Source organism: Sciurus vulgaris (genome assembly GCF_902686455.1).
Source record: "Sciurus vulgaris genome assembly, chromosome: 18".
NCBI classification, from domain to species: domain Eukaryota; kingdom Metazoa; phylum Chordata; class Mammalia; order Rodentia; family Sciuridae; genus Sciurus; species Sciurus vulgaris.
In genome coordinates, this window is record NC_136479.1 from 22,413,174 (window position 1) to 22,528,908 (window position 115,735).

Below are 115,735 nucleotides of genomic sequence, written 5' to 3' on the forward strand. Positions count from 1 at the left end.
GCAGGTCAGGTCCCGTCAGTCCCGCCAGGAGTTTGAGCAGCGTCTCCTGGGGGACCTTGCAGCCTCAGCCCTTCATGCCAGAGAAGCCGGTCAGCCGCCAGCTCGGGCTGAGGCCCAACGTCTGGGGATCGAAGGGCGGTAGCTCGAGAAGCCCCGGCCCAGAGACAAGCCCGCCGGGCCGGAGGAGCCTTCCGCGGCCACAGACGCCGCCATCGCCTCTCCGCAGGCGCCCGCAGCGGCCTCCGCCATCGCGCCGGCCGGGCAGAGAGAGGAGGGGAGGAGCGGGAAAAAGAGGAGATGGTCCTTTTATTTTCTACTCAAGTTAATTTGAAGTAACAGTCAGACATTACCGGAAGAGCTTCTCCCGGCAGGTCTCGCGCCGCAAAACTCACTGCCCACGCCGCCTTCCCGGCCTCCAAGTGAGGAGCCGCCGGCCTCTCTTATTTATATGCCTAGTGATTGACAGCCCCACTATCCAATGAAAACTCGGCCTCTGAGAGGCGGGCTTCCTTTACTCCAAAAGATGCATTACAAATCAACCACCCGCTTGCAAACTGTTCCAGCGAGGTTACGGAACGTCACGAGATGTTCCGTTCCTCGTAATTTAAAAAATCTTTTGAAAGTGACTGGCGTAACTCTGTTCCTCTGAAATCACTTTACCAAAGTCTAGAATTCTCGTGAAGGTCAGAATAGTCTTGGAGTCACTTGACAGCGCATAAGATCAGTCCAGGAGAGAAAAATAACTCAAGGGAAAAAGCGGGAAAAAACCTGAGAAATTAGAAATTAAGTTACTGCCAGTAAGTGAGCAAGTTGCAATATCAATATAATATAATATATCAATATAATAAAATTATATATTGCAATATCAATATAATATAATATATCAATATAATAAAATGTTAATATGGACTTTAATGAAATTTCGGACTCACGGTCCAGACACCTCCATGGGTTCTGATGCTGTTAGGGTCACAGCGTTATCTCTTGGTGTCAGCTGTTTCATCTCTGCAATAGAACAGCTCACCTGTGCCTTCTAAGACGCCTCTATCTCTCTAAGTTAGTATCTGTGAGAATGTGTGATATATCCATGAAGGGCAACTTGCCAAAGTCTATTAAAATTACAACTGCCTCCAAATACTTTTGACCCAGCAGTTCTAAGTCTAGAATTTTATCTAACTGTACTCATCAGTGTGGGAAAGGATACCTTATTTATTGCTGTGCCGTTTGTAATATCAACGTACTGGAAACAGTTTATGTTTATTAACTAGGATTTAAATAAATTATGAAAAATTGTGGTAGTCTGCATAATGAATATTATTTATTTATGAAAGTTAATTACTTGTATGAACAACATCAATATGGATGGAGTTGTGGCTCAGTGGTAGTGCGCTTGCCTGGTGTGAGGCCCAGGGGTCGATACTCAGCACCACATATAAATAAATAAAAGATCCATTGACTCTAAAAAAAATTTTTTTTAAAAAGTAAGTTGCAGAAAAACATATAAAAATAAGATGTCATTTATATAAAGTTCAAAACCAGGTAAAACAGTAACAAAAGATACATATGTAAGTTAAAAAAACCCTTTAAGAGGCAAGAGTGGGCTGGGGTTGTGACTCAGTGGTAGAGCACTTGCCTAGTATGTGTGAAGCACTGGGTTCAGTTTTCAGCACCGCATATAAATAAATGATTAAAATAAAGGTCCTTCAACAACTAAAAAAGTATTGTAAAAAAGGGGGCAAGATAATGAATACAAAATTTAGCATGGGGGTTATTTCTGGGGAAGGGTACATGGAAAGCTTCTGGGCTACACTGAATTCTGTTTTCTGGGCTGGTGGTGGGTACATGCGTGTTCTCTAAATCATACCGGGCTGCGGTGTGGCTCAATGATAGAGTGCTTGCCTAGTATGTGTGAGGCCTTGGGTTCAATCCCCAGTGCCAAAAAATGAAAATCATTGAGGTGGGTGGGGATGGGAAGGACTGTAGATTGAGACAGACATTATTACCCTAAATACATGTATAAAAAATGTTTTTTAATAAAAAATTTTTAAAAATGAAAATCATGTTTTTCTTATGCTTTTTGTAATTTCTTCCTTTCTTTTTCAGGGTTTCTCTACCAGTGAGCTGTATCACCAGCCCATTTTATTTTTTAAATTTGGAGAACTAAATTTTTTGAATTTAGTGAACTAAATTATCCAGACACCTCAAACTTGTATTTCTCTTGCCTCATCCTCTTTGGGATTATAGGCATGGACCACTATGCCAGTTTGTAATTAACATTTCGAATAAAGAAAGTGTGCTGTTTCAGAATTTTTTTTTTTTTTAAATTATGTAGTGAAAAAAAAAAAATAGATGTGGAGGGCAAAGACCTTTGGATTTTTCTTTCTTTCTTTCTTTTTTTCTTTTTTCAGTACTGGTGATTGAACCTAGGGCCTCCATGCATATTAAGGCAAGCTATATCCTCAGCTCAACTCTTGGATTTAACCTCTGCATTGTTCAATCAACATAATCGGACTGTTAACCTTGAGGAAGTTAATTCTTTCTGCACCTTAGTTTTTCTTCTGTAAAATGAGGATCATAATCTCTGCTTAGGACCTGGCATGAGAACCTTATGAAAACTTCAGCTGTGAAAAAGGCCTTTGCAAAAATGTTCATTGTAGTGTATTCATGAAATATTACATTACTAAGGGGAAAAGGAAAACATTTTATTATGTCTGTAATTTCTGGAGTTAAAAAGTGACTGAGGTGTTGCTGGTTGTTTGCTCTCGGCTCTCTGGACTTTTCCCTCTCAATTGTGATGTGTAATTATTTACTGGGGTGACAATGCCACGACTATGTCTTCCCCACTAGTTCAGAAGCTCCACAGAACAGGAGCTGCTCTGTTCTCCCACTCTTGCTGCCCTAGCACTTTATATGGTAATAACAATTGTTGAATGAATAATCATTTTATGTAATTATTTGTGCAATTTGCCGAGTGCATTCGATAAGGCCATGGTGGGAAGCATTATGCATTGATTGATCTCTTCATTTCATCCTCATAGCAGCCCCAGGAAAGTGGCATTTATTATTTTCATTTTTCAGATAAGAAACTGAGAGCCCAGAAAGGGGAAGAATCTTGTGCAGGGTTAAAACTGGCAAGCATGAGCTGGGGTGTGTAGCTCGCGATGGAATGCTTGCCCTATCACAAGTGAGGCACTGGGTTCGATCTTCGGCACCACATAAAAATAAATAAATAAATAAAATAAAGGCATTGTGTCCATCTGCAGATTATATATATATATGTATTATATATATAAAGTATATATAAAATACACACACACACACGCACACACACACACACACACACACACACACACACACGAAAGCGGGGAAGGAATATAGTGAGATTCAAACCCAGGTCTGATGGACCTGCTTGATAATACTAACAACCCCCACACCCTGTCCCTCAAGCAAGGTGTCTCTGCTGAAAAGGTGTTTATCCAGTAGTTCCCTTATGGATAGCACATTGCTACTTGGGAGCAGTGTTCACTTAGACCAGTGCAAAGAAAATATTGAATCTGCCATGGCCACTGACCAATCCACTTAACTCAAAAACAAGTTCATGTTTTTCTGAACCCTTGTGCAAGTGATCCCTATGGATGTCCCAAGAGTGATATTTGTGACTGTGCGTCATGAGCACTGGAAAGCATCCACTTTATCCTGTTTTTGTTTTGCACTGAGAGATCCACTGAACTATGTTTCTCATTTGGGGTAAAGCATGTGAGTCAAAGATTGCAAAGTTTTAACTTTAACTGAGGGTGGGGGTGGGAGAGCAGGCACAGAAGAAAAAGGAGTTTTCAAGAATAAGAGGATCTGAGGGCTGGGGGTCAGCGGTGGAGCGCTTGCCTAGCATGTGAGAGGCACTGAGTGTGATCCTCAGCACCACATAGAAATAAATAAATAAAATAAAGGTCCATCTATAGCTATATGTGTTATGGGGCGCAACTTAAGAACAGACCATCACCACTGAGAAGTCCAAATTTGAGAGTCTTTATTAGCTGGTCGGCTGACTGGACTCACACAATGCCCCCAAAAAGTGGCTATTGGGAGAGCAGCCCCGACCATAGGGTTGTAGGGTTCTTACACCAAAAATCACATCAATCATAAGTGTCTGTTGTTATGATTTGAAATTACAAACTACATCATGAGATCATCAACAGAGGGGGAAGTGGGTCAAAATGACCCTTACCTAGTACAAACTAAAGAATGGCTACTACATCCACACAATCACCATTCCATGGTACATTATTTAGGAGCAATAGGAATCAAAGAGAGCAATTTTTTATACATAAGAATTGTCATTTTGTATTGCTAACCATGCCATACCAAGTAACTGATGATGGGAACAGAGGCGGGGTGTTCCCATGGGAGAAGCTAAGCAATTATTGATAGGTACAGAGGTGAGGTGTTCCCATGGGAGAAGCTTATTTCCTACATAACATGGAGTCTCAGAGCAAAATGGAGTCTGTCTGGTCTATAACATTCTCATGGAGCCAGATCTGTCAGCCCATCACAATGTGTGTGTACACACACACACACACACACACATGCACACACTCACATGCACACAAAAGAATAAGTGGATCCGAGACCCAGCACCACATTTGTTTTTTCACCCACAAAAAAAGCATTTGGACTGCTGGGTGCGATGGTGCACACCTGTAATGCCAGCGACTCAGGAAACTGAGGAAGGAGGATCACAAGTTTGCAACCAGCCTTGGCAATTTAGCGAGACCCTTTCTCAAATTAAAACAACAGCAACAACTGTGGAAGTAGCTCAGTGGTAAAGTGTCCCAGTACTGGGTGGGGGGGAAAGCATAATTAGGCATAATTAATAAAGCATATAGTTATGATAATAATTTGGAGTTAAACACTTAGGTTTTAAGATTCAGTACACTAATTTTTTAACTGTGGCAAAATATACATAACTTCAGTGTATTTTTTGTTTTCATTTTTGTTGTGCTGGGGATTGAATCCAGAGCCACTGCAAATGCTAAACATATGCTGTACCACTGAGCTACGTGCTCAAACCAAATATGTGTGTGTGTGTGTGTGTGTGTGTGTGTGTGTTGCTGGGGATCAAAACCATTGCCTTACACATGCTAAGCAAGTGTTCTATCACTAAGTTACATTCCCAACCCTACCCCCATCCCCCTACTTTTTTATTTTTGGCAGTACTGGGAATTGAACTTAGAGGCACTTACCCACTGAGTCACATCCCCAGCCCCTTTTTATTTTTAAATTTCAAGACAGGGTCTTGCTAAGTTGCTTAGGGCCTCACTAGGTTGCTGAGGCTGACCTTGAATTTGCCTTTCTCCTGCCTTAGTCTTCCCAGCTGCTGGGATTATAGGTGTGCACCACCAAATCCGGCTACCCAGTACACTTTTAATGACTTTTTTTTTTTTTTTTTGCCTGTTATAAAATAATTTTGGGCTGGAGTGGTAGAGCCTAGCATGTGTGAGGCACTGGGTTCAATCCTGAGCACCACAAAAAATAAATAAAATAAAGGTATTGTGTCAATCTACAACTAAAAATATTTTAAAAAATAAATGTTGTTCTTATAGAAACATACATCTTAGTAAAAAGGGGAAAGTTAAAATAACCTGAAATTCCACTTGGCAGAGAGACATATTCTTAGTGCTAGTACTTAAGACATTTCCCTTGATATATGGTGATAGGCACCACCTCACATTGAACTCCAGGGGGTGCCCTGTCTCCCTCCACCCTGTATGCTCTGTTTGTATACACACTTCTTTTTTCTTAGCAAAAACAGAATGGTCCCATTTCTTCCTTCCTTCTTTCCTTTCCTTCCCTCCCCTTCCCTTGCCTTCCTTTTTGTACCAGGGATTGAACCCAGGGGCACTTAGATCACTGAGCCACCTCCTTAGTCCTTATTTTTTGTTTCAAAACAAGGTCTCCTGAAGTTGCATAGGACCTCACTAAATTGCTGAAATTGGCTTTGAACTAGCAATCCTCTAGTCTCCCAAACCACTAGTCTCTCCAATCTAGTCTCTCCAATCCTGTCTCCCAAACCACTGGGATTACAGGCATGTGCCACTGTGCCTAGCTGTTACAGATTATTTTTTTTGCCCTGGTCCTGGGATCAAACCCAGGACCTCATGCATGTTAGGCAAGGTCTCTACCACTGAGTTACATTGCTAGTCCCCTTTGTTAGAGATTTTAATCTGCAGTCAAACTCTGGAGGCACATACTTCTAAGGTACCTTTCCCACCAGTCTGAACCTCCATGATCTGATCCAGCATCCAGATGAGTGTCCCCATTGTTGTCCCTGACCTGGGCCTGGCTCAGCACAGTCTGTTTCCACCCCATCCTTCCCCTGTTTGCCCATGGGACTTCCAGCAACGGACTGTGCCTCAGGGGACTTGAGGCTTGACACCCAGGGCCACAGCCCTCACGCGCCCTCACCAACCTAAGTGACAGAAAACTTCAGCTTGGTTTCTGGGGCCAAGGTGAGAAGTACTTGTTTCATCTTCTGCCATGAGAACAGAAGAAAGAGAGAAAAGGGATTGAAGAAACTCAGAGCAATGGCAGATGGACAACTCAGGGAATAGAGGCTACATACATAGAGAATGAGAGGATGGCTTTGAGGGAGGTGAGGAGGGAGCTGTGTGATGATCTGGGGGTGGAGTGTTTGGGGTGAGAAATGGCCATGGTAAAGTCGCTAGTGGGAGCAGACTTGACGTATGGGAGGACCAACAAGTAGGCAAGTGTGGCAAGTGATGAGTAAGACAGGAAGAAAGAAAGGAGGGCATCGAAGAGGCCATGTAGGGCTAGGGGCGCAGGGCCTTGTGGGCCAGGGGATGCTTTTGGCCTTGACTCTGGATAAGATAGGAGCCGGGGAGGGTTTAGACCAGAGGAGTGACAAGATCCCTCTGGCTGCAGTTGGGGTCAACAGGGTGGAGTGGAAGCAGAAAGACAATAAGGAGGCTCCTGCAGACATCTGGGGGGTTGGGGGGGGAGTGGTGGTGGCTTGCCTAAGGGTGGTCACCCTGAAGATGGTGAGAGGGGATCAGACTGGATATATTTTGAAGGTAGAGCCTACAGAATTTCCAGATGGATGGGAAGTAAGATCCGCTGAGTCATGTGAAGGACTTTTGAACTTTTTATGCAAGAGAAAGGTACAGGAGGGTTTTTAGCAGGGGCATGACCTGGTTGGATTTGTGGTTTTGAAAGATCACTCAGGCTGCTGGGTAAGAGTAGACTGGAGGGGCAGGGTGCAATGGACAGCTAGATGATTTTGTGCAGTGGGTAGAGGAAGTGGACAGAAGGTAGCACCAGGTGCTCCGTCACCTGGAAGTCCTTTGCCATGGCTATTTCTGTGCCCAGCAAATACTATGGTCTTCAAGGCTCCAGGAAGTCTTTCCTCTGGGATTCCAAAGCTCCGAGCTTTCCTTTGTTTTAGCATTTACCGTGCTAGGCTTCCCCTGAGCCTGTGAGCTCCTCGTTGCTATAACCACACTTCGCCAGAGCTCGGTGAGCTCAAGGCCAGCCTGGGGTCTGGTGCAAAGAAAATTTTAGTGTTCATTGAATAAATAAAAGACAAAAGGTAAATAAGGAGAAAGCAACAATTTGGAACCCATCAAAGCACTGCAAATTCTTTATTATTCTTTTCTGATTATAAAATTAATATGTGCTCTTTATTCAAAAATTACATATCATTTAAAAATGATATGTAATTAAAAATTTAAATAAAATGTTAAAATTACATATAATTATATATATATATATGCACACAAAATTTTCCCCAAACTTCATTTCTATACTCTAGAGATAAGACATCTCTAGAATCTAGAAATAACAACTATCAGAGTTCAGTAAACATCCTCCTTTATACACTAAGGGCCAGGCACGATGGTGCATACCTACAAACCCAGCAACTCAGGAGGCTGAGGCAGGAGGATTGCAAGTTCAAGGCCAGCTTTAGCAACTTAGTGAAGCCCTAAGTAACTTAGCAAGACCCTGTCTCAAAACAAACAAACAAATGAATAAATAAATAAATAAATAAATAAATAAATAAATAAATAAATGGCCTTGGGATGTAGCTCAGTGGTAAGGCACCCCTGTGTTTAAGCCCCAGTGCCAAAATAAAAGAAGAAGAAGAAAGAAAGAACAACAAAAGTTTTAAAGTTTAAGAGGCACAGATATGGGAGTGGGAGGCTGAGACAGACTTCCTGCCTAGCAATGTAACACCCGCTGTTTTGTAACTTGCATTTTCCTGCTTACATTATGATGATAATCTTTCTATGCTAGTACATCTAAGTCTAATAAATTTTGTTAAAGAGTGAATAGTATTCTAGAAAGGGACATATTTCATTGATTTTACCTTTTTTTTTTTCAGTGCTGGGGATAGAACCCAGGCCCTTGCACATATTAGGTAACCAATCTACCACTAAGCTATGCCCTCAGTCCCCACTGGCTTATTATTGCTAGATATTGAATTTGTTTTCTCTTCTTCCTTGTTTATTTTAGTTAAAAGATTTCCTCAAGCCTCCTTGTTGCATTTATTTTGAGGCTACAGATTTTAGGAGGGAAGATGAAACAGTTGTTCTTCCTGGGGTGGCCAGAGGACTTGAGAATTGGTCTTACAGGAAATTAACTGAGGATGATCAGCCAGGAAGAGAGAAGACTAAGGGGTGACATCAGCCTTGTCCAGAATTCTGCAGGGGGTGCCAGGCATGGATGGAACAGACTTGCCCTGGGCATTTCCACTTCCAAATGGAAACCAGGAAGTCACAAGGAGGCAAATGCGCATGGATCATTTTCCTATGGGCAGAGGTGCAGGAGATGCAATCGTTCTGCTTGGAAAGTGATGAGATCCTGTCTCTGAAGGTGTATAAGCAGGGGTTGGTTGAACATGTATTTGGAAGTAATACAGGACTTGTGTGAGGTAGAGGAGGGTAGAATGAGGTGATATTTGGAAGTCCTTTCAACTTGATACTCTGTTTTTGTTTGTGTTGTTTCTTGGTACTGGAAGTTGGACCAAGGGGTAATTTATCACTGAGCTACATACTCAATCCTTTTTATTTTTTATTTGATAAAGGGTTTATTACCAAGGGTTCTCATTAAATTGCTGAGGCTGGCCTTGAGCTTGTGCCTCCCCATAACACTCTACCTCACAACAGTGACAAGGCATCGTAGTAACAAATCTGCTAGGTTTTGCTTTTTTTTTTTTTTTTGTACCAGGAATTGAACTCACAGGTGCTTAACCATTGAGTTACATCTTCAGCCCCTTTTGTATTTTATTTAGAGGCAGAATCTCACTAAATTGCTTAGGACCTCTAAGTTGCTGAGGTTGGCTTTGAACTTACAATCCTCCTGCCTCAGCCTCCCAAATTGTTGGGATGAAGGGGTGCACCACTGCACCTGGTTTCCTTTATTTTCTAGATGGGCTCAAGTCACCTGGTTGGAAGATGGAGAATGCATTTCTTTTTTCCCATTCAGAGAGAGTGATGATGGGGAGTTCACTGTGCTTGATGTGACAGATAAAATAGGCAGGGTTTTCCCATACCCCAATGTGCAGAGCAGGCCAAGTTTAAATTTTGGTTATTTAGAAACTTCTGGATGCCTGAGCAAGTTTAAAGAAAGAATGAGGTGACCCTACAGAAGATCTTTTTAAGAGGGAGTAGGGAAGCTTTCAGGGGTATAAGAGGGGACTCACATTATCATGAGCTTGACACAGGAGCAAAGTCTTCATCATCAAAGGGGAGTGGTGATCCTTCTTATGGTATGGTGGCTATTAACCAAGTATGTGTGTGGCTCAGCCTGTAAACATTAAACTGGGTTCAAGAGAGGGAGGAAGGGAGGGGAGAGGGAGAAAGAGAGAAAGAGAGAGAAATAAAAACCAAAGAGCTGTGTCACAGCAGAAACTCAAGCAGTAGCTTTGGGACAACTTTACAATGATGTAATTAATCAAAGCAGAGACAGCCATTATCCCCCGGCAATCTGGTGTTTCCAGGGTTCAGGGTCACCAACAAGAAGTATGGCTCTGTCTCAATCTTGGTTTAGAATTGCAGCCAAACCAGGTGAGGTGGCACACACCTGTAATTCCAGCAACTCTCAGGGCTGAGGCAGGAGGATGGCAAGTTCAAGGATAGATTCAGCACTTAGTGAGATTCAGTTGCAAAATAAAAAATGCAAAGGGCTGGGGATATAATGTAGCTCAGTGGTAAAGTGCCCTTGGGTTTAATCCCCAGTACAAAAAAAAAAAAAGAAAAGAAAGGAAGGAAGGAAGGAAGGAAGGGGAGAGAGAGACAGAGAAAAAGAGAGAGGAAGGAAGGAAGGAAGGAAGGAAGGAAGGAAGGAAGGAAGGAAGGAAGGAAGGAAGGAAGGAAGGGGGCAGAGAAAGAGACAGAAAGAGAGAGGGGAGGAAGGAAGGAAGGAAAAGAAAGAAAAAAAGAAAAAAAAAAAAAAGAATGGCAGCCACCTGGGGTAGCTCACATACCAGGGCGTGGAGCACAAGTGAAATATCACTGGATACTTTCCACAAGAGCACAGGGGATTTGCATGAACTAGAGATCTTGCCAGGCATGGTCCTGGTGCTGTACACCTGTAATCCCAGCAGCTCAGGAGGCTGAGGCAAGAGGATCCCAAGTTCAAAGCCAGCCCCAGCAAAAGTGAGGCACTAAGCAACTCAGTGAGACCCTGTCTCTAAAGAAAATACAAAATAGGGTTGGGCATGTGACTCAGTGGTTGAGAGCCCCTGAGTTCAATCCCTGGTACCCCCCACCCCCCAAAAAAGAAGTAAAGATCTTATACTGGCAGATGGGAGTAATAAAGCCATAACAAGGGGCACAAAGGTTAATGTGATCCTATTTGAGCACACAGATTGGCGAGCCCTGTAGAAGTCTGTGCTGTACGTGGCGGACAGCATCAACTATCAGAATGGGAAAGACATCACAGCAAGAGTATTGACCATTGCTGGTTCCTGAACTATCCACTCCTTAGACCAAACCCACACACAAGACTGGCCTCACATCAGAGTCTAGATACGAAGGCCTGGAGTGAGATCACCCAATGACAACAGGACCCGCACAATGCCCAAGGGATGCCAATCCTTAGAAAATCTCTACCTGGAGTGTGCTCAGCTCAGCCCTCCCTCAGAAAGCCCAGGGTGAGTTTCTAGAATTTAAGAATGCTCAGGCCCACCTACCATGAGATCACAAGCGTCTTGGAATAGGGTGGTGGCCTCCAAGCCCCAACCATGGTGTGGTCCTCTGACCTTTAGTGACTTCCTCTCCCCTGAGGCACAGACTCCTCCTAACCTCTTGGCAGGAGGGAAGAAAGGGAAGGAGCACTGTTGTGACCCACATATTTCTATGAGATCCATCCTGACCAAAGTGTCTGTGTCACCACGCCCAGGAGGAAGTGGTGGGTGAGGAACCTGGGCCAGGAGACAGCAGCTGATGTCAAGCTGTATCTGCCCCAGCAAGTCTGTGTGCCTCTGGGGAGAGAGAGATCGTTAGCCCTGATTTGTCCCTGGTCTTTGGCCATCAGACCTGGTGGTGTGGGGGATAAGAGAGGCTCCAGCGTGCTTTTCTGGACAGATCTTTGCTGCCATACACTAGGCAGAGACCTATTGGTCCCCAAGCAGAACCAGCAACTCCCTTTTGCCACGCCCTTGCTTGCTCAACGTCTAAGAACCATAAGACAGAAAAATTCAGTACCAGCAGACAGACTGGGACTGGAGAGGCCATTAGGAATGGGGGAGGCTCTACAAGTTATTACTCGTCCCATTTATGGATCTCCTGATTAAGATCTCATGACATCTCGACATCTATTTCCATGTCTGCATTGTTTTCTTCTCACTTTTTTTTTTTTTTTTAACCCGGGGGTGTTTTACCAAGGAGCCACATCCCCAGTGCTTTTTATTTTTTATTTTTTAATTTGAGACAGGGTCTCGCTAAGTGAGGCTTAGGGCCTCATTAAGTTGCTGAGGCTGGCCTTGGACTTGCAATCCTCTTGCCTTGGCCTCCCAAGTTGCTAGGATTACAGGTGTATGCTAGCTTAGAGGTGGGACTTTAAAGAGGTGATTAGGCCATGAGCACTCTGCCCTCATGAATGGATTAATGACCTTATTGAGGGAGTGATTCAGTTACCAAGAGCTCCTGGTTAAAGAGAAACTCAGCCCCCTTCCTCCCGACTCCTGTCACCTTCTCTCACTATATGATTCTTTCCACCGTGTTATAACCCAGCAAAAGACCCTCACCAGGTGCAGTTCTTCCATCTTGGACTTTCCAGCGTGAGGAACCATGAGCTAAATAAACCTCTGTTGGTTGTGTAATTTATCCATTCTGTGGTATTCTGTTATAGCCACACAAAACAGACTAAGACAACTAGGCAGTGGGGAGCTATTTAAGGGTTTTGAGTAGGAGAAATTATGTGATCTACTCTGTGTTTACATGGAGGAGAAAGGACATGGTTATGATGGTGTGCCAACTGTATGTATACCTAAGGGGTTAAGGCATTCGGATCCCCATTTTACAGAGAAGGAAGGAAAGAATAAAATGGTATGGAGAACTGCCCAGGGTCATCCATGAGATGCCTTTGCAATGGTGGAATTAGTCAGACTCCAGAGTCCAGGCCTTGCCATAATTCTTCCTTGCTTTGGGAAAAGTACTCTGGCAGTAGATAAAAAAGAGTTGGAGCAGAGAAGGTTCATCAATCAGTAGGGGAGTTGTAACAGTAGGAGAAAATCAATGAAGACCCGGACCAAGGTGGATGGTGAGGCTGGGGAGAGGGGATGGGTTTAGGGGGCACTTCCCAGGTGCCAACTGCTCCCCCATGACCACCCCCTCTTAATAAGCTCTCAAGCCCCGCTTAAGTATCCCTAAAAGACACTTGAATCTCATCATCAATGTTCCTCGTAGCTGGGCCTAAATTCCAGAAATCTCTGCTGAAGGAGACCTTTCTTCTGTTATTCTGTTTTGTTTTTCTTTTCAATGATGGGGATATCAAACCCAGGGCCTTGTACATGTTAGGCAAGCAAAGTACTACTGAGCAACAACCTCAGCCCAAAGGAGATTTCTAAAACGAAAATTCCAGAAGGGCCCTTCTCTGAGTGCGTGATGTTCACCTAACGGTATCCATTCTAACCTTCTTATTAAACTTTTGAATTGTTTGAGACTCAAAGGCCATCTCAAACAACTGTACAGATGTGGTCAGTGAACAATATTTCTTCACAAATATCCCCTGAAAAACATTGTCCATCAGATACTTCTAGTTCATGATGACATTTAATACTTTGAACTGAAGTTTGAGATAGACATTGTTCCTATTTTGCAGATAAATAAAGTGAGACTCAGTTTCTTTATTGGACTCACCCATTGTCACACAGCTATCAAGTGGCAAGGTGAGGTTTTTGCTTTTTTGTTTTATGGACAAGAATACTTTTATTTTATTTGCTTTTTTTAAAATTTGTTTTTATTGTAAACAAATGGGATACGTGTTGTTTCTGTTTGTAACATGGATTAACAGCATACCATTTGCATATTCATACATTTACATAGAGTAATGATGTTTGATTCATTCCGTAATTTTTTCCTTCCCCCCCACCCCTCCCACCTCTCTTTTCCCTCTATACAATCCCTCCTTCCTTCATTCTTGTCCCCCTCCCACCCCCCATTATGTGTCATCATCCGCTTATCAGTGAGATCATTCCTCTTTTGGATTTTTGAGATTGGCTTATCTCACTTAGCATGATATTCTCCAATTTCATCCATTTGCCTGCAAATGCCATAATTTTATCATTCTTTATGGCTGAGTAATATTCCATTGTATAAATATACCACAGTTTCTTTATCCACTCATCAATTGAAGGGCATTTAGGTTGGTTCCACAGTCTGGCTATTGTGAATTGAGCAGCTATGAACATTGATGTGGCTGTATCTCTGTAGTATGCTGATTTTAAGTCCTTTGGGTATAGGCCAAGGAGTGGGATAGCTGGGTCAAATGGAGGGTCCATTCCAAGTTTTCTAAGGAATCTCCACACTGCTTTCCAGAGTGGCTGCACTAATTTGCAGCCCCACCAGCAATGTATGAGTGTACCTTTCTCCCCACATCCTCACCAACACCTGTTGTTGCTTGTATTCTTGATAATCGCCATTCTAATTGGTTGATATGGAATCTTAGGGTGGTTTTGATTTGAATTTCTCTTATTACTAGAGATGTTGAACATTTTTTCATATGTTTGTTGATTGCTTGTACATCTTCTTCTGTGAAGTGTCTGTTCATTTCCTTAGCCCATTTGTCGATTGGGTTATTTGCATTCTTGGTGTAGAGCTTTTTGAGTTCTTTATAGATTCTGGAGATTAGTGCTCTATCTGAAGTATGATTGGCAAAGATTTTCTCCCACTCTGTAGGCTCTTTCTTCACACTGCTGATAGTTTCCTTTGCTGAGAGAAAGCTTTTTAGTTTGAATCTATCCCAGTTATTGATTCTTGCTTTTATTTCTTGTGCTCTGGGAGTCCTGTTGAGGAAGTCTGGTCCTAAGCTGACATGTTGAAGATCTGGACCTACTTTTTCTTCTATAATCTGCAGGGTCTCTGGTCTGATTTCGAGGTCCTTAATACATTTTGAGTTTAGTTTCGTGCATGGTGAGAGATATGGGTTTAGTTTTATTCTGTTGCATATGGATTTCCAGTTCTCCCAGCACCATTTGTTGAAGAGGCTATCTTTTCTCCATTGCATATTTTTGGCACCTTTGTCTAGTATTAGAAAAATTGTATTTATTTGGGTTTGTGTCTGTGTCCTCTATTCTGTACCATTGATCTACCTGTCTATTTTGGTGCCAATACCATGCTGTTTTTGTTACTATTGCTTTGTAGTATAGTTGAAGTTCTGGTATTGTGATACCTCCTGTTTCATTCTTCCTGCTAAGGATTGCTTTAGCTATTCTGGGTTTCTTATTCTTCTTCCAGATGAATTTCATGATTGCTTGCTCTATTTCTGTAAGGTACATCATTGGGATTTTAATTGGAATTGCATTGAATCTGTATAGCACTTTTGGTAGTATGGCCATTTTGACAATATTAATTCTGCCTATCCAAGAACATGGGAGATCTTTCCATCTTCTAAGGTCTTCCTTAATTTCTTTCTTCAATGTTTTGTAGTTTTCATTGCAAGGAGCGCATTCCAGAAAAGAATGAAAAGTCAACAACTAAATGACCTAACATTACAGCTCAAAGCCCTAGAAAAAGAAGAACAGAATAACAGCAAAAGTAGTAGAAGACAGGAAATAATTAAAATCAGAGCTGAAATCAATGAAATTGAAACAAAAGAAACTATTCAAAAAATTGACAAAATAAAAAGTTGGTTCTTTGAAAAAGGAAACAAAATAGACAAACCCTTAGCCACACTAACAAAGAGAAGGAGAGAGAAGACTCAAATTACTAAAATACATGATGCAAAAGGAAATATCACGACAGACACCACTGAGATACAGGACATAATGAGAAGCTACCTTGAAATCTGTACTCCAACAAAATAGAAAGTACCAAAGACATTGACAAATTTCTAGAGACATATGCTCCTCCCAAACTGAACCAGGAGGACATACACAATTTAAACAGATCAATATCAAGCAATTAAAAATCTACCATCCAAGAAAAGTCCAGGACCAGACGGATTCTCAGCTGAGTTCTACAAGACCTTCAAAGAAGAACTCATTCCAATACTTCTCAAAGTATTCCAGGAAATAGAAAAGGAGGGAACCCTACCAAACTCATTCTATGAAGCTAATATCACCCTCATACCCAAACCAGGCAAAGACACATCAAGGAAAGAAAATTTTAGACCAATATCCTTGATGAATATAGATGCAAAGATCCTTAACAAAATATTGGCAAACCATATCCAAAAACATATTAAGAAAATTGTGCACCACGATCAAATGGGGTTCATCCCTGGAATATAAGGATGGTTCAACATTCGTAAATCAATAAATGTAATCCATCATGTCAATAGACTTAAGGATAAGAATCATATGGTTATTTCAATTGACGCAGAAAGGGGCTGGGGAAATAGCTCAGTCGGTAGAGTGCTTGCCTTGTTCGATCCCCAGCACCCAAAAAAAAAAAAAAGAAAGTCAATTGATGCAGAAAAAGCGTTTGACAAAATACAACACCCCTTCATGCTCAAAACACTAGAAAAAATAGGGATAGTAGGAACATACCTGAATATTGTAAAGGCTATTTATGCTAAGCCCATGACCAACATTATTCTTAATGGAGAAAAACTGAAACCATTCCCTTTCAAAACGGGAACAAGACAGGGATGTCCTCTTTCACCACTTCTATTCAACATTGTTCTCGAAACTCTAGCCAGAGCAATTAGGCAGACTAAAGAAATTAAAGGGATACGAATAGGAAAAGAGGAACTTAAGCTGTCACTATTTGTGGATGACATGATTCTATATTTAGAGGATCCAAAAACCTCCTCCAGGAAACTTCTAGACCTCATCAATGAATTCAGCAAAATAGCAGGCTATAAAATCAACACGCATAAATCTAAAGCATTTTTATATGCAAGCGATGAAACAGCTGAAAGGGAAATGAGGAAAACAACCCCATTTGTAATAGTCTCAAAAAAAATAAAATACTTGGGAATCAATCTAACCAAAGAGGTAAAAGATCTCTACAAGGTGAGGTTTTGAGGGTTTTATTTGTTTTTGTTTTGAGACAGGGTCTATGTTGCTCAGGCTGGCTTCAAATTCCTGGGCTCAAGGGATCCTCCTGCTCCAGCCGCTGGGGGTAAACTGGGACTACAGGTGTGTGCCACCAGGCCCCAACTCAGGGTTAGGATTTAAACACAGGTCTAATTAACTTCATTGTCTAGATTGGGCTTTTTTTTTTTTTTTTCTTTTTTCTTTTTTTGGCCCCAGAGATTGAAGCCAAGGACGCACATCCCCAGCCCTTTTTTAAAATTTTTTATTTTGAGACAGTTTCACTAAGTTGCTTAGGCCTCACTCCATTGCTGGGGCTGGCTTTGAATTCACCATCCTCCTGCTTCAGCCTCCCAAGTTGCTGGGATTATAGGCATGTGACATTGCACCTGGCTAGGTCAGGCATTTTTAAAGTTTGGCCCAGCAGCAGTAGTACCTGGGAACTTGTTAGAAAAGAATATCCTCGGACTTCATCCAAGACCTGCTGAACTGGAAATATGGAGAAAAGGTATAGCAACCTTTTAGCAACCCCCCCAAATTGAGAATTGCTGGTCTAAACAGATACACACACCAATGCAGTATAAGAACAAAGGGGTAAACTGGAAATTAGAGGTCAGAGCAACTGAGGGAGGCTGTTCCAGGGGACAGCATGGTGGGCTTGCTGTCTGTCTGTCCAGTGCTTTTTTGCTAGGGGAGGTTACTGAGGGTTGAACAGGGGTGTTTTACCAATGAGCCACAACCCCATGCTTTTTATTTCTTTTATTTTGAGACAGGGTCTCATTAAGTTGTCCAGGCTGGCCTCCAGTGTGATTCTCCTGCCTCAGCCTCCCAAGTAGGTGGGATTACAATCAGGTGGCACCATGCCTGGCTATCTCTCCAGTTCTTTATGATCAAAGTCTCACTGCAAATATGAACAGGTATAAAAACACTTGAGCATTTAAGGATTACTTTATTACTTTATTTATTACTTTATTTATTACTTTATTACTTTATTACTTTATTTATTTATTACTTTATTTATTACTTTATTACTTTATTTTTCTAAATCCAATCTGATTCTGAATCCTCCATGATCCTGTTGGGTGGAAATCCAATCTCAACCATGTTTTGGGCGTTCTCCTCCTTTGGTAGGGTACGTCAAGAGTCTTTCCTGGGACAGTCATTGTTGGTGAGAAAACAAAATGCAAATGTTTTTAGGGAAACAGATAGACAGCTTCTTATAAGCATACATTTCCATATGATCTAGCAATCCCACTCCTAGGTACTTACTTGAAAGAAGTAAAAACAGAGCTATGGAGTAGCTCAGTGGTGGGATATTGCCTAGCATGCTTGAGGCTCTGGGTTTAACCTCCAGTACCACAAAAAAACAGACTAATAAACATATATTCCAAACAAAAACATGTACCTAAATATATATAATAGTTTTATCTACTAAAAACTGGAAACAACCCAAATGCTGGTGGATAGGTAAAGCAATTGTGGTAGTCAGTTGACTACTCAGCAATGGAAGACTAAACATGCAGCACTGCAGATGAGTTTCAATAGCATTCTGCCACGTGAGTAAAGCCAGGCACAAAACCTATATACTATGTGATTTTATTTACTATTTTATTATTTTATTTACTATTTTATTTATTTTTTTATTTTATTTTTTTATTTTATTTACTATTTTATTTACTATTTTTTATTATTTTTTCACAGTGATAAATATATTTTTTAAAAATTCTTTTCATACATGTATATAGGATAATAATGTCTGTTTTAATCTACTGTCCTTCCCCCCACCCCACCCACCTACCCCTCCCCTCACTCCCCTCTGTACTATCAAAATTTCCTTCAATCTTCCCTACCCACCCACCACTATGGATCAGCATTTGCTTATCAGAGAAAGCATTTAGCCTTTGGGTTTTGGGGATTGGCTTATTTCACTTGGCGTGATATTCTCCAGTTCCATCCATTTACCTGAAATTGCCATAATTTCATTCTGAGTAATTTTTTGTTGTGTATATGTACCACATTTTCTTTATCCATTCATCTGTTAAAGGGCATCAAGGTTGGTTCCATAGTTTCGCTATTGTGAATTGAGCTGCTATAAACATTGATGTGGCTTCGTCACTGTAATGCGCTGATTTTAAGTCCTTTGTGTATAAACTGAGGAGTGGGATAGCTGGGTAAAATGGTGGTTCCATTCCAACTTAGGAATCACCATATTGCTTTCTAAAGTGGTTGCACCAATCTGCAGTCCCACCAACAATGTATGAATGTACCTTTTTCCCCACATCCTTGCCAACACTTATTGTTGCTTGTATTCTCGATAATTGCCATTCTGGCTGGAGTGAGATGAAATCTTAGAGCAAGTTTTTTTTTTTTTTTTTTTTTTTTTTCAGTGCTGGTGATCGAACCCAGGGCCTTATGCTTGCAAGGCAAGCACTCTACCGACTGAGCTGTCTCCCCAGCCCATTAGAGGAGTTTTTTTGTTTTTGTTTTTGTTTTTTGCAGTACTGGGAATTGAACCCAGGGCCTTGTGCTTTCGAGGCAAACACTCTACCAACTAAGCTATATCCCCAGCCCCATTAGAGGAGTTTTGATTTGCATTTCTCTAATTGTAAGAGATGATTAACATTTTTTCACATGTTTGTTGATCAGTCGTATTTATTCTTCTGTGAAGTGTCTGTTCAGTTCCTTAGCCCATTTATTGGCTGGGTTATTATTATTATTATTATATTTTGGTGTTAAGTTTTTTGAGTTCTTTATATATCTTGGAGATTAGTGCTCTATTTGAGGTTACTGTGGTAAAGATTTTTTCCCATTCTGTAGGCTTTCTCTTCTAATTATTGATTGTTTCCTTTGCTGAGAAGAAGGTTTTTAGTTTGAACCCATCCCATTTATCCCATTCTTAATTTTATTCTTTGTACTTTAGGAGTCTTGTTAAGGAAGTCGGGGCCTAGGCCGACATGAGGAGGATTTGGACCTACTTTTCTTCTATTAGGCACAGGATCTGTCTTAGTGCCTAAGTCTTTGATCCACTTTGAGTTGACTTTTGTGCAGAATGAGAGATAGAGGTTTAATTTCATTTTGTTACATATGAATTTTCAGTTTTCCCAGGACCATTTGTTGAATAGGCTATCTTTTGTCCAATGTATAGTTTTGGCACCTTTGTCTAGTATGAGACAAAGTAGTATGAGTATGAGATAACTGTATTTCTGTGGGTTTGTCTCTGTGTCTTCTATTTTGTACCATTGGTCTATGTGTCTATTTTGGTGCCAATACCATGCTGACTTTGTTACTATTGCTCTGTAGTATAATTTAAGGTCTGGTATTATGATGCCTCCTCCTTCAGTCTTCTTGCTAAAGATTGTCTTGGCTGGCTATTCTGGGTCTGTTATTTTTCCAAATAAATTTCATGATTGCTTTTTCAATTTCTATGAAGAATGTCATTGTGATTTTAATAGGAATTGCCTTGAAATCTGTATAACACTTTTGGTAGTATGGCCATTTTGACAATATTAATTCTGCCTATCCAAGAACATGGGAGATCTTTCCATCTTCTAAGGTCTTCTTCAATTTCTTTCTTTAGTGCTCTGTAGTTTTCATTATGGAGGTTTTTCACCTCTTTTGTTAGATTGATTCCCAAGTATTTTATTTTTGTGGAGGCTATGGCAAATGGGATAGTTTTCCTAATTTCTCTTGCAGTGGATTCGTTGCTTATGCATTTGATTTATAGGCATTGATTTTATATCCTGCTACTTTGCTGAATTCATTTATGAGTTCTAGAAGTTTTCTGGTGGAATTTTTTTGGATCTTCTAAATATAGAATCATGTCCTTAGCAAATAGTGATAGTTTGAGTTCTTCTTTTTCTATTAGTTATTCCTTTAATTTCTTTTGTCTAATTGCTCTCACTAGGGTTTCAAGGACAATGTTGAATAGAAGTGGTGAAAGAGGGCATCCCTGTCTTGTTCCAGTTTTTAGGGGGAATGTTTTCAGTTTTTCTCCATTTAGAATGATGTTGGCCATACTATTTCAGTAGTATCCATCGTGATATTTCCTTTTTCATCACGTATTTTAGTAATTTGAGTTTTCTCCCTCTTTTTTGTTAGGGTTTATCAATTTTATTTATTTTTTCAAAAGCCAACTTTTATTGTCAATTTTTTCAATTGTTTCTTTTATTTCAATTTCACTGATTTCAGCTCTGGTTTTAATTATTTCCTGTGTTCTGCTGCTTTTGGTGCTGATTTGTTCTTCTTTCTCTCGGGCTTTGAGGTGTAATGTTAGGTCATTTATTTGTTGACTTTGTATTCTTTTAATGTATGAGCTCAATGCAATGAACTTTCCTCTTAGCACTGCCTTCATAGTGTCCCAGAGATTTTGATGTGATGTATCAGTGTTCTCATTTACCTCTAAGTATTTTTTTTATTTCCTGCTTGATTTCTTCTTTTATCCATTCATCATTCAATAGCATGCTATTTAGTCTCCAGGCGTTGAAGTAGCTTCTATTTTTTATTTTATCATTGATTTCTAGTTTCATTTCATTATGATGTGATAGAATGCAGGGTAGTATTTCTATGTTTTTGTATTTGCTGAGTTGCTTTGTGGCATGACATATGGTTTATTTTACATAAGGATCCATGTTCTGTTGAGAAGAAAGTATAATGGCTTGATGATGGATGAAATATTCTACGTATGTCTGTTAAGTCTAACTCATTGAATGTATCATTTAAGTCTACAGTTTCTTTGTTTAGTTTTTATTTGGAAGATCTGTCCAGTGGTGAGAGAGGTGTGTTAAAGTCAGCCAGTATTATTGTATTGTGGTCTATTTGATTCTTGAAATCGAGAAGGGTTTATTTGATATACATAGATGCTCCATTGTTTGGGTCATATATATTTACAATTATTATGTCTTGTTGGTGTATGATTCCCTTAAGCAGTATGAAATGTCTTTCTTTATCCCTCTGACTAACTTTGGTTTGAAGTCCACTTTGTCTGATATGAGGATGGAAACCCCTGCTTATTTACGCAGTCCTTGTGAGTGATATGTTTTTTCCCAACCTTTCACCTTCAGTCTGTGGATGTCTTTTCCTAGGAGGTGAGTCTCTTGAAGATAGCATATTGTTTGGGTCTTTTTAAAAAATCTAATCTACCAGTCTATGTCTCTTGATTGATGAGTTTAGGCCATTAACATTCAGGGTTATTATTGAGATACGATTTGTGTTCCTGGCCATTTTGCTGTTTTTTTTTTTTTTGTTTGTTTGTTTGTTTGTTTTTGTTTTTTAACTTGATCTTTCCTTTCTCCCTTTTTCCCTTTGCTGGTTTTCATTTTTTTTTTCATTTCCTCCTCATGGAATATATTGCTGAGAATATTCTGTAGTGCAGGCTTTCTAATTGTGAATTCTTTTAACTTTTGTTTATCATGGAAGGTTTTTATTTCATCTTTAAATCTGAAGTTTAATTTTGCTGGATATAAAATTCTTGGTTGGCATGCATTTTCTTTCAGAGCTTGATATATGTTATTCCAGGACCTCCTGGCCTTGAGGGTCTGGGTTGAGAAATCAGCTGAGACCCAAATTGGTTTTCCTCTATATGTAATTTGACTTTTTTCTCTTACGGTCTTTAAAATTCTATCCTTATTCTGTATGTTAATCATTCTCACTATAATGTGCATAGGTGTGAGTCTGCTGTAATTTTGTACATTTAGGGTCCTGTAAGCCTCTTGTACTTGATTTTTCATTTCATTTTTAAGATTTTGGGAAGTTTTCTGATATTATGTCATTAAAAAGATTGTGCATTCCTTTGGTTTTTATCTCCATGCCTTCATCTATTCCAATAAATCTTAAATTTGGTCTTTTTATGTTGTCCCATATTTCTTGGAAGCTCTGTTCATGGTTTTTTACCATCTTCTCTGTGCAGTCTACTTTCAAGACTCATTGTCTGAGGATCTGTCTTTCAAGTGGTCTAGTCTGTTGGTGATACTTTCCTTTGAATTAATTTGATTTATTGTTTCCTTCATTTTGAGGATTTCTGCTTGATTCCTTTTTGTAATCTCTGCCTTTTTATTGAAGTGATCTTTCACTTCCTGTATTTTCTTTCCAATACCATCCTTTACTTCAAAGATCAATCTAACGATGTATTTTCTAAACTCCTCTAACATTTCTTCTACTGTGTTGTCTGTGAATTCTATTTTTGGAACATCTTGGTTTATTTGAGGCACTTTGTTCCCTTGTTTTTTCATGTTATTTTTGTGTCTTCTCATCTAGTGGTATGGAGTTGAGGCAGTACAGATTCTACCCTGTAGTCTTTTAGTGTCCCTGAAGGCTTCCGGTACCTCACCTTTAAGCGGAAGACCAATATTAACAGCACCCAATGCAAACAATATACCACCTTAAACCAAATATTTCCTATTAAGGCATTTACAGTTTTGTTACAATAGGCAGAAATGAAGTGATCAATTATTGTGTACAATATAAACTGTAAGTTTGCTGAAAGGGTTTACCGTTTCTAATGATGGACAATGAGGGAACAGAATTAGTGTAAGATGTGATGTTTATGAGGGGGAGGGAGAGTAGGTAGAGGTAAAAATTTATAGTAAGAGCAAGGGAGGAATTAAATAGAGAATGGCTGTTAGTGTGAGAGAAGTGAGAAAGAGAATCTAGGGAGACAGGCGAGAGAAAAAATATGTACAGATTTTAAAAGTAAAAATATAGGACTATACAACAAAACTGTCACATACTATTCAGACAACCATTCCTTAATATATTGATGCATGAAAAATATTTGAACTCAAAGATGGTAGAGGTGTGAGACAGATGGTGAAAAATAAATAAATACATAAATAAATAAATAAAGGAGGAAAGTCTCAATGGAAAATTGAATTGTTGCTTCTGTTGGGTTTCAAAAATGTTCTCAGCTTCCCTTCTCCACTGGTAGGTGGGGTTGTCTGAAGTTTGATATTAGTTTCAGCCTAGTGGGTGCCAGACTGGTTGAGTGGGTGAGCTGATAGCAAGATGCCCTCACACCCTCTTACAGTCTTCCCACCCATTGTAGCCTGCCCTTTTCATCCCTGCACACCTCAGGACTCACTGAGCTGGAGAGAACCCAGTTTTCTCCAGTTTCTTCAACCTGTGCTCCTGCTAGGGAACTGCCCCTAGTCTCTGGCTTTCCACAGGCTTGCCAGACCCAGACTGTCCCACACAAACCCAGCTGCAATCTGACGGACCTGGGCTTCAGCTTCCCCAGACCCTGTCTTGTTGCAGTCCCAAGATCTCAATGCCCTTTCAACTTGCAGAGAGACAACCAGGCATGTGCTCACACAAAGGGGAGACCCTGCAAAAAGGCAGCCAGATGACAGCCACTACCACACCAAGCAGAAAGACCTCAGGTGCAACAAGACCTGCAGGTACCCCAATGTGTCTTCAGGCCCTGGTCTGAGTCCCCAGACTGAGATGGCCATGCCCCAAGATGGTGGCCATGGCAAACCTCCAGGTCCTGGCTGTTGTCCCAAAACGGTGGCAACCATGTGTAACCAAACCTGTGGGTACTAAGACCATGGACTTCCAGGCAGCAGTGGGCAGAAGGCAATCCACTGGTGATCTGCAGGTGGTCTGCAGGCTAACGTTGGATGATGGGGGGTGGATGTCAGGCAGTGGGCGATGGTTAGGTGGAAGGCCAGTGATGGGCAGGCAAGAGGCAGGCAAATGGGCAAATGATGAATGATGGGCAGTAGTCAGTGAGTGATCTGCACTCAAAAAGTAGGCAGTGTGCTGGTGATCACTGTAGAGAAATGGGATAAACAATAGGGGATCAGTGATCAGTGAAGACTGCCTCACAATTTCCTTTGCTTGAAACCCAAGTTAAGGAGCAACAAGGAATGTAGCCTCCCTCTAGTCCGCCATCTTGGATCCTCTACTATGTGATTTTTTTTTTTCAGTTGCAGTTTCTTTTTTTTTTTTTTATTGTAAACAAATGGGATACATGTTGTTTCTCTGTTTGTACATGGCGTAAAGGCATACCATTTGTGTAATCATAAATTTACATAGGGTAATGTTGTTTGATTCATTCTGTTTTTTTCCCCTTCCCCCCACCCCTCCCACCCCTCTTTTCCCTCTATACAGTCCTTCCTTCCTTCATTCTTGCCCCCCTCCCTACCCCTAACTCTAACCCTAACACTAACCCCTCCCTCCCCCCATTATGTGTCGTCATCATCCACTTATTAGCGATATCATTCGCCCTTTGGTTTTTTGAGATTGGCTTATCTCACTTAGCATGATATTCTCCAGTTTCATCCATTTGCCTGCAAATGCCATAATTTTATCATTCTTTATGGCTGAATAATATTCCATTGTATATATATACCACAGTTTCTTTATCCATTCATCAATTGAAGGACATCTAGGTTGGTTCCACAATCTGGCTATGGTGAATTAAGCAGCTATGAACATTGATGTGGCTGTATCTCTGTAGTATGCTGATTTTAAGTCCTTTGGGTATAGGCCAAGGAGTGGGATAGCTGGGTCAAATGGTGGTTCCATTCCAAGTTTTCTAAGGAATCTCCACACTGCTTTCCAGAGTGGCTGCACTAATTTGCAGCCCCACCAGCAATGTATGAGTGTACCTTTCTCCCCACATCCTCGCCAACACCTGTTGTACTATGTGATTCTTAAGGGAGGCTCTTAGTTACCCATAGTGGCAAGAGCAGCCCCAAACATTTGTTCATTCAGTAATATATTGACCACCTACTATGCTCCATGCCCTATTTTAGATCTTGGATATATAGCTGTGAACAACAGTAACAAATAATATCACTACCTCTGTGGAATTTATAGTCTAGTAGGACAATCTAGTAGATGAATAATAAACTAGATGAAGAAGTAAATCTGATAGTATAGTAGGAGGTTATAGTTCCTAAGGAGTGGATGCCATTTGAGCAAAGATCCAAAGGAGATGAGAGAATGATCCGTGAGGCCTCTTAGGAAAGAACATTCCAAGCAATGGAAGTTGTGTTGGGGTGACCAAAAAGCCAGGGCAGCAGTGTGGCTAGTGAGGAGTCAACCAGAGGGGGATTAGGTCAGAGAGGTCAGAGATAATGAGAAATATGCTAGGTTACGACTTTGAAGGCCACAGTGAGAACTCTGGCATACACAACACACACACACACGCACAAATATATATATGTGGACATATATATATTTATTTTATTTTGAGACAGGGTCTTACTAAGTAACTGAGGCTGGCCTCAAACTTGCAATCCTCCTCCCTCGACCTCCTGAGTTGCTGGGATTACTGGTGTGAGCCATGGCATCCAACTTTTGGTTTGTATTTTGAGTGAAATAGGGAGCCACTGTAGGATTCTGAACAAGAAGTGGCAGGATCGTTATATATATTTTATGTGATATTCTAGGTAATCAATGAGCTACATACTCAGATTGTTTTTTTTTTTTTAATTTTGAGATTTTAAGACAAGGTCTCATTAAGTTGCCCAGGGTAGCCTCAAACAGTAATCCTCCTGTCTCAGCCTCCTCAGTCACTGGGACTACAGGTGTGCACCACCATGCCAGCTAAAGCAATTGTTTTGAGCTTGTCACAACTCCAGCCCTTTTTATTTATTTTTATATTGAGACAGGGTCTCACTAAGTTGCTTAGGGCCTCAATAAATTACTGAGGTTGGCCTTTAACTTGTGATCCTCTTGCCTCAGCCTACTGAGTTCCTGGAATTACAGGCATGCGCCACCTTACCCAGCTCAGACCTGTATATTTTTAAAAATCTCTGACTGCTGGCTGGAGCAGAGCCAAAGTTGGGAAGCAGGGAGGCCACTTAAGAGACTGTCACAAAATCTAGGCAAGAAATGATGTTGGCTTAGATCAGGGATCACAAGTGAAGTTGAGGAGCAGTTGGACATAAAATCTTATGTGCTCTCTTGAGTGGGACCAAAGAAAAATCCCCTCTCAGTATTTTCAGATGAACCATAAGAAAAGGAGATAAAATTAAGACCATTTTACCTCAGAGAGGACACAAGGACTTGAGGCAGCCAGGATGCTGGCTCCATCTTAGATGCACCGATTCTCTGGACCTTGAAACTTCAGTCAAGGCTGTCACTTGTCATTCATTCCCCCTGTGAAATAATATGCTTGGGTCCATTTTCATGATCCTGTATGTAACAACTCATATCAAGCAAAGCAAGGAAGCTATCCTGAAGAGAGCTAACATCCGTCAGGTTCAGACTACGTGTGGCTCCTCTCGCCTCAGACATTGATCTGGGTCCTGAGAGCCCACAACCACACAGCCATGCCAGCAGGTGAGCTTCAGAATGTTCATTTGCTGCAGGCAAGATGACATCATACAGAAAACCCCCTGCTGGGCTAATTTCTGCAGGAGGTGCCAGTGTGGCCAGTGCTCCGAGTTCCATGGACTCTTTTCCAGGACACGTGGCCTATTTGAACTCTACTGTGGTAGAGCTGGATGTGGAGTTGGGAGAAGGCATGACTGAAGCCCCGAATGGCACCCCGAGGAGCTTGGACTTGATCTTGTGTGCATAAAGAGAACTCATCAGAGGATTTCAAGCGTAAGAAAGACATGCTCGGGTTTCTCAGTACCTGTGAGGGAGAAGAGTGAGCAAGAGATAAGCTGCTGTGGCAATGGATACTTCCGGTGAGAAGTGACAGAAGTTCACACAAAAGGAACGGAATTGAGAGCTAGGCACCCGAGAAATGACAATCTGAGTTAAGAAGCAGTGAAGCCAGTGACTAAGGAGGAACTGTGTGTGGGGGATGGTGTGAGAGTGAGACATCCTGCCTCAGGATTTCCCCATGTGATCCCAGCCTGAGATCTTTGCAGCCCAGTTCTTCAGGGGAATTACCTACTGCCATCCACTTAAGACCCCGACTTCCTTTAATCCTTGGGGCTTACTTGAATTTCGTAGCTTCCTCAGCCTTAAAGTTCTTAAACAGAAAGAAAAAAAGTATTCGTTGTAGTTTGAATGTTATGTGTTCCTCCAAAATGTATATGTTGGAAGTTAAACCCCAAGGTAGTGGTAGTAAAAGGTGAGGCCTAAACTGGGGATGTAATTAGGCAAAGCACATGTTTAGCATGCATAAGGCCTTGGGATTGATCCCTAGTGTGAGTGGACATGCATACACACACACACACACACATACACACATACACAAGGACTTTGGAAAGTGATTAGGCCATGAGGTCTCTACCCTCATAAATGGGATTAGTGACTGGGTGTGGTGGCGCTCACCTGTAATCCCAGCAGCTCAGGAGGCTGAGGCAGGAGGATCTCAAGTTCAAAGCCAGCCTCAGCAACTTAGCAAGACCTCGTCTTGAAATAAAAAATAAAACATAAAATACAAAAAAAAATATAAAAAATAAAATATAAAAAGGAGATGGGTTCAGTGGTTAAGCGCCCCTGGATTCAATCCCTGGTACCAAAAGATTAAAAAATAAAATAAATGAAATGAGTACCTTCATAAAAGGGCTTGAGGGACAGAGTCTGTTTCTTTTGGCTTCTTGCTACACAAGACACAATGAAAAGGAGCCATCTAGGAAACAGAAAGCCCTTAACAGATACCAAATACAATGGAGCTTTGTTTGACCTTGAACTTCCCAGCTTTCAGAACTACAAGAAATAAATTTCTATTATATATAAATTACCCAGACTAATGTTCTCTGTTATAGCAGCCCAAACAAACTAAAGCAGAAATTGGTACTGAGAAGCAGGGTACTACCTTAAAAACTACCCAAGACAGTGGAAGCAGCTTTGAAACTGGGTGATGGGCAGAAGCTGGAAGAGTTTTGAGGTACATTGCCATAAAAGGAGACTTAGGGCAATTCTAGTGTAGGCTCAGAAGAAGGTGCTGTGGAGAGATACTCGGTCTTCTCAGAAACTGCTTAAGTGGTAATCACAGTATTACCCCTTAGAGTATTATCCCTTAGAAATTGCTTAAGTTGTAATCAGAGTATGGGTGGAAATACAGACAGAAGAGACCATTCTGATGAAGTCTCAGGTGAAAGTGAGGGAACATGTTATTGGAAAAGGGAGGAAAGGTCATTCTTATTATAAAGGCCAAAAGACTTGGCTGAATTGTGTTTGGGTCTAGTGTTTTGTGGAAGGCAAACTTAACAGAGATGAAGTAGGATATTTAGTGAAGAAATTGCTAAGTATAGCATTGGGGATGTATCTTGGTTTCTCTTGACTATAGTAAAATTTGAGAAGAGAGAAATGAATTGAAGGCAGAATTGCTGGACAGGGTGGCACTTGTCTGTAGTCCCAGCTACTTGGGAGGCTGAGGCAGGAATTGCTTGAGCCTGTGAGTTGGAGGCCAGACTGGGCAACACAGCAAGACGTCATCTCAAAAAATGTTTAAAAATGTTTTGAGGGCTGGAGTTGGGGCTCAGTGGTAGAAGTGCTTGCCTGGTATGTGTGAGGCACTGGGTTCCATCCTCAGCACCACATAAAAATGAATAAATAAAATAAAGGTATTTAAAAAAATAAAAATGTTTTGAATTTATAATCAAAAGAGAAACAGAACTTAAAGATCTGGAAAATTCTCCCCCAGCCATGTTAAGAATGAAATACCATGTTCATGAAAGGACGCTGAAGATGTTTAAAAAGGAGATTGGTATGGATAGAAGGAGACATGATATTCATCAAGACATGGAAGAAGGATTCAGAAGCCATTTTGAAGACCTTTGAGGCTGCCATTCCCATCACACGTCTGGCCTTGAAGACGAACTGGTCTCAAGGGAACGGCCCAGGGTGCCCATGGGACCTCGGGATTTGCTGTTATAATCTCAAGGTTCTGCTTCGTGCATTCTGATGCAGCTCTCCTTAGTTGCCCCTGCTGTGACTAAAGTGGCTCCAGGTGACCTTGGTGGCATTCACAAAGTGCCATCTCCCTGGGTGTACAGGGTACAGGAGCTGTGGGGCATGGCTGCTTCCTACTAGATTTCAAAGGATACCCTAAAGAACCCTGAGGCTGATGCAAAGTGCCGGCTGAGGGGCTGGGCCATTGTAGAGAGTCACAAATAGAGCAATGCCCAGGGGAGTTGCAGGGCAGGGCTATGAAGCCAACCCCACAAGGGCAACGCCTAATGGCGCTGTGAGGGTAGGGCCACCCTGAGACCCTTGACTGGTAGAGCCACAGCACATAATTTCAGCCTGGGAGAGCTGTAGGCATATGGCCCCAAGAGCTGCTCTTCTTGTGCCCAGCAAATCCATGGGGCCCCAACCTTCACTCCCTGTGTCTGAAAGGTGGGACATGAAGACAAAGAAGAATATTCTTCAGGGCATGGTAGCACAGGCCTGTAATTCCAGTGGCTTGGGAGGCTGAGGCAGGAGGAGCACAAATTCAAAGCCAGCCTCAGCAATTTAGCAAGGCCCTAAGCAATTTAGCGAGATCCTCTCTCAAAATTAAAAATAAAAAGGGCTGGGACTCAGTGGCTAAGCACCTCTGGGTTCAATCCCTGGTACACAAACACACACATACACACACACACACACACACACACACGTACACACACACTCACAAAGAATATTCTGAAGCTTTCGGAGTTAATGTTTGTCCTGTTGGATTTGCTTGGGATCTGTTTCCTCTTTCTTCTTTCCTATTTCTCATTTTTGAAATGAGAATGTCTATCCCATGCTCCCTTATATTTTGGAAGCATCTAATTGTTTGATTTCACAGAATGACAGCTGGAGAGGGAATCTGCCTCAGGATGAATCATACCTTAAGTCTCACCCAACTCTGAATGAAATGACATTTAGATGAGACATTAGGATTAGACTGTAAAGTTGATGTTGAATCAAGTTAAGACTTTTTAGATTATTAGGATGAAATGAATATATTCTGTAAGTGAAAAGGATGTGAATCTGAGGGCCCTGGGGGTGGAATTCTTTGATTTGAATGTTCACATCCCTCCAAAATTCATGTTGAAACTTAATCTTCAATGCAATTGTATTTACGGGTGCAACCTTTGTGGGGCAACAGCAAGAAGGCGTCATCTTTGAAGCAGAATAAGCCCTCATTAGACATGAAGTATTTTGTTATAGCAGCTGAAATGGACTCAAATGGTATTAGTCTTTTACTTTTTTTTGTACTGGGGATTGAACCCAGGGATGTTTAACTACTGAACTACATATCTAGCCCTTTTTATGTATTTTATTTTGAAACAGGGCCTCACTAAGTTGCTGAGACTGACTTTGAACTTGCGATCCTCCTGCCCCCGCTTCCCGAGCTGCTGAGATTACAGGCGTGTGCCCCCATGCCTGGAAGCTTTTGAATTTTGAAAATCTGGAAACCAACTATAATAAATTTATAAATGAATACACTTGTCTGCTAAAACATACACTTAAATTGTGATCCAAGCAATAGAGACTTTGAAATCATTTCTTGAATTCCTTTTATCCCAGCTGTCTTATTCATCGCTGCTTAAATGTTTATAAACACTTGAAGCTAAATACACACTTAAACACTTCAAGTTTCTTTAAATTTAAGCCTAATTCAAGCATTTCAAAGATAGCCTTAAGGAAAACCTTCACACTGGGGATGGCTGATCTGACTATCAATTATGGGTTAGATGCTCCATGTGAGATCATTATAGTTTTCCCAAACAAGTCAAACCTGTATAGTTAACTATTAGAATTTACCTTTTTTAGTTTTCATGGAGAGTGTGTGGCTCCAGATGTTAACAATGGTTATTCTCGGGACTTAGGAATGGTGGGGGGAAGGGCTTTAAAAACGTTTTATCCTTTTTCTTTGCATACTTTTACGGCATTTGAATTTTAAAATGTATATCTTTTTTGTAATTTCAGAACAAAACAATAGAATTTGGTTAATTGTAAATGGAATTGCTATACAGAAAATGAAAGAAATCAACCTGAATCATCTGATCTTTCTTGGCTTTTTTTGGTACCAGGGATTGAACCCAGGGGCACTCAACCACTGAGCCACATCCCCAGTCCATTTTTATTTTTTATTTTGAGACAGGGTCTTGCAAAGTTGCTTAGGGCCTGGCTAAATTGCTGAGGCTGGCTTTGAACTTGCGATCCTCCTGCCTCAGCCTCCCAACTCACTGTGATTACAGGCCTGTGCCACCAAGCTCTATCTGAATCATCAAATCTTAACTGAAAAATTTTGAGGAGATTGATGTTATCTAATTACCAAGAGCCAATTTGCATGACATAACTGACTGGCAGTAGAGATTACAGATAATGTGACTGCAAAAGCCTTCCTTCCCTTGGGCAGTGGCCCTGGAAGTGACCTTGCTGGTTGAGTAGGATTTCCTCACAGCACAGGGAGAATCTGAAAGTTCCTCCCATTTGCCCACAAATGTATACAGTTCCTGTATTCTCTTATGTTTTTAATATTTTTGTGCTTTTTTTAAAATGTAAAGTTATACATCCTCATTGTAAGACAAAATTCAAATGATGTAAAAATATATAAACCCTTGTTGCGGTGAACACCTATAATTCCAGCTACTTAGGAAGCTTAGGCAGGAGAATTACAAGTTCAAGGCCACCCTGGACAATCTAGTAAGAATCTATCTAAAAATAAAAATTTATTTTCATTTTTTAAGGTATTGTTTTTAAAAGTTTTTAATTGTAGATGGACTTAATACCTTTATTTTATTTATTTATTTTTATGTGGTGCTGAGGATCTAAGCCAGTGCCTCACACGAGCCAGGCAAGTGCTCTTCCACTGAACCACAACCCCAGTTCTAAACATAAACATTTAAAAAGAGCTGGGGCTCTAGCTCAGTGGTGAAGCCCTTGCCTGCCATGCACAAGGCCCTATGTTCAATTCACACACACACATACACACACACAAAGAAATGCATAAACCTCATTCTGAAGAAACAATCACTATTTAGAGTTTGGTTGTATATGATTTTAGATTTTTAAAATACACGCACATATGACTTCATTATTATTATTATTTATTAAAATATAATTCACCTAAAAAAATCTTCTTTTCCACTCAGGCACAGGAGTGCACACCTGTAATTCCAGTGACTCAGGAGGTTGAGGTGGGAGGATCACAAGTGCCAGGCTAGTGTGGGCAATTTACTAAGACTCTGACTCAAAATAAAAAATAAGAAGGGCTGGGGGCGTAACATGGAGGTGGAGGACTTGCCTACTATACGTGAGGCCCTGGGTTCCACCCCCAGTACAGAAAACAAAGACCCTTCACCAAATAGAAGAAAAAGTAGGCCCAAATCTCCATCATGTTGGCTTAGGACCTTAACAAGACCCCCATAGCGCAAGAAATATAAGCAAGAATCAATAAATGGGATAGATTCAAACTAAAAAGTTTTTTCTCAGCACAGGAAACAATCAATAATGTGAAAAGAGAGCCTACAGAGTGGGAGAAAATCTTTTCCACACACACTTCAGACAGAGTACTCATCTCCAAAATTTATAAACAACTTAAAAGACTTTACACCGCAAATACAAAGAACCCATTCAACAAATGGGCTAAGGAAATGGACAGACACTTCACAGAAGAAGATATACAAGTGATCAACAAATATATGAAAAAGTGCTCATCATCCCTAGTAATTAGAGAAATGCAAATTAAAACCACCCTAAGATTTCATCTAACTCCAATTAGAATGGCTCTTATCAGGAACACAAGCAATAATAAGTGTTGGCATGGATGTGGGGGAAAAGACACCCTCATACATTTGCTGGTGGAGTTGCAAATTGGTGCAGCCACTCTGGAAAGCAGTATGGAGATTCCTTAGAAAGCTTGGACCCACCATTTGACCCAGATATCCCACTCTTTGGCTTATGACCAAAGGACTTAAAATCAGCATACTGCAGTGATACAGTCACATCAATGTTCATAGCAGCTCAATTCATAATAGCTAAATTGTGGAACCAACCTAGAGCCCTTCTATTGACAAATGGATAAAGAAACTGTGGTGTAGATACAAAATGGAATATTTTTATTGACCAATGGATAAAGAAACTGTGGTATATATACACAATGGAATATTACTCAGCCATAGAGAATAATAAAATTATGGCATTTTCTGGTAAATGGATGAAGTTGGAAAATATCATGCTACGTGAAATAGGCCAAGCCCAAAAAACCAAAGGCCGAATGTTTTCTCTGGTAAGTGAATGACAATATATATCAAGGGGGGATGATGGGGGGGAAGAAAAGAATGAAGGAACTTTGGATGGTGTAGAAGACAATGCAGTGGGAGGGGGTGGGGGATGGAAAGATAGTAGAATGAAATAGACAGTATTACCCTATGTATATGTATGATTACATGAATGGTATGAATCTACATTGTGTACAACCATAGAAAGGAAAAGTTGTACCCCATTTGTGTACAATGAATCAAAATGCAGTCTGTAAAAATAAAAAAGATTTTAATTTAAAAAAAAAGGAAAAAATAAAAAGAATTTCAAAGTGTACAATTTAGTGGTTTGTTTTGTTTTGTTTTGTGGTGCCAGGGATGGAAGCCAGGGCCTTCTGCATGCTAAGCAAGTGCTCTATCACTGAGCCACATCCTCAGCCCTATTCAGCAGTTTTTAATATGTTCATGAAGTTGTACAATCATCACCATTATTTAATTCCATAATATTTCATCGCCCCAAAAAGAAATCCTATCTTCATTAGCAGTCACCCCCATTTCCTGTTCTCCGCATCCCTGGTCACAACTAATCTACTTTCTGTCTCTATGGATTTACCTTTTCTGGACCTTTCTCTTAGATGAAGTTATACAATATGTGACCTTTTGTGTCTGGCTTCTTTTACTTAGTCTATTTTTTATGATTTAGCCATATTGTAGCATGGACAGCACTTCATCAATTTTAAGGGTAGATAATATTACATTGTATGGATATATTATATTTTGTTTTCATTCATTAGTTGTGGCACATGAGGATTATTTCCAACTTTTTACTGCTGTGGATAAGGCTGCTATGAACATTTGTGTATAAGATTTTATAAAATCGTGGTTTTTTTTTTTTTGTTTGTTTGTTTGTTTTTTTGGTACTGGGGATTGAACCCAGGGATGCTTTACCCCCAAGCTAGATTTCCAGTCCTATTACTTTTTTAAAAATTTGAGACAAAGTCTAAATTGTTTAGGGCCTCACTAAGTTACTGAGGCTGATTCAAACTTGTGATCCTCCAGCTTCAGCCCCTCACTGGGTTTAGAGGTGTGAGTGAGTCACCATGCCCAGCTAAGTTTTCGATTTTGGGGGGTACATGCCTAGGAGAAGAATTTCTGTGTCGTGAGGTAACTCTATTTTTATTTGTTTTATGATGCTGGGAATTGAATCCAGGGACTCTCTGCCACTGAGCTACACACAGCCCCATTCTTTTCTATTTTATTTTATTTTTTTATTTTAAATAGTTTTGGTTATAGAGGGATACAATACCTTTATTTTATTTTATTTTATTTTTACTGAGGATCGAACCTAGTGTCTCACACATGCTAAGCAAGTGCTCTACCCCTGAGCCACAACCCCAGCTCTCTATTTTATTTTGAGAGAGATCTTGCTAAGTTGCTCAGGCTGGCCTCAAGCTTGGCAATTCTCCTGCTTCAGCCTCCAGAATAGCTGATGCCACTGCACCGGGTTTATCTTTAACTTTTTTGAAGAACTTTCAAATTGTTTTCTATAGCAGCTATATCATTTTACATTCTTACCAGCAATGTTTCAGGGTTCCAATTTCTTTATAACTTCGCCAACAGTTATTTTCTTCCTTCCTTTCTTTCCTTTAAAAATTCTAGTCATCTTGGTCAGTGTGAGGCGGTATCTCATGTGGCTTTGATTTACATTTCTTTAATGACTAATGATGCTAAGCATCTTTTCATGTGCTTCTTGGTCATTTCTATATCATCTTTAAAGAAATATCTCTTCAAAACTTTTGCTCATTTAAAAAATAGGTTATTTGGAGAATAAATAATAAGGGCTGGGGTTAGCTTGGTGGTAGAGTTCTTGTCTAACCCATAAGACCATTAATTCAATCCCCAATACCACAAAAAGTCAATCAATCAATTAATTTGATTAAATAAAATAGGTTATTTGTCTATTGTCAAGTTGTGAATTATATACTCTGGATACAAGTGCCTTGTCAGATATGTGATTTAAAAATATTTTCTCCAAATCTATGCATTTTATTTTTTGCTTTTTAGGACCAAAAGTAATTACTAAATACCCCACTCTGTAACTTGCTTTTTTTAATCGTGTGTCATGGATCTCTTTCAGTGTCAACAGAAAACGATCTCAATCCCCCCCATCACTTATCTTTTTCATGGCTACATTGCATTCCATTACAGTTGCACCAGTGTGTTTGACCAGTCCTCTGTTGAGCTTTTTGAAGAGTCTTCGGGTGGTAGCTGGTGAGAGACTATGATGCAGCTGCTCAACTACTCTGCTGTCTGCTTTTGGATGATGTGAAAATGCAAGTAGGCACAGGAAATGTCTCTAACGCGCTTACACTTCCTCTTTGAACCTATGCGGTTTCACAACCTCTAAGGCACCCCCTCTCACCCTCCTCCAAACCAGTGTCATCAGCCTGGTGCCTCTGTGAGAAAGTCCCACTGCGAGAGGCCCCTTAGGCATTATCATTTCCCTCTTTCAGCCTGTCTAAGTTGTTAGCAAATCCCAGGAGCTTTCGGAGACCGAACCTGGGCCCAAGGGTCCCTGCAACCCGGGAAAGATGAAGAATTCCTGCATCGCCATAGTGAGGCTGCTGCTGTCTGGGCCCTTTTTCTTTGGTAGGAAAGTGGGGAGGGGTGGGGAAGGGTCATGTGTCTGTGACCAGGGAGACTGCAGGATTTTGTGGGACTGGAGAAAAGGAGGAGCTGCTCTAAGGGTGGGATTGGCCACAGGTAACGTGGGACCCAGGAATCCTAGGGGGTGAAAGGGGAAAAGAAAGAGAAAGAAAGCCAAAGCCCAAAGTATGAACAGAGTATGGAGGCAAAGACAGAGAAAGGAGACAAAGGCAGCATAGTGAGAGAGGCGGAGAGTGCACCCTTAAAAAGGGCAGATGGCTAATGGGTGTGTAGGGCTACAGGAGAGGGCGGAATTCAGTTGCTACACATGGTCTTCAGCAAATCCTTGCCCCTTTGTGGTCCTCATTCCCTTCATCTGAACAAAGGTACCGGCGTCCCTGACATCCCAGGGTGCTGTGAACTAGTTCTGATGCCCAGAAGGGGGAAGCAGGATGGAAAAGAATGATTCGGTTTGCAGATGATGCCAAGCCGCCTGATACAGGAGATGGGCTGGGGGAATCTGAGACAGAACGTTTCAGGGAAAGACCCATATCTCGTGGGGTGGGGAGTGGGGGAGCTTGAGATGAGTGAGGAGGCAGCCTCACAGGGCTCAGGGGATGTTGAGTCCCTAGTGCTGGTCTTTTGAGTTCTTGGGTACCTGGGCCCCATGATCATGGGAGAAATGGGTGTGTGAGGAGGCACAGCCTGCCTTGGGAAATCCCCATCTTGGTTCCCGCCTAGGAGCCTCGCCACTCTGTACCTCAGGGCCCCTTTGACCTCTCCTCCCTCACCAGCCTCCACCTCTTCATTCCTGTTTCTTTGCCAGTAGGCTAAAAGGGAAGTTGTGTCCTCCTCACACCCTGGGAAGAGCTGCCACAACTCTGGGTGGCAGGGAGTGCTGCTTTCCTATTCTCCAGAGTCAAGAACTTTGGGGGAAAGTCCAAGAACGTTTTCCAGTTCTGTCTGGATATAGGTGGCCTGGGGGAGGTGGGCTTGGGTTTTGGGACCAGAAACATGAGCAGTGGCCGGTCAATTCCTGGGCTCTTGGTGCATGGGGGGCATTGCAGGCCCCAGGTCAAAATCAACTGACCACCCTTGCCTCCCTTAGCTCCGGCCTCAAGCTACAACTTGGACACGCAGAACGTGCAGTACTTCTCCATCCCACAAGCTGGGAAGCACTTTGGGTACCGCGTCCTGCAGGTTGGAAATGGGTGAGCTGCCGTCCCCCTAAATCCTCCCTGCCTGGCACAGAACACAAGACCAGGTGCCCCTATGGCCCCCAAGGGGCTGCCCCCACCCATGGACTTTACCTACCTCTTGCCGGTCAGTCAATGAAACAGGGCAGGTCTCCAGTCTGGAGGAGTGTCAGTAGGAATTCTCTGGAAATAGGAGTAAGTCTATCAAATAGTAGGATGGAGACAATCGTTAAGGCTCCACCTAAGTGCCTAGCAGGGCAAACATTACAGCCCTTAAGGCACTTTGCATCACCTCCTAGGCTTTGACTCTCCCTGACTACACAGTGAGCTCTGTGAAGGCAGATTTGTGTCCCTCCCCTCTTCCTAATACATTCTTCAGTTTAGCACACAGTAGGTAAGCCATTAATGACTTTTGAATGGATGACTGAATGAGTAACTCATGATGTGACATTCTGGGAGATCATTCTCGGGGCCTCAAGTTTTCTAGACTGTAAATGGAAAGGATCCTTGATCTTTTAGCATTCAGGCATGTGGAATTATTTCTCTGGGATTCAGGGGGGAAGAGGTGGGGGCTGAGGAGTCTCCCCAAAGGGGAGTGGCTGCATTGCTTTGGGATAATCTGTGGGATCTGATCCTGCTTAATAGGTAGGAGTGGGTGGGCAACTCCATCTCACAGGTGAGATTTCTCACTAGGGTTATTGTGGGAGCTCCAGGTGAGGGGAACAGCACAGGAAGCCTCTATCAGTGCCAGCCGGGCACTGGACACTGCCTGCCAGTCAGTCTGAGAGGTGAGTAGCTGGTAAGGGAGAAGGGAGGAATGGGATCTTAGGGAAACTGAGGCTGACCCAAACACATTCAGATTGCCTGAGTTCCTCCAGCCCAACCTTCTGGTGCCTACAGGTTCCAACTATACTTCCAAGTACTTGGGAATGACCTTGGTGACAGACCCCTCAGGTGGAAGCCTTTTGGTAAGAATTTTGTATAGTGGTGATAGCAGAGCCTATGAAACTCAATGTTAGAAAAGAGAGATTGAAAAGAGGGGAAAAGAAAATGGATAAAAGATTCCTTAAAAGGTTAAAGGTATCAGAGAGATTCAGATTCTATTGGTATTTATCAAGAACCAATTAGGAACCAGTTATTTTCAAGAACCTACTTACTTCAATTACTTTTACAAAGATGAAATATCTATGCCTACTGATATATAATATGATCTTTAGTGGTATGACTACTTTTTAAAAAATATTTTTAGTTGTCAACGGAGTTTTATTTTGTTTATATGTGATGCTGAGAATTGAACCCAGGGCCTTGCACATGCCAGGCAAGCATTCTACTGCTGAGTCACAATCCCAGCCCCATATGCCTACTTTTAGTGTTTTAATAGTTACATGTATTTCAGTTGCTTATTAGAAATATATAAGCTGGGTTCAATGGCTCACTGAATTGTAATCCCAGTGCCTTGGGAGGCTGAGGCAGAAAGATTGCAAGTTCAAAGCCAGCCTCAGCGAAAGCAAGGCTCTAAGCAATTCAGTGAGACCCTGTGTCTAAATAAAATACAAAATAGAGTTCGGGATGTGGCTCAGTGGTTGAGTGCCCCTGAGTTCAATCCCCAGTTTCAATCACCAAAGAAAGAATTTTAAAAAGGGCTGAGAATGTGGCTTAGTGGCTAAGTGCCTCTGGGTTCAGTTCCTGGTACCAAATAAATAAATAAAAATATAGGCGGAAGCTAAAGTTTAAAGAAGTGAGTTTAAAGGAAAGCACTAAGTAAATATGCCATATGTTAGAAACTGTAAAGTGTTATACAAATGCTAAAAGTTTGGGAAGCATTGCTTGATTTCTTTTAACCCTTAAGACTTTGGGTTAAAAGTATATATACATTTTTCATGTGAGGAAACAGGGCCCAAAGAATTAAGAAACTTTACCAAGATCACATGGCTGCAAAGTAGTAGAGCCAGGATCAAATCCTCAATTGATTTTAATTCTCTTTGTTCTTTCCAATCTTTCCCATCCAGCATCCTTCTGACATGGTTGTGTGAGAACTAGATGAACCAGTGAAATACTGATCCACTATTTAACTATAGCTAGTTAACTTAGCTACTATTATGTATTAGGCATTGTGCTAGGTTCTGAAGGGGAAAGGAAAGTGAATAGAAAGTTGATCGTGATACATGATACAAGCCCTGTCTGGAAATGTCAGTCAGTCTGGCAGGAAAGATAATCATAAATGAAAGAGAATGTATTGTACATTCTGGGAATAGTGAGTTTGAGATTTGGGCTTACACAGAATGTGTGATTGGGCATGGGAAGGGATGTGCCTGGAAATGTGCCCAACTGTGATCAGTGTGAATGCCAAACTAAGGCATTTAGACTTTATTTCATAGATGGTGAGTATCCACTGGCATAAAGTATCAGTTGTAAGGATGGAGAGATGGATATGAGAGACCTTGCAGAGGGAGAATTATTTTGCGTTGGAGTAACCATTTGGGTGTAGGGAGTAAGGGAAGAGGACAGGATTCTGAAGGCTCTTATTCTTTGCTGACGATACCAAAAAGATTCATAGCAAGAGGAAGCCCCAACCCTTTTGCTTTTGTTTCCTTCAGGCCTGTGACCCTGGGCTGTCTCGGACATGTGACCAGAATACCTATCTAAGTGGCCTGTGTTACCTTTTTCCCCAGAATCTGGGGGGACCTGTACTGCAAGGGCATCCTGGTTATCAGGGTAAGGGAACTGGGGATCCAGTGGATAAAAATATCTCTACGTAGCTGCCTCTGCATGGGTAGCAGCACGGGTGGCCCAAATGTTGGAGAATCTTCAGCAGGACTCTTTGCATCTGGCCTCTGCAGAATGTATAAAAGGCAATGTAGACCTGGTGTTCCTATTCGATGGCTCAATGAGCTTGCAGCAAGACGAATTTCAGAAAATCGTGGACTTCATGAAGGATGTGATGAAGAAACTCAGCAACTCTTCCTACCAGGTAAATATGTTGGTTAGCAGTCTTGATTATAGGCAGTGGATGCTATCTGAACTAGCTTAAGTCATGAAAGGAAAGTTTGGAATGAGTTTCTCCAGAATGTGTGGTCATGGCTTTAACCAGACCTTTGGAAGAACCAAAGAGTAGAAAGCTCCTAATATTCTGTCTAATTTTCATTCCTGTTTCTTTTTTGTGTTCTAGCTTCCCTCTTTTCTTTCTTGCTCTCTCTGTAAATTAACTTCTTTGGATCACATGGGTCACATGGGCCTGTGGAAAGCTCCCAAATCACATGTTAAATTTCCTCTCAACCAACTCCTCCCTCTGAAAATTCTAAATTTTCAGGAAAGAGATACTGGCCTAGAGTCAGTCCCGTGACCATATGTTTTAGTCAGCTTTTGGGAAGAAAAGTTTATTTTGGGCTCAGAGTTTCAGAGGTCTCACTCCATAGGTGGCGATCTCCATCCCTTGGGGTCTGAGATGAGGCATAACATCACGGTAGAAGGGTGTTGTGGAGGAAAGCAGCTCAGGACATGGCACCCAAGAAGCAGTGAAAGAGCTCTGACCAACAAGGACAAAATATAAACCACAAAGGCACACCTCAGGGGCTCACCTCCTCCAGCCACACCCTACCTGCATACAGTTACCACTCAGTTCATCCCTATCAGGGGATTAATTCACTGATTGGGTTAATGTTCTCATAATCCAACATTTCACCTCTAAACATTATTGCATTGTCTCACACATGAGCTTTTGGGGGATGCTTCACATCTAAATCATAATACTATCCCTAGGCTAGTCAATGCATCCACTGTAGCAAGGTCACTCCACGAAAATATGGCTACCAAGAACTATCCTTCTGATGAGGTAGGCAGGCCCAAGATCAAGAACTCAGCAGACAACACTGCAAAAGAAAGCAAAGTTTCATTTTATTTTATTTATGCATTTATTTATATATGGCTTCATTTCAAAATAATGATTTTAAGCAGGGGTACAGACTTGGGTTACTCAGGACCTGCATAAGAAGTAGAGATGAGAGGAGACAAGTGGGAAGAGACACAGAACTACAAGCCATTTCTCCCTTCCTTCCCTAGTTTGCTGCTGTTCAATTTTCCACGAATTACAGTACAGAATTTAATTTCTTGGATTATGTGAGACTGAAGGACCCTGATGTTTTATTAGCCAACGTGAAACACATGTGTGAATTGACCAACACCTTTGGTGCCATCAGATATGTCACGTGAGTTCCCTTCTGAGGAGAGAACATGTCCATTCATCTGTTCTGTATGAGTGTGCTTCTTCCAGTTGCAAGGTGGGGGAACTCAGTAGATAGGTACAGGAGGGACAGTTTATTGTAGGGATTCAGGTGGAGCAACTTTAGTGCAGTTTTTAAAAAATGTATATTTTAGTTGTAGGTGGACACAAGGCCTTTATTTAATTTATTTATGTTTATGTGGTGCTGAGGATGGAACCTGCTGCTAAGCAAGTGCTCTATCACTGAGCTACAACCGAACCCTAGTCCAGTCTAGTCTTCGGTTATAAGTAACAGTAATCTACTCTGTAGTTGCTAAACCCAAAAGAAAATTCTAGAGAGGATACAGGGACAAGAAGTATTTCTAGGGAAATAGTATTTCATGAGCAAGTAAAACCAGGACCTAGAAAGTAATTATGAAACACAGTGACCACAAAGAGTCACCTTTAAGAAGGGGATCAGCTTTGGAAATCAACATATCAGCAAAAATCTCAAATAGTCAAAAGAATTGTTGAAGAATTCCTTGAATTGTTCATAAAATTTGATGATTTCTAGTTCCACATTAGAAACTACCATATCTGCTAGGGATGTAGCTCTGTGGTATAGCTACATCCAAGAGTTCAATCCATAATACCACCAAAAAAGAAAAGAAACTATCATATCCTACCCAGGTGAGATGGTACACACCTGAAATCCCAGCTACTCAAGAGAGTGAGGCAAGAGGATCTCAAGTGTAAGGCCAACCTTGGTAATTTAGCAAGTTCCTGTCTCAAAATAAAATATATTAAAAAGGAGTGGGTGTGTTGTTCAGTGTTAGAGTGCTTGCCTATCATGTGCAAGGCCCTGGGCTCAATCCCCAGTACTGAAAAAAAATTAAAAAGGGAAAGAAAAGAAACAAATTACCATATCCTGATTTCCTGAATCCAAAGCAGAGATTTGTCACTGTTATGACCTGGAACTACTTATGGTAGTGTGCCAAAGCAAATGGCACAAACATGAATGCTTCCATCTCTGCAGGAAGTTGTCTTAGAAATTTTCTCTCTAGATTCTTAGAGAAGGAGGCCACCAAACAATGAGTAGACCCTCTAAAAGGGTCAATTGTGGGAGCAAAAAGAGTCACCAAAATGTTCGTCATGAACGCTTTTTGTGTGTGTGTGTTGGGTGTTTGATCACTGAGCTCATCTCCAGCCATTTTTATGTTTTTTATTTTGAGACAGGATCTTGCTAAATTGCTTAGGGCCTCACTAATTTGCTAAGGCTGGCCTTGAACTGGCGATCCTCCTGCCTCTGCCTCTCAAGCTTCTGGGATTAGAGGTGTGCGTCAATCATCCCCCCCCCCCACCCCCTGCCCACTCGGTCATAAACACTTTTGTCTCATTGAAACCTCACCCCTTTGTGCGAGGCAGTGTTCTATCAGGGATCTTCCAACTCCCTGGAAAGGGCCAGATAATAAATATCTTAAACATTTTTGGCTACATATGGTTTCTGTTGCATGTTCTCCTTTGCTTGATTTTATAATTCTTTAAAAATATACAAACCATTCTTACCTTGTAGAACATACAAAACAAGGTGCAGGCTGAATTTGGACCACAGGTTATTGTTTGCTGTGTTCTAAATACTGAGAATATAACAGTGAATGAAACAGAAAAATCTCTACCCTCTTAGAGCTACCATTTTAGTAGAGGAGAGAAATATAACAAACAGGATAAATAAACAAATTAGATAATACAATAGAAGACATAAGTTATACAAAGAAAAATAAAGCCATATTCCATAGGTAGATCAAAGAGGGTTACTTCTGAGCAGAGACTTGGTGGAGGTAAGAAAGTGGACTATGTGGATACCTGGGGGACTTCCATTCCAGGTGGAAGCAATAACAAAGGTCTTGAGATGTGAACGAACTTGGTGTTACTCAGTTTTCTGTCACTGTAACTGTGACAAATACCTGAGATAATTAACTTATAAAAAGAAAAGGTGCCTAAGCATGCCTGTAATTCCAGCAGCTCAGAGGCTGAAGCAGAAGGATCACAAGTTCAAAACTAGACTCAGCAACACAGAAAGGCCTTAAGCAACTTAGAGAGACCTGTCTCAAAATAAAAAATAAAAAGGGCTGAGGATGTGACTCAGTGGTTAAGTGTCTCTGGGTTCAATCCCTGGTATTAAAAAAAAAAAAAATCCCTCTGACTGCAGGGCCGATAATAGAATGTAGCAGGGACCAGGGTAGAAGAAAGAGGCCAGGTAGGAGCTACTTAAAAACTCAGATGAGGGACAGTGGTGGTTTGAACCAGGTGGAAATCCATGAACAGGACCCGTGACAGGGCCATGTCCATGTGGATGAAAGGTGAAGAAACATTTTCCATCCAAGAAAGAACCAGAGGTCTTGAAGCAGGCATTCTCAGCTCAAATGGTCCATGAAGAGCTGCTGTTCCAGCAAAAGCGTGGGCAAGCTGACTTGCTCAGAAGCAGGCTGTGGACATGGCAGAACTTTGGACTTTGGAGCCTTTGTTGGCCAAGGCGCTTTCTTTTCCTTTCCTTTCCTTTTCCTTTTTCCATTTCCATTTCCATTTCCTTCCCTTTCCTCTCCTCTCCTCCCCTCCCTCCCTTCTTCCTTCCTTCCTTCCTTCCTTCCTTCCTTCCTTCCTTCCTTCCTTTCTTTCTTTCTTTCTTTCTTTCTTTCTTCCTTTCTTTCTTCTTTCTTCCTTTCTTTCTTTCTTTTTTTCTTTCTTTCTTCCTTTCTTCCTTTTTCTTTCTTCCTTCCTTCCTTCCTTTCTTCCTTCCTTCCTTCCTTCCTTCCTTCCTTCCTTTCTTTCTTCCTTTCTTCCTTCCTTCCTTTCTTTCTTCCTTTCTTCCTTTCTTCCTTTCTTCCTTCCTTCCTTTCTTCCTTTCTTCCTGCCTGCCTTTCTTTCTTTCTTCCTCTCTTCCTTTCTTCCTTTCTTTCTTCCTTCCTTCCTTTCTTCCCTTCCTTCCTTTCTTCCTTCCTTCCTTCCTTCCTTCCTTTCTCTCTCTCTCTCTCTCTCTCTCTGGGGATTGAACCCAGAGGCACATTACTACTGAGCTACATCCCCAGCCTTTTATATATATATTTTTTTTAGTCAGGGTCTTGCTAAGTTGCTTAGGTTCTTGCTAAATTGCCAAGTCTGGCTTTGGATTTGCAGTCCTCCTGCCTCAGTCTCCTAAACCACTGGGATTACAGGCACGTGCCACCACGACGGGCTCCTTTCTTTCTTTCATCTCACACACATGGAGCATCCATTCTATGCCAGGAGCCAGAGATACAGCAACGGATGAAATATGGTCCTTTCCTTGAATATTGATGGTGCAGGAGGAAAACTGACATGGAATTAGGTCACTGAATTCCCTCCATTATCTGCTATAATAGAACTTTCTAGATAGCCTGGGAGTGGTAGGGAAAAAAGGCAAAGGAGCTGCTTGCTGTGTGAGCTTGCTCCATGAGAGTGACTTCCCAATTTTCTTTCACTGTTCTGCTCTTTTGTCCCATGAAATCTCACCTAGATCAACATCTCTAGCTGATGAAAGGGTGGTTGCTATGTGATTGACATGGAAAGTAGGAAGCCTCCCTGCACAAAACTTCCCCTTTACTGCCTGGGGACTCTGGAATACCCACCAGGATGCCCGGAATATAGCAGCATAAAGATCACTGGTCCAGGGAGAATGGGTGGCAGGAAGGGTGAGGTCAAGGGTCAGAGGTGAATGCTGAAGTCTTGGGTACCTGCCTGGGAGGTTCAAGAGGGCTTTTGCATAATTGGCAGGGCAGTAGTATAATGAGCAGAGGGGTGGGGAGACCTCAGGCTCTGGTGTGGGGGGAGTCTCTAACATCCCCCTCTCCTGGACATAGGACACAGGTGTTCCAGAAAGAGCAGGGGGCCCGGCCAGATGCCACCAGAGTGCTCATCATCATCACCGACGGGGAGGCTACTGACCTTGGCAACACTGACATGGCCAAAGACATCATCCGCTATGTCATTGGGGTATGGGTCCCATGCTCCAGCTGCTTCTTACCTCCCCCCTTTCCTTTCCTATTCCTGACACCCCATTCCTTTTCTCCCTGGGCCAAAGTCTTGGTCTGAGGTTTGGGGATGTCAGCTCTTCACTCTTCATTCCCTTGCAGATTGGAAGGCACTTCCAGACCAAGAAAAGTCAGGAGACCCTCCACAAATTTGCCTCAAAACCCACAGAGGAGTTTGTAAAGATTTTGGACACTTTTGAGAAACTCAGAGACCTATTCACTGAGCTGCAAAAGAAGATCTATGACATCGAGGGTGAGTGATAGTCCCTGGGAGAGAATTTGGGAAGTTGTATTTAAGAACTCCCCAAGACATTAGATAAGAAACACACTGAACAGTAATGAGCCCTGGGTAGCCCAGGGTATCCCAGGCTGAGAGCTCTCCTAAACAAGCAAGCAAACAACAGCCTCAAGCAGGAATTCAGGAGAGGACGATTTAGGAGCAGGCTTTCATAAGATATTTCTCTCAGAAATTCCATCTTTCTGCTTGATCCAGAGTAGGCCCAAATCTATACCTGGTATCTTCTGAGCCCTGAAGGATTTTCATCTAATTTCTTTCTCCTCTTGGTCAACTCTTTCATTTTCACTTGTCATAGGCCCCACATTACTTAAGGGGGGCAAGCTAAAACAGGATGTGGTGGCTCACGCCTGAAATCCCACTCACGCCTGTAATCCCAGCAGCTCAGGAGACTGAGGCAGGAGGATCACAAGTTTGAGGCCAGCCTCAGCAATTTAGCAAGGCCCTAAGCAACTTAGCAAAACCCTGACTCAAAATGAAAAAAAAAAGTGCTAAGGGTGTGGCTCAGTGGTTAAGCTTCCCTGGGTTCAATCCCTGGTACCAAAAAAATAAATAAATAAAAATAAAAATAAGATGGGCAAGCTAGTAGAAACAAAGTGTGAGGAGCCCACAGGTATTCTTCCTTGGCCTAGAAAAAAAAGAAAGTTCTTATTGCAGTGGACTGGTCATAAGAGTGCATTACCTCAGGAAGCCCATTCTGCTGCAAGATGCATGGTTTCCAAGGGGAAGTCCCCTAGGCCATGTGTTTGGCTCACTTGAAGATGCACTGTGGAGTCTACAATGGAACTGGGAAGACTTGATCAAGAATTCACTCAGCCTTGCCCTGCACGGTGATGCATGCCTGTAATCCCAGAGGCTCAGGAAGCTGGGGCAGGAGGATCACAAGTTTAAAGCTAGTTGAAGCAATTTAATGAGGCCCTAAGCAACTCAGTGAAACTCTGTCTCTAAATAAAATATAATAAAAGGGCTGGAGATGTGGATATGGTTCAGTGGTTAAGCATCCCTGGTTTCAAACCCCAGTACCAAAAAAATAAAAAATAAAAAAAAAAAAAGAATTCACTCTGCCTCTTACCTGCTGTGTGACCTCAGTCAGGTTACTCCCCTCTCTGAGGCTTGTTATTCTACTTTGTTAAATGGAGATAATAATACCAGTCTCACAGTGCTGTAAGGTTTAACTGCTGTACTAGTTCTCTAGGGCTGCTGTAATGAAGTACCAAAGACCAGGTGGCTTAACACAATGGAAATTCATTGTCTCTTTATTCTGGAAGCTTGAAGTCCAGAAGAGCAGGGGGATGCTCTTTCAGATGGTTCTAGAAGAGAGCCCTTCCTTAACACTTTTGCTTCTGGTGTCTGCCTGCAATCCTTGGTATTCCTCCATTTGTAGATACATCATTCCAGTCATCTGGTCACCATCTTTTGTGTCTCTTAATGTCATCTCTCATCTGTGCACATGTGTGTCTGTGTTCCTTTTAATAAGAACACCAGTCGTATTGGATTGGGACCACCCTAATGACCTCATTTTAACTCAATGACCTCTATAAAGACATTATTTCCCAATCAGCTCACATCATGAGATACTGGGAATTAGGAGGTCAACCTATCTTTTTGGAGGACATAATTCAACCTGTAATCTCAGGTTAGTAATGCACCCAGTACATTGTGGGCTCCCCATAGATCATAGCTCCTTTATTTCCATATATTATTATTATTGCTATTTTATTTTATTTGGTACAGGGATTGAACCCAGGGACACTTAGCCACTAAGGCACATCCCCAGGTCTTTTTAACTTTTTTATTTTGAGAAAAGGCTAACTTATTTGCTTAGGGCCTTGCTAACTCTCTGAGGCTGGTCTTGCGATCCTCCTGCCTCAGCCTCCTGGGTCTCTGGGATTACAGGCATGGACCCCAGCTCCCCACTCCATATTTTTCCTTGTGCATTATAAATCATAGCTCTTATCACTAGCTGTTATCCTCTAGCTTGACCTGCCTGGCTCATCCTCCTGCTCTTAGTTTAGATGTCACTTCCTCCTATTATGTTCTCACTGACCCCGAGTTTGAGTTAGGTGCTGTGTGCTCCTGTAACTGCTGCATGTTCCCTGTCATGGCCCTGGCAGCATATGCTGGCTTCTATTTTGACTGCTGACTTCAGTCTTCCACTCTACCCTCTGAGGTACCTGTCATGGCAAATGCTGTGTCTGCTTTCTCACCATTGATATCATATTTGCCATGTTTCTTGAAAATTTACATGGAACAAGCTTTTTTTTTTTTTTTTTTGCGGTGCTGAGGATCGAACCCAGGGCCTTGTGCTTTCAAGGCAAGCACTCTACCGACTGAGCTATCTCCCCAGCCCATGGAACAAGCTCTTTATCTATAATATTTAATTTATCTCAGCATGAGGAGCATTTTATTGACTCATGCTTGCAACAACAATATACCAGACTCTGTGATTAAGACACCCAGAGTAGGGCTGGGGTTGTGGCTCAGGGGCAGAGCACTTGAATGCATGCCCATAATGCCAGCAACTTGGGAGGCTGAAGCCGGAGGATTGCAAGTTCCAGGCCAGCCTCAGCAATTTAGCGAGGTCCCAAGCAACTTAGATCCTATCTCAAAATAAAAAATTAAAAGGGGTTGGGGATGTGGCTCAGTGGTAAAGTTCCCCTGGGTTTAATTGCCAGTACTGCCAAAAAAAAAAAAACAAAAACAAAAAAACAAAAAAAACAATGAGTTAGACTTACATAGGAGCAGGGCTGGGTATTGCTCTGTGGTAGAATACTTGCCACTTTGAATTGGCTTTTGGAAGAAGGCCTGTTCAAGATGATTTTATTTATTTTTGATACTGGGGATTGAACCACGAAGCTACGTCCCCAGTCCTTTTTATTTTTTATTTTGAGACATGATCTTGCTAAGTTGCTGAGACTGGCCTCAAACTTGCAATTCTCCTGCCTCAGCCTCCCAAGTTGCTGGCATTATAGGCATGTGCCACTGTGCTTGGCTGAGATGACATTTTAAAATTTGAGATAAAATACACTCTGAAATAACTTTTGGGCTGAGACACAAAGGATGAAACAAATGGCAATTGAGGAATGCGGGTAAAGAACATCCCAGTTAGAAAAAGGAGCAATCACAGGCCAGGAAGTTGGAAAGGACTTGGCATGTTGGAGAAATAGAGAAAAGGTCTGTGTGGTAGGAACAAGGTGAGGAGGGTACAGAAAAGGTTAGAGAAGGGGACAGGGCCTTGCAGTCCCTCACTCAGAAGGAGTTTGGATTTTAGTGTGACAAGCAATGGCACAATTTTATCACATATCAAGATATGATCTGATGTACATTTTTGAAAAAATATATTACTGAACCTTGCTCTGGGGAAAGAAAACATGGAAAGAATGAACTCAGAGACCAAATCAGTAAGCTGTTCCACCATTTAGGCAAGAGACTAGGATGGCTTGGACCCACGTGGAAGCAGTACAGACTTTTCAGAAGTGGGGGAAGGTGTTATCTTTTTTTTTAAAAATTTTAATATATATTTTTAGTTGCTGATGGACCTTTACTTTTTTTGTTTTTTTATATGTGGTGCTGAGAATAGGACCTTGTGCCTCATTCATGCTAGGCAAGCATTCCACCATTGAGCCACAACCCCAGCCCTGAAAGTGTTATCTTGAGGTGGAACCATCATGATTTGGTGATTCTTAGAGATGAGACAGGGAAAGGAAAGAATGGAGGTTGGTTCCTGGTTTCTTAGCATGATTCCCTAGGAGGTTGGGGGTACCCATCATTGACATGGGGAAGCCTGAGTAGGAGCAAGTAAGAGCTGACTTCATCCAGCTGCAATCCCAACTACTCAGGAGCATGAGATGGGAGGATAGCAAAGTCAAGGCCAGTCTGAGCAACTTAAAAAATGAAAAGACTGTGGAATGTGGCTAAGGGTAGAGTTCCCCTGGGTTCAATCCCCACTACCACAAAAAAATTAATAAATAATATTATTTTTAAAAACAGACTGGGCATGTTGGTACACACCTGTAATCCCAGCGACTCCAGAGGCTAAGGCAGGAAGATGGCAAATTCGAGACCAGCCCCTGCAACTTAGCAAGACCCTGTCTCAAAATAAAAAATAAAAAGGGCTTGAGAAATAGTTCCATGGTAAAGTGCCCGTGGGTTCAATCCCCAGTACCAATTAAATAAATAAATAAATAATTTTTTTAGAAGAGCTGTACCTTAGACACATCAGGCCACGTCCCTAATCTGTCCAAATCTGATGTTCTTGCTTTCTACTTTGCACCATGGCAATTGCTGGGCTTCCTCTGAGTCCTCCAAAGAGTCTCACTGCTTTTACTGCTCTTTGGGTCCCAGTCTGATCTCCCCTACTTTGTCCTTCAGGCACAAACAAACAGGACCTGACATCCTTCGACATGGAGCTGTCCTCCAGTGGGATCAGTGCAGACCTCAGCAAGGTTCTTGGTGGCCTGAAGTGAGGAGCAGAGGGGTGTTACAGGGATGTAGCTGGTTCAAGGAGGGTCCTGACATGATCCCCTCCCTCCCTGGGCAGGGCCATGCAGTTGTGGGGGCAGTTGGAGCCAAGGACTGGGCTGGAGGCTTTCTAGACCTGAAGGCTGACTTGCAGGATGACACATTTGTTGGAAATGAACCATTGACACCAGAAGTGAGAGCAGGATATTTGGGTGAGTATTTCTCTTTTTTGATGGGTTCTTCTGTTTGAGGGGTCAAGAGTTGCTCAGGTTGTCTTTCCAAATAAAAATGAAGGTATTTCAGCAATCAGAGTGAACAAACTCAGAACTTCGATATGATTATAATAGTCTTAATTTTTCCCTTAATAACCTCTTGCTGGTGTGTTAATTAAGCTTAAAAAATTTTTTTTCCTTGACTTTCTGATGCTTTGACTTCTTGGGTCCTGGCTAATCCTGGAGAGACTGCCCTTCCTAGGGCTGGCTAATTCCTAGAGCCACTGAACTCCTGCCTGTGAACATAACTTTCATATGCATATCAGCCTTCCAGAGCCAAGAACACCAATCACTTATTTTATTCAACTCCCACATCAAACCAAGAGTTCCCCTGCCCTAAGTCGCCTCATGATAAGGTACCAGATCTTTGAAGAACCCTCTACAATCCTGAGCCTACCAAAATCCTTCAATCTGTCCAATCCTAAACTTGCTAAAACTTTCCGACCCTCCTTCCCTATCCTTCCCACAAAAACCACAATCTTGTCCCTTCTGCCTTCTCACCGACCTGGTGCTTCCCCACTGGCTCTTTTGTGGTGAGCAGCTCCTCCTGCTCCTGGGAAAACCAGCAGGAAACTTCTTTCAATGTCAGTGACTCTCTGTCATCATCGGTTGTACCTAAACATTAAATCCCAGGTCCATTTTCAAACAATCTGCCTTATTCGTAGGAGGACTACTTGTTCCTCTGTGAGGCTTCCCCTTCTGACTTTGTTGAAGAACTCTACAGTTTTATTCAATTTCAAGAGTTCTTTTGATGCTAAACATAGAGGAAATGAGTCTGGTCAAACCATAATTTCTGTTGCTTCTCTCTGCCACATGGTGTCGCTGTTGAAGTCTCATCCTGCACAGCTCTGTAGGTGCCAGTTCACCTAAGTGATGCCATTCTCCTTGGCATCACTTATCCTTGGGTTATAGATTTTTTGGTTTGCTTCACATAGTCAGCGTGCCCCAAGGAATGAACTGGTTCCAAGAGCCTGGGATAGGACTGCTTCCAAGTTTGACCTGCTGAATCTGGAACTACCTTCTTCCACACTCCCTCATCCATGACCACTGCTTAGGAGTGGGTCCATCCTTATTAAACTCTCAGAACACAAATGTCTAATTAAGTTTTTCTCAAAAAAAATTGGTGCTATTCATTTTACACCTACACTTCTACAGGAGGCTTCCCGCAGTGATTTTTTTTTTTTTCTTTTTTTTGGGGGGGATAGTCTTTACTGAGCAAATATCATGTCCTAAATGCTTTACATATGTTAACATATTTTATATCATTTCATCTTCACAACAACACAATGAGAAAGAATTGTTAAGTTTTAATTTTGGAGTCTTTTTGTTTGTTCGTTTCTTGTGGTGCTGGGGATCAAAATCAGGAAGACACACACACACACACACACACATCCACACACACATACACTGAGCTACATCCCAAGGCCATGAAAGTATTTTTATTATCCCTGTTTTACAGTTGAAGAAATCAAGTCAAGGAGAGTTTAAATAACTTACTCAGGGTTACATTACTAGTACATTGCCCAAGTAGATTGTTCTGTAAACCACTACACTTACTTTTTTGCCTTCAAGGGGATTTCCTGTTTTTCAGTACACTGTAAAATCCTTGACAACTTTGTTCACTAAAGAAGAGGCAGTCAAATTGTGCACAGTGGTGCACTCCTGTGATTCCAGGGACTTGGGAGGCTGAGGCAGGAGGATTGCAAGTTTGAGGCCAGCCTTTGAAATTTAGTAAGATCCTATCTCAAAAACAAAAATTTTTAAAGGAGTGGGAGATGTAAGTCAGAGGTAGCATACCCCTGAGTTTGATCCCAAGTAGCAAATTTTTTTTTAAAAAAGACAGTCATTATACTACTCTCTCTCTCTCTCTCTCTCTCTCTCTCTCTCTCTCTCTCTCTCTCTCTCTCTCTCTCACACACACACACACGCACACACAGATATATATATATATATATAAATATAATATCAAGTGCTTATTCTGCTACTCACCTTTAGCTCTTAGTTTAGTAATAATTAGCAAGGTGCTACCATTTTATATGCTTGGCCTGATTCCATCCTCAAAATTACCCTATGATGTGGGTACTGTTCCCATTTTTATTTATTTGTTTATTTTTAATTTCAGGAGAAAGTCTCCTGACCACTTTGATGCATCTTTGCTTCAAGTTCAATGTCTGAAGGCCTCTGCCCTCTCCCTGTGGTTATGTCCATATTCCAGCTTCCTTTGCATTTTCAACTCCACACCCCTCTGTCTCTCCTCAGGTTACACTGTGACCTGGCTGCCCTCCCAGGGCCCCACATCACTGCTGGCTGCTGGAGCCCCCCGATACCAGCATGTGGGGCGAGTGCTACTGTTTGAAGAATCAAAGGACAGAGGACGCTGGAACCAGGTCCAGAAAATAAATGGGACCCAGGTGAGCATGGCCCAGGAGGCAGCTTCAGGATAGGGGCTGGTGTGACATGAGCCGTGCTCTTTATGTCCTTTCAACTCTCATCCCCTTATTGTGTGACAGGCCCCATCACAAAACCCTCTGAGGTAAGCCTTGTGTCTCTCCAGTTTGAGAAACTGAACCTTCCAGAACTCAGCTTGTCTTAATCTACATGGGCTCTAAGGGTGGATCCAGGACATGAACCCGTATGTGAGGGATTGTAAGAAGACGGATATGGTGCGACTTAGCGGCGAGGAAACCTGCCACCTCCTGCTGTCCCTGTGAGCTCTTCCTTTAATATCTTCCTCTCCCTGCAGATCGGCTCTTATTTTGGTGGAGAGTTATGTGGCATTGACATAAACCAAGATGGGGAGACAGAGCTGCTGCTGATTGGAGCCCCCCTGTTTTATGGGGAGCAGAGAGGAGGCCGGGTGTTTATCTACCAGAGAAAACAGGTGGGAACCAGGACCCTGAGTGACGTGGAAGGGGAGAAGCAGAGATTCTCAGACCTACTCGGGTCCTAAATGTTCTGAAGGGCTTTTCCTGTCTGATCATGTGTTAATCAAACCTTTAGAACAAGAAACGATAGCTAACACTACTCGGGGTGTAAGACCCAGTGCCAAATGTTTTATATACATGACCTTATTTCATCCTTCCATCACCTCCTGAGATACTGGCAAGCCTTATTTTATAAATAGGAAGCTAGGGAACTTTCCAGAGCTATGAGATCACACAGACAGCACAAGACCAAGTTGGCACTAAGGTTAGTTTGACAGCACCATTCTGACTGGGAGGAACCACCTCTCACATTTCTTTAGTGTTCTTCAAATGCCGTGTTCTGTGGAAGCTTGCTGTGATGGAGTCGCGACTTGTTTCCTTGTTCCTTCCCAGCTGGGATTCGAAATGGCCTCAGAACTTCATGGAGATCCTGGTTACCCACTTGGGCGGTTTGGAGCCACCATCGCTGCCTTAACAGACATTAATGGGGATGGGCTGATGGATGTGGCTGTGGGAGCCCCTCTGGAGGAGCAGGGGGCTGTTTACATCTTCAATGGGAGGAACGGTGGACTCAGCTCCTGGCCGAGTCAGGTGAGATACCCCACCTGCCCATCAAACTGTTCCCAGGCACCTGGAAGCTTCCAGTCCACAGCCTGCCTCTTCAGGCCTTCTATCTGTCCTCTGCCCATCTTAGAAGGAAGTTCTCTCTTGTTTTCAGCGAATAGCAGGGACCCAGATGTTCTCAGGAATTCGTTGGTTTGGACGCTCCATTCATGGGGTCAAGGACCTTGGAGAAGATGGCTTGGCAGATGTGGTTGTGGGAGCTGAGGGCCAGGTGATTGTGCTGCGGTAAGATAGATTCCTAAGTCCTCTGATAACTTAAGCTCTTCTCCTTTGAGTAGTGAACCGTGCACTATGCTGAATGCTTGACAGCACTAGCCCATTTGATCTTCACCCCAACCCTGCCAGAGGGGTTCTGCATTTTTTTATTTCCCCTGTACTGAGGAATCAACACAGAGTTGCAGCTGGGCTGATGGCACATGCCTGTAATCCCAGCAGCTGGACAGGCTGAGGCAGGAGGATTGCAAGTTTAAAGCCAGCCTCAGCAATTTAGCAAGACCCTAAGAAACTTGGTGAGACCCTGTCTCAAAAATAAAAAATAAGCCAGGTGTGGTGGTGCACACCTGTAATCCCAGCGGCTTGGGAGGCAGAGGTAGGAGGATCACAAATTCACAGTCAGCCTCAGCAAAAGTGAGATCCTGTGTCTAAATAAAATACAAATTAGGGCTGGGGATGTGGCTCAGTGGTAAAACACCTCTGGGTTCAATCCCCAATACCTCCCACCGGGGGGGGGGGGAAAAATTCCAAGGGTATTCCACCACTAAGTTACATCCCCAGCCTTATTTATTTTGAGACAGGGTCTTACTGAATTGCCCAGGCTTGCCTGAAACTAGTGATCCTACTGCCTTACTCCGGAGTCCCTGGAATTACAGGCATGTGCCACTGTGCTTGACTGGATTCTCCTTTATAGAGGCTTCATGTCTTATTCCAGGTCAACAGCTGCCATTCAGTGACAGAACTGGTTTGAACCCAGACTTATCTGACACTTCCTAGAGAAGACCTGTCTAGAACTTTCTAGAGAAGCAACGCATGTGATAGACAAAGGCATGGCTTTAGAACCTGGTGGCCTGGATTCCCAGGACCTAACTTTCCTCACATTTGAGGTGGTGGTGACATTTCCTGTCTGATCCTCTCTTTGTGTTATTGGAAGCATCTTTTGTACAGAGTACAGATACTTATTGATCACCTGCTAGGTCTTGAACACTGAATCCGGTACTGGGTCCAGAGTGTATGTGTAGTGATAGATATAAAAAATTAAACAAGCTGGGTATGGTGTCCCTTGCCTGTAATCCCAGTGATTCAGGAAGCTAAGCAGGAAGACCACAAGTTTAAGGTCAGTCTGGGCAACTTAGACCTGTTTCAAAACCAAAAATAAAACATGGCAGGAGTGTAGCCCAGTGGTAGAGCAACCCTGGGGTCAATCCCCAGTATTGCAAAAAAGTAAACAAGTAAATAGCTAATTATGAACTGTGGTAGGTGCGGTGAAAGAAATGAACAGGGAACTATGGGAGAAAATAGTGGAGAAGGCCTTATGAAGATTGGGTGGCCAAATAAAATTCTCTAAGAAGGTGATGTATGAACTTGGAATTGAAAGATGAGATAGAACTGGGCTTGCAGAAATCTAGGTTAAGAGAGTTCTGAATAGAAAGCCCAGGATGCATCAGGGCCCTCGGAGGCAAAAGCTTCTCACCAAAGAGGACAGATGTGACTGCAATGTGGTCAGTCCAGGGTCAGGGGATGTTAGACCAGAGACAAGGGAAGGAAGATAAGATTGGAGATAAGGATGTATGGCCAAGATTGTAAAATATCTGAATTTTATTCTAAATATCATGTGGCATCATTGGATGGTTGTATGCATAGAAATAGCTCAATATGATTTCTCTTTTCATTTTATTTTTATTTTTGTAGAGCTAGGGATCAAACCCAGGTCCTTGAACATGCGAGGCAAGTGCTTTACCACTGAGCTACATCCCTAGCCCCTGGGATTTCTCTTCTTACAACTCATTCTTCATTATAGAAAATGGGTCATGAGGCTGCCAGAAGTGAACTAGGGAGGCCTAATTAATTGTCATTGTCCTTGTTATCATTGAGAGGTGACAGTGATCAGCTTAGGGAAGAAGAGTCCTTTGGATTCTGCTGGATGCAGCCCCAGGGCTGACGGGGATGTGCAGCTGAGGCCAAGGGAGAGACTTGGTGGCTTTCTGTCTGGCAGCTCCCGGCCTGTGGTGGATATTGTCACTCTGATGTCCTTCTCCCCTGCTGAGATCCCAGTGCATGAGGTGGAGTGCTCTTACTCAGCCAGTCACGAGAAGAAGGAAGGCGTCAACATCACAGTCTGCTTCCAGCTCAAGTCTCTCATCCCCAGCTTTCAGGGTCAGTGCTGTCCTCCTGCCCACAAGAGCAGCTGCCCATCCCAAATCCCCGCTATGGCCTCAGGATCCTCCACCAACCAACTCCTGTTTTTTTTACCCTCCCAGGTCACCTGGTTGCCAATCTCACCTACACTCTGCAGCTGGACGGCCATAGGACCAGGAGCCGGGGGTTGTTCCCTGGAGGGAAACCTGAACTCACTGGGAACACAGCAGTTACCCTGGTCAGGACCTGCACGGAGTTCTGGTTTCATTTCCCGGTAAGGGAGCCAATGCTGGTGTTTTGGAAAGGGGCGAATAAGCCAACCATGGAGAGAAGTTGTGAGCTTGTCTCTGCTGTCCAGCTGGGTGATGAGTCCTGTTGATGTCTCAGTATGCCATTTCCTCTTGTATAATAATGGGGATAACACCCTTACATATTTTCTTATAGTCCTGACTATATTCACAAAAGCATTTTTAACTTGGTAATAATCGTAATGCACCTACCATTTTCCCCTATTAATGCTGCTACTCAGCTTTCATAGTTGTGTTTTTGTTTTTTGTTTGTTTGTTTTTTGTACCAGGGATTGAACCCAGAGGCACTTTACCACTGAGACACATTCCCAGCCCTTTTTTATATTTTATTTAGAGACAGGGTCTCTCTGAGTTGCTTCGGACTTTGCTAAATGGCTGAGGCTGGCCTCAAACTTATGATCCTCCTGCTGCAGCCTCCCAAACTTCTGGGATTATAGGTGTGCACCGCCGCACCCAGTTCTTTCATATTTTAATAGCTAGAGGACATTCAGTCATCATGGTATGTCATTATTTGCCAGGTACATGTAATAATTCATTAACACATATTCCAGAAAAAGAATTTTTGTTTTTTATTTTTGTTCTTGTTTGTTTTGTTTTTGCAGTAGTAGGAATTGAACCCAGGAGTGATCTACTACTAAGATACATTCTCATTCCTTTTTATTTTTTATTTTGAGACAACATCTCACTAAGTATCCCAGGCTGGTCTTGAACTTGTGATCCTCCTGCCTCAGTCTCCCCAGTTGCTGGGATTACAGGCACTGCACAGAGCTGCAGAAAGTTTTTTTTATATTAGTTTGAACAAGTGCTGAAATAAACAAATGCAGTTTGCTTATAGTTGTCCTTGTGCAAAAATGAAATTGACATCAAATATTATGATCTCTTAAATGTTTCAAAAAGGACTGAAGATAGGATTGGGGTAAAGAGATATTGAAGTTTATTTTACATTTTTTATTGTGGGGAGTGTCTGACCTGAAGTAGAAGCAAATAGTTTAGTGAACCCCCGGGTAGCTATCACCCGTTTGACAGTGTCCACTCAAAGCCTATTTCACTTACAATTCCATGTCCTACTCCTTGGCCTCCTTGCATCCCAGCCCTTACAAGAACGTAACACTTGAACTTTAATTTGCCAGAGAGGATGGCAACATGACATGGTGGAAAGATCCTGGGCTCTGGGTTTGGACAGATGTAGATTCATATTTTGACTCTCTCTCTCCCAGTTCTAGATCTTTGGACAATTGGGTCACCTTTTTAAGGCTCATTTTCCTCATTTTGAATGTGAAAATAATAATGCTTACCTCTCAAAATTAGTAGGAATTTTAAGTGAAATATGATTTGCATGCCTGTGAAGTACCAGTGTCAGGCACTGGTAATAACAAACCACCAAAAACCATCCCTAGGACTGGGGCTGTAGCTCAGTGGTGGAAAAATTTCCTAGCATGTGTGAGGCACTGGGTTTGATCCTCAGCACCACATATAAATAAATGAAATAAAGGAATTGTGTCCGTCTACAACTAAAAAAATACAAAAATAAAAAAACCACAATTACCAAAAAAAAAAAAAAAAAAACCTCATCCCTATTCTCAAGGGACTAATATTTTAGAATTAGGATAGTCCTGTTATTCTAGAAAATTCTCTATCCTTTTTTTTTTTTTTTTTCCTTTTGTGAGACTGGAGATTGAACCTTGCACCCAGGGATGCCCTACCACTGAGCCACATCCCCAGGCCCCCCCAGCCCTTTTTTTTTTTTTTGGTGGTGCTAGGGATTGAACCCAGGGCCTTGTGCTTGTGAAGCATGCATTCTACCAACTGAGCTATATCTCCAGCCCTATCCCAATCCCTTTTAATTTTTTATTTTGAGACAGTCTCACTAAGTTGCTTAGGGCCTCACTAAATTGCTAAGGTTGCCCTCACATTAGCAATCCTCCTGTCTCAGCCTCCTGAGTGGAATTACAGATGTGTCCTACCAAGCTCAGTTTATTCTAGAATATTCTTGTGCAAACTTGATAATGGCTGCCTAGAACAGTTTGACAGATTCAACAGCTTTCATTAGGACTGTGATTAGGATTCATTAGGCAAATAGTGCTGTGATTGATTAGTGATGTTTCCATGGAATTGGGGCTGGGTAATTAGAAGCTTGTGCTGAGAAGTACCCTGGGCACAATATAAACATATGCTATATAGCCTACTTATTTATTATTAGTAAGTAGTGAAAAAATATGTTTGCTTCTGTTAAGGTCTTAGACAACTAACTACTAGCATTTGATCATTGGTAAAATGCACACAAGGCATGCGCTCAGTTGGTATGTTACATTCGGGACAAAGATTGCGTTCTTTTTCTCACTTTCAGGTCTGCATTCAAGACCTCATCTCTCCCATCAATGTCTCCCTGAATTTCTCTCTTTGGGAAGAAGAAGGGACACCGAGGGATCAAAGAGTGGTAAGAGGAGATTGACTGGGGGCATTAATGGGGAATATGGAAGAGAAGATATTCTATTTAGGAAGAAGAGACTGAATTATGTAGGAGTCTTTGATTCTAAGCAACATAAAACAAATATGGCTTACGTAAGCAGCAGGAAGGGAATTTATGGGAGTTTTATTTTTTAAAAATTTGAAAATGCAACTCTGGGAATAAGGGGGGCCTGGGTAGTGACTCTGGGTGCCAGAAGACTGATCCTTGGCACTCAACTGATGGTTTAGTTGGTTGAAGGCAACAGGCTCTGGAGGACAGAACCTGGGCCTGGAAGCCTGAACATGTGGATTTCTTTCCTGGCACAAGCATGAGCAGGTTCTGTCCCTTCTTGGGACTGTTTCCTCACCTATGAAGTGAGTCCAGCACTGTGAGGCCTCTTCCAGAGCTGGAGGCCTCTCACTGCCGGCTGCACTTTCCTGTGGCTTTTGGCTGCTTAGAGCGGCACACCCCGCCCACCTGTGCTCGCTCTCCTGAGAGTTGAAGATACTGATGGTGTGTTTACCAGAAATAAAGCCCTGCCCTCCAGATGAGCATACTTTGCCACATACTCGAGCAAAGCTGACTGAGCCCCTTCCCTGTGCTAAGGCCTTTTCCAGGCACTGCTGGAGAAGCCAGGGAAGTCAGTGGTGACCACATACTGCCATCATGCCACAAGTCAAGTTAGTAGGTTCAGAGCAGCAACAATCTATACCAGAGATTTGAGGGGATAAGGAAAGTCTGCCCACAGAGGTGACCCGGAAATCCCCAGGTGGAGGAGAAGTGGGCATTCAGGAATTGTCTTTCTTCATACCATCACTTACTCTCTTTGTGTTGGTATCATTGTCAGACATTTTCTTCATTACTTGGCAACTCCACGTAGAAAGCAGAGACCTTCTTGTCATGACCTTGGCCACAGTTGTACCCCTAAATGAATCCCTTGGACCAGGCCTGGGTAGATGTGTACCCATATGTCAATGTATGGGGTCAGTCAAAGCCCTTGGTGGGACCCAGGCGTGGAGAGGAGATGGAAAAGGGGACATAGACATCTCTACTGTCACATAGAAAGGAAGCTAATTCCGGCAGTGGTAAGGAGGCTGACTTGCAAGGACGTGAGCCTGGGCAGGGAGACTGCTCTAGTGATTGGTCCCACTGGGGAATGGTAAGGCCTGAACCAAGGCATTTTCTGTGGGAGCAGAGAGAAAGAGATACAGTCAAGAGAGGTGTAAGAGGCAGAACTGTCAGAGGCTGAGATGTGGGGAGAGAGGCAGAAGATGACACTCATTTCCAATTTGCATCTGGGTGGATGATGCAGCCCGCCCCCAACAGGAAACACCGAAGGGAACACAGGTTTGTCAGGAAAGTGAGCTGGAGAGTTCAGCTTTGAACTTCTTTGAACTTGGTTGCACTTGGGGCCTGTGAATCATCTCAGAGGCATCTGGGTTCATTCTAGGCAGGGGCAAAGTACTATTAGACTAGCTCAGCTGCAAACACAGAAATTTACATAGAAAGTGCCTTGTAAAAAGTCTGTCTTTCCCCTGTAAAAGGCAGGCTGGAGCTGGGGTGGCAGGTCTGAGTTTCTAAATCAGGGGTTTACTGACCAGTCATCTTTCCATTCCTGTAACAAATAGTTCACAGACTTTATCTGGGAAGAGCCAAATAGTCAATGTTTTTGGCATCGCAGGCCAGGTGGCTTCTGTTGCTACTCAGTTCTGTCCTTACTGCATCAAATCAGTCAGAAACAGTAGGCAAGTGAGTGGGTGTGGCTGTGTTCTGGTAGCATTTTATTAACTGAACTGTTGGGGCTGGAGTTGGCCTTCCTGTCGTAGTTCAGTTGCTCCTTCTCCAAGTCAGCTGCCTCGGTTCCTTCTGTATTGTTTCTTCTTCATCTTCCTTCTTCTTCATTTTCTTTGTGTTTTCTTGTGCTCAAAGTGGCTGCATGGACTCTACCCATCACATTTGTGCCTTGCCAAGGAAGACAGGAGAAATATGTCTTTAAGAACAGTTCTTAAACACCCCCCTGCCCACATAATACTTTCACTTGCATCTCATTGGTTGGAACTTGGTCATGTGACCCAACAAAAAGCATAAGCTCTGTTTTAATGGCAAAGGTGAAGAAGGATATGTGGGCACAACCAGCACGCTCAACCCTAGGTATTAATTAAATGCCAAACTATGTGGTATGAAAACTCAGGAGAAAAGAGTCCTGAAGTTAGTCAAAGTCAAAAAAGACTTCCTGGAGGAAGTGTCATTGGTTCTTGCAAAATCAGTAGACTTTGGGTAGGTGGAGAAGAGAGGAAATGTATGGGGAGATAAACCTCACTTCTGACAGAAAGATGGCTGTCAGTTTCAAGGTCTGGACTCCCATTTGGCCCATGGCCCAGTGGGTGGTGGAGATCTGTGGGTGAATGTTGAGGGTGGCTGGGGATCAGTCAGCAGAGGCCACCAGGACCCCAGCCCCTCAAGGAAGAATCTAGAGACTTATTGGCAGGTGATCTGAAATCAGAGGAGGCTAGGGTCTTTCTAGAATGTATAGTTGATAACCCATAAAAATCTTTCTGGGGCCCCCATTACCTTTAGGATAAAGTCCAAATCTCTATCATGGTCCACTGAGTTCAGTGGAATCTGGATCCTGCTCTGTCTCCCTGCCCCTTCTAATGCATGGAACTCCAGCAAGTCTGAGCACAATCCTGCTCCTTGAGAGGACAGTCTGTCTAGCCTCTGGGCCTTTGTATACACTCTTCTTTCTTTCTCTCCATTCTCTTCATCTGTCTCCCTCCTTTAATGTGTCAATTGAAAGAAGCACACGGAGCCACAGTCCAAAGCAAATCACCGGAGAAGTCCTGTTTTATTTTAAAAATGCACACACTTATATAGGGCCGGGAAGAGGCTGATTGGTTGGGGCATGAAACCAGGTGATGGTTGATTGGGTGAGCCTTGTTGCTAGGGGTCTGGGCAGGGTGTCGAGCACCAATTGGGTGTGAGTTAGCGCCGGCCGGAAGAAGTTATGGGGCTGGTCCTGTAAAATCAGGAAGAGAAGCTCGGCCAGCTCCATGTTGGCACCTAAGGCAGGGGGGTGACCTTATATCAATCATCTTTCCATTACTGTAAGAAATACTTGAGACAGTCAACTTATAAAGAGGAAATGTTTATTTTGGCTTGTGGTTTTGGAGGTTCTGGTCCCTGATCAGTTGACCCTGTTGTTTTGGGCCTGGGATGAGGCACCACATCATGGTGGGAGCATACAGTAGAGGCACCTGTTCACCCTCATGGTTGCCAGAAGCAAAGAAAGAGAGAAGAAGGAGTGGGTCCCAATATCTCCTTCAAAGGCACTCTCCCAATGACCTAACTTCCTCAACTAGTTGCCAGCTCTTAGAGTTTCCACCACTTCCCAGCTGCACTGTGGACTAGGGCCTTAAACACATGGACCTTGGGGACATTTCAGATTTAAACTGCAGCGTTCAGATTTCAGTCAGCATGGCATTCCTTCAGGAAGCTTCCTTGTCCCCCAAGTCTGAGATAGGAGTCCTTTCCCCCTGCTCTGAAGATACTCTGCCCTTCTCTGGTCAGAACCTTGACTCACGGTTGAAAATGCAGGGTGTTTCTCCCTCTAGATCGGGAGGGCAGGCAGTGTGTCTGTTTGGCCTCTGGTGTACAACCAGTGACCAGTTCGGGGCCAGGCCTCGAGTAGAAGCTCAGAAAATGTTGGGAAAATCAGCCTTGAAATTCTAAGAGCTGGAGAGTCACTCTAGGTGAAGAAGGAGTTGGCAGAGGAGAACCCCAGGAAAGGGCCATTGGCAGGCAGGTGAATCCTGGGATTGTGCAGCCAGGAGCCCCTGTCGAGGAAGAAACTGTGGGACTTCTTTGTCCATAGGAGGGAATGGGTCACCCTGTGTCTCTGACTCTCATTGGGTAGCTGCCACCAGACAAGGGCCTCACACATAGCCGTGGGCTGAGGTCCTGCAAAGGCATTTGGCTCCTGGGGAGGAAGACCAAACCCATTCCCACTGAGCCCCAAACCAGGAGCTCCTCCAGCCCTCCTTCACCAGTCTTGCTGCCCCAACTGAGCTCCCCTGTCCTCCTTACTCCGTGCACAGCAGGACAAGGACACTCGGCCCATCCTGAGACCAGCCCCACACTCTGAGACCAAGGAGGTAAGAGGAGAAGGAGGGGCAGACACGTGGCCTGGGGTTGGGCTCTTGCTGGGTCTGGAGCCCCAGCCTCCCAGTCCTTGCTTCTTGGCCTTTCAGATCCCTTTTGAGAAAAACTGCGGAGAGGACAAGAAGTGCGAGGCAAACCTGGCGCTTTCCTCCCCTGACAGGTTTGTAAGGCGTCCCACATCCACCTCCAGCCTTCCCTTCAATTCCATCTGTATCTTTTTTTTCTTCCTCCTCCTCCTCCTCCTTCTCTTCCTCCTCCTCTCCCTTCTTCCTCTTCCTCCTCTCCCTCTCCTTCTTCATACCAGGGTTTGAACCCAAGGACACTTAACCACTGAGTCACATTCCCAGCCCTTTAAAAATATTTTATTTAGAGACAGGGTCTCACTGAGTTTCTTAGGGCCTCACGAAGTTGCTGAGGTTGGCTTTGAACTCAGGATCCTCCAGCCTCAGCCTCCCAAACTGCTGGGATTACAGGTGTGTGCCACCGCACCTCCTCATTCTGATGCAGCAGCTCCCAGCTGGAAAAAACACTGGACTCAGAGTCCAAAGACATCCTTAAAAAAATAAATAAATAAAGCCCTTTCCCTGCAAGTTCCCTCTCTGAGCCTTATTTCCTTCTCTGAGAAATGCACGTCTCTTGTGGAACTGCTGTCAGGTTGGATGAGATGACAGGACTAAAGTCTGTGCATGGGAGCTCATTTTGTGTGGCCCTCCAGATCTCTTGGTTCTGAAGTTCCCACCTCGATCCTACTTCCTTCATCTGGGTCCCTATAACTTTTCCCTCATCCCCCCTCAGATCCCCAGTCCTGCGTCTGACCCCTTCTGCCAACCTGGCTGTGGAGTGGACACTGAGTAACTCGGGAGAAGATGCTTACTGGGTCCAGCTGAACCTGAGCTTCCCCAGGGGGCTCTCCTTCCGAAAGGTGGAGATGCTCAAGGTGAGCCTGAGCTCTGACTCCTGCAGTTCCCGCTCCATCCTTCGGCCTGAGGCAGCCCAGATGGCCTCAGCAGTGGGCAGCAGCTGGTAGCAGAGGATTGAGTGTCCTCTCTGTGCTCCCAGCCTGATGGTCCCCCTCAAGCTCTGTGATCCAGGATACCAACTTCGCCCTCTTTGAACCTCAGATTTAACAACTGAAAGTGAGACTGGGGACACCCAGAGGGTTAGTGAGAGGGTCATACAAGAGGGGTGTGTGGAAGAGCTTCAGGGGCCGTGCCCCCCCGTGCAGTTGGTGAGCAAGATGTGAGTTGAGTGAGCTGGATTTACCTCCCTCGTAGAGGCAACCAGAGTGTTTTTGAGCAAAGTTTTTTTTTTTTTTTACATATAACTTTTATTTTATTTTTCAATTACTATTGTAAAAGTAATATATGATCACAATAGAAATTTGGAAATTACAGAGATATTTAAAGAAAACAATGACATGTACTTCTACAACTCAGTGATTACTTTTTTTTTTTTTTTTTTTTTGTCCTGGGGATTGAACCCAGGGGTGCTTAACCATTGAGCCACATCCCCAGCCCTTTTTATTTTTTTATTGGTTCTTTTTAGTTAAACATTTTGATAAAATTATACATTCATGGTCTACGTCTTATTCTAATTAGGGCTCCAGTCTCGTGGATGTACACAATGGTGGGTGGGATTCACTGTGGTGTATTCATGTATGTACATAGGAAGGTTATGTCAGATTCTCCCACTGTCTTTCCTACTCCTCTCTTCCCTCCCTTCCATTCATTCTCCTTTTGTCTAACCCTCTGAACTTCTGTTCTTCTCCTCCCCACATTGTGGGTTAACTTCCACATATCAGAAAACATTCACCCTTTGTTTTGGGGGGATTGACTTATTTCACTTAGCATGATAGTCTCCAGATTCATCCATTTACTGGCAAATGTCATAAAGTCTTTCTTTTTTATGGCTGAGTAATATTCCGTTGTGTATATATACCACAATTTCTTTCCTTTTTATTTTTTATTTTGAGACAGGGTCTGGTTAAGTCATTGAGGGTCTCACTAAGTTACTGAGGCTGGCCTCGAACTTGTGATCCTCCTGCCTTGGCCTCTTGAGTCACTGGGCTTACAGGCATGTGCCACTATGCCTGGCCAATTACAACTTTAATCTTTTAGTGTTTATCCTTCTTACTTGTCTATATATAGTTTTGTACATATACATATGTATGTAGGTGTGTTTTATATATCGTCTATTTATATACATACACACACAGTGTTGTGTACTTATTCTTTTTTTTTTTTTGGCAGTACTGGGGATTGAACCCAGGGCACCGTGCATGCTATACAAGTGCTGTACCACTGAACCACACCCCCACATTGTGTACTTTTTCTATATTAGTTTTAATTAATTGATATCTGTCCTCCATATGGTTATCCCCCATGTTTAAAAAAATTTTATGGTGGGCTGGGGAGATAGCTCAGTCGGTAGAGTGCTTGCCTTGCAAGCACAAAGCCCTGGGTTCGATCCCTAGCACCGCAAAAAAAAAAAAAAAAATCATGTTATCAAAGCTATGCAACATGAATTTTACCATTTTAACCATTCCTAGGCATACAGTTAATTGTCACTGAGTACATTCTCAATGTTGTGCAGCTGTTTCCACTATTTCTAGAGCTTCTGCGTTATCTCAGACCCATTAAGCAATAATTCATTCCCTACCCTCTCTGTCCCTGCGAAGCTCTCATGGACTTTCTGGTTCTGTGAATTTACATATTTTAGATAATTCATATAAATTGAATGACGCAATATTTGCCCTTTGTGTCTGGGTTATTTCACTTAGCATAATATTTTTGTTTTAGATTTTCTGTGTGTGTGTTTTTGTTTTTGTTTTTTCAAGACAGGAGCTCCCTGTGTTGCCCAGGCTGGTCTCCAACTCCTGGGCTCAAGCAGTCTTCCTGCCTCAGAGGTAGCACTCCTACCCAGGGGTAGATGGAACTACAGCATGTGCCACCATCTGGCTATGACCCTGATTCTTTGTCTCTGCCTCTCTGAGAATGTGCCATGACAGGGACAGAGTCCTGGAGGCAGCTCCAGGGTTGATGACCTCTGGGGCAACTCTGACCCCTGGTCTCCCTTCTCACTCCCAGCCGCACAGCCAGATACCTGTGAGTTGTGAGGAGCTTCCCGGGGAATCCAGACTCCTGACCAGGACCCTCTTGTGCAACGTGAGCTCTCCCATCTTCAAAGCAGGTAGCTCGGTGAGTGCAGTGTGTGTTTGAAACACGCAACCAAGGGACTCTGAGCCGGAGGAGGGGAGGCAGACTTTGGTTCTGAGGAGGCAGGTAGGTGGTTAGCCAGGAAGCCAGCCCCTACCCCAAGGGGCATGTGTAGGAGCTGTTCTGTGTTATGTTTGAAAGCCTGGACTTTGGACTCAGACAAATCTGGGACTGGGTTATTCATTTCGTGACCATGCACACATGCCTTAACCACCTGGAGCCTCAGTTTTCTCATATGTGCAATGGGGATGAACCACCTAGCCAAGTGCTTGGGACGTAGTAAGCACCTGTGGTGGTCACTGCAGTCATGGTGACTGGGCTGGGGGCCCTGAGGTGCTCAGACTGCTCCTGAGGCCCCCCACTCCTTCCCTGCCAGGTTGGTATCCAGGTGATGTTTAATACGCTGCTGAACAGCTCCTGGGAGGACTTTGTCGAGCTGCGTGCCACTGTGAACTGGTGAGCAGGCCCCCAGCGGGCCCCCGCCAGCATCGCCACCCCACAGGCCTGGCCAGGCCCTTCTAACACTCCCTCTGCCTTGCCCCCATGTAGTGAGAATGAGGACTCCAGCCTCCTGGAGGACAACTCGGCCACCACCAGCATCCCTGTCCTGTACCCCATCAATGTGCTCATCAAGGAGTGAGTCCTAAGCCACACTGACCCCCCCACTCCCACCTCAGCCTCCCACCCAGCCTTGCTGCCCGGGCACGCCCCCTGCAGAGGCACCCTTCCGTTTCTTTCTTTCTTTTTTTGTTCTGGGACTGGAACTCAGAGGTGCTCTACCACTGAGCTACATCCCCAGTTCTTTTTATTAGTTTGAGACAGAGTCTCTCTGAATTGTTGAGACTGGCCTCAAGCTTGAGGTCCTCCTGCCTCCGCCTTCCAGGTTGCTGGAATTGCAGGCATATGCCACTGCACCTGGCTCCTCTTCCTTTTCTAGAGCCTCTGGGGCAGGGGGGTGGTAATTAGAATTGATCTCAGCCACGACCCTTATGGTGTTCCTGCACCAAAGATGAAGGGCTCTTTAAGAACTCAGGTCGTCATTAACTGATGAAATTAAAAACTGCACCGCAAGCTGCCCTGTGTCAGATGCTGTGCCACAGGCACTGCCTGGCTGCTGGCTTTCCCTGGAGCTTTTGACACTTCTGTGAGGCAGCTGTACCTCTCTCCATTTGACTAATAAACAAACGGAGACTCAGAGAAGGCAGGCACTTGCCCAAGGTCATATAGCCAGGAAGCATTGAAGCCAGGGTCTAACTTTGGCTCCAAAGTCACAGCTCTGAGCTGTTTTTAACTGTGCTAGAGTCTCTCCCTTCCTGGGGACAGCAGTGCTGGGAGTGATTAAAGTCCCCACCATGACCTTTGCCCTCAGGGAACTTACAGTCAAGCCAGAGAAACCAAACTCCTGCACGCCCAGAACCAGTGAATCTCAGAATGCTGTGGCAGGAAGGACTCATGGGGAGCTCTAGTTGGATTTTCTTGTTTATAGAAAAGGAAATTAGAAAAGTTGAGGGGCTTTTTCAACTTGGCTCTGTGAGATAAGGACAGGTTCAGCCTCCTGGCTCAGGTCTCCCATGCTTCTGAACATAAATTCCAAATTGATATGAAATTATATTGATACAAAATTAGAGCCAGCAAATGTCAAGGTGGTCATGAGGGGAGAGATGAAAGATTGATGGTGAGACTGGGACTGGGGTCTGGAGGATGGGACAATTTGGGTAAGGGCCAGAAAGGAGATAAAGCTAATAGGATAGGCAAAGGGAAGAAGGCAGGAAGCAGAGGGACTGGGGTGTTCAGGGGAGCAGGAGGAAAGCAGTCTGGATGTGGGAACCTGGATCAGATCCTCCCAGGCAGCCGGGAGCCATGGGCGGGTTCTGAGTAGTGGCATCAGGATCGGAGAGAAGGTCAGCCAGTCAAATGCGCTGGAAGCATGGAGTCAGGGAGGGATGCAGAGGCTGATGGTTATCTAGGAGATAAGCAGGGCCAAGAAGATGGGGGAGACACCAGTGAGGTGACACTCAGCAAAGAGAATACAGCCCCTAAAGCATGGCCTGGCCCCCAGGCTCCTGTCCTGTCCCTCCACTGTGGGGCTTTGGGTGAGAGGCTGGTCTTAGTTTCCAAAGAACTAAATGAGATGATGGTGCCTGAGTAACGCCTAGCCCTGTGCTGACAGCTCAGAAGCTTCCTAGAGACCTGGCCGACGTCTCCTCTGCCCTCCATTTCTGCTCTTCTCTCTCTACAGCCAGGAAAACTCCACACTCTATGTCAGTTTCACCCCCAAAGGTCCCAAGATTCACCAAGTCAAGCACATCTACCAGGTATGAACCTCAGGTATGACCATACCTCAGGTATGGTCCTTAGGGGCCACAGATTCATTCAGGTTTGTCCTGGGAATGGGGGTTGCACATGCCTGTTAGACACGGTCCATCCTTCGTGGATCCAATCTTCCACCTAGGTCTGTCATCCTGTCTGCAGAGCTTCACAGCCTCCACTTAAATGCTTCCACAGCAGCAGGCTCACTTTCCACACTTGAACACATATTTATGGCATCAGAACTTGAGAATGAGGACCCTGAAAGAGCACTTATGTTTTTGTGAGCATTTAATGAACCACTGTTCTACTTTAAGTACTTTGCTTGGTGCTGGGTCCCCGCCCATCACCAAACCTAAGTTCCACAACTGGTGCCCTCCAGCCTGTGAGGACCTGTATGATAGTCATTGCCATTTTCATCGAACAGATGAGACAGGTCAATAGCTTGCCCAGGTCACATGGCTAATAAGGGCAAGGGGTCAGATTCAGGCTTCCATTTGAATACCCAAATCCATGTGTTCAACCTCCAAATTCATGATCTCTCCTTGTTCCCACAACATGGTCAATGCTGGGCAGTGATCTTCATTACAGGGAGCTCAGAGGAGAGAGGCTGCTATACCCCAGTCTAGGGTTTCCTTAGAAGTGACCTCCAAGGGAGGAGGAGGCATCGCCTAAGTCAAGAGCATTTTCATTTTACTTTACAGGATAACTATACAGTACCGTCTAGAGAGGAGTAGTCAATTTTGCATACAATGGCTATCTTGCAGCCTTGGTCTCCACATGTTCCAAGCCAAATCTGTCAACTTCTCCTAAGCCAACATCTCCCCTGGCTTGCTTGGAATCCTTTTAAAGCACCCTCTTTGCCTCAAGTAGAATTTCCAAGTCTGTGTGAATTTGCCCTTCCTCTGTGCCTGGTCCCACTGTTCTATTTATATCCCCTTTTCTCTTTGCCCCTTGGTACTGCTCAGACTCAGTTTCTCATCTTCTTGCAGCTGAACTGTTGAGACAGGCCCTAATATTTGAGACAGGGAGAGAGAGCTCTGTGGTCGAACACTTCCCTAGCATATGCTGAGCCCTGGGTTTCATTCCCAGCACCACAAAAAAATAAAATAAAGTTGCATACAATTTCAATGTGGCTAGTAAGACCTAACTAGCCCAGTGTAAGAGTCATTAAAATTCATTCATTTATTTATTTTTTTACCCAGAGTGCATTTTGACTTATTGTACACAAATGGTTCTATGGTTCATTGTACACAAAAAGGGGTACATCATTTCATTTCTATGGTTGTACATGATGTAGATTCATACCATTCGTGTAATCATATATGTACATAGGGTCATGATAGCTCTCATTCCACTCAATTGAGATAGGCCTTAATATGGGGCTGATCTGCCCTTTCTGAACTTCTTCCATTTCATGCCTCCTTGAAGCTACTTCTTCCTCAGCTATCTTCCATGATTTCCATCACCTAGTCAATAGTACCCTGACTCCTCCCTCACACTCAGGCCTTCTGGACTGCACAGTTGGATCCCAATATGATAGGCCAATAGAATGGCATGATCCCCCCACATCTCCTTCCCAGGCTTCCCACTCTCCAGCCAATCACACTTACCTCACGTAGTTCAGACTCCCTGTATCTTCTCTTTCTGGATACCCTCCCATCTTCATTTCTGAAAACCCTGGCAAACTCTTACAGCTAAGTTCCATTGCTGTTAATTTGAGTTAATTTAACTGATATTTTTGAGTTAATTTAACTGATATTTTAAGTGCCCACCAATATTTGTTGAATAAATCATAGAACCCCTTTTACTGGATGAACATCTCTCTGCTTGATCTCCCTAAGGCATTATTAGTGCCATTTCTGTGTCATTTTCTCATACATTTCTGAGTCTCCAGCCCTAGCACAGGTAACTCTTTTATACAAAAAGTACTCAAGAGCTGGGCATGGTGGTACACGCTGGTAATCCCTGTAATCCCAGCAACTGGGGAGGTTAAGGCAGGAGAATCACAAGTTCAAGGCCAGCTTGGGCAATTTAGCAAGATCTTCATCAACTTAGCTAGAGCTGGTCTCAAAATTTAAATTTAAATTAAAAAAATTTTTAAAAGGACTGGGGATGTAGCTCAATGGTAAAGTGTACCTAGATTCAATCCTCAGAAACTAAAACAAAAAACAAAAAACAAAAAAAAAAAAAACAGCCAGATATTTTAGTCAGCTTTTTTGCGGCAGTGACCCAAGAAGGAAAGTTTTATTTAGGATTCACAGTTTCAGAGGTGTCAGTCAGTAGAGGGCAACTCCATTGCCCTCAGGCCCGAGATGAGGCAAAACCATCAAGGCAGAAGGGTGTGATGGGGAAGGCAGCCCAGGACATGACAATCAGGAAGCAGAGAGAGTTCTGCTCAACAAGGACAAAATATGTATCCCAAAGGCACACTCTTAGTGACCCACCTCCTACAGCCACACCCTAACTGCCAATTGTTACCACAGTTAATCCCTATCAGTGGATTAATGCACTGATTAGGATAAGGCTCTTATAACCCAATCATTTCACTTTTAAACTTTCTTTCATTGTCTCATACGTGAGTTTTTGGGGGGACACTCTAAATCTAAACCAAAGGATCAGGCATGATGGCTCATGCTTGTAATCTCAGAGACTCAGGAGGCTGAGGCAGGAGGATTGCACGTTTGAGGCCAGCCCCAGCAATTTAGTGAGGCCCTAAGCAATTTAGTGAGACCCTGTCTCAGAAGAAAAAAATATATATATATAGGGTTGGGGATGTAGCTCAGTGGTAAAGTCCCTGGGTTCAATCCCCTGTACCCACCTCCCAATCCACCCCACAAAATGTTACTTTTCTGGCTGGAGTTAGATAGCTCAGTGGTAAGAACATATGCTTAGCATGTGCAGGGCCCCGAGTTCAATCCCAGCACCTAAACAAAAGCAAAAAACTACTTTTTTTGGCCTATTATATACTAAGTACCACATCAAGCAGTAGGGAATTAGAGATGAAATAAGATGTTGCCCCTGTAGCCAGGAAGTTCATAGTCTAGTGGTGTTACAAACACAGAAACAGACACTTTACCATCCTACCAGGGATGGCCAGTGCTGTGGGACACAGGAGGAGGAAACCGTCCTCTCTATGGGCAGCAGCAAAACCTTCAGGGATGATGTTGGGACAGGGCCTCTAGGGGTGTGTGAGGGTTTGCCATGCGGAAGAGCAGGGAACCCCCACTGAAGAGCTGTGAGGACGGTCGTCATTGCACAGTGCCCACAAATAGCAGGCCCTTGGGACTCAGCCAGCGAGGATTGTAGGGCGCTCTGGGTGGGGTGGCAATTGGCATGGTTGGTATTCAGACTCTGAAGTACTGTTCTCTGTGCCAGGTGAGGATTCAGCCTTCTGTCCATGATCACAACATGCCCGCCCTGGAGGCCTTGGTTGGGGTGCCACATCCTTACAGCGAGGGGCTCATCACACACACGTGGCATGTGCAGATGGTGAGTGCTGCCCAGAGAAGGAGGCTGCCCAGGCCTGTGGGGTGAACTTGTCCTGGATTCAGCACGTGGAGCTGGATGTGGAAAGGGAGTGAGGATGAAGGAATCTAAATCCCATGGATCTGGTAATGTCTGAATTAACCAAGGGCCAGTTGGGGAAGAAGACTGGAATGCCAAGGTCTTAGCTGGGGTGGAAAGAGGCCCTGGACCAACTGGAGACCTCACACCTTCATTTCTAGGAACCTCCTGTCACCTGCCATCGTGAGGAACTGAGAAGGTTGCCCAGTGCAGCTGAGGTATGAGTAGTGAGCTGAGAAATTGGGCCGGGACTAGTCACAGTGATGCACTCCTGTAATCCCAGTGACTCAGGAATCTGAGGCAGGAGGATGACAAGTTCAAGGCAAACTTAGCCAACTTAGCAAAACCCTGTCTCAAAATAAAAAAATAAATAGCAAGGGGAATCCAGGCATGGTGGTGCATGCCTGTAATCCCAGTGGCTCTGGAGGCTGAGGCAGGAGGATTGTGAGTTCAAAGTCAGCCTCAGCAAAAGTAAGGTGCTAAGCAACTCAGTGAGACCCTGTCTCTAAATAAAATACAAAATAGGGCTGGGGATGTGGCTCAGTGGCTGAGTGCCCCTGAATTCAATCCTTGGTATGCCCCACCAAAAAAAAAAAAAAAATTTTTTTAAATAAGAAAGGTTGGGAATGTAGCCCATTGGTACAGAACTCCTGGGTTCATCCCCAATACCACAAAAATGGGGGTGGGGTAGGGTGGGGGTGTAGCCCAATGGTAAAGTCCCCTGGGTTCAATCCCCAGTACAAAAAAATAAAAAGAAAGAAATCAGGCTGTGGTTGAGCAGTGTGCGAAGGGACAATAGCCTTCTCTGACACCCGTGTATTCCTGACCCCGTCAGCCTTGTCTCCCAGGAGTCCAGTTCCACTGCCCAATTGTCTTCAGGCAGGAGATCATCGTCCAAGTGACCGGGACCGTGGAGCTGGTGGGAGAGATTGAGGTACCTCGACTCGTAACTGTCGATGGGAAGTAGTCGCGGGCCTAGGAGCCTTGTGGGGATGCATGAAAACTCCCCCACATAGTCTACTTCCATTTTTCTCTTTTGTCTTGATGAAAAATCCCCCAAGTTTAGACAGTTGCAGATGAAAGAGAACCATGATTTGCTTAAAATCATGGGTCTAGAGAAAGTTCTCACATGTTCTTTATGGGAGAAACCAACCTTCCAGCAATGAGAAGGTGCCCACAGTAGAGAACTGAGTAGAGGAGGGTCACCCCACTGGGTCCCACTCCCCTCTTCTCCTCCCTATTGTTTTGAGGTGGGTTCTGCATCCTTGTTCTTCGGGTCCTGACGCCTCCCACCCTTACCACAGGCCTCCTCCATGTTCAGCCTCTGCAGTTCGCTCTCCATCTCTTTCAATAGCAGCAAGCACTTCCATCTGTATGGCAGCAACGCCTCCATGGCCCAGGTATCTACCTCCTTAGAAGTCCCAGGAACAGGCCACAGAGGGCTCTGAGGTGCCCCAGGTCAGAGCTGGATGTAGACAGCTATACCCACCCTCTCTCCCCCAGCCAAAGCCATCTGCCCTGGAGAAGCTCCCACCCCCACTGGGGTGCAAGGAGACCACCAGGTCATCCCTGTAAGATGAGGCAGACTCAGGTGTCTGCTAAAAATCAATCTGATGGCAGCTTAGCAAACAGTCACCAGCCCAGCAGTGAGCAAAGAGAGGGTGCTCAGAGCAGCACAGAGGCCCAGAGAGTGATCAGGGAGGGCTGGGGGAGCAGGAAGTGCAGCTGACCTAGCAGATGAATCTGAAAGGGTAAGCAGAAGCCAGATTCTGAAAGACTTTGAATGCTGAGCTGAGATTCTGGCACTGTATGCTGGGGCTAATGAGAAGCCATGTAAGTCTTAGGGAAGGCTGTGGTGTGGGTTGACCAAGCCACTGTGGTAACTATAGCGGGTGACGCGTTGGAGGGAGAGGTTCTGGAGCCAGAGCCCAGTGCTGTGACAGAGCCCAGATGGACGTGGTGTGACTGGGGACTGGGTGGTACATGGGAACTTTTAGGGGTGAGAAGGCTCTTCCTTGCACTCAGTTGCCCCTCCTCCTCTAGGTCCTCATGAAGGTTGACGTGGTGTATGAGAAGGAGATGCTCTATCTTTATGTGCTGAGTGGCATCGGAGGGCTGCTACTATTGCTGCTGATTTTCCTAGTACTGTACAAGGTGGGAACTTCCAGAAGGAATGGACATTGCCAAGACAGAAGGCTGGGGGGATGGGCTTTGGCAGGAGCCAAGGAGGAGACCACCATGGCCAGGGAGCATTAGAATCAGAAAATTCTAAGTATCAACTTATCCCTTTTCTGTAGATAAGGCTACTGAGGTCCAAAGAGCAAGTGAGATTTTTTTTCCTACTATTGCTGAGTCCAGCACTGGGAGAGCCAAGACTAGATAGAAAGGAGGGACAAGAAAATTCTCATGTAGCGAGGCATCCTGGTGCCAGACACTGTACCAGGTCCCATAGTTCAGAGGTATATACCAAAATATGGTCCCTATCTTCCCGGAAGGGGAAGACAGGAACAGGCATAATGAGTGCCACACTGGGGACCTTATACTCTGGAACCTGTAACACAGGGACCTAACTCAGGCTGTGAGGGCCTGGAAAGTTCTCCTAAGAGAGGTGGCATTTGAATTGGGACTTGAAGGATGAGAGATGAAGAGTGAAGGGCATATATTCCATGTAAAGAACTTCAAATATTACAGGAAAGAGAATATAGAAAATCAAAGTTTTGGGCTGGGGTTGTGGCTCAGGGGTAGAGCACTTACCTAGCATGTGTGAGGCACTGGGTTTGATCCTCAGCACCACATAAAATAAATAAATGAATAAATGAATAAATAAATAAATAAATAAATGTCCATCAACAACTGAAAAAATATTTTAAAAAAAGAAAATCAAAGTTTCTCTCTAATTGCATCCCCAGAGGGTTGTCATAAGCATCCATTTTGTTTACATTCCTTCAAATTCCAATTTCATTATTAATAAATGTGTGCATGTAAGTGTAAGAGAAAAGAGAAATTTTATGTGTGTATATGTGAAGAACGTAAATGGGATAATACTATATAGACTTTGTGGGAGATTGTGTTTTCTACTATATATATCTATATATATATGTATATATGTGTATATCTATGTATATGTATGTGTATACACACACACACACACACACACACACACATATATGTTTATTTTTGGTACTGGGGATTAAGCCCAGGGGTGCTTTACCACTGAATCATATCCCTCCTAACTCTTTTTATTTTTTATTTTGAGGCAGGATCTCACTAAGTTGCTTAGAGCCAAACTAACTTGCTGAGGCTGGCTTGAACTTGATCCTCCTGCCTCAGCCTCCTAAATTACTAGGATTACTGGAGTATGCCATGGTGCTTGGCATCTACTTGATACTACGTCTTGATGTCCATCAGCTTTACCTCTAGCTTTTGAACTTGGCTAGTTTTCTGATGTCTGGATGTCCCATCTTTTATTTAACAAGTTCCTATTTTATATTTATTCTTTTCTCATACTGGGGATTGAACCCAGGAGTACCTGGCCTTTTTAAATTTTTTTTTTTTTACTTTGAGATGGGGGTCTTGCTAAGTTGCCCAGGCTGACCTTAAACGTATGATCCTCCTGCCTAAGTCTCCCAAGTCACCAGGATTAAACAAGTTCCCTACTGATGAACAATAAATATTTCGATTATTTCTCATTCCCAATTTTTTCAAACAATGTGACAAAGAAAGGCTCTTTTTTACCAATATCTGCACACTCGTTCAAATATTTTTTAGACTTAATTCTTAGAGGTAGAATCATTGGGGAAAATATATGTGTATGGGTGTTCTGAGCTTTCAACAGAGTGTATCATATAATAAGCATTACATTAAGTATTGGCTCTTCATGTTACTAAATATTGTCAAATAACTGGTCAATGAACTGGGGAGTAGCTCAGTGATAGAGCACTTGCCTAGCATGCGAAGGGCCCAGGGTCAATCTCCAGCACTGGAAAAAACAAAAAAACAAAAAACACCCATTTAAAAGATTGAAACACGACATTTTGATGAGTCTAAAGAGTGAACTACTAGGACTGAGATGTAACCGTACCTCAGTGGTAAAGTGCTTGCCTAGTATGCATGAGACCCTAGGTTTAATCCCCAGCACCACAAAAAAAGGAAAAAGAAGAAGAAAAATGAATGAACTACTAAACTTAAAGCTTTAAAAAGCATTTCCAGCCAGGCAGGGTGACACATACCCATAGTCCCAGTCACACAGGAGTCTGAGGAAGGAGGATCACAAGTTCAAGGCCATCCTGAGCAATTAACAAGACCCTGTCTCAAAATTTAAAGAAAAAAAATTAAAAAGGGCTGGGCATGTAGATCTATGATAAAGCACTTGCGTAGCATGTGTGAGCCCCTGAGTTACATCCCTAGCACCACAAAAAATTTTTTAAGATTTATATATACATATATTTACCCCACGCCAAGAACAAAGCATGCAGATGACAGAGTGTCTTCTTACGTTGCTGGAGCAGACTGGTCTCAAATGCTGCATGGACTTTCGCTCACTCAATGTCTGTCTTCCTGCAGGTTGGCTTCTTCAAACGGAACCTGAAGGAGAAGATGGAAGCTGATGGCAATGTCCCAAATGGAATCACTGGAGAAGACTCTGGGCCTCTGGCAGCATCTGAGGAAAAGGCCATGGATCTGGATTGTTTAGAGCCCCTCCAGGGAGAGGGGACTCAGGATGGAGGAGACAAGGACTGAGGTCCAGGCCTAGTGCACAGAGGATCCAGAACTGGACTTGAGATGCCTGCAGCTGGTCACCCTCTGTCTGCATTGCACTGTGTGTCCTGGGGCAAGTCAGTGCTCTTCTAGGCCTCGGTTTCCTGGTTGGGCGCATGGATCTCATTCCTGCCTGCCTCTTCTGCAGGTTCAAGGTGAGAATCTACAGAGGTGAGGCCTTTTGGTTATCAGATGGTCCTGGCTCCCATCAGCCTCTCTTGGTTTTCTCCCCTGGAAGAGAATATTTGATTTAAATTGACATTTAAATTTGAACCTGTCTCAGAACCTAGTAATCCTCTGGCCTTCACATTTGCCCTTGGATGTCCAGAGGCCTCAGATTCAGAACTTGCCCCTGTACACTTTCCTGCCTAGTGTCCAGTCCCCCCATTCTGTTGCCAGAGGGCAAATCTGATCCTTGTAACTGCATTGCTATAGCAAATGCCAAAGACCAAATTCCCTAAGAAGACTTCCAAGGTCTTGCAGAATGGGTGCCAGCAGCTCTGGAGATGTCCCACCTTGCATTCTAGACTCCTCTTATTCCAACCTTCCTTGGTTGCCAAGCTTCTTCCTCTCCTCTGCATTGGCCCAGACAGCCCCCTTTGCCTGGAATATTCCTGCCTCCTCTTCTTTCCTGGTTCACCTTCACTCAGGCTTCAGATCTCTGCACATTTGTCATTTCCTCAGGGCAGCCCCTGTCCTGGCTCAATCCAGCTCTCCATTGCATACACTTACACAAGCCTGAACTTGTTCCTTGTCCCCCAGTTTGTATGTGTTCACTGCTTAATGATTTATTTAATTTCCGTCTCTCAAACAGGGAACTCCATGAATGTAGGGAGTGCATACTTATCCCGTTCAACTTAGAATCACTGGTGCTATCTCAGGGTAATTGACACAATTTCATTAAATTCATGATAGAACCCATGGAAAGATACAGAAAAAGTTTAGACAGGTCCCTGGGAACCCCATCCTTCAAAGCTCAGCCTTCACAGGCTCTGCCCCTCCTCTGGTTCCACAGCACCCTCCCAGGCTCCTTTGCACCCTGATCAGAAGGAGGCCAAGCTCAAAATGGAATGGGTCCACCTGCAGCCTCAGCACCAAGCACAGTGCCTGCACATACTTATCCAATAAATGTGAGATTCAGTCCAATTTTGTGATGTTTTTGTGCTGGTGCAACATTCCAGACTGACTCAATTAAAAAAACATTCCCCTTTCAACTTAAGAGGTTGAGATTTCTCCCTAAGAAGAACTGAAATGGTCATCTCTGCTTCTTCCTTTTTTCCCCTTTTTTTCTTTCTTTCTTTTTATTTTTTTCTTTTATCATGATGACCCTCAGATACTGACCCGTGCATGAGGCCCTGGGTTCAATCCCTAGCACGAGAGAGAGAGAGAGAGAGAGAGAGAGAGAGAGAGAGACTGAATTAGAGAAAAGGTTAAAAGGTTAGGGGGCATTTGGTAATTTATTAAGATGGGAGTATAAACCATGATAATGGTGCATACCTGCAATCCCAACTACTTGGGAGACTGAGACAGAAGGATCACAAATTTAAGTCTAGGCTAAGCAACAAGCTGAGACCCTGTCTCAAAATAAACATTAAAATAGGACATAGTGGGCTGGGTATGGTGGCACATGCCTGTAATTCCAGAGGCTCAGGAGGCAGAGGCAGGAGGATGGAGAGTTCAAAGCCTGTCTCAGCAAAAGCAAGGCACTAAGGAACTCAGTGAGACCCTGTCTCTAAATAAAATACAAAATAGAGATAGGGATGTGGCTCAGCAGTCAAGTGCCCCTGAGTTCAATCCGCAGGACCCCCTTCCAAAAAAAAAGGACTCGGTGGTATAATGTTTGTGCATGTTTGAGACCCTGGGCTCAATGATCCCTAACACCTTCCTCATCTTTTATTTAGAGCAAGGATAAAGGGGTGTGGCTCTCAAGACCCTCCTTTAGAGGAGAAAGAGGGGTCCAGTCACTACTATCCTTCAGTAGGACACCAAGGAAATATTGAGTGACTAAGGTCAACTCCTGGTCCTGCACTGGGAAGAGAGAAAATGGTGCATCCATGTAAGGTAGGAGGTGAGAGGCAATATTTTGTTCCCCTAGGCAGTGACCTTTGACTGCCCCCCTTCTGCCTAGAAGCCTGGTATGCAAGACCCAAGACAGTCATTCAAGGCCTGCCAGCCTCTCCAACCTCACCATCCATTCTCCTGGTCCAGTCCCCAAAGAACCATGGGTTAGACCACACACAAAACAGCAGGAAGGAAGAAGTAAGACCCATTTTCCCAGAGTGGAGAAAAGTTTAACTGCCTAGCGTATCACAGAAGTAAGAACAGACACTCATACATTGCTGGTGGGGCTGCAAATTAGTGCAGCCACTCTGGAAAGCAGTGTGGAGATTCCTTAGAAAACTTGGAATGGACCCTCCATTTGACCCAGCTATCCCACTCCTTGGCCTATACCCAAAGGACTTAAAATCAGCATACTACAGAGATACAGCCACATCAATGTTCATAGCTGCTTAATTCACAATAGCCAGACTGTGGAACCAACCTAGATACCCTTCAATTGATGAGTGGATAAAGAAACTGTGGTATATATATACAATGGAATATTACTCAGCCATAAAGAATGATAAAATTATGGCATTTGCAGGCAAATGGATGAAACTGGAGAATATCATGCTAAGTGAGAGAAGCCAATCTCAAAAAGCCAAAGGATGAATGATATCGCTAATAAGTGGATGATGACACATAATGGGGGGAGGGAAGGGTTAGTGTTAGGGTTAGAGTTAGGGTTAGGGAGGGGGGCAAGTATGGAGGAAGGAAGCACTGTATAGAGGGAAAAGAGGGGTAGGAGGGGAGGGGGGAAGGGAAAAAATAACAGAATGAATCAAACAACATTACTCTATGTAAATTTATGATTACACAAATGGTATGCCTTTACGCCATGTACAAACAGAAGCAACATGTATCCCATTTGTTTACAATAAAAAAAAAAAAAGGGTGAAGAGCCTTAAAGAAAAAAAAAAAAAAAAAGTAAGAACAGCACTTGAAATAATCTGTAGGGCTCATGAAAGTAAGTCAGGTTCTATTCATTCAGTATGTCTTGAGGGCTTTGTGTCCAGCCCTGTCCTGGGATCTGAAGATGTAAAGATGAAAAAGGCAAGTCCCTACCCTCAGGCAGTTTGTTCTGGTGGGAAAATAGTACAGTGACTTCAGGTGGTGATTAGGGCCAGGAAGAAAAGAAAGCAGGAAAACAGGTTAGGGAGTGATGCAGAAGGCCATGGGTGGTGAGGGAAGTCTCTCTGAGGAGGTGATATTCTATGACAAACAAAAATGATTGTTTTCATCAAGTTTGGAACCAAAAGAGTGAGTCTCATTTCAGGATGAGAGCTGCTACCGTTGCATCTAGGAATCTATTCTAACTCACCTACCAGCACCCGTCCTCCCATACCTACTTACCTTCCCCTGCCTTTATGACTTTGCACGAAATGCTCATTCCACCTCTCCTCTTCCTTCCTTCCTTCTTTCCTTTTTAAAAATTTTTTGTTTTGTTTTGAAATGGGGTCTCCCTATATTTCCCAGGATGGCCTTGAGCTTCTGGACTCAGGTGATCCTCTCACCTTCGCCTTCCAAGCAGCTGGGACTACAGACACATACCACCACACCTGGATTCTACCTCTTTTCTGTCCAATACAATTTTCCTCACTTCAAAGCACTTGAAGCCTTCTTCATTCTCTTGGTTTGATTAGCACTTAGCTTCCACCTCATTGGGGCACATCATGCTGCCTCTGGGCAGGCTTCTTGCCAAATTTTTAGGTCCTCAAGGGGGACAAAGGCTCATTTGTGTTTTAGCAACATCTGGCCCTTCCCCAGAGCTGACACAAAGGGGTAGGTGTTCCATAAGTTTCTAACTCAATGGTAATTGATGTCAGTCTTCCTTTATGCTTTTAAAAATATCAAGGATCCCCAAAGAACCATTTTTATATCAAATTAGAAGTTAAAATGGAAAAAAGTTAAAACATAAGAACACCCAAGCCCACATTCCACATGAACCACCAGAACGATAACATAGGTCATTGCATATCATAACTAGAAAACGCTGTACTTACAAGAGAGAGTGAACAAAGAACATCTTAACATCGCAAAGGAAAATAGTCAAAATCCAGTCAGCCCTAGTTTGAGTTCAGGCTCTGCTGACTCCTATCTGTGTGACACGGGTCAATTACTTTACATTCTTGGGACTTGCTTTTTCATCTGTAAAATGGAAATAAAAACATATGTATATATTTCAGAGTTCCTGTGAGCATTAAATGAGGTGACATTTGCTAACTACTTAGCACTATTCCTAACTCCATGTGTAGTGGATGTGAATGCTTTCCTTGTGTAGACGGTAGTAGAAAGCCGAACGTGGACCCTCAAATAGATCTAATCTGGAGTTGGAGTTTTCCCATTAGCTTTCAGTGTGGTTTTGGGAAATAAACCTGCTCTTTCTGTGTTTTTCCTACTCTGCCTAGGCTCTGGAAGTCCCTCTGAAAGCTGTCATACAATAGAAGGGTGGGGTCTGGGCACCTAAGTCCTCATCCTCAATTGATCTGCTTTTATGTACAATTGACCTTTTATCTGTAGTTTTTATCACATCTGCCAATTCAACGAATTGTGGATCAAAAATATTTAGGACACTGGGGCTGTAGCTCACTGGTACAGCATTTGTCTCACATGCATGATGCCCTGGGTCCAATCTCCAACACTACAAAATATATATTCAGAAAAAATTGCATTTATACTGAACATGTACAGATTTTTTTCTTGTCATTATTCCTTAAAACCACCAGGCGTGTTGGTGCACACCTGTAATCCCAGCAGTTCGGGAGGCTGAGGCAGGAGGATCATGAGTTCAAAGCCAGTCTCAGCAAAAGTGAGGCACTAAGCAACTCAGTGAGACCCTGTCTCTAAACAAAATACAAAATAGGGCTAGGGATGAGGCTCAGTGGTCGAGTGCCCCTGAGTTCAATTTCCAGTATCAAAAAAAATATTCCTTAAAACAATGCAGTATAATGACTATTTACAAGTATATATATTAGGTAAGTAATATTATTGTAAGTAATCTATAAATGATTTAAAGTGACCGGACATAGTGACACATGCCTGTATCCCAGTGGCTCAGGAGGCTGAGGCAGGAGAATCATGAGTTCAAATCCAGCCTCAGCAATTTAGGAGGCCCAAAGCAGCTCAGTGAGACCCTGCCTCAAAATAAAATACAGGGCTGGGGCAGTAACTCAAAGGTAGAGTGCTTGCCTAGCATGTGTGAGGCACTGGGTTCAATTCTCAGCACTATATAAATAAACAAATAAAATAAAGGTCTGTCAACATCTAAAAAAATATTTAAAAATAAGTAAATAAATAAATAAAAATACAAAAAGGGCTGAGGATGTGGTTCAGTGGTTAAGCACCCCTGGGTTCAATCCCCAGTACCAAAAAAAAAAAAAAAAAAAACTACATGGGAAAATATACATAAGTTAAATGCAAATACTATGCCAGTTCATTTAAAGAAACTGAGCATCCTCAGATTTTGGTATCTGCAGGGGGTCCTGGAACCAATTACCTATGGATACTGAGGGATGACCCTATAGAGGGTCTGTTCATACAAGCCACTTCTCTTTTAAGTAAGTGCCACAGACCCTGTACCTAGGGTCTTCCAGTTTTTGAGGGTCTATAGACATGTTTGGGAACTAAATACAAAAATCAACTCCAAAATGCAAAAATATAATTATAGAATTGAAATGAATGGTTAAGTAAATGCACATATATGTTATATGTCTGGTAGTCAACAGCAGTACTATTAAACATTTGTAGTTATATAGTTATTTTAAATGTGGAAGTTGGAATGTTTTAGTATTTGAAATTACGTGTGGTAGAACGTCAATACAAAAAATCCGCATCAGCTGGGCACAGTGGCATGCACCTGAGGCGGGAGAATCACTTGAATCCAGGAGTTTGAGGGCTGCCTGGGCAACAGTGAGACCCCATTTAAAAAAAAAAAAAAATGTTCACTAAGTTCATAAAGGTTGGGCTGAGGAGGTAGTTCAGCGATAGAGTGCTTTCCTAGCATGCACGAGACCTAGGTTTGATCCCCAGTACCATACACCACCCCCATACACACACAAATTCATTCATAAAGGCCTTTAAATGATCGTTAGGATTTCACTTGAATAATGTTTTCTTTCTTTTTTTTTTTTTTTCTTCTTTTTTTTTTTTTTTTTTGGTACTGAGGATTGAACCCAGGGTGTTGGGTATGCTAAGAAAAAGCTCTGCCTGTGAGCTAAAATTTCCAACTCCTACTTTCAGAAATATTTTATTTTGAAAACCAAACTGAACTACCTAACTCTAGATCTTGCAAATCATGATAGGCTGGACTGAAATGCGCTCAGAGAAGTTAATTGCTCTTTACAAGTTATGAGGCCCTAAGGATGAGTATGGTGCTTGGATCCAGAGACCCAAGAGACTCCAATAAGTCTGTGTGACCAAGCTGCTGGTGAGAGGTGGAGCCAAGTGGACATAATCTGAATGTCACATCTGCCTCTTAGCCACAGAGTAACTTTGATAAGTCACTTAGCTCTGTAAGTTCTTTCCTTATCTTTCAATAAAATGAGTAAACATTCAGAGAGAACAATCAGGCTCTTAGTAGTCATTATCTCAAAATGTGTCCAGCAGCGAGTGATTCCCCAAGTTGTGGCCTCTGTCCTCCTCAGCAAAGGTCACAGAGGCCACACGCCAGAAAACCCCAGACTCATTGATGGCAATTTCCATCCATTCCTGAGAGGCCAAGTATTAAGAATGCAGGGACTGGAGAAGAAAGTAGCATAAAGGTGGGGCAAGGGAATGGTGGCCCCAACAACTGGCACAGGGGTACAAAAGGAAGAATTGTGGCAAATCCAGCCTAGTATGCTGGGAGTGTCATGGGGGTGAGAAAAATGGTCCAGTCCTCACACCTGGTCAAATACACACTCTGCTTTGGGTGAAGTTGTAACTGCAGGTGCTCACTTCAGTTTCAGAGCCTGGACAAAGTATCTGCACAAGATAGTGGCTGGAGATTCCAACTTGAGGTACAGAGCAACTGGGTGCTAGGAACCAGGGAGAGATGACAATCGGGGTGTCTTCTGGCCCAAGGGGAAACTCTGTTTAGGAAGCAGAATCTCCATGAAGTTGAAGGTTTCCTCACACCTCCCACACTGGGCCACTTTATTTGTGCAGCATGCAAAGTATGGAACAAGAACTTGGGTGGAAATCATGTCTTCTGAATTTCAGATAAGATTCCAAAGAAACACTGAACATAAAAGCACTTTCCAGATAAGGCCCTAGGGCTTCACTGGCTATTCATAGTCATGACTAGTGGCTCATGATGCCCAGGGCACTGTCCACACACTCATTTTAAGGACAAGTCTCTTTTATCACATAAGGTTTTTATTGAACTCAAATTCAGGGGCTCCAAAGCCTGAGGAAGACAAGGCAGGCTGGGGTTTGCACTCAAGAGGCCCAGGCCCTACCCCAAGGCCCCAATCCCCACCCTACCTACCCTTTTAACCCCTTCCAGACTCAAGGGTCTCAGCAGCTACCAATCTAAACTACCCCACTCTAATTAGCCCTCCCTCTCCCTCCCCCCTCCCATCTAGCACTCTGCCAAACCAGGCACCCACTAAGGAGCATGCTGCTGAGGCCAGTTCTCTGCTGACCTCTTTCTGGATCTCTCTCAGAGCCTCCTGCTGCCTGTTTGGCCTCCCTCCAACCCCTCTTCATAGCCCATTTCCCATAAGTCTCCAGGGCATGTAACTTCCTGCACCCTGGCCCACTTGTAGAATGCTCAACTCCTCCATTCTCCTCCAACTTTTCCACTAACCTCTCTAGGTTAAAGTTTCGCTAGCTCCCGGCCCCCCTTCTCCTCTGCCCACATCCTCCCAACCCCTGATGGGTCCCGGGTCAACGCCGGCCAGCCGCGTGGGTCCGCTGGTGGCGAATGAGGTCGGAGCTCTGAGAGAAGGCCTTCCCACAGTCATCGCACTTGTAGGGCCGCTCCCCGCTGTGGACCCGGTGATGCTGCAGCAGCGTTGAAGAGCGGCAGAAGCCCTTGCCGCACACCGCGCACCTGTAGGGTCGCTCGCCCGTGTGCGAGCGCTGGTGCTGAATCAGCGTGGAGGAGCGATTGAAGGTCTTGCCGCAGTCGGGGCAGCTGTAGGTGCGGCCTGGCAGGTGGGTGCGGGCGTGAATGGCCAGCACAGAGCTTTGGCCAAAGCGCTTGCCGCACTCAGGGCACTTGAAGGGCTTCTCACGGGCGTGGCTGCGGGCATGGGGGATAAGTGCCGACCGCTGGGAGAAACTTTTGCCGCAGATGCCACAGCTGAAGGGCCTTTGCCCGGTGTGCACCCTCTGGTGGCTACGCAGGGACGAGTTCTGGCTATAACACTTGCCGCACTCAGGGCAGCTGTAGGGCCGCTCGTGGCTGTGGGTGCGCTGGTGCCGCAGGAGGTAGGAGCTGTCGCCGAAGGCCTTGCCACAGTGGGGGCACTTGTAGGGCTTCTGGCCAGAGTGAGTGCGCTGGTGGCGAAGCAGGTAAGAGCTGTCAGCGAAGGCCTTGCCACAACGGGGACACTTGTAGGGTCGCTCGCCCGTGTGGGTGCGCTGGTGTTTGATGAGGTCAGAGCTCTGGGAGAAGGCCTTGCTACAGACCTCACATTTATAGGGCTTCTCACCAGTATGGATGCGCTGGTGCTGGATGAGGGTGGAGCCCCGCCCAAAGCTCTTCCCGCAGATTCCGCAGATGTTAGGCCGAGGGCCCTGCCCGCCCCTGGCCCGGCCGCCCCGTCGGCCTGGACCCCGAAGGGTCCCTGTCAGACCCAAGGGATTCTGGAGCATCTCAAACTGGGGTGTAGCCAGCAGGGCCCCCGTAGGCATTTCAAAAGGTGGCCCTAGGGGCAGGGCTCCTGTAGGCTGTTCCCCAAACCCCTGAGTGAAGGAGTCCAGAGGGTGAACTCCTAAGGGGATACTCAAGGAATTCTTTTCCTCTGGGTTGAGAAGCATCTCTGCACCCTCCTGGAATTTGGAACTTTCAGCCTCAAATTCAGGGCTTTGGGTTTTGAACCCAGGATTCTGGGGTTCAATTCCAGGGTTTGGGGGTTCATATTCCAGGCTCTGGGATTCATACCTGGAGCTCTGAGATTCAAATTCAGGGCTCTGGGATTCATACCCAGGGCTCTTGGGTTCATACCCGGGACTCTTGGGTTCGTAGCCAGGGCTCCGGGGTTCATAACCAGGGCTCTTGGGGTCATAGCCAGGGCTTTGGGGTTCATACCTAGGGCTCTGGGGTTCAAACTCAGGGCTCTGAGGATCTGATTCAGGGCTTCTGGGGGCAAACTCGGGGCTTGGGGGCACAAAGCCAGGGCTTCGGGACTCGAATCCCGGGCTTTCAGGCTCAAACCTGGGGCTTTGGGATTCAAACTCTGGGCTTTGTGGCTCAAACCCAGGGCTTTGGGGTTCAAGCCCAAAAGGTATCTCTTCAACTTCATAGTCCCCACTGCTTTCTTGCTGAGAAATTTCTTCTTCCTCATTCTCACTCGAGTTGCCTGCAGGGTCAGAGAATTACAGAAAATCCAGATTGTGTGGGGACCTCGAAGGTCATTTGATCCATTAGTTTCCACAAACCTCTCCCCGCGCCCCAAGCAGGGTCGCTGGCCCTTGGGCAGGTGCTGAAATTCCCAACCCTTCTGAGAAGACCCAGGACATCAAGTCCCCAGCACCCCCCACCAAGTCCCAGGTGTCCAAGCCCCCGACCCTCTTTCCCTCCCACGGACCAAAGCCCCTTCTCCCGCTCCCGATACACTTCTCGGAGGAGAGATCCCTCCCTCACCTTTGAGGGACCCTTCAGGGCTCCCCATTTCGTCAGGACTTTGCACATCCCGGGGCTCGAGGCCCCACGGCGACGCCTCCCGCTCCATCCCCGCCAGCTCCCAGTGCAGCGGCGGTGGCGATGGTGAACGATCCTGAGACCCTGCCTGAGTGCCCTGAGACCTGGGCCCTCGCCACTCGCTCGCTCAGCGCCGCCCAGGGCACCCAGCTGCCCAGCCCCGGCCCCCGAGGCCGGACGTCTTGACCCTGGGCCTCTCCGGCCCGCCGAGCCCCTCCCCTACCCGCGGCCCCGCCCCCCTTCCAAGGTCTCGACTTGCCCTGTGGCCCTCACCGGCCCCCACGCGTCGTGGCCTCGGAGATGAGGGGCTTCACGACTCGCCCTGCCGCCCCCGGCCACCGCTCCCCGCCCGAGACCCCGCGGTCTGGCCCCCCGGCCCGGGGCTGGGCTGCGGCTCTCCGACCCCCCTCCCCCCCGCACAGGAAGTGTCCGTCCGCGGCCAGTTCCCCCCGCTGGCTAGCGCCGCGGCCTCTCTAGGAGCGGCTGGAGGTGGAAACTCGTTGGCATTAACCCTGGGCTGGATGGCCCCGGCGCTGGGGCGAGGGGAAACACAGCGTGCCGGAGCCAGCGGAAGAGGCTAGGGCAGTTTGTGTTCCTATATCCTGGGGTCCGTCTGTTCAGGGCCCTGTCTATCAATATCCTGGGCCCTGTGTCTGTCAATGCCTGTGGCCAAGGGCGAGGCGACAAGCGAGACCAAGGTCAGCGAGAAGGAGCGACGCTTCCCGGCGCCAGCGGGGGCGGTGTCTATCTCCCCTTCCTCCCCTCCCAGGCCTCCGGGTGAGCTCTGGCCGCGCCTCTGAATCCTAGACGGACTCCCCTTTGACCTCATCAAGGCTCTTGAGCCTGGGACTCTCTCGTCGGACACCTGTCCCCACACCGGTGCGCCCACCCTCACTCCTTTGCCCCCTCCGGGTTCTTCCCAACCCACCCCTCTCCGGGTCTGGGAGGGCTAGGATCGTTGCCAAGGAGACAGCTCCGCCTCCAGCTTCCAGAGGCACCGCCCCTAACTTCCTAGAGAGCTCAACGATTGGCCAATGTGGCTAGTGCTCTCATCGCCCCTCCTCCTCCGACTTCGGTGACTGCCAGGCGTTAATGGTCGCCAGGGAACCAAGGCATCTTTATGATTGGCTGAAGGCACTCAGGCCGGTTTCACCTCTGTCCGCCAGAAATGCCTTGGGGAGTGAGTGGGAGGGAGGTGCCCGGCGTCTCGGCCCGTCCTTTCAAAACTTTTCCCACCCCCATTTGCCCTTCGTTATGTTTTATATTTTTGAGAAATGAAAGCCAAGGGATGTGAGGATAGACACCCTTCCTTCCCCGCTCTCCCCTGCACTCCTTTCACAGCAGTTTCCTTCTTTCCACAGGCTCCAGGTGCTGAAGGGGCCAGTCCAGAGATCCTCCTGCAGAGAGGAAGCCTCTTTCTTTTTCATTACCCTGTCTCTTCCCTGCACTCTCCTCAAAGCCTGAATTTAGCTCGATCCCTGGAAAACTTAGTCCCAGGTTCCTGAATTTTCTCGCAGGGAAGCAGGATTTCTTTCAGGGGATGATGACAATGAAGAGTTCAGAAGGAGAACTGGACAGAGATGGAACCACAGGAACTTTTAAGTGATCTAAGAACTCTCCAGTCCTGTCTGGATTGATTGGATGTTTGTGGAGGAAAAGAACATGAGAATACTGCCCCAGGTGTAGCTTTGAATGCCAAAGAAAGTAACCCTGAAAAGACAACTTAATATCATCCAATCTTGTCCTTTTCTACCCTTCCTGTTGAAACAAGTTAGGTAACATTCTTGACAATTAAGGAGTCAAATTGTCCTGTGTAAGTGATGAAGTGGCTATGGATTATGTGTTTTCTTGCCTAACCAAACAAATGAAGGTAAGAAACTTATTGGGAAGAAAGATGGCATCTTCCAATAGACTTGAAAAGTGATGAGAACAATAATTTGGAGAATACCAAATGGTAAAAGACTGGAGAGAGAGATTTACAAATAGAATTACACATCTTTCCACAGTGTTGTGGAAGCACCCTTCTGCCCACCAGGGAAACAGCCTCCAGTTCTGTGCTTCTGTCCTATCACAATGTCTGTTTGTCCTAAAACCTTTGCTAAGAGTGATGTGTGTTGGTCCATCACTGGAGAACCCACACAGGCAGAACACTCTACGAAGTGCACTGTTGTTGTCCCCAAAGCACAAACACAGGTGAGAAACAAAAGTTTTCTTTACAACTTTTCTCTGACCTCCAACTTACCCAACTTATCCACCAGAAGATTCACAGAAGAGCAACCAAATCCTACAAAATGTGTGGTAGGTCCTCCAGCCACAGCTCTGACACAGTCCATTGCCTGCATTCTTCCTATCATGAGTCACAAGCCCAAAGTGTGGCAGAAGTCAGACCGGGACTTCAGCTGCTCTGTCACCAGCATTTTCACATGGAAATTCAGGCTTCTTGGTGCCTGGAGGGAAAGAGTGGCTGACTTCCATTCCACCTCCCCAGCACCAAGTCCTGTCTATGCAAAGGGCCTTCAATGGTATCCAGCCTCCACTTGCCACACACCCACAGAATGAGAGGCTCTAGCAGATGGTGCAGTCCTCTCTGATAAGAGTCACAACTTCACTGCAAGGCAGAGAAAACTCAGGAGTCCATTGGACTGTTCTACCACTGTGTCCATGATGAGGAGCCCTGTGCATGTCCTGAGCTAAGTGGCCACTTTGTCCACTCCGTGTGCAGGAGCCTGGGGGCAGAATCATTCAGTCTACGGACAAAACTTATTGGGCATTACTTTAGGTCCCATGCTAGAGCTTCTCCATGTGTGAGACTTCTGTATGAACTGCTCCCTTCCTGCAAGCAGAGGACAAACCCTCTAAAAGGCCTCTGTCAGATGTGAGAATACCCCAATGTAGTCAACATGATTTGAGGTACCCAGGAGAGACCAGGTAAGGCACAGGGCCCCTTGGAATGGAAAAAGGAAATGGAGTCTTTTATACCAGGGTAGTTCATCCCCTGACCTGACACATTTGGGCCAGGCCCTGGAACCAACCACTACTCTTACAAATATAAGAACGGTGAAGGGCTTGGGATGCAGTTCGGTGGTAGGATGCTTGCTTAGCATAAATGAGATTCCTTTTAAGTGATCTAAGAACTCTCCAGTTCTGTGTGGCTTGATTGGAGGCTTGTAGAGGAAGAGAATCTAAGAACATTGCCCCAGGTATAGTTTTGAATGCAGAAGAAAGTGACCCTGGAAAATCAACTTCAATCTTCAGCAGCACGCCCCCTCACACACACACACATGCACGCACGCACGCACGTGCATGCACGCAGTTAGAAAATGGACCTTTGGTTTAGAGCAGTAGTTCTCTTGAACTTTAGCAAGCATAAAATTCCACCCCTGGAGATACTGATTCAATAGTGTCGGGCCAGAGCCCAGGAACTAGCTACATATTTAAAAAGACACCCCATGTGATAAGGGAGGCCTTATTTTGAAAATGTAATTGGCCTGCTGTATCTGTGGGTTCTGCATCCAGTGATTTAACCAAACCATTCGTTGAAAATATTTGAGAAAAAATACATCTGTTTTGAATATGTATAGACTTTTTTGGTCTTGTCAGTTTTCCTCAAACAACAGAGTATAACTGTGTACCACTTAAGTTGTATTAGGTATTTAAGTGATCTAGAGATGATTGAAAGCATACAGGCAGATGGGTGTAGGTTATTTGCAAGTACTACACCATTTTATCTAGGGAACTTGAGTAGCTGTGGATTTTGATATCCAGGGGGATCCTGGAACCAATTCCCCAATCCTGGAACCAACTGTACTGGCCTAGAGCAGGGTTTAGCTTCTTTGGATCATAAATACCTTTCGTGTCCTATTTCTAGAAAGACAAATGTTCTGAGGAATTTTAGGGGGTCGTTGGAATGCAAATTCATACTTGCCCTTATTTTAAATGGTCTGGTCAAGCTAGGGATGGATGATGTGGTCATGGCCTTTACTTCTCACTCTGCTTGGCTGTTCACATAGGGCTTATCTTGTCTAGTGCAGACAAGTGTTTCTCCCAATGGTACCAGTGAAGCCTTGGGAAAACCCTCTTCCTGCTGGGCACCGTGCCCATACCTCTATAATCCCAGCAACCCAAGAGGCTGAGGCAGATCACACTTGAGACCAGCCCCAGCAATTTAGCAAATCCCTAAGCAATTTAGCATTTTTTTCTCAAAAAAGAAATAGGGTTGGGGATGTGGCTCTATGGCAAAGTACTGTTGGGTTCAATTCCCAGTAAACAAAACAAAACCTCTTCCTTGCTTAAATTGTTTCTGGGGCTGAGCCTTAAAGACCTATGCTAGCAAAAAAGGGAGCCCTACCTTTGGTGGGAGTATTTGTGCCAAAAAATGAGCAGCTGAGAATGGAATGGGGCTGAGGCTTCAGGGTTTCATGACCCTAAAAACTTGAGTAAGTGGAAAATCGTGTCATAAGGGCAGGAAGCAGAGGAGTTGAGTCTGGTTTCTTTCTTGGTTGAGCCCTGAGCAAGCTTTGCAAACTTCAAAGCACTCAGAGATGTTTAAGTTGCAATTATGGCACCTTTAATTGGTAAGGGGAGTGCAGGGGCCAGATCTGGCTTGAGTCTGAGCTGAGAACTGGTGTTGCAAGCTAGGATTTCCCCAGGCAGCACTGAGCCCCAGGGAGGGGCTGGGGCTGTATGGGGGAATTAAAATCTGATACAGACTTAGCTCCTACTGCCAAGGTACCTCTTCTCACCCCATGCTCCCCTTGTGATAAGGTGACACATAAAACAATCCTCCCCAGAAAAGGTTAGGGTTAGGGACACCTTGACGGGGTCAGATTTGAAGATTAGGTGGGTGAAGTCAGTTCATTACTTCACCGGAAGTGTCTTTCCTCCCAATTTTCTACCTTTTCAGAAGTTTCTTGAAGTTGACAAGCCTGGTTTCTTCCTCCCAAACACAGGGCTAAAACAGGTGAACAGGCAAGTGCACATAGGACAACTTGGACATAAGCCCTTGCTATTACTCCATGAAGTGAAGGGTCATCCTGACCAAAGGAAGTCAGGGTTCACCCATGGCTGGTTGTTCCTGCCACCTGTATGAGGCTGGACTGGAACCACAAAGTAATTGGTGGTGGATGGAAAATGAAGTCACAAGTCAATCAGGAAGGGATTCTACAGAGCTTGGGAACAGATGGTACAGTCCCCTCATAATGCCAGATGCTCCTGACCTTGTCTCCCTTTGTTCGTTATGGCAGGTACCCAAAAAATGAAGATGCAAGATTTGCTCTTGATTTGCAACTCTCAGCTCAGGCCAGGTTTCCCTTGCCTGAGTCTGTCAGATGGCTGTACTCTCAGACCCATCTTGTACCTGGTCTTGACTATCCCCATCCAGGTCAATGCCTGAGTGTTATCCTAAGGAGCAGGCAGATGCCTCTAGAACCCTGACTGAGAAGTTGGCAAGGAACACATGAGTGGTATGATGAAAACAGCAATAGCCAGGCAGAGTAGAGTGTACCTGTAGTCCCCGCTACTCTGCAGGCTGGGGCAGAAGACTGCCTGAGCCCAGGAGTTCAGGGCCAGCCTAGACAATAAAGTGAGACCATATCTCTTTAATTCCAGTGGCTCAAGAGGCTGAGGCAGGAGGATTGCAAGTTCAAAGCCAGCCTCAGCAACTCAGCAACACCCTGTCTCTAAATAAAAAATTAAAAAGGACTGGGGATTTGGCTCAGTGGTTAAGTGCCCCTGGGTTCAAACCCTGGTATAAAAAATTTAAAAAATAACTGAGAACCATGGAGTTTTACTCTGTGTGTGTGTGTGTGTGTGTGTGTGTGTGTGTGTGACCTAGGGGACAGGTTGCCTAGCCTCACCTGATCCCAATGTCCACAAATGCAAAAGGACAAGAAAGAACTCCACTTCAAAAGTGTGAGGAGACCTTCTAGGGTGGATAAGATCTGAGCCCCAGGGGTCTCTCAGGAAGGTCTGAGGCTTTCCTCTTCAAAACCAGGACCTGCTAAGTACGGTGGCACATGCCTATAATCCCAGCGACTCTGGAGGCTGAGGCAGGAGGATCAAAAGTTTAAGGCTATTCTCAATAACTTAATGAGGCTCCAATCAACTTAAGACCCAGTCTCAAAATAAAAAATAAAATATAAAAAGGGCTGTGGATGTGGTTCAGTGGTCAAATACTCCTGGATTCAATCCCTGGTACCAAAACCAAAAAATAAAAAATAAAAAAAACAGGAGCTGCTGGTCAACTGAGAGTGGTACTGTGGCATGGCAGATGTCACACTGGGTTTGGAGTGACCAATTTGATCCTTACTGCCTAATCCTGACTGGGTTGTCCTCCAAGCAAGGTGCTTCCTTTCCTGGGCTGTTATAAGGGTAAAATGAGTCAATGGACAAGACAGTACTTTGTAAACCATAAAATGGGGGAGAAGCAAAGATCTGAAACAAACCTTGCTGTTACTTCCCTCTTGCCACCCTCTCACATGTGTACCCTGCCCTAGACAGGAAAACCTAAACACTGTAGACACTGGTTTGTAAACTCAAATGACTACCAGGGGCCCAGCAGGTCCAGAGGGAGAAGGCCTGCTTTGTCAAAGACATGGCTTCAGGAACAATTTACTTTCTTTTTGCTCTACTTTAAGAAAAACACTAAAAAGCAAGCCATGACAAGTGGCAACTGAGACTATCAGGAGCTAATGGAGTATGAGCCTTGGTTATTGAAGAGCACTGGCTTCACTGAGGGAGAAGCTGCTGATCTGCTCCTATCAGTTGCGGTTTAATGGGAACTTAGGTCAAGCTGCCACATCTTTGGATTTTTCAAGAGAAGCCAGAAACCTGGATTTTTGGGTGAAATACCCCAATTTTTATTATCATCATTATTTTGTGGTGCTGGGGATTGAACCCAGTACCTTTGCCCATGCTAGCCCTTTTCAATTTTTTTTTTTTTTTTTTTTTTTTTTTTTTTGAGACTGGTCTCCCTAACTTGCTGAGGCTGACCTTGAACTGGCAAGTCTCCTGCCTCAGCCGCTTGAGATTTAAGTCTTGATTGCTAATTTATAACATTTGAAAATGCTGCCTGGGTCAAAATAAATAAGTAAACAAGGCAGCCACAGGCCTGATTCAGGATGGACAACAAGTTTTAACTTCTGCATTAAGGAGACAATGGGTCAAACAAGGTTCTCTTTGACTTCGATCCTTTTGATACTTCTGAGCTGAGAAATTGCCTTTTTCCCCCATAGGGTGCTCCAGTGAGGGTTACTACAGCTCTACCTCAAATGGGAGGGGGAGAGCTTATAGAGCCTGGGCAGTAGGGAGCAAGGCATCAGCAGATGAAGCTCCTAAGGGCCTGTAAGACCATCCTCAGTCCCCAGGTTCAGCTCTTATTATGAATTCTGTGACTTCTCTGGAGGCCACCATAGAAGTTCATGCCCCTGAGCTAATCTGGGGCTTCAGGCTAGGCCTAGATCTTCACCCTTTGTCTTATCACTTTTGAGGCTGTCCCCCACACTCCTGGAATATCTCTGGATAGAGCTGGAAGCCTACAGGTGGGTCCAGGTCCCCTGGGCTAGGAGCCAGGGTCAGACACAACCCACTAGGTCCCCGGCCCCTGCGTATCCCGGCTCCTGGTCGATGGACCCACTGGTGCTTGGCCATGGCTGACTTCTGACCAAAGCACCTGCCACACTGAGGGCAGGGATAGGGTCGCTCGCCACTGTGGGTACGCCTGTGGGCTGCCATTTCAGAGCTCTGCCGGAAACATCGCCCACAGTCTGGGCACGGGTAGGGCTTCTCGCCTGTGTGGGTGCGCAAATGGCGCCGAAGGTCTGAGGCGTGGGCGAAGGCCCGGCCACAGTCCGCGCAGGGGAAAGGGGTCTTGCCGCTGTGCACCCGCTGATGCTGGTGGAGGGCAGAGCTCTGGCTGAAGCAGCGGCCACAGTCAGCACAGCGGTAGGGCTTCTCGCCGGTGTGGACACGCAGGTGGGTAGTGAGGGCGGAGCGCTGCGTGAAGGCCCGGCCACAGTCAGGGCAGCGATGGGGCCGCTCCCCTCGGTGGATGGCCCGGTGCTTACTCAGGGAGGAAGCCCGGCCGAAGCCCTTGCCACAGTCAGGGCAACAGAAGGGCTTCTCGCCTGTGTGGGTGTACAGATGCTCGACCAGTGTGGAGCGCCAGGCGAAACTCTTGCCGCACACGTAGCAGCCATGACGCTGATCTGCTCTTGGGACAGATGGGTGGGCACGGAGTGGAGGGCGACCCCGGTGACGGACCTTGGACCGCCTCTCTAAGCTGGAAGGCAACCCAGCTGAGGATGGTTGGGGAACCTTCTGCTCAGGAATTCGAGAGTCCCCAGAGAGTGGCTTCTCCAGTGCTTCAGTCTCTTCCCTTTCTCTTTTTTCTTCCTTGTTTCTGGAACCTGCTGAGAGATAGGTGGGGGAAAGCTCAGACTCAGGCTCATCTTGGTTCTTGAATCCCACACCCCTGGATGGTGACAGGCCTCTCAGATATGCCACTTTCTGGACCCACGGCTGTCTCTGGGACTTAGTGAAGAGTGGGCAGAGGATCTTTAAGTGACACCTTGCCTCAGCTGTAGAGACAGAAAGGAGGGGAGGAAAGAGCAGTACATTCTCCCTCGGGGCTAGGGAAATGGCACTTGGGCAGGAGAGGTCACGTCTGGGCTGGATCATGAAAGATGAATGGAGGCTTACTGGATGTTCCCGGCAGCAGGAAACAGCTTAAAGAAAGGCATGAATGTGGCCAGCAATGACAAGTTAATCGAGGCTGAGCACTTTGTGAAGGTTGACAGGATGAACTGAAGAAAGTAAGCAATAGAAGCAAGAGAAAAGGAACTACACACAGAAGGTGGTAGAGAAGCCAGTGATGGTGTGGAGGGAACTAGCAAGAAAGCTTAGGTGTGAGGAGCTCTGAGGAGTGGAGTCAGGTGGGTCCAACCGCCTCTTTCTAGGCTGAGTCCAGAAGCCAGGCAGGGGCCAGGAATGATGGTCTCAGCTGAGAAAGCAATTCAGGAAGAAACTGCTAAGTAGGTAAGTCCCCTTGAGCCTGAGTACATATTTATTTCACCTGTATCTGCTTCTGTTGGGCCGTTGGCGACCTCGGGATCCTGGGCATCTGGATGCCACAGTTCGGCCTCTTCCTCCACCCAGGAGATGAGCGCTGGCTTGGTACCTCCGCCTCCTGGGAATAACGCAAACCCCGCGTTGTGGAGAGGCCTGTCCACACGGTCCCGACTTCCCGACCTTGGGCCCCCCACTCCACGTGCAGGACCCGGGGTATACGGGGAATGTGGGCCCCGGCGGGCAGGCAGGGCTCTCACCGAGAGCGCTCAGGTGGAGGTAGGTCTCGCGCATCACATCCCGGTACAGCGCCCTCTGCGCCGGCCGCAGACACCCCCACTCCTCCCGGGAGAAGTACACGGCCACGTCCGCGAAGCTCACGGCCCCCGGCTTCCCGCACTGTGTTTCGGCCCCATTCGGTTCCCGGGCGGGGATGGGAGGCAGAGGCGGCGCCATGGAAACTGCCAGCCCCAGCGACAGGCCAGCTACCTCCCCCTACCGAACCTGGCTTTGCGGAGCGTCCGGTGCTCAAGAACGCCTCCCCAGCCCAGGCCCGGGGGTCGGAGGGCGGGAATTAGGGCCAAGAGGGAGCAAGCCCCGGCTTCGCGTGAGCCCACTGGAGTGGATGAAAACTGAGAGGGGCGGATACATAATCAGAACTGGGAGATGCCTTCATAAAAATGGCTGCAACGCGGCCTCTCGAACTTTGCTCCCATGCCGTCATGCCCACGGTGATGCCACTCGGATGTTTACCGGTCGCTTTGTCTTCCAGCCCTCATCCAAAATGGCCGCGGCGGCTACAGGTGCCAGTCTGAGAACCCGCGCGTCCCTGGGCAGCGTGAGCCAGGCCTCCGACGCGCGAAGGGCGGAGCTGCTGCCCTGCCGGAATTAGGCGCAAGGCGACTCTTGGGAGAGTCGGCGCGGGCGGGAACTGATCTCTGTGCCCTTGGGATTGGGACATTAGTTTGCTTTTCTGGGCCGTTTATAGCCAAGCTCCAGCTCATCACTCTCTTGTTATTAGCTCAAGTTATTAGCTCAAAACTGTATGACAGCAGCCATTTCTCAGTGTTGACAGTTAAAAAAAAAAAAAAAAAGGCACATAAAAGTGAAAATTTTCCACTGGAAGCGTGTCCAACACTGAAATTCTGGACACCCAGAATGGGGGTAGCTGGGGAGCATAGCCTGGAGACTGAGAAAGGACAGAAGGACCCTCTTGTACAAGCTTATTCTCTCCCCACCCGCCTGCAGTACCTGCCTTTGGAGGTCCACTGCTTCCCTGGCTAGGCATGGATGTTTCACAAGCACCTTGGATTCCACATGGCTCAAACTGACCTCTTTGGGAATGGGTGTACCTCAGTGGTAGAGAATTTGACAGTACGTGTGCCAGATCCTGGTTCCATTCCCAGTATTGCAAAAAGCAAAAACAAAAAAACTAACAAACTGAACTCATCACTTTCTTTCCCAAGCATACCCCCAATCCTGCCTCAGATCTTTTTTTAAACATATGTTGTCATCTCTAACCTAGAACCCCCTCTCATTTATTGACTGCCAACTCAGCTCCCACATGCCTTCATACATACCCAGCCCTAGGGAGAGTTGTTTTTTTCTCTGGAGAGGCTAAATCAATCACAGCATTTCACACACTTCACAAAAAGACCACCTCTTCAACAAGTCTGCTGTCTAGCATGGAACTTTTGCCTGCTTGCCTTCTTTCAAAGACCCTGAGGCTTTCACCTGACACTTTGCTTAGTGGATGCTCCTCCCCATATTGGGGTTCAATATCAACCAATCCCCAGAGAGTCAACGTGCACACACAATAATGCAAGACACACAACGAGGTTTTATTGCAAGCTCGAGCTTGGACAGCAACCAGCCTCTCAGACCGCTACAATGGCTGAATGGGGAGTGCCCCAAGGGGTGAGAAAGCACTCTATTTAAGAGATTTTCAAGCATTCACACACAAAGACCTGTATATTATTGGTTAACATTTGAACAGGTAAACATTTGTCCTCTTTGGTTGGGTCCCGCCAATCTATTTGATTCTCATTGGATCCCGCCAGAATTGAAGGGTCCTGGAGGAAGAAGGGAGGAGGGAAGGGGTGAACTATGCAGGAGATGAGTCAGGGCAAAACAACCCCCCCCCCATCCTTGACAGATAAAGTTCTCAGGCAGCTGCCCATTTCTCCGACAGATATCTCTTAACAGCCTTGATAAACCCCAGGGGCCCAGTACGTCCTGTTTGTCCTGTATTGGCTCTTGAGGGTAGCACCTGCATGCCCGTTCCTGGGGGGGTTTTACGGGCCAGTTCCCAAAATGGCTTCTTCATACAACATGGCTGCACAGATGTCACCTTGTTCTCAACACCCACACCCAGGGTAGCTGGACAAATAAAGAGTTGATCACAACAGACTTGGGGAGGAGACAAAGAGCTTGGGCAGGGTCAGACCAACTGAGAAGAAAGGTTTGTTGGAGAGTGGGTTGGAAAGGGTGAGGGTGTAGAGTTGCCCCCAAGGGTCTACACCCCAGTCCTGGCTCTCCCAGACTTTCAGGTCCCTAAAGAACACTTTCAAGTCCCTAAAGACTGGGAAGACTTGTGGGAGGTCTAGACCCTACTAGGGGAGAACCAGGAGCAAAGTTCACACCCACTTTGGGCTATGGGACCAAGGAATTAGGTCCCCCTGGCAAGCTTCTGACTGAATCATTGGCCACTAAAAGGACAGACATAAAAACACTATTTGTTCCTGTGGTCCTCGCTGTGGTAGAAACAGGTGCTGCAGGCAAAAGGTCACTCCCTGCAGTGCACTGGGCCAGGCTGAAGGTTTTGGCAAAGCATGACTACACCTGGGAACAGCCATGAGGTTGCTGGGTGAGTGCCAGGTGTTGAAACCTGGCACAAATTGAGGGTTTGGGGAAGGCCTGGGATACATGGAGCATTGGCTAGAGGCTCAGAAACCACATCCGTGTCTCTGAGCTCAGAAGCTCAAGACAACTCCCAAATAGACCCCCTTGCTGGCCTCTTCTAAATGTATCATTTTTTTTTTTTTTTTTCCTGAGTAGCTGCTGAGAAAGAAAATAGATTCTTTTCTTTCTTTCTTTCTTTTTTTTTTTTTTTAAACAAAGATTCAAAATCTACCTGCCCCGCTGCCCTGGAACCTCCCCAAGGCTTACTTATATTTAGGTAACAACATCAAACCTCACAACAGCAGCAGCATTCAGATGGGTATCTAGCCCCTGGGAGCCACCCCACCCCTGGATGGTGCTGAGTAACTGAGGGGCTTACCAGGCAGGCAGGCCAATCACACATCCTATGACGGACCATAAGAGCAGCTGCTTAGGGATTTGGAGATGGAAAGGTGAACCACCTCCACCTAAATTTGAATTCACACTCTGCCACTGACCTCAAGTTTGAGTGATTCATATAGTATGGCCTGATCATGGTACCACTGGATGTCTCAAAGCCAAATAAGTAAGAAGAAGGTCAAAATCCCAGGCTCCAGTGTGTGTTAGAAATTCAGGTCAGAAGAAATTAATAACACTGGCAGCAAAGAATATGTAGATGATGTTTCTTGCTCAACAGAATATCTCTTCTAGCTGGAACCAGGATACTGTCCCTACTGGCTTTCAGGTTTGTCTTCCTCGTGATCCTGAGTATCTGGGCCCCACAGCTGAGATTCCTCCTTCACCAGGAGATGGATGCTGCTTTGGGGTGTAAGAATCCTGGGAAAAACACTCAACACTTATGAAACCTATCCTAAGATTACCTGTGCATAGCACAGCAGGGTTGCACATGCCTGTAATCCCAGCAACTCTGGAGTTTGAGGCCAGCTTGGGCAACTTAGCAAGGCCCTAAGCAACTTAGTGAGATCCTGTTTCAAAATAAAAAAATAAAAAGGCCTGGGGATATGGCTCTGGTTAAACACCCCTGGGTTCAGTCCCTGGTACCCACACACCAACAAAAAAATTACCTGTGCACTAATTGAATGAAAATGGAGCCTCTCTTCCCCACAGGGCATTGTTCTAGATGTTCTGGGTGTTGGAGTCACTGTTAAACCAAAATAAAGTTTCTATTCTAAGTTGACAGTAAGCTGGAGAAGAGAGATACCAGGTATGAATTTCACTGGCCCAAGTTTCTGAAAGACCTTCTGGGCAGACTGTATAGACCTCCAGGGCTATACAAATAAGACACAGAGCCACGGTTCTGAGTAGTTTTCTAGCATGGGGTAGAAGGGAGTCAGGAGAATTTTTCCCCTCAAAATTGAATCCAGGGCACTCTACTACTGAGCTACATCCCCAGCCCTTTTTTCATTTTTTTGAAACAGGGCCTTGCTAAGTTGCAGAGGCTAGCCATGAACCTGAATGCTCTTGCTTCAATCTCCAGAGTCGCTGGAATTATAGGGGTAAGCCACCACATCCAGCTCCGGGAGGAATTTCTTGAGGTGACATTTGACAGCATTAAAGGATGAATTAAATTTGGAGGTGTAACCTAAATGGGTGGTTTATCTGTAGGTAGTGAGCTGGTTGGAATTCCAAGGGATGTAGCATGCTGGCCACTGTGGTATATACTCAACTTTTTACAGTAGATCCCGAGAGGAGGCCACTGGAGGAATCTGGCAGGGGAAACAGGAATTTCAGTGAGGTTGATCTGACCCCATCAAGCTGGGGTTGAGTCTGACACAAGACCCTGCCCCTGCCACCCGCCCTCTTCCCTTTTCAGAAATCCCCATCAGCTAGACCTCACGAACACGTGGACACCCCAATAAGGCAAGCACCCCACTGCCCCAGGGAGAACTGCACCACCACGTCTGCGAAGCTCACGGCTTTTGGTCTCTTTCCCCTTCTCCGTCCTGCCAAGCCTTCAGAGGCACATCAGGAGGAAGACAAGAGTTCCGCTACCCCAGAGAGCGATGCTAGGGAATCTGGGGGCCAACAAGGCGGGGACAGCGGGCGGGGTGGGGGTGGGGGGCGTTTCAAGCCTTGGCACCGGAAATAGCTTTGGGTGCGGCCGCTGTAGGACAGCGAGAAACGCCAGTTACACGAACCCGGTGGTGCGGGGGCCGTGAAACTAAGGTGCCCTCAGAAAAAATGCCTGCATCCTCGGTTCTTTTCATTTTAGAAAAAGTCGATGAGCAGCTTCAATGCCAACCTGGTGTCAGTAACCTGGATTGTTTCCCCTAGAAACGGTCTGTCTTCTGTTGTTCCTCAAGTGGCCTTGGCCACTCTCCTTGCCCACAGTTAAGATGGCCTCGGCTGCTTCGGCGGACGAGCTCAGGGCCGGCGGCGGCGAGTGGTCTAGAAGTGGGAAAAGATGGGGTCAGGGAGGCTGATGCACCCACCCCAATTTCCGCAAGAAGGCCTACCCAGGGATCTGAACTTCAGAAAATAAATTTTTTTAACAAACTCATTTATTTCTTTAAAAAATTCATTTACCAGGTGCGGAAGAATATTCAGTGATGTCACCTCTCATTCTGTTCCTTTATTATCAGTTTCTTAAATATTCCTCTAAAGATAGTCTATGAATACCATATACTCCATATACTTACTAGCTCTGAGGACATTGGGCCCAATATCTCTCAATGCCTTAAGAGTTAAACGTCATTTTAGAGAAGAAAAAGCCAAAGCCCGGGTCCTAACCAAAGGCAGACCCCTTCAGTGATTCCAGGTCTTCATAGTACTAAACACGAGCCTTTTCCAGCGCCTCGCACTGCCTCCTCCAGGTATGTTCCAGAAAAGCCACGTGAACACTTTGAATATGCTGACCCCTGCTGACCATATGAAAATGAACTGAATTTTAAATGTATTAAGGTATGATGGTCTAAAAAATTAGGTGCATTAATGGGTGACAGGATTCGTTTGTTTTATTTATTTATTTGTTTTTAATTTTTTGTGGTGCTGGGGCTCGAACTCAGGGCTTTGAGCATGCTAGGGAAGCTTTCTACCTCTGAGCTACATCCCCAGCCCCTCATTTGTTGTAAAGCTCTACTTCCTGGGGATTTCTTAATTCCAGGTCCTCCAAAAGAAGACAATAGCCCACTATACCAAACTGCACTTGGTTCTGTGATATAACTAAAGAGATTAATAGTATTCATTTTCCCTAATTGACCATTTACTATGTACAAGAGTTTAAGTGCGGCAGGGCAGATGTCATACACCTGTAATCCAGCGGCTGGGGAGGCTGATCAGGAGGATGGCAAGTTCAAAGCCAACCTTAGCAATTTATCGAGGCCCTAAGCAACTCAGCAAGACCCTGTCTCAAAAAATAAAAAGGGCTGGGTTTGTGGCTCAGTGATTAAGCACCCCTGGGTTCAATTTCTGGTTTAAAAAACAAACTCTCAGTGCTCTTTCTGGTTAATTCACTTAACAACTCTTCAGAGATAGGCAATCTCATTTATCAGGAATCTAAAGCCCAGAGAGATTACCTTGCTCCAGGCCACAGAACTAGTGAGTAGTGGAGCCAGGATTCAAATCCAGGCAATCTGACTCCGGAACGCATGCTGGAACACACAGAATTGGTGAAGGCAAATTTTCAACAACCAGAGAGAAGTGAAATTTGAGACCAGATAGAGTAGTAACATGGGGTAGCACAAGAAGCAAAGACCTAAGATCAGAGAAGCTGCTTCTGGCCACATGCACTGTTCCATAGTCATATAAGCCTGAAGGGAGAAAAAAAAAAAAAAAAAACTAATAACAGGCTATGATAAGCATTGAAAAGTAAATAAGAAAGATACATTTAGGGGTCATGTAAAAGGGGAAGAAAGTCATTTCAAGTATAAGGGAAGTACGTGAAATTGCCCAGGAGAAAGGGTGAGTGGTGGAGGAACCAAAGGTACCCAGTGGCTGCCCTCATCAGTGGGCTTCTCTTGTTCAGGCCCTTACAGATTTAAATCTGGGGTCTCCTTGCTGGTCTTTGGGCTCCCTACCTTTTGCCTTTCCCATCCATCCTGCATGACTGTGTGTTGTAGGCAAAAGAAATGGGAAATCAGGAGATTTGGGTTCCAAACTTGCTTCTGCCACTGATTCAACTATGTGACCCTCAGTAAGTTCCCTTCTGTCTCTAGGCCTCAGCATTCTCTGACTATATTCTGTGGAGCATATTCCCATGAAATACCCTGGGGGGGGGGGGGAACTAGGCACCCCCCAACCCTTAGAGAGTCCTTTAGCATATTTAAGGGACAGGGCAGCCTTCAAGAAAGAAACATAAGACACGGTGTGATGGTGCATGCCTGTTGTCCCAGCTACTTGGAATGCTGAAGCAGAAGAATCCCTTAAGCCCATGATTTGGGGACCAATCTGGGCAATGTGGTGAGAGCCTGCTGAAAGAGACAGGGGGTTGGAGAGGGAGGGAAGGAGGGAGGGAGGGAGGAAAAAGGGAAGGAAAGAAGAAAGAAAGAACCAGGTGCAATGGCACATATCTGTAATCCCAACTACTTAGGAAGCTGAGACAAGAGAACTGCAAGTTTCAAGGCCAGCCTGGGCAACTTAGCAAGACCCTGTCTCAGAGAAAAAATGGAAAGGGCTGGGGATATAGCTCAGTGGTAGAGTACCACTGGATTCAATCCCTAGTACCGGAAAGAGAGGATGTAGCTCAGTGGTAGAATACTTGCCTAGCATGTATGAGGCCCTGAGTTCCATCCCCAGTACTGGAAAAAAAAAAAAAAAAAAAAAAAAAAAAAAAGGAGTGGAGGGAGAAAGGAAGGAAGGAAAGAACTGCATCCACTGCTTCCCAAATCCTGCTTAAAACATTGAGCCTCAGGAGTTTTCTTCCAGCTTAAAAGGCTTAAGAGTCCACCCAGGTTACTCCAGGAACTGGCTCCTCCATCCTTCTCTTCACTTGACCAAAACCTGAGACCATCATTCCAACTTCCTCTTTTGCTGTCCATGTCCAGCCCATGAAGAGAGCAGGTGCTTCCCATTAATCTCCAGCCACATCTCCACCCTTCCTACATCCTCCTCTGTAGTTCATTTGCAGAGCAGCCAGAGTACAGTTTGTTTGTTTGTTTAATGCAAATAAGATCACCTTAACATACTGCTTAAACCCCCAGTGCACATACAGGAGTCAACTTCACACACACAAAGGGACAGAAGGAACAGTGGTTGCCAGTGGTTGACAGGGAGGGAGAAATGTCAGTGTTTCATGAGTGCAGACTTTCAGCTGGGGAAAATGAAGAACTTCTGGAGCCTGATGGTTTTGATGGTCATACAACAATTTGAATATACAGTCATGAGCCATCTGATGAGGTTTTTGGTCCATAGCAAGTACAACAATGGTCCCATGGAATTATATTGCCTGGTGATGTCAAATCCTTCTTAGTTTAAGTATTCTGTGATAGTCACCCAACAGTGAAGAGGCCTAAGGCAGCATTTCTCAGAATGAACCCCCGTCCTTAACACATGATTGTACTTAAAACCACTGTACTGTATACTTAAAAATAATTTAGGTGGAGCTGGGGATGTGGCTCAGCGGTACAGCAATTGCCAAGCATGTGTGAGTCCCTGGGTTTAATCCATAGCACTTTACAGACAAATATAATCCTGGACTATTTAGAATAAAGTCCAAACTTCACATTCATCGCTTCTGTGACATGCCCCTCCCTCTTCTCCAAGCCCATCTATAAATTTGCACTTCTGGGTCCAGATACAGGTGTCCTTTCTGTACCTTTACCAAACTCATCCCTAGTTTAGAAGGTTCCACTTGCTGTTCCCTGTATCCCTGCTCTTCCCACCCCAATCACCCCAACCCCTGAGACCCTTTCCTCTCCAACTCCCACGGCTGCTCAACAGATCTCCAGTGTCTAGGCTTCTTCCACAATCTCACTCCGCACTACTTTGCAAAGACATCTTTTGACAGCACCTATCAAACAGTCCTGCTCTTGTTCAAGAATTTTCTATGGTTCCTCAGTGCCTGCAAAACAAACTTCAAACTCCTCTGCTGGGATGGATTACTCTCTCAGATTTGATCTGTTATGGTTTAGATATGAAATATCCCCTAAGGTCATATGCAAGACAATGCAAGAATGTTCAGAGATGAAATGAGTTTGAATCTAATCAGTGAATTAATCCACTAATGTGGATTAACTGGATTGTGAGGATAGGCAGGTTGGGTATGACTGGAAGACATAGGTCACTGAGTGCTTGATTTTAGGGTATATACTTTGTCCCTGGTGAGCAGAGACCCCTGACCCCCATTTGCTTCCTGGCTGTCATGTCCTGAGCTGCTTCTTACACCCTGCCCTTCCACCATAATATTCTGCTTCACTTGGGTGCAAGCTGTGGAGTCGGCCGACCATGGACTGAACCTCTGAAATTATCAGCCCAAATAAACTTTCCCCTCTCTACGTTGTTCTTGCCAAATCTTTCAGTCACAGTGACAGAGAGCTGACTAAAACATGCCCCTGTCCCTCAGCTGCCTGTCTTTCATTATCCCATACCTAGTTCTTTATGTTCAGTCAAGTGGAACTGCTGACCTTTCCCCATGCTTGCCTACCTAGTCTGTTGAAAACTTTGTCATTCTTCAAGTCCCGTATGCTCCACCTCCTCTAGGACACCTCTCTTGATTTAGAAGATCTGGCCAAGTCTCTGCTAGGTCCTCCTACATACTATTTTGTATTAATAATAACCAATGTTTATTAAACACTAATGTGAAGCCAGGCATGGTGATGGGTATCTGTAGTTTCAGTTCCTGGGGAGGCTGGGGTGGGAGAATTGCTTGGCCCCAGGAATTTGAGACCAACCTGGGCATAGGAGTGAGACTCCACAAAAAAACAAAAACATTGGTGGTGGTAGAGCATTGGGGATGGTAGAGCCTGGTGGTGGTAGAGCTTAGTGGTGGTAGAGTATTTTCCTAGCATGTGCAAGGCCTTGAGTTTGATTCTCACCACTGCAAAACAAAAATAAGTCGAAACAAAATAACCCACTAATGTGAAAGATTCTCTTCTTGATAATCTTTATACCAATTTTTTGTTGTTGTTTTCATTTGTTTTTTTTTTTAAAGCTTTTCATTGTTGTTGTTGTTTTAGTTGTAAATGAACACAATACCTTTATTTATTTTTATGTGGTGCGGAGGATCGAACCCAGTGCCTCACACATGGGAGGCAAGTGCTCCATCACTGAGCTATAACCCCAGCCCTGATTTTGGGGTTTTTTGTTTGTTTGTTTGTTTTTGTTGTTGTTGTTTCTTTGTACCAGGGATTGAACCCAGGGACACTTAACCACTGAGTCACATCCCCAGCACTTTTTTTATATGTTATTTAGAGACAGGGTCTCACAGAGTTGCTTAGGGCCTTGCTAAATTGCAGAGGCTGGCTTTGAACTCAGGATCCTCCTGCCTCAACCTCCCTAGCCTCTGGGATTACAGACATGCATCACCATGACCAGTTCCTAATACCAATCTTATGAGTTAGGTGTTGTTATCATCCAGTCTTTTAGAGACGAGGAAACTGAGGCACAGAGAAGTGGCTTGCACCAGCAACGATTTGCCCAAGATTGCATGGTGAGTCAGGAGCTGAACCCAGTCTGCCTAGAGCCGGTGCTCTTACACTTGCCCTGCATTGTGTCTCTTTTCTATCCTTTTTGTGAAACAAGCCTCCCTTACTGCTTCCTCTGCTGAAGAACCTCCCCCACACCAGTTCCTCCTCATGCCATGGTAAGCAGGGACAGTTCCTTCTCCCAGCAGCTTTTCCTGGCTTAGCACCAGCTAGGCTAGGTTAGGTGGTGCCTCTGGGTTTCCCTGTCCTGCCCCAATCACTTTCTTCCACATTCCATGTGGGACCTGGGTGAGCTGTGACGCCAGAGCCCAACACAAAACCCACAGAGGCCTCAGATAGTGTTTGCTGAACGAATGAATGAATAAGGTCAGCTTTCCTCATCTTGCAATTCCCTTACCACCCAGCCCCTCCAAAGAAAGCTTTCAATACAGTCACTGAATCAGATGGCCGCATCTTTGAAGTGAAAACAGACACTAGCTTTGCTGAGGTGCTCAGTTTTCTGCACAGACGCCCCAGGCAGGATGGGCTAGGTTCTGTATCCTTAGTCCCTGACCCATGTTTTCTGCCCAGATCTGACTTCTCAGAAGTGGTAGAAATATTGGGGCTCTATGTCAGTTTCCAGCCTTGCTGTGTTATAGCAGTCAAACTTGGAGAACATCACAAAATCACTAAATCTGAGCCCAAGTTTGCTTCTTTGTAAAACATGCCTGTTGGTATCCATGCCCTCCCTAGGGAGCTGCTTCTCCTTCTCCTTCTCCTTCTCCTCCCCCACTCCTACTCCTTTTTCTCCTCCTCCTTCTCCTTCTCCTTTTTCTTGTTTTGGTGCTGGGGGTCAAACATGCTAAGCGAGTGCTCTACCACTGAGCCATATTGCCAGCCCCTTAAAAACAATTTTTTTTTGAAGAGTTGGGGATATAGCTTAGTGGTAGAGCACTTACCTGGCATGTGGGAGGCCACAGGTGCTGGGTTCAATCCCTCATACTGCAAAGAAAAGAAGGAAGAAGAAAACAAAAATTTCAGACACAGTCTCACTAAATTGCCCAGACTGGCCTCAAACTTGTGATCCTCCTGCCTCAGCATCCTAAGTCACTGGGATTACAGGTGTGTACATCACTACACTTGACTTCTCTTTCTTTTCTGTTATTCTTTTATCCCCCCCCCCCATCCTAGGGATTGAACCCAATGGCAAGCACTTTACCAATGAACTGCATCCCCAGTCCTTTTTACTTTTTGAGACAGGATCTCACTAAGGTGCTTAAGGCCTCACTAAGTAGCTGAGGCTGGCCTCGAACTTGTGGATCCTTCTGCCTCATCCTCCTAAGTAACTGGGCCAATCCCCAGCATTTAAAAAATTTTATTTTGAGATAGGATCTCACTAAGTTGCCCAGCCTGCTGGCCTGGAACTTTACATCCTCCTGCTTTAGCTTCCCAAGTTGCTAGGATTACAGGTGTGTGCTACTTCATCCAACCCCAGCTCCCCTCTTTTATTTATTTTTATTTTATTTTATATTTTATTAATTTATTTTATTTTATTTTTTATTTAATTAATTTATTTTATTTTATTTATTTTATTTATTTATTTTTGAGACAGGATCTCACTATTATCAAGACTGGCCTCAAATCAAACTTGAATTCCTCCTGCCACAGCTTTTCAAGTATCTGGTATAGCTGGCATTACAGGTGTGCACCACCACAACCAGCTCTTTTTTACACTTTATAAAGTGTAAAATATTGACAGTAATTCAGTCTTTTCAACAAATGTTTATTGCACATTTACTCTGTCATACATATTATCTTGTTAAAATTTCAATCTTCACAGCAACCCTTTGAGGTAGATATTTACCTTCCTCTTACACATGAGGGAACTGAGGCTGAGGGAGGGCATATATGACTTGCCACCAGTGCCTTGGGGCAATCTGCAGAGACCAGATTTGGACCACATGCATCTGTACTCATGCACAAGTCCACCTGCCCCCATCCTGGGGGACTATGTCCGCCAGCAGGCCTCTCTCCCCAGGCCTCAGATTTACCTCTGAAGTAGATAGGGAGCCAGTGGATGTTTCCTGAGATGATGGCAAGGTCTCAGTTGCACCTGCTACTGAGGTAACACTGAGAAAAGTCCAGCCTCGCACTCTCCTGTTTTGTTTTGTTTTGTTTTGTTAACAAAAAACTTGGGGAGGGCTATCAATTTTAATCTCTTTAAATCTTTACAGGCACTTTTCTTTTTTACAAGTTTGGAAACTTGAGGGATCCTTGAGGGAAGCGCAAGGGATTAATATCAGTTCCCAAATCCCTGACTCGGGAGCGAACCTCAGGCTCAGTCAGTGCCAAGATAAGGTTCAAGTCCAGCTGGTGGGAGCTGCTCACCCGCACTCCTCAAAGATGTCTGGGTAGTGCCGGAAGAGCACTGGCGGGTCCCGGTCACCTCGGACTGGGGCCCGAGGCACAGCCCGGATGCCAGGCCTCCGGCCTCGCCGACCCCCAGAGCAGGAGCGGTGTATCCACTGGTGCGCTTCTACGGCGAATTTCCTCTTGAAGCGCATGCCACACTCAGGGCAGGGGAAGGGCCGCTCACCCGAGTGCATGCGCCGGTGGCTGACCAGCAGTGATGGGTAGGTGAAGCGGCGGCCGCAGTCTGCACACACGTGGCGCCGCTGGTTTGCCTGAGCATCCACGTTGGTCACTGGCACCGGGACTGGGGACTGTGCACCTGCTGTCTGGTCCCAGGCAGCTTTCGTGGGCAGCTGTGCTCTTGCAGAGGCCTTGCTAGTAGCGGAGTCAGGGTTGTGTTTAACAAACTCTTCATGCTGCTCCTTCCCAGGAACCCTTCCGGGTCTCTTGGCTCTGGGACCTTCCTTGGGTTCCAACTTCTCCTTGTTTGGGATGCCTCCTGAGAAACAGGTATTAAGGTACATTTTATAACACTTTTACATATATTATCTCAGGTTATAGAGTGGTTTTTACTTATGTAGCGCCAAAAAAAAAAAAAAAATACTGCTAGTAATTAACAAGCCAGCTTTGGTGGAAAGTGAACAGATCTCCTTCCTTATGTGTCAAAATGGGAACAATGTTTTCTGAACTACATAAGATCCATGGGAGAATTAAATGAGTAATAAGTATTCATCACTTAGTAAATGCTCAATAAGCAAAAGTTATTGATGTGATTTCTTCAGTTTTTGAAGGATAAGACTGTTTTACAGATGAGGAAACATTTGCTCCAGTTCACTCCCCTGGGGGATGAGGAGGGGAAAAGACCAAAGTTAACCAATTACCAGTATTTTCTCTTATACCACTTTGCCTTGCTTGAGAAATGTGAAAAGCAGATCTGAAGCCACTCCCATTGTTAGGGACATTTTAGTTGCTGTTGAGAAGGGAAGAATGGTGTTTTCTATCAGAGGGACCTAGAAACCTGAGTCTTGGACTTGGGCTCCTAATTCTCCTACTCTGGTGTCAATAAGACTAATGTCCCAAGTTCTGCAAACTTTGTACTAGGTCTGCCTTCTTTCCTCTTCTAATATCCAACATAGGTTGACTCTTTCATTTTTTTAGAGATGTTGAGATTGAGGACCTGAAAGAAAACTTTGCTAGGAAGATATCAAGGGGGATGGGAGGAGACCTGGGACAATCCCTCACCTCTCAGAGCTCCTCCCAGGCTTTCCCCCTCCTCAGGATCCTGGGCGGCGGAGCTCCAAGCCTCACTCTCCTGTTCCATCCAAGAGATGAGGGCTGGTTTGGGGCCTGGGAATCCTGGGAGAGAACAGGGATCACAGTGCTGGCCTGAGAGGCTGTCCTGGAAGATGGCATCCCCCTACCAGAGTGAGGGCACCTCCTCAGAACTTATGCTCAACCTGGACAGAATCTGCAAATACTCTTGCCTGGATGAAGCGAATATGGGAGGGTAAGACTCCCGAGGGGGTACCTGAAGCCCCGGGAATGGGAGGTGGCTGGCGCTGTTGGTGGAATGGTGAGGGATTAGGGCTCACAATCCACTGGGTCCTGCTGTATCATCTCCCCCTGTGAAACCCGGTGGAGGAGGAGGGGGGCTCTGGCCAGGGGCCTCACCGAGCGCGCCCAGGTGGCCGTAGGTCTCCCGCATCACGTCCCGGTACAGGGCCCTCTGCGCGGGCCGCAGACACCCCCACTCTTCAGGGGAGAAGTACACGGCCACGTCCGCGAAGCTCACGGCCCCAGGCTCCTTGCAAGCAGGCCGGGTTTCCCCGGGTCTCAGCGCCAGGAGCGGGGCTGGGGGCGGCGCCATGGGGGTTCCCAGCCCCAAGCAGCTATAGCCTTGTTCCTGAGGCCACCGCCTCCCCGCTCCTGTCCTCAGCTTTCTTCGTCCACGGGAAGGGCTGCCCGGCCCGGGCCCCGCCCAGCCTCGACGTCCGAAAGCTGCCGGGAACTGAAGTAGTAGGGACTGGCTGCTAGTGATTCAGGGATGGGGACAAATAAAACTCCTTGGTGTTTATTCACTTCATGGCCGCTTGGACATAGACACCCGGGTTAAAGGACCCGGAAGGTGCCTTCAGAAAATATGGCGACAACTTGGCTTCAATTGCCACTCGTTGTTTTTGAGGGCGCCGTTTCTTAAGCATATCAAATATGGCGCTTTCTGGCTTCTCTGGCACCAGCGTCTTATTTGCCCTTAAATATAATGGCCGCTGCAGTAGTTTCCCCCCCCGCCCCTCCTGTTTCCCCTGGCCCTTTCTTTTGGTGTGAAGACTGGCAGGAAAGTAGAGAAAAAGGTTCTTGCCCTCAAGAAAGATGGAGGGACCCGCAGCTCCTTACGCCTTTCTTCGCCCTCAACACACAGCGGTCGATGATTGGCGGTAACCAAGGAAGAAGCTGCGCTGTGATTGGTCCGGATCGGCGGGGCGTTTGAAACAGCTCGAGGCCCTGAATCCTTCGTTGGCCGACTAAAGTTCAGGGAGAGCCTTGGTGGCTTTAGTACCTGAGAATGCGGTCTTGGACGGTTTCCCACCCCGCCTCCTGATGCCTGGGATCTGGACCCCAGCTGTTGGGGGAAGACTGTGGCAAAACCTTTGTACAGCAGTCGAGGTAGAAAGCAGTACGTGCGTACAGCCGCAGAGCCAACCGGATCCTTTGCATCCATGATTCTGCTTGCTCTGTCTCTGGACACACCTGTAATTCCAGGTACACTGGAGGCTGAGGCAGGAGGATCGCAAGTTCGAGGCCAGCCTCAACGACTTAGTGAGACCCTATCTCAAAGCAAAAAATAAAGGGGCTGGGATGTAACTCAGTGGTAGAGCTCCCCTGGGTTCAACTCCCAATACCGCAAAAGAAAAATAAAAGTAATATAACCAGGTTATGAAAAGAGGAGTACCCTATCTCCCCCTATTTCTTAAACTACTTTTAACTCTCTTTATTAATTTGAGTTATAGTGTACATACAGTAAAATACACAGATCTTCAATGTAAAATTCTTTGAGTTTTGATAAATGTAACTATTACCCCTAACAAGATATAGAACATGGATGTCACCTCTGAATGTTTCCTTGTGTGCCCTTTCCAGTCGCTTTTTTAAATCGACACATTAAAATTGTACGTTTGTGGGATACTCTGTGATGTTTTTGATACATGTATACATTGTGTAATGTTCAAATAAGGATAAGCATATCTGTCCCCTCAAATATTTATTGTTTCTTTGTAGTGAAAACATTCAGAGTTCTTCCTTCTAGCTCTTTTGAAACATACAGTACAATTATTGTTATCTGTACTCAACCTACCGGTCTGTGGTACTTAGTACAGTCACAATGTACAACCATCACCACTTTGGGATTTTTATTTTTTCTTTTGCTGGGGTGGGTACCGGGCATTGGACTCAGGATTGCTGGACCACTGAGCCATGTCCCCAGCCCTATTTTGTATTATATTTAGAGACAGGGTCTCACTGAGTTGCTTAGCACCTTGCTTTTGCTGAAACTGGCTTTGAACTCACCGTCCTCCTGCCTCAGCCTCCCGAGCTGCTGGGATTACAGGCCTGCACCACTATGCCTGGTGGCATTTTTATTTTTATTTATTAGTAAACAGTCATACGATATTTGTCCTTTTTTTAATCTGACTTATTTGACTTAATGTGTTTTCAAGGTAAATCCATGTTGTAGAGTATATTAGGATTTTACTCCTCTTTTTAAAAAACTGTGGCAAAATATACAAAACAAAATTAACCGTTTTAATTATTTTAAGTGCATATTCACATTGTGTAACCATTACCCCAACTATCTCCAGAACATTTTCATCTTTCCACATTGGGTCAATACACTTTTAATGTTCTTAGTTGTTTCTTTTAGAACTTTAATTTGGTGGGGGTAGGATACTCAGGATTAAACCCAGGGGCACTTTACCCTGAACTACATCCCCAGCCCTTTTTATTTTTTTTATTTTGAGACACGGTCTCACTGAATTGCTGTGGCTGGCCTCAAACGTTCAATCCTCCTGCCTCAGCCTCCCAAGCTGCCGGGATTACAATTGATATACCAATTTTTGTCATCATCTAGGATATCCTGCTGTGATGCTATCACAAATCAACAAAACTGGGCACTAAAGTGGTAAAGATAGATTTTAATCAGTAATACGCTACTGCAGTAAGGAAAGGAGCCCAACGTGAACTGAACTCAAGTTTGATTTCTACAGCTGTCACTGAGCACTTTAAAAGGAGAATGAAGGGAACAGGAGGGGATGCTGGTCCGTGTGAAACATGCCTGGGTTTGCTGACAAGGTATAACTGATGCTTATTAAAGTTAAGCTCATACCTTCCCACAGAGCCTGGGAGAAAGGCCCCTGTCTTCAGGTGTTGGCTGGAACACACACTGGATTCTTTGGGCAGCCTCAAATTTTCTCAGGCAGGAATTTTAAAGGGGTGAAGGAATCACCCTATGAGTGTGTCCTTGAGCTGTTAGAAACTATGTTAGTGTCTTATCAAAGTGCTTGTAGGCCAGGGCTGAGACCTAGTGGAGAAATTGCTCAGTTTGGTCAAGGAGAAGACCTTTCTTGATACTTGTTGCTTTAGTTTCCAGCCCCCTTCTCACCTCTATTCCAAACATGATGAAATAAACCATTGTAAATATTTTCTGTATGTGCTGATTGTTTCCTTGTTCAGTTGTTTGCTTGAGGCTTCTAATTATCTTCCCTTTTTGTGTTATCTGTCCTTTCTCATTTAAGTTGTTCCAAATTAATAGCATCAGCTCTCAAATCCATATATTTCCCCTTTGGAAACATCCTTCTTTGAGCTTCATGCCTCTCTCCAGACTGGACTGGACCTCACCTGTCGTCTCCCTCGGTTATGACCTCTGCTTCCTAGATTCAGCATTTTCCTCTGCGTTTTAGTCAAGATAGGTCATCTTAATGGCTTGTGGTGTTGGACTATCAATACCAGATGTCTTCATCCCCACGCTTGGAACATTCTTACAGTCAGGCAGGAAGATGCCAGAAGAGTGTTTGCTGAGCTTGGGGCTGGTCACTGGAGAAAACAAGCAAGACCCACTAGGTTCTTGGCAGGTGCTCCTACCTGCCCGAGTTCAGGCCAAGCCTCCCCTTCCTGTTTAACATTCTTCATTGCAGATAATACTAGGACCTTTTCAGTCAAGATTTCTATTTTCTGACCTGCGCTGACTGTTTTTTGCTGGAATACCTTCGGCTTCTAGCGTGACTTCTGCTCATCTCACTAGAGTCGTATGCTTGTTTCATAACTTGAGCTCTGATGGTGCCTCAGTGCACTCATTGTGGTCAGCAGTGCAGAGATGGAGGAAGAGAATGAGTCTCCTTTTATTTGTTTATTTTTGAGTCAGGGTTTGCTGTTTCCCAGGCTGTCCCAGGCTGGCCTCTCGAACTCCCGGGCTCAAGCTGTTTTTCTGCCTCAGCCTCGTGAACGGCTGGGACTAGGGGTACGCCAGCTGCCACACCCAGCAATGGGTCTCCTTTGTTTTCTTTTTTTGGTCCTGGGGATTAAACCCACTGAGGTACATCCCCAGCCCTTTTTATTCATTATTATTATATTTTTTGGTACTGAGAATTCAACCCAGGGGTGCCTAATCACTGAGCAACATTCCCAGTCCTTTTTAAACTATTTTATTTAGCAACAGGGTCTCGCTAAGTTGCTTAGGGCCTCACTAAATTGCTGAGGCTGGGTTTGAATTTGAAATCCTCCTGCCTCAGTCTCTGGATCCACAGGGATCACAGGCATGCATCACCATGTCCGGCTTTATTTTTTTGAGACAGGACCTCATCGAGTTGTTTAGGGCCTTGCTAATTTGCTAAGCCTGGCCTCTAACTTGGGATCTTCCAGCCTTGGCCTCCTGAGTCACTGGGATTACTTTTTTTTTTCTTTCGGTGGTGGTACTGGGGAATTGAACCCAGGGGACTCTTTACCGCTAAACTACACCCCCAGTTCTCTTTTTATTTTCTATTTTGAGATAGAGTCTCACTAACTTGCTGAGACTGGCCTCGAACTTGTGATCCTCCTGCCTCAGGCTCTGGAGTCTCTAGGATGACAGGCATGCACCACTACACCTAGCACAAGTTGTGTCTGAACTTTAAGTGAGAGCTAAATTTTCTTGCACAAAGTTCAGTCTTGGGCTGGAGAGTTTAGGAGGGAAGTGTAATAATGTCTGCGACTACTATACGATAGATTAAATAAGTGGATAGGGGGATGG

General features: G+C 44.8%; 4 protein-coding genes, 2 long non-coding RNA genes and 1 pseudogene across 10 annotated transcripts in view; 2 read left to right on the plus strand and 5 right to left on the minus strand.

Moving 5' to 3' along the window:
- LOC306649677 (selenide, water dikinase 2-like) overlaps positions 1-438 on the minus strand; it is a 2,291-nt pseudogene extending 1,853 nt beyond the window's left edge. The window contains exon 1 of the transcript in view: positions 1-438. This exon is cut by the window's left edge and continues 1,853 nt beyond it. The product of the transcript in view is annotated as a selenide, water dikinase 2-like (transcript).
- A 35,799-nt stretch (positions 439-36,237) lies between these two features.
- ITGAL (integrin subunit alpha L) lies at positions 36,238-78,854 on the plus strand. Of its 2 annotated transcripts, none has more exons than XM_079121569.1 (31): positions 36,238-36,447; positions 37,553-37,655; positions 38,334-38,428; positions 38,541-38,608; positions 40,238-40,355; positions 40,481-40,611; positions 41,700-41,845; positions 45,714-45,846; positions 45,987-46,137; positions 50,551-50,624; positions 50,720-50,852; positions 53,172-53,323; positions 53,656-53,793; positions 54,230-54,427; positions 54,555-54,685; positions 56,670-56,830; positions 56,935-57,086; positions 59,468-59,557; positions 63,667-63,720; positions 63,817-63,887; positions 64,523-64,664; positions 66,814-66,924; positions 67,319-67,398; positions 67,492-67,578; positions 69,182-69,257; positions 72,628-72,741; positions 72,978-73,034; positions 73,652-73,750; positions 74,121-74,216; positions 74,860-74,970; positions 77,380-78,854. In XM_079121569.1, the coding sequence occupies exons 1-31, from the start codon at positions 36,390-36,392 to the stop codon at positions 77,554-77,556; spliced, it is 3,507 nt and encodes a 1,168-aa protein (XP_078977695.1). In that variant the 5' UTR covers positions 36,238-36,389; the 3' UTR covers positions 77,557-78,854. The 2 variants fall into 2 exon arrangements, with proteins under 2 accessions (XP_078977695.1, XP_078977694.1); XM_079121568.1 differs by having other exon boundaries at positions 63,664-63,720; positions 77,380-78,852.
- On the minus strand, positions 77,770-82,175 carry LOC306649984. The gene is made up of 2 exons (XR_013760770.1): positions 80,615-82,175; positions 77,770-79,902 (listed from the first exon to the last, which is right to left on the minus strand). It is a non-coding gene; the product is annotated as an uncharacterized lncRNA (long non-coding RNA).
- A 2,844-nt stretch (positions 82,176-85,019) lies between these two features.
- ZNF768 (zinc finger protein 768) lies at positions 85,020-87,755 on the minus strand. Its single transcript, XM_079121954.1, has 2 exons — positions 87,467-87,755; positions 85,020-87,182 (listed from the first exon to the last, which is right to left on the minus strand). Exons 1-2 carry the CDS (start codon positions 87,552-87,554, stop codon positions 85,543-85,545), a joined length of 1,728 nt encoding a protein of 575 aa, XP_078978080.1. The 5' UTR covers positions 87,555-87,755; the 3' UTR covers positions 85,020-85,542.
- A 6,748-nt stretch (positions 87,756-94,503) lies between these two features.
- Positions 94,504-97,330, minus strand: LOC306650142 (zinc finger protein 764-like). Of its 2 annotated transcripts, none has more exons than XM_079121956.1 (3): positions 96,847-97,330; positions 96,594-96,707; positions 94,504-95,931 (listed from the first exon to the last, which is right to left on the minus strand). In XM_079121956.1, exons 1-3 carry the CDS (start codon positions 97,040-97,042, stop codon positions 95,000-95,002), a joined length of 1,242 nt encoding a protein of 413 aa, XP_078978082.1. In that variant the 5' UTR covers positions 97,043-97,330; the 3' UTR covers positions 94,504-94,999. The 2 variants fall into 2 exon arrangements, with proteins under 2 accessions (XP_078978082.1, XP_078978083.1); XM_079121957.1 differs by having other exon boundaries at positions 94,504-95,928; positions 96,847-97,329.
- A 10,684-nt stretch (positions 97,331-108,014) lies between these two features.
- Positions 108,015-111,824, minus strand: ZNF688 (zinc finger protein 688). 2 transcript variants are annotated; one of them, XR_013760815.1, is made up of 4 exons: positions 111,130-111,824; positions 110,701-110,814; positions 109,098-109,957; positions 108,015-108,048 (listed from the first exon to the last, which is right to left on the minus strand). XR_013760815.1 is itself a non-coding variant. In XM_079121958.1 (3 exons), exons 1-3 carry the CDS (start codon positions 111,323-111,325, stop codon positions 109,431-109,433), a joined length of 837 nt encoding a protein of 278 aa, XP_078978084.1. In that variant the 5' UTR covers positions 111,326-111,824; the 3' UTR covers positions 108,809-109,430. The 2 variants fall into 2 exon arrangements, 1 of the variants encoding a protein (XP_078978084.1); XM_079121958.1 differs by lacking the exon at positions 108,015-108,048 and having other exon boundaries at positions 108,809-109,957.
- LOC306650144 lies at positions 110,792-112,641 on the plus strand. Its single transcript, XR_013760816.1, has 2 exons — positions 110,792-110,965; positions 111,878-112,641. It is a non-coding gene; the product is annotated as an uncharacterized lncRNA (long non-coding RNA).
- Positions 112,642-115,735: the final 3,094 nt, after the last annotated feature.

Bases quoted from the DNA above. Each gene is read 5' to 3' on its own strand.
- ZNF768 (XM_079121954.1), bottom strand. From the start codon at position 87,554: ATGGAGCGGGAGGCGTCGCCGTGGGGCCTCGAGCCCCGGGATGTGCAA. The intron at 87,183-87,466 runs GTGAGGGAGGGA...CTGACCCTGCAG, and splicing joins CCCTGAAGGGTCCCTCAAAG to GCAACTCGAGTGAGAATGAG.
- ZNF688 (XM_079121958.1), bottom strand. From the start codon at position 111,325: ATGGCGCCGCCCCCAGCCCCGCTCCTGGCGCTGAGACCCGGGGAAACC. The intron at 110,815-111,129 runs GTGAGGCCCCTG...GTTCTCTCCCAG, and splicing joins CGGCCACCTGGGCGCGCTCG to GATTCCCAGGCCCCAAACCA. The intron at 109,958-110,700 runs GTGAGGGATTGT...CCTGTTTCTCAG, and splicing joins CCTGGGAGGAGCTCTGAGAG to GAGGCATCCCAAACAAGGAG.
- ITGAL (XM_079121568.1), top strand. From the start codon at position 36,390: ATGAAGAATTCCTGCATCGCCATAGTGAGGCTGCTGCTGTCTGGGCCC. The intron at 40,356-40,480 runs GTAAGGGAACTG...TGGCCTCTGCAG, and splicing joins AGGGCATCCTGGTTATCAGG to AATGTATAAAAGGCAATGTA. The intron at 63,721-63,816 runs GTAAGAGGAGAA...TTGGCCTTTCAG, and splicing joins CACACTCTGAGACCAAGGAG to ATCCCTTTTGAGAAAAACTG.
- LOC306650142 (XM_079121956.1), bottom strand. From the start codon at position 97,042: ATGGCGCCGCCTCTGCCTCCCATCCCCGCCCGGGAACCGAATGGGGCC. The intron at 96,708-96,846 runs GTGAGAGCCCTG...CGTTATTCCCAG, and splicing joins CCTCCACCTGAGCGCTCTCG to GAGGCGGAGGTACCAAGCCA. The intron at 95,932-96,593 runs GTGAAATAAATA...CCTATCTCTCAG, and splicing joins CCCAACAGAAGCAGATACAG to CAGGTTCCAGAAACAAGGAA.